General features: G+C 45.0%; 1 protein-coding gene, 2 long non-coding RNA genes and 1 pseudogene across 3 annotated transcripts; 2 read left to right on the top strand and 2 right to left on the bottom strand.

Moving 5' to 3' along the window:
* The first annotated feature begins 16,777 nt into the window (after nucleotides 1-16,777).
* Nucleotides 16,778-102,333, top strand: CACNG3 (calcium voltage-gated channel auxiliary subunit gamma 3). The gene is made up of 4 exons (XM_038540026.1): nucleotides 16,778-18,042; nucleotides 90,624-90,707; nucleotides 95,439-95,579; nucleotides 101,252-102,333. Exons 1-4 carry the CDS (start codon nucleotides 17,832-17,834, stop codon nucleotides 101,761-101,763), a joined length of 948 nt encoding a protein of 315 aa, XP_038395954.1. The 5' UTR covers nucleotides 16,778-17,831; the 3' UTR covers nucleotides 101,764-102,333.
* Nucleotides 45,183-54,123, top strand: LOC119872178. Its single transcript, XR_005360795.1, has 3 exons — nucleotides 45,183-45,253; nucleotides 50,724-52,288; nucleotides 52,436-54,123. It is a non-coding gene; the product is annotated as an uncharacterized LOC119872178 (long non-coding RNA).
* Nucleotides 102,334-102,921: 588 nt separating the features above from the next.
* Nucleotides 102,922-137,380, bottom strand: LOC111096274. The gene is made up of 4 exons (XR_005360794.1): nucleotides 137,103-137,380; nucleotides 108,616-108,753; nucleotides 107,226-107,314; nucleotides 102,922-104,683 (listed from the first exon to the last, which is right to left on the bottom strand). It is a non-coding gene; the product is annotated as an uncharacterized LOC111096274 (long non-coding RNA).
* On the bottom strand, nucleotides 134,055-134,670 carry LOC100686870 (annotated as a pseudogene).
* Nucleotides 137,381-138,039: the final 659 nt, after the last annotated feature.

Genomic DNA, 138,039 nt, shown 5'->3' with positions numbered 1-138,039 from the left:
TACATTTTATTGGCATTGGGAGAGCAGAAAAAGGAAAAGCCAAAGGAATTGGGATGAAAACCACACCTGGATGACTATCAGAGCCAAGAAAATATTTGATGTAAACGAGCTGGCTGGACACAGATAACAGGGAGTATAGGGGATAAGTGGAGAGCAACTGCCCAATTCAAAAACATTCAAACTTTAAAATTTAAAATCTCCGTGGAGGACAAACAAAATGAGGTTGAGGGCTTCTAGTTCACAAACCTTGAAAAGCAACTGAAACATTAATGCTTGAGATGAGACCACAGCTGTGAGCCAGGAGGTGTGGTCGCCTAGTTCTAGATGTTTCCATGAATTACCACTCAGAGAAAGGAAGCTCCCCGATGCCTCCACCTCAACAGCCTGCCCCTCCCAAAGCAAGAGAATCAAGGGGCCTTTGAGTCCAGGCTTTCCTTAATTTCAAAACCGAACATGACCACTCTTTATTTTTAACCTTCCCTTCCCCTAGTCTATGCCTTCAAGCAGCTTTTCTGGGGAGAGAGTGTTTGCGCCCACACTGGCAAATCTGAGTCCCTGGCCACGCGCCGGCTGCGACGGGGCTGTTGCCATGCCCACCCACCCCAGCACCTGGAACCTAGCCTTCAGAGGGGCTCACTTGAGAGCCGCATGAACAGTAAGGAGCATGGAACTCAAGTCCCCAAGGGACCCGGCTGAGGGCAAGGTGACCCTTGCACTTGCCCCCTCTTTTGGAAGGAGGGTGCCTCTGCCTAGTGGGAGCATCTGTGATAGTAAAGATAGTGAATCTCCTGTGTGCCGACGCTCCTCGTGCTTATACTTTTATCACATCCGCTTTTCAGAGAGTCTAACAAACTTGCCTGGAGTCTCAAGGCTAATGGTGGCAGAGCCAGAATTTGAACCTTGGTAGGTGTCAATCTAGCGCTCCAATGTAATAGCCATAATCCCTACCAGGAGACAGAGCTGACGCAAATGTTTGGAGCCACTTGACAACTGTATTTATGTCTCCCAATTATTAAAGAATCATCTGATCCATGCATCAGCTTCCTCTCAATATGACTAGTTTGGTGGCCTGAAACATGTCCACAAATTCTTTGATAAGTCATCCATCAGAAGGTAGAGACTAGCTCCCCTCCCTTAATTTGAACCGTTTCTAACAAATAGAACGTGGCGGAAGTAATGCCTTGTGATTCCCAAGGCTAGGCTAGACAAAGCTACCCAGCTTCCACCTGGCTCCACGTCCTGGGATGTTCCACTCTTGGGACCCAGCTGCCATGCTGTGAGGAAGCCCAGGCCATGCATGAGTGCTCCCTCTGAGAGTCTTGCTGAGGTCCCAGTCCGCAGCCAGCATTGCCACATGATTGGGGAAGCCTCTGGGATGCATGGAGCCCTGGCCACCAACTCACGGCAACCAGGGAGGAACACTGAATAGGCACCACATAGCTGGTCCCAAGTCAATTCTCAGAGCCATGAGAGAAAATAATAAATTACCGATGTTAGGAACAGTTAGTGTGCATTAGTTCCTATAAAAAATCATCAATCTTTGGGTCCTGGCAAAAAAAATAAAAATTAAAAACATAGAAATGAGCTGTTTGACTTGTATGATTTGACTCCAAACTGAATAGATTCTAATCCTACAAAATCTTGTCTGGGCAACTCTCCACTTGCTTCTTTGACAGTGCTTTTAAATTTAAGTAATTGGGATGAAGATGATGAAGATGATGTTGATAATTTGTGCTTCTTGAGGACTCTGTATGTATTACATAGAAAACTAAGGGCTTTACCTACATTATTTCTTTTTTTCTCTCTCTTCACCTTCCTTTCTCTACACCTTCTTCCTTACCTTTCTTTCTCTACACCTTCATGGTATTGTCAGCTTTTCAGATTTGGAACTATGCTCAAGGAGTTCAATTGTCCGAGGCGCACAGTTAGGATGCAGCAAGACCAGGTTGTCATGGATTCCCAGGTCCAGCATGTATGTATTGAGCTACGATGTGCCACAAGCTGTGCAGAGAGCACAGATGAGGTTCGTGCATGCAGACTCCAGGGCAACAGGCAGGTGATAAGGAAACAGACAAGCAAGCAAGTCGATAAACAACAGCATTGCCAACTGTGACCCTTGCTAGGAAGAGTGATGAGACTGGTAGTAAAGAGCTGCCTCCAAGGAGCAGCTTGGGATGCTTTCAAGGAAGAGGTCTTTGAGCAATGTGACATGGCCTCTACATCATGTGACCCTGGAAAAAAAGCATCCTGAGCAGCAGAAATACCCAGAGGGGAGCCAGGGTTGGGTAAGGACTTGGCACATTTCAAGAAATGAAATAAAGAAGCCAATTTTGAGGTGAACAAGAAAAAACAGATGAGGACAAAGAGGGAGGAGAGGCCAGACCTCACATGACCTTCTTGGCCAAGGTTAAGAATGTAGGTCTGTTCTAAGAAACATGGGAAATTTGGAAGCTTTCATTTTTTGATTGTGTAGTGACATGATCTGGTTAGTTTTTTAAAAGTGGCATTTCTGACTGTTCCATGGACCAAACCAATGGGGCAACAGGTAGGCTGAGAAACCCTACTTGGTGTCAATTGAAGAGCCTCCAGTTGTACTAAATAATCCTGAACTGAACTGAACATCAGATCCCTGGGATCCAGGACTTGAATCGCTCCGCCTGACCAGGGCACTCTATCCTGAGTGATAGTTCTCTCTACTGACTCAACAGGAGATCGATGAGACAGTATGTGGAAGAGCCCAAAAGACAAGGTTCTGAATTCAGGACAAGAGAGTGGGCCAGGGGCATGGCAGGGAGAAGGTAGCCATAATAGTTTCCAATAATTAAAAAAAGGAGAAGAGGAGGAGGAATATTAAATATAATAAGCATCCGAACCAAGGAGTCAGAAAAGGAAGTGAGGAGTACCATGTGCAATTCTATGCTAGCAAACTGGAAAATCTGGATGAAAAGTTACCAGCATTCTTTCCAAGTATAATATAGTCTAAATAAAGTAGCGTAGTGGTTAAGAGCGCAGGCTCCCCCATCAGATGGATGTGTGTTCAAATCCAGCCTCCACTGCTTACTACCTGCATGACCTCGGGCAACACTCAATATCTTCCCTTTTAAAATGAGGATAAGCAGAATGAGAAGCATGCAGAATGTATATGAAGAAAGGTCATCCAGGGAATTTAAAACAAGATCAGATGAATGGAATCAAAGGATTATTTCATAATGTCGGTTCTTCCTAAATACATGTATGGGTTTGATGCAATCCTAATAAATATCCCCATACAATTAATTTTGTATTTGCTGTCTTTGTTTTCCTTTGGTGGGAAGGGGGAGAATTTGACAGAGTAACTCTAAAATTCAACCAGGTAAATAAATAGCCAAAAGAGCCAAGAACTACTTGAAAGTGGAGAATAATTAGGGGACACAGTGAATACAGATACTAAAATGGACTATAAAGTTTCAAAGATGAAAAAAGCATAGTACATGTAAGTCCTAAAACACAGATCAATGAAATAGAGCAGATAGTGCTGAGACAATCTTTCATGTACCCAACTTTATTAGATAATAAATCAGCTACAAAAAGGCAAGATGAAAAAATATTCAATGACAGTGGGACAATTGATTAATACTTGGGGGGAGGAATAAATAAAGTAAAATTAAATTTTCATCTTGCACTATACATCAATGTAAATTTCAGATTGATTAAGGAGTATGAAGCAATTTAAAACTTAATTGAAACTAATAATCTAGACAAACTTCTGGGGACGAAGGCAACTTGATCACAGGCATCTATCTGGTCCTCCTATCTCCTGGATTCTCATTAAAAAAAAAATATATATATATATAGACACGTATATGTAGACACATTATATATAGTTATATATGGATTTACTTATTTTTTAAAGATTTATTTATTTATTTTAGAGGAGGAAAGGAGGGCCCGAAGGAGAGAAGGAGAGAGAGCCCCAAGCAGACTCCACATTGAGTGCAGAGCCCACATGGGGCTTGATCTCAAGACTCTGAGACCACAACCCAAGCCAAAACCAAGAATCAGATGCTTAACCAGCTGAGCTGATTATGGGTTTATTTCTTTATTTTTAAGATTTTTATTTATTTATTCATGAGAGACACAGAGAAAGAGGCAGAGACATAGGCAGAGGGAGAAGCAGATTCCCTGTGGGGAGCCCAATGTGAGACTCCATCTCAGGACCCCAGGATCGCGACCTGAGCCAAAGGTAAATGCTCAACCACTGAGCCACCCAGGTGCCCTTGATTCACTTATTTTTTAAAGAGAGGTAAATCTGTGCTGGCAATTATGGAAGGCTGTCATCCATATATTTGAAACTTTAAAATATTCACACCCAATATGATATGGATGAGACTAAATTCAAGTGTATCTTTGGTGGGTATCGGGGGTCAATAAGAAAGGAAGAAATCTTTCATTAATCTGATCAAGAAGAAGAGAGACAAGATACCATTAAGAGTAAGAGAAATCATGGGGTGCCTGGGTGGCTCAGTTGGTTGGGTGTCTGCCTTCAGCTCAGGTCATGATCCCAGAGTCTTGGGATTGAGCCCCACATTGGGCTTCATGCTCAGTGGGGAGTCTGCTTCTCTCTCTACCCCTTACCCAGCTCATGCTCTCTCACTCACACCCTCTCTCAAATAAACAAGTAAAATCTTTTTTAAAGAATTAGAGAAATTAGAATTACCATCTAGGAAAATCAATGAAAATAGCAAGATAATATTATGCATAACTTCATAGGGACTAGGAAATTGGAAAATTTTGGATGAGATAGCTTATATTATAGGACAGTATAATATATATAGTATAGATGGCCAAAAAAACTGATTCCAAGAGAAGAATCAAAAGAGCAAATACAAAACGGTGGGAAAAATTGAAAAATTAGCCAGAGAACAGCAGTGGGCCCGGTTGGTTTCATGGACAAGATCATACAATTGGGCAAATCGATGGGTGCTGGTGGACTCCATCCTTCCGTGTCTCTGCTTTGTTCTAACCCAGGGGTCTCACTGGAGCCAGGCAAGTGACTTAGAAGTGGTGCAGGTGGAGGACCACAGGGAAGGCTGGGATCTAGGGGAAGCTGAAGCAGGTACCCCTCATTGGAGTGGGCAGATGCCCTTCTCTTCCAACTAATTGCCGGCGGGAACGTGGGCTCCACATTCAATTCACTGCAATGCAAATTGTAAAACCAGGTGGGCACAGCCAAACATTAGCAGACCAGCGAGCTACCAATTTACAGGTTCTCCTGGAGACAACTCCAAAATACAGACGGCTTGAGGAGAGGCGACCTCCATACCATTGGAACCATTTTGAAAACTGTTTCTTGGAAGAAATGATGCCTTGAGTTTGTCCTTCGAGGTGGGACATTTCACTGAATAAATTTGCACCAGGAATGAGGTAAGCCAATTGCATAAGACAAAATAAGATTTCATGTTTTACCTCAATCTGAGCACCTCTCGGGTTATGGAAAAAGGAAGTCTGGATTATTTTGAAAACATAATCATTCATTCATTTATTCAACAAATATTTTCCACTACCTACTATGAGCTGTGTGCTACTATAAGCATGGGAATAGAGCGGTGCATAAAGTAGAAAAAGTCTGCATCCATGAAACTTTATGTTCTAAAGATTGTAAAAATAAACAACAGACAGAACCCAGTGCCTTCTGGTCAGTTTCAACGGTAAGAACCTGAATTTTGGGGATCCCTGGGTGGCTCAACAGTTTAGCACCACCTTCAGCCCAGGGCCTGATCCTGGAGACACAGGATCGAGTCCCGCATTGGGCTCCCTGCATGGAGCCTGCTTCTCCCTCTGCCTGTGTCTCTGCCTCTCTCTCTCTCTCTCTCTCTTGAATAAATAAATAAATCTTAAAAAAAAAACAAAAAACCTGAATTTTGGAATTAGGACTCACTCGTAGGCATTCAAAAGCCCAACCCAGAAACAATATGATATCTGAGACTTCCTTCAAAATAATCCAGGGAGGAGCGAATAGTAGTGGAACATAGAGATGAAACACGATGGGCCATATGTCAGTAATGGCTGCAACCAGTGGGGGGTAGTACAGGGGCACTCATTCATTATATTTTCCTCCCCACTTTTATGCATGTTTGAAAATTTTTCATAATGAAAGTGTTTTTAAGTTCAAGTCCATCAACATCAAAACTTCGACCTCCCATTCAATCCAAACAAAGCCTTTTGCTCTCTCCAGATCCAGCCTGGCCATGAGTGCTGGGCCTCCCTTGCAGTGGGAGGAGGAGGTTGGGCCGTCCTTCTCTGCTCTTCCTCTTTCTCTGGTTGCTGGCTCCTCTGGGACTGAGGACTGGGAAGGGGTGAAGGGCAGAGGGCAAGAAGCAAAAGCCAAAAGCCATCTTACTTGGACGGTGTCATGAGTGGTAGCTGGTGATGCTCTGCTGCTGGCACCCGAATGCTGATCTCTTGTGTGAATGGTCCCACGAAGAGAGTTTGAGCTCAGGGACTTTTCTCAGTATCCGTACAGTGCTCAGTGCATCTTTGCAACACCACACCCTGGTTGTCCAGGCTGCCTTTCGGGTGTCCTCTCTCTTCACCCTGTAATGGAGAGGCTCCAGCCAGCATCTTGCCTTCGTAGTTCTCCAGGCAGGAAGAACCAACACCATTCAACACATGCCAATTTCTCTCAAGTGCTCCCTACTGGTGCTCTGCTCCAGCCCACACTTAGTTCCAGGTGCCAGTGTAGAGCATCTGCAGCTCAGCAAGTACTGGCCAGGAAGTGCGGTGTCAGTGTCCCCTCTTGCATATCCATAGTCCCTCCAATGAGTTGATTGAAACTCTTCTCATCTGGATTGATATGTGAGAGCCATCCCTTCCCCCACCATGGAGATGGGACAAAAAGAGCCAAAATAGCTTTCTCTTCCAGGTCCCACTATTTCCCCCACCTCATTGAATCTCACTCTTCAGTCCATATAGTCTAGATGGGAGTTATCAGAGGCAGAACTGCAGGACCTCTCTGGCCATTTCTTCATGATCCTGGGGGAATTACCTGGCAGCTCTTTAGCTTCCCATTCCCAGATACAGGAATTATTTCATGCTTCTTGTTTTCAGCCTTTAAGACTTTGGTCAACATTGCAAGCCATAGGAAAAGTCCTAAACCACATCCTGTTCCAGATTCTAAGATGTCCAAAGGGATATTAAGCCTCTTAGTTATCTATTGACGTGTTTATCTCACCTCTCAATAAAGATGCTTTTTGAATCTTTAACTGCCTCTTGGATCATTTTGCTTTCCTAGTGCAGAATTTTCGTGGAAAGTGATTAACCATGTAATAGTTACCGTTTGTTATTCTGAAGGCAGTAGATTAAAACTAATCTCATTAAGAGGGCTGGCTTCTTTGGCATCATTGTTTTATTTATAGCTACAGCTGACATTTATTGAGCACTTCATATATGCCAGGCACTGTATGTGTTAAGCCTGTATGTGTATTATCATACACAATCCTCATTATATAATAAGGAGCTCATATGGACCAAAGATATAAGTGCTATTATCTTATTTACAAGGAAAGTGTGGCACAGTATTCAGTAATTCTTTCAAGGTCACAAAGCAAGTGATGCAATTAGAACTTGAGTCCAAGTTTCAACTGACTCCAAACCCATACTCTCCACTAATTCTTTCTGCCAGACGCCAATCAAGTATTCGGTGCTTCTGTCCCCAAAACCTGTTTAGGATGATAGAACAAAGGCTCTTTCTCCCAGTTTTCCTAGCAAAGTTTGTTCAGGACACCATTTGGAGGCCTCTATCCTGAGTCTGATAACCTTAGTCAGATCTTGAGGGAAAAGACAGTGCTCTTCCTCCACATACCTCAACCTAGAAGGTGGGAAGGAGAGCAAACGTCCTGGAGAAGCTTGGGGACAAAGGACTCGGCTATTTTCTTGTTATCTTGCTGGTCTATGCTGTAATTTCTATTCCATGGAGCAGGGCCAAGGTTCTGATGCCACACACACACACACACACACACACACACACCCTGATCACATCATTCCCTGCTAAAACATCTCAATTCCTCACTGTGGCCCAACTCAGATCACTGGATCTGAGGTCTGCATCTTCATCTCAGCCCTGTCTTCCTATAGCCTGGGCCACTCTTAGACTCACTCTAAGAGGAAAAAGTCATAGTCCTTAGCAACCCTAGTCTGAGATGCCAATACTTCTAGCCTGAATTAAAGCAATAGCCTCCTAATTTGTCTCCAGACCTTCACTCTTGCCCTTATAGAGTCTACTCCCTCCATGGCCAGAGTGAAATTTCCAAAGAATAGATCAGATCATCTTATTCCCCTGCCTGAAATCATGCAGTGGCTTTATGCTGTGAAGAATACCTGTTTACCCTGGCCCCTGGACTACATAATCTGATCCCACCCCACCTCCTTGACCTCACTTGCTATGATTTTTCCTCTTGTTCATGAGATTCCCACCACGCTATCCTTTCTGTCCTTCAATGAACCACATTCATGCTCACTTTAGAGCTCACTTTAGGGTACCTGATAATCCCTCTGTTGGGGGTACTTTCCCTAATCCTTTTAGGGCTGACTCCTCTAGCCCTGACTTTACTCAACTTAGTCACTTCATCAAAATGCACTTCCTGACCATTCTGACAGTCGTCCTTCCTCCACCACCAACAATGGTCAGATCCTATCAGATTACCCAATTTTATATCCTTCACAGATTTTACCACTACCTGCAATCTTTGTTGTTTAGTTACATGATCGGTGGCTGTCTCTCTCACCTAGAATGGAAGTCTCTGAGGGGCAGAGAGTCTGTGTTGTTCACTGCTGTATCCTCAGGAGCTATAGCAGGACCTAGCAAACCAGTAGATCTTAGGAGATAGTCTGTTGAATGATCTAACATGGCTAAAAGACCCTGTGTGATCTGGTATCTTCTTATCTATAGTGCACCTTGGACATCTATCCCATCATCCCATATATCCCATCATCTATTTATCCTTCTTCTGATAACAGCACCTTGATTTCCTCTGAAGAATCAGCCCTTTATCCCACTCTCAGGCTACATGAATTAAGGTGAGGCTGATCTTCCTTCTTGTGTGTCCAGGGACAGAAAGATAGTCCAGACCCCAAAATCAGTGAATCTCATTTCCTGGCTACCACAATGCAGTGGTTATGAACAAAACAGGACAATGAGAAACCTCCCCCAAGACCCTTACTGTGACTACTGATGGAGAAGTGCCCTCTTTCTTCTAGGATTGCTCAACTGGAAAGAAGCAGGCCATGGTACCTGAGAAGAGAGTGAGTCTAAGAGTGGCCCAGGCTAGAGGAAGACAGGGCTGAGATGAAGATGCAGACCTTAGATCCAGTGATCCATGAGCATATCTACTTTGCAATCACGTGCACTGATTGATTGCTTTTGTTTGTTTTATATGCTTGGTGTTGGGCTTCTGTCAACTGTGACTAGAAGCTTCATGACCAATAGACTACTTCTCTAATTTCACTTCTTGTCATCTGTATAAATTGGGATTTATGTTCATCTGCTAAACTTGAAAAGGGATGAAATAAATTGAATCTATTTTTGTCATGTAATAAAAATTTTGGAGATAAGCAGTCCTGGCCTGGAATAAGAGTTCCATTTAAAAGCAGAGACGGAGGTACACGTAGCAGTCAAGGTTCATAGAAATTATCAAATCCAATTGAGTAGGGATGACAAAATTTTCTCTTTCCTGAGAATAGGAGAAGTTTCCTAGTAAGCAAGGAGGAACTCCCTTATATCCTGCTTTCCACCACCCTTCTTTCTGGGAGATTCTCTTTGGTCCATCTTTCTCCCTGGACTCATGTGAAGTGGAATAAGGGAGGACAAGCTCTCAGTTGAGCTCAAGAATCTTTTAGGGATTTTCTTGTTTCAAAGTTTAGTATTCAGAGGTTGCTACATATCAAGCTTGAGAATTACTTGGCAATACAGTTCCTCCGAAAAACTAATAGGCTTCAAATATTTTCTGGAAGAGTATTCATGGCCAAACTATACATAATATTCTGTACATAATATTCTGTACATAATTCAAGCATGAAGAGTCAGCCGCACTGACTCCACATTATACACTTCTTTCATTCCCTCAAATTCATCAGGTACCATCTTTTGAACATGCTAGCCCAACTGCCTGGAACATAATTTCCCCTGCTCTTCACTTGGCTACTCATCCTTAAGGATTCAGTTTAAATGGAACTTCCTCTGTGAAGCCTTCTTCAATGACCCTCAATGACATTAATTGTCCCTGACCTACACTTCCCCTCACAGAGCACTTGTCAATCCTTGTTTTCTCAGGTAGAGTTTCCTAGAAGCAGAGCCTGAGGCAGGATTCAGATATAGGTAACTTATAGAAGGAGTGATCTTTAGGGAAAACCCAAAATGGAGTATGGGGAGCAGCATTAGGAAGGCAGTGATTCTCCACTTGTGATTCCTTAGCACCATTAGCTTCACTCAGGAACTTACTAGAAATGAAAAATTTAAAGAACCATGCTTGAAGCTCAGGGGGTGGAACACAGGGATCTTTTGTTCAGCCGGTCTTTTAAGCAATTCTGACGTACACTAAAAGTTCGAGAACCACAGGGAAAGGGGACAAAGTCACACAAGGGTGTGGGCCCAGGCAAATTCTAGCCCTGGTGTAGCCCATGGAGGACTCTGGAGTATCAGGTGCACCACGTTGTCCCTCTGGCAAGAGGACAGCCTTTTGCAACCTTGTTTCAGCCACTCATTGACTTTAGGCTGCCTCTGAGTGAGGGTCTAGTAGTTCCTTGGGTACAGCTGCTCCTATCACCTGAGAGCAATTCTCCCAAGAACGGGCAGCTGAGAGCAGGCATCGGGGCTAAAGAGCTCAAGATTTGGGTATAAACACACTGACTCAGTAAAGGGGATCTGGACTTCTGGGGGTACCAGCAGCAACTACTACAACTGTGTCTGTCCTCTCTAGTAGACTGGGAGTCCCAGATGATCGAGAACATGTCTGTCTTGCTTATTACTGACTTTGCAACGCCTGTTGCAGTGTGTGAAACATAATGATTCTCTTTATGCAATTAATTGATTAATCAAATGATAATTGAGTGTCTACTATATTCTGGGCACTGTTCCAGGGTCTTCTAATATAAACGTGAACAAGACAAAGCACCCGTCTTCCTGGAATTCTTTTGCTCTAGTTGGGGAGATGACGATAAACACAGAAACTTATATACAGTATGTGTCTACATATGCAGAGGATAATGTCAGATATTAATAAATGCTACGGAGAAAAACAAAACAGAGTGAGAGGACAGAGAGAGGCACAGGGTGTTATTTTGGATAGAGCAGTTAAAAAAGGATTCTGTGAGAAGGTGACATTTGAGCTATGAATGAAGGAAGGGATTGAACCAAGAGACTCTCTGGTGGCAGCAATTTTTATATAAATGCAAAATTATTTCAAAATAAATGTGTTTTTTGTTTGTTTGTTATTTTTGTTTGTTTTTTTTACAAAAAGGATATCCCAGAGAAGAACATTCCAGGCACAGGGAATAGACACATGGGTCACAGGAAACACTGTACCGATAAAGCAAGAGGTGGCTGAGAGAGATGGACAGGTGGCCAGCTGCATACTGTTTTGTTTATTTTTTAAATTGACTTCAAACATTTATCAAAGTATACATGCACAAGATTTTTAAAAACCAAATAGGATGGAGGGCCCTGACTGGTTCCAACAGGCCCATCTCACTCCTATTCATCTCCCCAAGAGTTAATCACAGTTACGCATTTCTGTCTTAGCTCACCTTGCTTCATCCCAAACACAGTTATGGGATACTTTTAGTTCCTCTGTTGGTTAGCTTTGTCACCTTCAATAACATGCTCCAGCCTCTAGTTCTCCTTTCATCAACTCCAGGCAGTATATTTGGGCTGTTGTCCTTATCATATCAGGGTGTCACATCCGTGCCATTGCACCCCCTTCCCCCGTTCCACCATCCTCTGTCCCAACACCTTCGTATGCAGTGGGAACAGCGCTTGCAAGCACTTGGTGTCAGAGAAAGAGAACAGGGGGATTCAGTCACTGAAAGGTTGGCAAGGCTGGAGTTTAAATACTAATGGGAAGATGAGTTTCATAGCTACATTTCATTTTCAGTGTTTTTTCTATAAGTTGAGTCTGAAGGTAGAAAACTAATAAATAGACCATGTGAAAACATTAAGGAGAAACTACAACATGGCAGAGGCTAAGCTGCTCAGTCTGTGTCTGCTTAGTTTTCACCCTCTCATTCACTGACACCCATGTGGTGCCTGTACTTCAGGCAAGTTGAGAAAAGTTTTTATCTTTTCACCTTCATCCCTTGGAATAAAGGCATAGACAAAAGGTGAAGCTGGTTTGGTATCACTGACGCTTAGCCCCGTTCCACTTCTATCAGAGGGCTCCAGTATCTTCAGAGCCCTGCTATCCCGCCATGTCGTCTTCTCACTCATGATCCTGTTTAACTGCTCAGCATCATCATAGAGTGGCTCCAAATATGAATCACATGGACTTTTCGTAGTAGTCTTTTAAGATGTTACAAAAATTCCTCCTACTTGGAGAACTTTCTTTTCCTCCCTTCCTTGGTTCACAGTGGCTGGTCCTGATAGCCATGTTTGTACCGCATGGCCCTGTCTCCATGATGACAGCTGGCTGGACCAAGAAATGGCACATGACACGAGCTAGACCAATCATTTGCTTTCCTGGAGATTTGAAATTGGGACCAAAACTTTCCATTTAAGTAGAGATGATGTAAAAACTCAAAGGGCAGGTTTTATCCTGAAGATTGAAGAATAGAGAAGGCAAAACAATTTTTCTCTTTAAAAAACAAAAAATGGGAACCCTGGGTGGCTGAGTGGTTTGGTGCCTGCCTTTGGCCCAGGGCGTGATCCTGGAGTCCCAGGATCAAGTCCCACATCGGGCTCCCTGCATGGGGCCTGCTTCTCCCTCTGCCTGTGTCTCTGCCTCTCTGTGTCTCTCGTGAATAAATAAATAAAATCTTTTAAAAAATAATAAAATAAAAAACAAAAAAAGGTTCACTTATTGATTCCAGACAACGAGAGAGCAGGTGAATGTGAGCAAGCAGGGGAAGGGGCAGAAGGAGAGAGTCTCAGGCAGACTCTCTGCTGAGCACAGAGTCTGACCAGGGGCTTGATCTCACAACTCTGAGATCATAACCTGAGCCAAAATCAAAAGTGGGATGCTCAACCAACTGAGTTACCCAGGTGCTCTGGTAAAACAATTTTTCTCAACAAAAAAATGAGAAAAGAGGCAGAGATGAAAAAATGAGGTGACTGCCACAGCTCCTGGTGGCTTTTATTTTAACTTCTTGCTGAGGCCTGATTGCATCTTTGCCCTAAGATTCATTGAAACATTACCATATCCTTATAAAAAATCCCCCAATTTCCCAAACTAGCTGCAGTTTCCACTGTTTACAGCCAAATGTAATAACGAGAGACCCCCTACGACACAAGGGACTCCTTGGGGGAGAGGAATCATATCTTCATGTTCTCCAAAGTACTAAGCCTTGCACATAGTGGCCACTCAAGAAGCATTTATTGAATTGAAACGGCTGTCATTAGTCCTTCCTGAATGACACAATCACTTTCAGGGTGCATTGACCCTTCCTGTGCTGAGGGTGACTCCAATACATAAAAGGATACACAAAGGGAAAAAAAAAAAAAAAGCAGGTGTTTCATGCTGGCTACTTCACTAAGAGTCCAATAAAAAAAAAAAAAAAAGAAGCCTTAATAAGAGAATCGAATATCAGTTTTAAGCATTTCAATGCCTCCCAATCTCCCACCACAAAAGTAGGATCAGAAAGTAGGTTTGTCAGCAAAAAGAGAGCCTGGCCCCATCACTGCAAGAAGATCACTGCTTTGAATCTCTTGGGTCCCGGATCGATCTGGTGAAAGAGCCCTCTAGTGGTAGAAATGAGCAATTAAATCTAGGCTTAGCCGATTCCACACACCCCGGTACAGCCGCCTACACATTCAATTGAATGAAAGGATGAGGTCACCCCCTAGTAAGTTGGGAGTCATCATGGGGAACCAACCGATGGCCTCCCTACCTCCGCACTCCCACTCCAGACAGGTGTTCTGACTTGCTCCAAATGCAGGTTCAGGACTTCCCACGTTCTGTGATCAGCTTTGGCCGTGAGCAGAAGTTGCAAAAGGGTAATCCTGCCTCATTAAGCCAAAGGCTCAGTACAACGTTCCATCTTATAACAGATGTCCCTTTCTCGCCTTCAGAAAAACTGTCTACATCCTGACCTACAATGATCACCTCCATCTGCGTGAGCTCCTGACCCTCCTCCCCCTACTCCACACTATCCTACTTGGTTACCCAATTCCTTATGCTGGACCTCCTGGGTACAGCACCTTGTTTCTCCGGGTTTATATTACAGAGCTGTGGAGGTGGAGGTGAAGCTGCTCTCATTTTACCACAGGTCTGGTGAATGGAGTGACTGGAGCTCTACTACTCTCCCTAAGCCCAAAGCCCAAAGCCCATTGACCTTCCATCTACATGGTCCTGCTTTGAGAAAAGACCTTTCTCTTCCATGGCTGTTTTGGTCATTTTAAGATTATTTTACATTATTTAAGTTTCTAAGAGGAGGGAAGGAAAATTTCACTAATTTAATAACACCTCCCAGGAAAGACCAACTTTATCTCCAAGTTACAGACATTTTTTCTTAAAAAAAAAAAAAAAAAAAGTCAAAGCAGAACATTTTACAATTTTTTAAGATTTTTATTTATTTATTCATGAAACACACACACACAGAGAGAGAGAGAGAGAGAGGCAGAGACACAGGCAGAGAGAGAAGCAGGCTCCATACAGGGAGCCCAACGTGGGACTCGATCCTGGGATTCCAGGATCATGCCCTGGGCTGAAGGCAGGCGCTAAACCGCTGAGCCACCCAGGAATCCCCCAAAGCAGAACATTTTAATAAGAAATAAATTTTCTCTTTTAAGAAAAAAAATTAAGGGGATCCCTGGGAGGCGCAGCGGTTTGGCGTCTGCCTTTGGCCCAGGGCGCGATTCTGGAGACCCGGGATCGAATCCCACATCAGGCTCCCGGTGCATGGAGCCTGCTTCTCCCTCTGCCTGTGTCTCTGCCTCTCTCTCTCTCTCTCTCTCTCTGACTATCATAAATAAATAAATAAATAAATAAATAATTTAAAAAAAAAGAAAAAAAAAGAAAAAAAATTAAGTAACTTATAGAAGGCCTTGAATACCTTCCCCTCATTGTCTCCTGTTCTTTGGGGATAAGGTTAGCCATGGTTCTGGGCCCGAGTTTATCTGTTCCACTTTGGTTATGTGGCAGATTTTTCATATTTCTACTTCCTGCCCATAAAACAGTACTTGTGAACCATGACGTATGCATATGCAATTAAATGAATGTAGGAGCACAAACATACACTATACCTGGACACGAACATGCATGCCCACCCATGCACACAGCCATGCATTTGCAGTAAACATATCCACATGGTCCACAACACTGCCTACAGGTACAAACATATATTTGCATACATCCTTTTCTTCTGCAACTAATTCGCAGCCATTCAGAACTCATAACTATATTGAACACAGCGCAGGTTAACATGTAAACAGTCACACCATGACTGTATATTCAAACCTATGTATGCACAGGTATGTTTATTTAACACCAAGAATCAAGTGACCTGAACACATACACACACGCAAAGTAACAAAGTCACCAAGAAGTTGTGATCTACATCTGAGAACTCTTCAATACATTGCTGCTACTCAGTCTTCTCTATAGAAGCTCACAGAGCCAGAGATGGCACCAGGGGACTATATGTGTCTGTGATTACCTTCCATTATATTTTTGTCCAGTTCAATAACACTCAAACATGACAGTTGGCAGTGGAAACATTTCAGAAACAACCCAAGCAGCCTCAATTCCAAACACCGGGCCTCTGGGTATCCCTTCTATTATGCCGTAGGATAATAATAATAATAATAATAATAATAATAATAAAGCCATTCTGTGGACTATCCCTATTCAACTCAGTATATATGCCATGTATATGCCAGAACACATAGTAATAGACAGATGGTCAAGTGCTGATCCTTTGCAACATCGACTATTTCCAAAGGGAGACTCTCATTAGCTTTCAAGTGTGCAATGGCATTTGCACTTTGGACTAACAAGAAAAGCAGACCTAACTTCACGTGCTCCACGGTCTCACTTAGAAAAAGATGTTGACGAATGAACATTCCAGGGACCTTTGGAAAGAACCTGACATTTTCGCGGACTCTCCCACCTTGAATCCATCAACCTGCAGTCTACACAAATATAAGGATGCTGCAATATATGAAGTGGATTCAGATACCAGCATCTCACAACCTGTCGCCCCGAATCTGTGATATGCGTACAGCAGAGTCTACATACACACAGCTCCTTCTGTCTTTTAGGAATACATGATCATATGTATATGAACAGTTCCGGGTCTGATCTGAGCACGTTGTCTCCGGTGTAAACCAGAGCTCCAGAAAAAGGAGGGTAGACATATTGGCTTGTTTTCTGGGGAACCAAATTGAGACAGACTATACACAGATGTGCCTGTGACAACACTTTTTACCCGCCCAAGTGAGACACAGATCCGTCGCCCGGAGTCGCCGGTCCCTTTAAGAAGACTCGGTGTTCCCCAGTGGGCTCCAGCGGAGCCCGCAGCAAAAGGCAAACTTGCCTGGCTCGGGGGTTGGGGGGCGGTGGGGGGGGGGGGGAGCCGCGCTGGGTGGGAGCTGAGAGCGCGCCAGAGTGCGCTGCGGGCTTCTTTCCCCTTCCCCTTTCCTTAACCCTTCCGGGAGCGGAGGAGCAGGGTGATGCTGCAGCGCCGACGAGCCGAGCCGGGGCGCTGACTGCCCTGGGCTCCGGAAACTTTGCGCTGAGCGTGGGATTGACTAGGCAGAGCCGAGCCGGCTAGCTGGCCTGGAAAGGGACGGGGGGAGGGCGGCTGGAGGGAGGTGCGACCCTTCAGCACCCCAGGTCTCAAGCCCAGGGGCTAGAGAGGCGGGGGTGCAGCAGCAGCAGCAGCAGCAGCAGCAGCAGCAGCAGCAGCAGCAGGAGCGGAGCTGTCCCTTCAGCACCACGGACCCAACGCCTGGGCGTTAGGGAGGCGGAGGCGGGGCAACAGGCGGGAGCTGTCCCTTCAGCACCGCGGACCTCTGCCCTCCGATGAAACCGCCCGGCCCCCTCCCCAGGACTCTGTCTTTTCTCCAGTTTGAGCGGGGGTGTCAGGAGCAGGCGGAGAGCTTTCCTGGGAGGCTGGGGAAGCAATGAACACTCTTCTCAGCGACTCGCCTCCCAGCAGTGCTATTTTTTGCCATCCGCCCTCACCCCCAGCACACGCGCTCGCACACACACGCACGCACGCACACACACACACACATAGACCTCTCTGGATTTCTTTGCCTTGAGTCTCCCGAGGCTGTGAGGAGCCAGGCGCATCTCAAATCCGAACTGGCAGCTCCAGGCTCTGGAGCCATGCCCTGCACGGACCCTCATCTTTACCAAGCTCCTGAGGAATGAAAGGAACCCAGGGATCCTCAGAAGGCAGCAGTGATGTGGACCAACCCCCTGGAGCCTGCACCCTTCCAAGGGCCATAGGCGACCCAGGGAACCGGAGAGAGCTCCAGACAGGAAATCCCAGCTTTCCTAAAGTCTCTGTGGATGCTGACAAAAGGAGACCCGAATTTTTGGAAGAGCCTGCCCTAGGTTACCCAGCTGCAGAGTGATTTTCCCCTCTGGCATTGAACCTACCCCTCCAACCCCCAGCCATCCAGAGTACCATGAAGAATTATGAGGATGTGTGACAGAGGTATCCAGATGTTGATCACCACTGTGGGAGCCTTCGCAGCTTTTAGTTTAATGACCATTGCAGTGGGCACGGACTACTGGTTATATTCCAGAGGTGTGTGCAGGACTAAATCTACAAGTGATAATGAAACCAGCAGGAAGAATGAAGAAGTAATGACCCATTCGGGGCTGTGGAGGACCTGCTGCCTAGAAGGTATTTACAAATTCTTCTCAATGGCCCCAAATAATGCAGTTTCTGATATTCTAATATTCCAGTAGGTGTTTGGGGAAATGGAGGCAGTGATGGGGAAAGATGAATAGTTTGAATTTTTGCTGAGAATGTGCAGATGCCCAGATTGTTCCCAGCAAGACTAATGCTGTGTGGGATGAAGAGGTTTGGTCTTGTTGGTTGTTTTTGGTTTAAGCTTCATGAGATGAGATTTTGTGGCACTCTAGGCAGCTTCTGCAGTTGAGCAAAGTCTTCAAATCCAAAATTCCTAAGCATATTGTGAATTGCTTTGATTTGTGGCTTGAGATGGGGTCTTTGGCTCTGCTTTAATTGCATTTTAGTGGTGGAAGGGGAGGGAAAGTGAAGGAAGAAGAGAGAGGAAGGAAGAGAGAAAGAGAGGGAGGGAGGGAGAGAGAGAGAAGAGACAGAGGGACAGAGACAGGCAGACTGTGACCTAGGCTGGCACACTTTGAGCTATTTCCTTATTTCTAACACAGTCTTAGCAGTTTCTTCTGAGTTTGGTCTAAGTAGATATTTTCATGAACTTACATTGCCAACCAGACAAACGTATGTGAACCCCTACACACACACATTTTAACAAAACTTCTTTATTAATACATGTTTCAAAACAAAACTGAAGTGTTCGTATTTGGTATCCACCTGTCTTCTTTCTTAAGTCCTCTCCAAACTCAACAAATATATTTCCATGACATTTGCATACGATTGATTCTCCAAAAATTACAGCTTCTAATTTTAAAAATTGAGAATTTGCTCTAAATTATGATGAAGAGGGCAGACCAATTTTCAGAATGTGAAGCTCTTGGTTAGACTGTCTCACTATTAAACTCGCTTTCACTACACAAGAAGTCACTCTCAGCATCACTGGGCAATGACTGAATGTCAGTGGTAGTAAATGGAAAGATAGAGAAGAAAATCAAAGCTCTTTCAAGCTTATGTGCCTGAGGGAAGGCACTGGATTAGAGGGGCAGAAGGGAGTTTTATCAGGCTTCTGAGGAATCTGTGAAGCTTGTTACTGTGATGAGCAAGGAAATCTGGGTTTCCTATATGTTCCCCTCTCCTGTTTGCCATTGGTTCTCCATGCCTGCATTCCCACTGGCTGGCATTTGTCAGGGCTTTTTGAGAACTTGCATTTATGTAAATCACTTAGGAAATCATGCTATGACATCACTTGCTAGTGTAATATTGCATCATTCCCTGGCCTTCTTCCCATGTCCTGACACTCTGAACAACTGCTCTCCCGACTGTAGCACTACTACAGTTGATTCTGTTTCCAACACAAATTTGCAACTGGTGGGAATCCCAGGTAGGAAAAGACTACTTTAAATGCAACAAGAATCACTGTACTTGAAGTCAGAAGACTTGGGTAATGCTGCAAACTATCTGTGTGACCTTGGCTAAGACATTTGCCTACTCCAACCCTTTCTTATCAATCTGGGAAATGATTACTTTGGAATAGGTGATCATGAATTAGCACTATCCAAAGCTCTTATTTTATCCAGTGTACCAATGGAAATTTTAGAACAATTATTTCCCAAACATTGATAAAAATCTAATATTTGTAATCATTGGTGATCAGATATGGTGAAGTCATTTACCTTGGGGAAATTCTATAATTCCCTTTACTCTATTGACAACAAAGAATTGAATTACCTTCTGTAAAGCTGTGATTTGGTGGATGCTTTGTTGTCTATATGGTTCTAGGGATGGCATAAAAAATCTGAGCCAGACGAGGTATATATGTAGATCGTGTTTCCGTTATTTCCAGTTCTTCTGCACCTCTTGGAACAAAACCTGGGAATGTACAATTAAAAACCAAATTTGGCTTCCCCCAATAGGGCCTAAAATGCCTAAATCCTTTCTCAGAATTTCTCAACTGATGGTTTCTCTTCTCTCCAACATCATGTCCTACACCCACAGTTTGTACAAGGAATTGGAACCCCACCCAGGCATTCTGTGGGCTTAGTGGGAGAAGTGAGAATTTGAATCAAGATGGAACTGGATGAATCTAAGATATGTTCTTGGTCAGGTGAATTCTTTTGAGAAAATATGTTGCAGTCTTCATACAATTTGACTCAGCCAGGTTTTTGTTTTTGTTTTGTTTTTTACATTTTTTGAAGTATTATATACAGTAACTTTAATGAGTCACAATGAATCTTAAGCTGTATGCACACCCATAGAACCAGCACCTAGATGGGCCTGGCTGGAATCTGAAACCAAGATTTTTCTTCATGTACTGAATATATCAAGTGTTCAAGGAATTTTCAAGGAACCTCTGATTTCCTGCATGCAATAGGCAGACCCCATCCTCTGGATTAAAGGTGTATAATCATCTCTTATTCAGTATATCCCGTCTCCTAGAGTCTCAACATCATCATTTTTCTGGTCCTTTAGAGTCAAAGGATAACTGGAGGTCTTATAGCTCAGTTGTTTTTCTGATATCAAATTAGCAAAGTCTGTTCACCCATACTTTTTAAAGAGCCATGAGAGAATGTGGCGGTTTTGTCCAAAAGAGAATGGTCAGGAGGGACATGACAGCTGTCTGAAAATATCTGAAGAGTTGTCATATGGGAAAGAGATTTGAAATGTTCTATGTGGCCTCAAGGGGGTAGAAGTAAGAGTGAGAGGAAAACAATTTTTGCCTCAGTATAAATGACCATGCAATGTAGAATAGGGAGCTTTAGGTGGTATGGGTTCTCCACCACCAAAGATATTCAGGAATAAGGAAACTACATCAATGTTCCCAAACTTGGCCAGTCATCAGAATCACATGGGGAGCTTTAAAAAAAAAAAAAGATAATTAGGCCTCACAACTAGATTCTCTGCTTCCGTAGGTCTGTGGTGGATCACTGGAATCTGAATTTTCTGAAACTCCTCCAAGCAATTCTGATGTTTAAGCTAACATATATTAAGTATTTACAATGGAGCTGGCAACAATTACATGTGTTAAGAAGGATCACATCACTCAAGCAAGAGAAGGGTTTTTTATTTCTTTAACTCCCCAGAATATCATTTATATTTAGTACATATATAATTGCTAGCACTATTCTAACAATTTTGAAAAATTAACTTTTTCCTCTTCAAAGGAGCTCATTTAAATCAGTATTATTATTATCCTCATTTTATTGGTGAAGAAACTGAGCCTTAGAGAAATTATATGACTTGCCTGAGGTCACATACCTAAACCCAGCAGGCACTACCTCACCTAAGCCATGTTGCTTCTGGGAGCATTTGCTAAGAACATGAATTCGTGCTCCGGTGGATAGGTTGCTACTGGTACAAACATTAGCTTGTGAGAATGCCCAGACACATGGGTTTTTCCATACAGAAGCTTCAGGTCCCCGAACACTCAGCATGCCTGTGCAATGTCTGCAGGGGTGCAGGCGACATCAGACAGGAACAAATTCAGAGACAGCAAAGGACAGATTTTGAATGAAGAAACAATCGACCTATGTAGAGACACCCACACTCAGAAAGCAGAACGAATGCCTGACTCATTATCTGGAAAGCACACGAGGCATTCACAAAGTAGGGTCCCAACTTGCTGTGTGTTTTCAATGGCAGCATGTGGATTTGAATGAGAACATGCTCAATGTATGGTTCCCTCATTAAGAAGACCCCTTGAAGTCCTAGACATGAGCAAAGTGACGTATTTACATCATGGAAAGACCACTGGCCTGGTAACAAGGAACCCTGAGTACTCATCACACTTCTGTCACTACGAGTTATGTGAATTGTGCATATATCTTCCTCCTTTGGGCCTTAGTTTATCCAATTCTGAAATGAAAGCTTCAGATAAGATTAGGAGTAAACAAATCCAAATGTCCATGTGGACAAGGCAGGTAATGTAGCAGTTGAAACAAGCATTTCACTGTCCTCTTAACTCAATTCTGGGGGTAGGGGGTTGGAGAAGTCACTGCACTTAAAAAGATACCTGGTAGCTGAAACACGGTCTCAGAGTGGAGAACAATAGAGAATAGTGGGGCCTGAGGCAAACCAGAGAGCACAAGCCCCTATCCAAGGGACAAATGCTATGTGACTTGAGTTGATTTTTACTCTTGGGAAACGTGTACCAAATTTATCCCGATATTCCAAATATTAAAAAGCCAGGTATAAAATCTCTTGATTTTTAAAATGTGGGCAACTAAATTAACTTTTTAAAAACACACTGTCTGGGACATTTGGGTGGCTCAGTGGTTGAGCGTCTGCCTTCTGCCCGGGTCATGATCCTGGGGTCCTGGGATTGAGTCTGGCATCGGGCTCCCTCCAGGGAGCCTGCTTTTCCCTCTGCCTGTGTCTCTGCCTCTCTCTGTGTGTCTCTTGTGAATAAATAAATAAAATCTTTTAAAAAACTAATGTCTTTTAAAAATATATAAATAAAATAAAATTTAAAAGTAAATAAAGACACACTGCCTGCCAAGCCAAACCTGCCTCATTGTTGAATTTGACCCATGGGCTGCCAGTTTAAAGGTCTTTTTAATCCAAGGGTCTGATATTTCCATATTTTATTCCTGAATTGTTCTCCATTAGCCAATGATCACTTTTTCAAATCATTTTTTAAGAAAATACTAAGAAAATAAAGTCCACTTAGCTTTTAGGACAAGGAGCTTAAAATTATGGAAAAGAGTCTCAATAAACTGCTATTTCTGCTACAGATGGGCCTGAATGGCATCAAACATCTGTCTGAAAAACTGAAAAAAAAATTAGCCAGTCATTAGAAGTTCCCCCATATTTCCAAATCTCCAGATGGTTGACTCTTTTCAGCCAGATGGGGTTGCAGCTTTATTTATGTGTTCAGAAGCCTTCGGGGAAGCTGCAGAGATGTGATTAAGGACACGGATAAGAGAAGGACATAACATTTGTTGAGTATTTCCTATGTGCCAAGCCCTGTGCTGGGTGCTCTCACATGGTAACTCATATTTTTCATATTTCCCTATCTCCCTCCAATAGAAGATAAGGACAGGGATCCTTGTCCATTGGGAGCACTGCTCTACCTCCAGAGCTTAGGAACACTACCAAGTAGTCACTTCTCCACTCCTAGATCTGATGCTGCACTTTCCCTTAGACGTGCGTGCAGAATGCTCTTTCTTCCCTACTCTTGACCTCCTCCCTGTTCCTTTCCCTGCATGGTTCCTCTTTGCCTCTAAAGCCCAAGAGGCAAACAGAGGAGAGAAGTGGACTGGAATCTTAAGGCAGGATGTGGGTGAATGACTATGCCTGTGTTTGTGAGACCAGTCAGGACTGGGGAGGTGGCAGAGGTTGAGGTGTGAACATGATAACATTCAACCAGAACATGTCTGTATAGCCATATTGCTTGTTAAAATGTTGAAATACTTTCCTACTTCTTGGTAAACAGCATCTGGCCCAAGTCCCCAATCAACCCTCCCCCTCCCGCCACCACTATAGTTACCCTAGCCTATTCTGGAACCTCCCAGACATCTATGAGATTTTCCAGTAAAGAGTTAAGACCTGACCCAGCAGGGGCCATCAGGATCCTGGCCCAGCCCTATGGAAGCATCCATTCTGACTGGCTAGTCTCACAGTCCTACCTGTGATTAAATATTCTGAATCTTATTCCCAGTTCTATCATTGGTGGAAAAGACCTACTCCTCTGTTTCCTACCTCAACTCTAGCCCCCTGCCTTTTGACTCTAAGATTCTACCCATTTGAAGAAGCAGATGATTTGAAAATAATTGTTTACTTTGTCACTTGAAATTTCATCTTCTGGATTAGAAAAAAGGCAAGTGATCAACATTCCAAGGTTGGGGAAGCAGTGTGGGTTATTAACATGGTGACGTGTGTGGGTTACTAGCGTGCATCAAGGGAAAAAAATACGCAAAGAAAGGGGACTCTGTCGTTTGTTCTCTTAGAGCCATGTCTGACAATCTTACTGAGGGAGTCATCTGATTCTTTGGTGGAATGTAATTTTATTTGTTTTATTATAGATAAAGGGCCAGTGGTATAGTTAGATGCTACTTGTAGAGAGCTTGGAAAGATGCACATAAATTTGCTCATTAGAGGTGCAAATTATTTCTGCTCATTAGAAGAGATAATTTCAAATGTTGTAGATTTATTGCCACCCTCTAGGACATGAATCAGTTTTACATCTAACTTGACAATCTTACTTCAGAATTTTTTTCCTGAAAAATATATATAATATCCTCCTTTGAACTAGCTTTGTCATTCTGCTAGTTCTCTCATTGATGAGTTGAATAAAACTTGACATGAGCGCATTGTATATTTTAGGAAAATTATGTTTCTAACTATTTAAAAATTATACTCTGACATGTGGAAGCACCCCCAGTGAAAGCAATGTTTCTGAGGTTAAAGAGAAGCCCACAAAACTCCAAAGTCGTTTTGCTTTTTCCTCCATCCACACAATCCTGCCAGAGCCCACTTTTTCATTATAGGAGCAAATGGGCTTTTAGTCATTTATGAATTGGTCTCTGACCACAGAGAATATGAGACAACAGCAGGGGTCTTGAGGTCAGGTAGACCTGGGTTCTTAGCTGGATCTTGCCGTTTACTGGCTGCAAACCCTCGGAAGTTGTTTCACCGCTGAGCATGAGTTTCCTTACCTGTTAAATGAAGAAACACAGCAGCAAGCACTTACAACTTTTTCTACTTTTGTACTTATTGCAACTCCTTTATTCCTTCATACCTCTAAATAATGCATTGACCAGTAGTTCTTAACTCATCCTTTTTAGACAATATCCATTTTCAAAGACAAATGGCAAGCTAGCTTTCTTATACCACCTTCCTTTTTCCCCAAAACTTGAGGTTCCTCAGTGAATTACCTGTGCCCCAAGAAGACTCATTCACAAAGATTGAGGGTGCCTGCAGAAAAGAGAGACTGGCATCACATTCCTGGGATGGACGCTGCTTGTGTGCCTACTTCAGTAAAGAGGCTAAGACAGAGGGAATGGCAATGGGGCAGCCTTTGTGGAATGGGGAAGTTTGTAGGCTGTGTGGATCTGGTGGTGAATAGCTGAACTTGAGCCATTTGGTCATTATCCCATCCAAGAGAGCAGCCCATTAGGCAACAAGACCCTGGTCAGAGCTACATGATGTTCGTGAAGATGTTGCCCTGTCTTGAGAGTTGGCCCCTGTTCCATTCCCCAAACCATGAACCTTGGCCCAAAGCTGAGTCCATCCAAAGGGAGGAGGGCCTTTAAAAAATGTTCACAGGGTGTTGTATGGTTCAACTGCAGGTCCAGCCGCATGGGGACATGAGTTGCCAGTGACAGAAGCCAAAGTGGGATGGAAGAAAGTGAGTCAGACTCAGATATTCCACACTGGGGAGAGAAGTTGCAGTGGGAAGGTCCCCTAGGGCTCTCCAATAATCAATGCTTGTGTCTCCACAAAAAAAGTCAACATGTCCCCTGCCACACAGAGAACCTGATGATCAGTGTTAGCTGGGAAACTAGTAACAATAAACAGTAAAGGTTTGCAACATCACACAGCTAAGCGAAGTGACATTTTGGCCTTATTTTCTTCCTGCTCCCTGCCACAACACACTGAAGGTGCTAGAACCTAAAAGGGGGATGCGCAGGGATAGTGCATTGCAATATGGAAGTTTTAACAGCCAAAAGTAAGTAGAAAGTTATGATCTCCGCCCAAAATATCATTAAGGAAATGAGAGATTGGATATAACACAGTTGAAAGCTAAAAATACAGCCGTTAAACATTCATACTCCACTAATTTGAGATTCTTCAATAAACGGTATATGTCATCATATGTGGTCTCTAAAATTCTAAAGTTGAAAACTCAGTGGTGTATATCCACTGTGATAGATAACTGTATCTCAGCGGTTAGCAAACTATAGCCTATGGGCCAAATTCAGCCTATTGACTATTTTTGTACAACCTACAGACTAAGAATATTTTGTATATTTTTAAGTAGTTGAAAAAATTAAATAATCTCCAATAATGCTTTGTGACATATAAAAATGATGAGAAATTCAAATTTCAGCATCCAAACTTCTGAATGTTGCCAATAAAAATTTTATGGAAATTTGTTTTCTCTCTTGTTACATATGTATAACATATAGTATCCTCAGTTTTGCTGCTTGGCCTGCAAAGCCTAAAATATTTACTGTCTGGCCCTTTACAGAAGAAGTTAAGTTTGCCAACTCCTGTTATATCTCACTGGAGAGGCATGGAGGAATCTATAATAACATTTTATTTCTAGAAGTACCCTTTGTTTTCCCAAGAATATTGGTTGTTGTGGTGGTGGGGGGTGGTTGTACTCTTCGTCTTTATCACAGACTCTTCGTCTGAGCAGGGATTCTGTGAATCCTCTTCTCTTTCCTGGAAAACATGCACTTAGCCCTTTGCCCAGGTAGTTCTTCTTTTCTTCCTGAGACAAGGAGAGGTTGAAAGAAAGTCAGTGAGATCCTTCTCTCATAAAGGGCTCCAGGAAAATGCACCCCCTGCCCAGGTACACAGGGAACAACATCTGTCGGGGCTGGCAAGAGGGGAAAACTTTGGGATCTGGTGTTCTGATGACAATGAACAGGACACTAGAGACAGGGTGAAGTAGACTTGATCAGACATGGTCATCGAGTAAGTAAGGGTAAAGAAATTGACATCCCCAAAAAGGAGGTAGTTGGTATTGGAAGCCTACATAGAAGTCCTCCTCTATTTGCTCCATGGATGAAGTGCCGCATGCTTATGAAACTTCAAGAAAAATATTATGGAAACGGGTGCTTTTATGGAGAGAGTCTCATCCTCCGAAAATGTTAAGAATCACTAATGTAGAACCTAGGGCAGAGATGAAAGCTGGGATGACCTTAGGATCACCCAAACATAGGTGGGAATTGAAGACGTGAAAATACACAAGAAGTGACAGAGAAAACCCAATGGGTATGAAGAGGAAAAATAGCAAAACCCTAAGTGGCATTGACACTTTGGGGGGCAGGAAGAAGAGGAGCTGGTGAAAAATAGAAAGGAAAGCATAGATGAAGAAAAGGTTATCAGGATTTGATTTGCATTTTAAGGGTCTACAGAGGCTTGCTCCAAAATGATGTTGATGAACAGCAAAGTCGGGGCTAGTAGCTCTCCAGCCCAAGAGGTCTGCATGAGAGGACTCACTTCCAGGGCAGGTCTGCTGTTCCTCCTGGAATCAGTAAGCAGGTGACATATCCTTATAGGGGGCTACTTCCAAGGAAGCTGCAGGAGAGGCTGGGCCATGAGAACCCCAGAAAGAAGTGCCAGGAAAATAATAAATAGCTGACAATTAATGAACACCTTCTGTGGGCCAAACTATGATTGCTAGGGCAGAGGGAGCGTTTATTTCCAGACTAACCCCCGAGCATGCATGCATTTGTCTGTTTGTTTATCCATCAGACACGTCCTATATACCAACCACTGTTCTAAGTGGGCACTTGGCAAATATCATTTGATCCTTGTTACATCTTTAGGAGGTAGATATTGTTATTCTCTCCATTTTACAAATGAAAGAACAGAGACCCAAAGAGCACATAGTAAGAGGCAGATCTAGGCTTCCAACCCTACCCTGTGCTGCCTTTCATGACTGTACTCCAGGCACTTGGATGAGCACTTAGTGTAACAGATGCAACTCATAATAGCCCCTTTCTACTAGTAGACTTGCTCCACCCACAGGGAGACTGAAGCTCCTAGAAATGAAGTAGCTTGTGCTAGATCGCCTGCTAGTGTGATCTCCAGAAGCTTCACCGTAAACACCACAACAGCACTACCTTAATAGAAGGACCTGGGCCTGATGAGTGGGTCTCTGTCTCTTCCAGCCTGCTCACTCCTCTGTCAAGGAGGGTTTGGTGGCAGTCACTGGCTCTGAGCCACTCAACAACTGGAATTTTTGTGAAAAATAATTATCTCAACCTTTCCCAATTTCTATTCCAAATCCAGCAAGGTCTGGGGAAAAAATGGTGAAGCTAACAAGATTTAGATATTGTAACACTGAGCTACTGAGAAACACCACCTCTGGAGATCAAATGTAAATTTTCTTTAAATGGCAACACCAATCATTTGGAAGTGAAAAGAGCAGAGTTTCTTAAGGGGTTTCTGATTAGATGCAAGTTGAGCAAACCATTGGAGATTCTTGCATTTTCTATATTGCATTTGGGTGTCTGCAAACTTAGGGATGCCATTAGGTTCGTGGCTATCTCACTTCCCAAGGAGTAAACTTGGCCACAGCATTTGTTTCACTTCTTTGAGCTTTTGGGTCTGTGTCAGGCAGTAATCAACTTCTGGCTTAGGGATCGCAGCCTGATACTCAGGCAGCACTCAGAGAGTCAAAATCATCTTTGAAGAACGCAAATGCCCACTAGCTATGCAATAGACCAAAGTACTACCAGGCCTAGTTCTTGGAGACCTTGGACTTGCAGAAGTCAGAAGTGGACAAGTGGGATGAGTTTGGAACAAGCGAAGCCTGACACTATACATCTACCACTTAACCTGCATGTTGTAAGAAATATCAAAAATCTTGTTGCCACCCAAATACTCTACCGACCATATCTTGCTGAACTGGTGCATAGTAGATGCTCAATAAATATCCATTGAATTTGTTGCTTGAGCTTCTCCTAGTGAACCCACGCTAATCACTACCAATCTCAATTCTGGGCTTAAGTGCTAATAAACCATTCTAAAAATAATATACCCTATAATCTCTGCAGTAACTATTGGTAATTCAGTAGCCTGGATTTTGAGGAAGTCTGACTTCACAGTCTCGAAAACCTCAACATTATTTGTCCATCTCTTATTTTCCATTTTTTTTCCTCAAAGACTACCCAGAGTCGTTCTGTAGTCTCATTTCAAAATTCCCTCAATACTCTGGGTACAAACTTGGGGAAAGAAAAAGTAAATATACGTTGTGTGGACATATTGTGGGCAAATCCAGCAGACACTGTTTCTATTCCTTGTGCTTCAGATTCTATATATATTTGGTTACCTGCATGTTTAGGAAATGGAATCTCCTCTACTCTGTATTCTGCAGCATATGCTATTCAGCATCATGCAAAGCTGCCTTGGAATACAATAATACCTACCTGTTAGAATGATTGCAAAAATCATGGGTAACTGTGGAAGCATCCTCTACCATCTCAACTATTATAAAATTCTACTGGCACCTGTGGAAATTGGTTTTGGCATGCAGCAGTTAATACAGATGCATTATTTACAACAAATCGTTGTGACCCTTCGCAAATTACAGGATGGCAAACCAATTAGCTGTTTATCAGCTTAAAATGCCTTAAAATATATACTTCAAGGAAGTCCTGGTTTTTCAAAATATTACTTTTCACCAAAGATAAATCTGGCTTGTGATCAAAATGCTCTCAGTGTTTAGAGAAAAATAAAAAGATCAAATCAAGAGGCAATGATGTTAATCTGAGTCAAAGGTCTGCTGCACAGCATAATAATTGCTCTGCTCTGCTTTTTCACTCTGTGGTGAGTGATGGCTTAGCTCCTGAGCACTGGGGAGATGGCAGGGTTAGGTTCCAAAAGATAATAAGGTCTGAACCAAGGAAAATTCAGTCTGGGCCACCCCCAAAGATGATTTTCCAGTTTTATCCTGGGGGCTGAGCTGCAGTGTCATCCCTTTGGTTTAGGTAATGGACAGTCCCAGCCCAGGACTATGGACTTTCCCCCAAACTGTCCAAAAGCTCGAAGATGCACTGGAGTGCAAAGGGGGATGAAATTATAAATAGTGTGATTAAGGTAGGCTTCCTTGAGAAGATGACATTTAATTCCAGATATAAAGGAGATGAGGAACCACACCAGGTGACTCTCAGGGGGAAAAAGCATTCCAGATGGGAAAAAGCAGCAAATACAAAGGCCCAGCCAGGGGTAGGACATGGCTGGGGTGTTCAAGGAGCAAGGGAGCCAGTGCAGCTGAAGAGGATGATGAGCTCAGAGGAGGGAGCACGTTGGTTGAGGGGGCTAGACCCCAGATTGTGGAAGGCCTTGAAGGATGTTGTAAGAACTTTGACTTTGACTCTGAGTGAACTGGAAGGCTTTGGATGCTTTGAGCCCAAGACTGACATGGTCTTGAGTTAGCCATATCTAGGTCTTCTCAATGAGTTACTTGCTGCTTGACGGAAGGAGTGCTTTGTCCTGTGACATCCCTTGCTTCCCACAGGCAAGAACTTCATCTCTAGTCTTTAATGTTTCTGCCTCATCTTGCCCTGGTGTTTTTTTTTGAAGACTGGGCACAGTGGAACAGCATCCCTTCACCATCATCTTCCTTCTGCCCCTGAAAACAAGCCCATGGCCTCCCATTGTTTTCAGTATTGCATTTCTTACTGTGAGGAGATGAGGGGATGACAGTGTCATGGGAGTTTCTGATGTTTATTGAATTTTACAAAGTTCTTGGACTTGTCCTTCCCGGTGGGCCACCCCTCCTAACTCAGATTCTCATCCTTCTCCAGCTCAGGTGACATCCACTCCCATGCTGGTCCCCCTTCTCAGAGATCCAATAGGAGGGGTGTGAAGTGAGTGATTTGCATCTGGGGGAACTCCAGCCTGGCTCCTCTGCTCTCTATGTCCTTACTGAGCACCTACTAAGTGCTAGACATGCTAGGTGCTGAGGATTCAGCAGAGAATAAAAATCTTTGTTAAGTTCAGAAATGTAGAGGGAAAATGCTGAGAAACTGCATCCATCTGAATGCAGCAGGATACTCCTGGAACATGAGGTAGGAGTCCTGGATTAGTCAGGGTGGGAGGAGGCTTGCCACAGAATGTTCTCTTAGGGGCTTACATGTCTCCAAAGGGTCTGGCCTACAACAAATACCCAAAACATATTTGCCAAATGCACTGAAAGGCCGTATAGGTTACACAGAGGAGAACTGACCTCTCCTAACTGCTGGAGGCTGGAATGGAAATGAATTCAGAGCTCCTGGTTTCTTATCCTTAAGCAGACAGGAAGGAAAACAAGACAATAGCCTACTTCTAGGAATCCATGGAGACAAATCGAGTGACTACACATTTCTCTTTGTTTAAATTTTTAAGCTCTCTTAAAAAAAAAACACAAAAGCCTGGATATTTGATTTTTGTCATGCTTTTTCAGTGGCATATTTTTCTTATTGTATTTTCTTAAAACTCTTTTAACATAAAAGTAATACAAAAACACATTCTAAATATAAACTTTTAAAACAAAACAGACAAGGCAATATTTCCTCTGTACTCTATCTATATACTCATCCCTTGCCCCCAGATAACTGCTACTTACAATTTGGTGAATGTCCAATAAATATCATTTCCCCATCTTTCTGTTCTATACTATCAAAGAGATTAGAAAGGGTATATTTTTCTCTTCCAGTTCAAATTCTTCACAATTTACTGAAAAGCTTTTAAAAAGTATCATTTAATTTATTAAGACATTTAATCATGCACATTATTTTTAAAATTAAATCATGTCGAAGGGCTTTTAATGACAAGCATGTGTCTCAGGGGTGCTTATGCCCTTTCACCCCAAGTTCTACTGCTCAGAGCAAGGGTTTTTTTTTTTTTTTCCTTTTTAACCATTTCTTTTTTTTTTTTTTTTATTGGTGTTCAATTTACTAACATACAGAATAACACCCAGTGCCCGTCACCCATTCACTCCCACCCCCCGCCCTCCTCCCCTTCTACCACCCCTAGTTCGTTTCCCAGAGTTAGCAGTCTTTACGTTCTGTCTCCCTTTCTGATATTTCCCACCCATTTCTTCTCCCTTCCCTTATTTTCCCTTTCACTATTATTTATATTCCCCAAATGAATGAGAACATATAATGTTTGTCCTTCTCCGACTGACTTACTTCACTCAGCATAATACCCTCCAGTTCCATCCTCGTTGAAGCAAATGGTGGGTATTTGTCATTTCTAATAGCTGAGTAATATTCCATTGTATACATAAACCACATCTTCTTTATCCATTCATCTTTCGTTGGACACGGAGGCTCCTTCCACAGTTTGGCTATAGTGGCCATTGCTGCTAGAAACATCGGGGTGCAGGTGTCCCGGCGTTTCATTGCATTTGTATCTTTGGGGTAAATCCCCAACAGTGCAATTGCTGGGTCGTAGGGCTTTTTAACCATTTCTGATTCAATTCTTCCAGTGGTTACATCTATTTCTCTAAACAACATATTTATCCTCTGTTTCTTGATTTATAATCTATTGACTTCCTGCCATAATAGGTGAGGATTTAGTTAAATCATTCACCCTCGGTATTGATTACCTTTCCAATTTCTAAAAATAACATAAATCTTTATTAGTTTTCCCATCTACCTTGAGTAGGATGTCTCAACTTCCCACTTTCTAGAATGATGCTGTCCACATTCCCCTTTCCACTTGCCCATGCCCATTAGTTGTATTTTTGCTTTTTCTTTGTCAAGAATTCATTCTGTTTCCATTTGATTCTGTAACTGTGCTAATGCCTCCCATGTTGGGGCTATGGGTGGATTCTGAAGTTTGAAAGCCAATGAAATTATTATGATCAGGTAGAGAATGTTCAGTGCAAAGCTAAGTTGTTTTCTAGGGCTTCATTTTTCTCTTTGTGGTTTCTTTTTTTTTTTTTTTTCTCTCTTTGTGGTTTCAATGTCACAGTCTCCTAGCCATTCAAAAAAACAAACAAAAGGTCCAAATGGAGTAATTTTGTCTAACACTTATCCAGTTGTTCAAAATCATGCCGTATATTTATTTGTGTCACTCTTGGACTTTTTGGTAGAGTTTTCATTTTTCCTGGGGTTTCTGAGTGACTCAAGGGTTTTTTTAACAGGTCATTTGAGGGCAAAATAAATATAAGTCCTGTTGTGGAGGAAAGAATCTTCTGGGGAATCCCTGGGTGGCTCAGCAGTTTAGAGCCTGCCTTCGGCCCAGGGCGTGATCCTGGAGACCTGGGATCGAGTCCCACATCGGGCTCCCAGCATGGAGCCTGCTTCTCCCTCTGCCTGTGTCTCTGCCTCTCTCTCTCTCTCTCTCTCTCTCTCTCTGTGTCTCTCATGAATAAATAAATAAAATCTTCAAAAAAAAAAAAAAGGAAAGAATCTTCTGGAAAAATTGTACCTCCCCCCCCCCGCTCACCCCCCCCCCCCTTTTTTCTGTTTTCTCAGTACAGTATAGTAGTTAAGAGCTCACCTCTACGGTCAGATTGCTTAGGCTCAAATCCCAGGTCAACAATGCATTACAATGCACAACAGTGTAACAATGCTACTTCACCTCCCTGTGTCTCAGCTTTCATCTGTAAAATGGGAGTATTATTTTCCTACTCATAAGGTTGCTATGAGTATTTGATGAGTTAATATTTGTACAGCACACAGAACAGTGTCTGGCATATACAAGTACTAACTTGGTGTTGGTTGTTACCATCTTCTTGTGACAAGCAGATTGGACTGAATCTGCCCATCTACATCATTCTGCCCACAGCAAGGAACCCTTCAGGACATGGTTACCACCATTCTGCTTAGTCCCCCAAAATTTTCACATCTTTGCTCTCTGGGGGCAAAGCCAGTGATACAGCTGTTGGAGACCCTACTAGAGAATCACATTCACAGTCTCTAGTCACATGTCTTAAGCTTGATTCTTTTCATACTGGTTGCTGAAGTGGTCCAAACCTTAGGGAACCTGTATTCTAGAATATCCCCCAGATAAGCCACATTAAGGAAAGATTAGCCCTTAATAAATAACAAGAGCAATTGCATACCGAGGGCTTACGTGCATTATCTCACTTAGTTGTCTCAAGAACTCCATGGGGTATTATACCCATTTTGCTGATGAGCATATGGAACTCAGGACAGTAACTTTCAAATTATCCCACTAGTGAGTGGTAGAGGTGGGATTCAACCCTGAGTGTTTCAAGTCTGAGAACTGAGGTCCTTAACGCTGATGTGATAGCAGTGTTCTCAGAGCATGTTCTGTTCACCCTGGGGGGACAAGGAAGTCCTCCCAAGACCATTTCACGGGGGTCTACAAGGTCAGAACTATTTCAGAGTAGTAATAAGATACGATTTGCCTTTTTCATGGTGTTGACATCTGCACTGATGATGCCAAAGCAGCAGTGGGTGACACTGCTGGAGTCTGAGCTCCAACAAAAACAGTGGCACCAATATACACTAGTTGTCACTGAATTCATTACTGCCACTCACTCACAGTGAAAGAAAATGCTACTTTCTTTTTGAAAGGTCCTCGGTGAAACAGTAAAAAAGTATTAATCTTTTTAAATTTTATGACATCTCGTACTTTACACATAACAAAATGGGAAGTACACAGAAAGCTCTTTGGTGGCAAGCCAAAGCATACCGTTGGTCTCTAGCACAGCCACTTGTGCAACTGAGTTGCATGCTGAACTAGCTGCATTTTTTCCATGAAACACCGTATTTACTTGAAAGAATGACTGACAGGCAAATTATGGTTATTCAGGCTTGGATATTTGGCAGATATTTTCCCGAAAATGAGCTAAGTGAGCCTGTCACTTCAAGGAAAGCCACTGATGGCATCTATTGCCAAGGATAAAATTCAAGATTTCAAATGAAAATTGCAATTTTGCTTGTGTCTGCCCCCTTGAGTGAATGTGATTTTTTTACATTGTGTCATGAAATGTGCCAAAATGGAAGACCTGTATAACTCAGTGAACCAATTTCCCAAATGGCCAGTGTACGATGTTAAAAATTACCCCCGTGTAAAAGATTCCATCAAGATATAGCTTTAAAACAAGGATTTTAGTGTGCAAAAGAGCATGAAAAGTTAATTAATATGGTTTCAGATTCCTCATTGCAACCAGCCTTTAAAAAACCATTGCTTGTTGAGTTTTGGTGTAGTATCAGAGAAGAATGTCCACAATTCTCTTCAAAGGCTTTCAGAGACTCTTGTCTTTGTCAACCACATATTTGTGTGAGGCTGGGTTTTCTTCCTATGCTTCAACCAAAACATTTGGCAGCAGATCAAGTCCAGAAGCAGATATGAGAATCTGTCTTCTATTAAGCCAGACATTAAAAAGATTTGCAAAAATGTAAAATTAGATACCACTCTTCTACTTTTCTTTTTGGTTTTGGAAAAATATCGTTATTTTTCATATACATATGTTATTTACGTTAACAGGCAGTTGGGTTTAACATTATTTGCAAATGAATTTTAAAAATAAATATTTTTAAGTTTTCTGAGCTTTATTTTCTGGAACTGGAAATATTGGCAAATATAACCCACGTTAACAACAGCTCAATAATTTGCACAAATATAAAGGAGTCCTGGGACGAAAACCCTCAAGAATCCCTGCTACCAGCTATATTTTAAATTCTGTTGACAAACTTCATTCAAATGGTTGAGGAGACAAACTGAAGGAGCCATTTTTGTTACTTTGGTCAGAAGATTTCCTTCTAGTTCTTGCTTATCTTCCCTGCTGGGAGATGAAAGAGTCCCTTGCCATGTTCCAGTCTCTCTGCTCTGAGTTCTCTTTAGCTGCAACTAAGCTCCACCATTGTTCTGCCATCACTGGCATGCAAAAGGCAACGTGAGGTTCCAGCAAGTGCTGAAAGCAGTGCCTTTGATTAAAATGCAACCCTGCTGGTATAAAGACTGACAGGGCCCGGAGGATTCATCGCGCCTTGTGTCTTTGTTCATGAACACCAACAAAGCTCAACCATGACTCCACAAAGAGCTGCAGGCTCAGGATCTGCGGAGAGATGCTTCACTTATGAGACAAAGCAAAGTGCAGGAAAATGGTCAAGGTCAATTCCTCAGGTTTTTAGTGGATGGGGGCTTGAATTTATAAACTTTCTACCCTCTGCCTATAACTAAAGAACCCTGTGCATGAAGATGGAGAGCTTAGGGAAGGGAGGTGACTGCCAGGCTGCCATTGAACAGGCATTTCTTCAGACCAGAAGCAGAGAGAAATGAGAAGTAGAAGGAAGGCTTGAGGATGTTGCCAGGAATGTCTGTTCTTGTTGGTCTGTTGGTTTGCCACCCCCTCTTTGGGTCGTATTCTGATCTGCTTTCTGGGCTACCATGGAACTCTATCACTCCATCCTCCGTCCATGTGGCTTGAGTGGAACTGACTCCAGCCTGGCTCTTAGGATGCCAGGAATGACCCAGGAATGACCTTGAAGAATATCATGAGGTATCATGAGTTCTTATACTAAGGCAGTGGTTCTAAACACAGAATGGTCTTGTTCACCAGACATTTGACCATGTCTGGTGACACTTTTGGTTGCCATGACTTAGGTGAGGGTGTGGGGTACTATTGGCATGTAGTGGGTGAGGCCAGGGATGATTGATAAACATTCTGCAATGCACAGAACAGCCCCTCACAACAAGGAGCTAGCTATCCAGCCTCTAATGTCAACAATGTCAGTTGGGGTTGAGAGACCTGATTGGAAGATAATGGGAAGCTATGGAAGGCTTTTAAGCAGAGGAGTGATATGTTCTGAACCGATATTCATAAAGTATAGTCAGGTGCCACGTGGAAACAGATTCTAGAGATTAAAAGTGAAGCAGAGAGAGGGGTTCAGTCAGTTAAGCATCCAACTCTTGATCTCAGCTCAGGTCTCAATGTCAGGGTCATGAGTTCAAGCCCCATGTTGAGCTCCATGCTGGGCCTACTTACATAAATAAATAAAATAATAAATAAATAAATAAATAAATAAATAAATAAATAAATAAAATAAAAATAAAAGTGAAGCAGAGAGATAAGCCACAGGGTTATTGCAAAAACCTCCAGTAATAGAAGACTCAAGAAGTTTGATATGGAAATTATATTTTATTTTCTAGGTTTTTTCTAGGTTATTAATTTTATTTATTTGAGAGACAGTGAGAGAGAAAGAACATAGCAGGGGAAGCAGCAGAGGGAGAGGAAGAAGCAGGTTCCTTGCTGAGTAGGGAGCCTGATGCGACCTGGATCCTAGGACCTCGGGATCATGAGCTGAAGGCAGATGCTTATTAACCAACTGAGTCACCCAGGCACCTCTGTAAATTATATTTTGTATATATTTTGCATGATTATATATTCCAAAAATTACATATTTGGAAATTGTCAGTGGCAAAGGTAGAGCCTTGGGTATGAATAAGAGCCTCCAAAAAGTCTGCAAAAAATAAGAGAGCCAAAGGCAAAGTCCTTCAAACATCCATGTATAGCAAGTTAGGTGACAATATCTAACATTGTTTGAGAGTTTATGTGCCAGCTACTATGCTATCATTTACACGATCACTTTTGTTCCTTTGGACCATGCTTATCATCTCCAGTTTGCACATAAGAAAACTTAGGAACAGAGAGGTTAAATAACTAGCCCAAAGTCACACATCTAGTTATTATCTGAGACAGAAATTGAACTCACAACAACACAACTCCATGCCTTTTTCCTTTAACCACCAAACTGCTGCCACCCTGGGCTGAGAAGCACCTTCCAAAAGAAAAAATTACAACTCTCACAAGAGCTGAAGGATGAAAGGGAGTTAGAGAGATGGACAAATGAGCTAGTATTCCAAGAAGAGGGAAAGAGCGTGCATGGAGGCCTCAAGGCTAGAGAGAACACAGCTTCATAGAGAAAATCAAGCATTCAGTAATGGCTAGAAAAGGGTATAAATTCACAGGTGGGGTGAATGCCAAGAATAACAGGGGCCATGTCATGCAGATCTGTGGAAGGTATATTAAGTTTATCCTGAGAGCAACAGGAATCCTTTGGAACATTTAGAATGGAAGTTTAAAAATCTGACATATAAGGTTTTCATTTTTGAGGCTCATTCTGGCTGCTGAGTGGACAGTTGATGGGGGAGAGGGAGAAGAATACTTGAAGGCCGGTTAAGAGTCCTTCATCCAATAATCCAGGAGCAATGCTGGATTTCCCTATTGGGGAAGTGACAGTAGTGACAGAGACATTGGCTGTCACTTTGGGAGAGGCTTAAAAACTGGAATCAACAGACTTCCCTCTTTGTTGTACGTAAGGGGCAAGGGGAAATGAGGTCAAGGGACTCCCGTATTTCTGGCATTAGCCTTTGAATGGACGGTGGCACCTTCTACTGATGGAGAATTTGTAGGGGGAGCTGGTAATTAGATTTCAAACATGTTGAACTTGCAGCTTCCCATATAACATTCAAGTAGGGGTGTTAAGAGGGTGACTGGATACACTAATCTTGAACTCATAAGGGATGTTTTATCTAATTACTTCCCCATAGTCATCGCTGTATTTTTTGATCAGGAAACAGTAGAACATGTACATTCCAACCTCTGCTATTCTATTACAGACAGCAGTATAAGGTTATTAGATGAGGCTCTGTGTGACAGAGTAACTGATATTAAAAGTCTGAAGGCAACACCAGGAGGTCATCGCCAGTCTAACTGGGCACAGATAGAGTTTACTGGGTCATGGAAAGCAAGCTGTGTATACCTATTGTTTCATCCCCTTTCCTTCCATTTCTGACTTATCATCTGATTTGGGGTGAACATTAAAGAATCTATTCATAAATGGTGACCTTTTGAAATTTGAAATGATGGTTTCAGCTAATTTCCATCCCAGCCCTGGGGCCGCTGCTTGAAGGTCATGAGCGTGAAGCTACTGACTTGTATCTAGTCCGTGCTCTCCACGAGTATTTGGAAAAGGGCAATGTTGTCTTCATTCTTAAAATGCCCATCATTTGGATGAAGGATCATCATTCATCATTCTGTGATCACACGCTGAGGGTGAAAAACGTACTGAGTGCCGAGTTTGTGTTAACAGCAAGACCCAATCTATTCTGGTGAATTTGGGAGCATGTTGTCTGAGGTCATAATAGTACAGTAATACTGCTGTATCATGTAGAATTAATTCCATTGTAAGTGACAGAAAACCCAATTCTGATTGACTTAAGAGAGACAGACAGAGACAGAGAGATCTCTACTGGCTCACATAACTGGATAGTAAAGGTATGGCTTCACACAGGGATCAAACTCACAGGTACACTATTTCTCTTACCATTCTTTCTCTGCTTCTTCTCTGTTGACTTCATGTCATAGTAATGGATGAATGTTGGTTTGTAAACAGGCCCCCACACCTGGAGGGCAAAGAGAGGCCTGAGAAACAGTCAGACCACTCCAGATTGGAAGGTGGTGGTTTTGACAAGCAAGGGAGCTACATACAGGGCTTGTCTTGAACAGCCGCAAGACAAGTAGTTCTCTGCATCCTCCACCAGAATCTTAAAAGTTTACAGAGAGGCCTTAACTGGGGTTTAGTCACGTTGTCAGTCCAGATGGTCTCAATACCACCTTACTCTCTGAATGCTACCTCCTTGCAAAGGGCTCCCACTCTGGGGACAGTAGTAGAGCATACATTCCAAGGATGAAAGTGGGGGCATGAGGAGCTTCCAATTGCCTGGGTCCAGCTCATAGGTCAACCTGCAACCACGTCCTCTCAATGACCTCCTCCAAAATTGAAAGACTCAAGGATACAATATGGATAATTGCAACCCTCGGGGCTATCTTCTATGCTCGAATCGGACATTAGGGCATGAGTTTCTTTTGTAGCAAGTAAAAGTCTCATTGCATTTCATTGGCTCTGATTAGGTCACATGTCCATTATTGACCTAATCACTACAGACCAGGGGTCTCAAAGGCTGATTGGCTCAGGGCTGTGTCTTGTATTTTAACATTGGAGTAGGAGAGGCATAGACTCCAGAGAGAATTCTGATGATAAACAACGAGTATGCATTGTTCTAAGTAGTATGCTCCTTGTAACAACCCTTTGAGGCACTTACCATTGTTATCACCCTTCTCATGGTGGGGAAAGCCAAAACACAGTGAGCTTAAGTAACTTGCCCAAGGACCCACAACCGGTAAATGATAAGACCAAGATACAGAGAGAGGAAATAACCTTTCCAAGATGCGCAAGTAGATGATGGAGCCCCAATACAAATTAAGGCAACCTCTCACTACAGCCTGGGCTTTTGACGTTAAATTAGGATCCAGTTACCAGATGTTTGCTATCACTCAACTCTTTAGGTTTACAGAGGGCTCTGATATATGACTTCATTTTTCCTCACAACTTTAAGAATGATGCAAGACTTGGGAGCACTACCTTCATTTTCTGATGAAGAAATTGAAGTGCGGGTTGAATGGTTTGCTTGAAGTCAAACGTCAGTGCAACAAGAACTAACACCCCATGCCAGTCGTTTCTGACCCTGCAATAATGTAGGATTAGGGTTTAATAAATGCTGAGGAAGCCACAAAGGGCTGGAAACTTGTATTGGGCTCATAGCAAGCTGATCCTGAAGACTTTACCCCTCTGCTGCCATGTTACTTTCCTTGTTGTGTTTGTTGTAAGCAGATAGGAGAATCCCAAGAATTTGGACACAAGGTTGCCCTAGATATTTAGACAGCTAATTAAACTATTTATGCATTATGAGATAGTTCAACCACATGAAGTTGAATTATGACCTTTATCTTTTATTAAATCCACACTCACACGTAATAGATCTGTATCTGTTTCTGGATTTCTATTCTTTTCTTTTAATCTTTGTTTCTATTTCTGAGGCTCTATTATACTGTTGTTTGAATTAATATAGCTTATAAGACTCTTCATACCAGAAGGGCATGTTCTTTTTTACCATGCTTCTTTATCAACCTCTTCTCAGTTCTAATGTTTTGATTTTCCCTGTGAATTTTCTGATTATTCTATCAAGTTGCCAGAAATATTGGAATATTAATAAAAAATTTAATTAATAGAGTTATTCGGGCACAATTGACCTCTTTTGAACCTGAGTCTTCCCCTATTTAAAAACACAATATATCTGCTATTTATTATTTACTTCTATGTCTTTTAGAGAAGTTCCATTTTCCTCGTTCAAGCTCATGCATTGATTGAGTTCATTGTTTGTAGGTAGGTTTTATATTTTTGGTTACTAATGTTAATGGGTGGTGTTTCCCAAGATATTTTCCGAGTGGTTAATATTACAGGTATCCGAGGGACCTATTGATCTGTAATGATCTATTTCTTAGTGGTGTCGGCTACATTATAATTAACTTAATTTGGTTTTCCAGGTAAACAGTGATCTCCTCTGCAAATAATAGATAGTACTTTTTCTCCCCCTGCTCTTTCTCTTTTGAGGTTTAGAGAAGAATAGTGTTATATAGTGGTGGTGCTCGAAGACCACCTGGCCTTGCTCCTAACCATAATTGTAATGTCTTGCAAACATGTTTCTCAAAATGTGGTTGCAGATTTGTATATAAATCCCAGAACTTGTGTAAACCTAGTGATCTGCATTTTAACAAAATCCTGGGAGTGATTCCTGTTCCCCCGAAAGTGAGTAACTACTCCAGGGTTTCACCAAGAAGCCCAGCATTTGCTATTGGTTTAAAATGTTTTTGTTATCATACTATGGAGCTTTCCATCAACGTATAACTAAGAAAGAATTTTAACTGGGTATGGAGGTTTCCATGTTTGGATATCCATCGACAGACATTGCAAGCTTTTTGTCCTTTGGCTGGCTAATTGGTGACGTTAATGCATTTCATATTAGCAAACTATCATTCATTCTTGTACAAAATCTTTTTTGAGACATAGTTTATCTTTGACAGTGCTGAAATAAGATATGCTAATAGATAATTTAGATAATAGATAATAGGGTTTTTCTCTATATTTGCCGATGAAACTTGCCTTCTTGTATGCTCTTTGTGTCAAGTTTGGGTATCAGAGTGGTAATAGCTTGATAAAATGATTTTCTATGCCGTGAACTAGATTCCACAGCATGGTGTTTTTCGTATAAAACCTTCTGGGCCTGGGGCCTTTTCGAAGGTAGTTCTTTGACAACTTCTCTCATGTCTTACATGTCTATAGCAGGTCTTTTTCTGGAGTCTTTTTTGTTATCTAGAACATCATTTCACTTCATAGAAAAATAAAAATGTTTTAGTTCAGAGTTGAAAGTTGTTATTGCTTATAGTTTCTTTCAAATCTATCTCCTCCTCCTCCCATTTTCTCATTTTTGTCTCCAGCTACATTATAGTTGATGCTGCTTCTTCCAGGGCTGTGCCATTAAGTTGTCTTTCAATCTTCAGTGTTTAGGCTTTGAGTCTTCAACTCTTGCTGGTATTTTAGGTATTTTTTAAAGAAGTTGCTTGAGGGTAGCTAGCCAAATGTCATTTTGAGCAACACGTTTTTACTCTTGGGACTTTTTAATCCAGATTTAAATTAGCATCTTGTTCAGGTTGGCATCTCTTAAGGTGAAGAGGTCCTTTTAGGGACCCCCAACTGTCACCCAGAAAAGTCACTAGACCTCCCAGCTAAGTGTCATCTGCCACGGTGATTGACTAGCTTGCCACTTCAATTTTCACAGTCTTTGATACGATTACTGAAAAGGAAAAGCTGAAGAACACAGCTCTGTGGTAAAGAATTAACTAAGCATGATCACCATCAGAAGGTTTGTCTGAGTGGAAACTCACTTTGAGTTCAGTGAGTTCCTTGGGAAGTCAGACCCCATAACACAGGCAGAGTCAATGTTCACTCATGTTCTTCACACTCATTGAGGACTTCCTCTGGGTCAGGATAGCCCCGAGCTGGTCTGAGACAAAGAAAGCTGAAATGGTATGACCGCTTTCCTCAGGGACTTCGAGTATCAAGAAAATCCTTTTTTATATGATCCCCTACAGCATATGGTTATCTCACGCTGTTATTATTTTCTTATATCTGCAAATACAGATTAAATTCTTTCTTCAAAAATTATAAGAGCGGGGTGCCTGACCGATTCAGTCAGTAGAGCATGCAGCTCTTGATCCACATTGGAGTGTAGAGATTATTTAAATAAATAAACCTTTAAAAACTTGTGTTTAGGGGCACCTGTGTGGCTCAGTTGGTTAAGCATCTGATTTCAGCTTGGATCATGATCTTGGGGTCCTGGGGTTGAGCCCTACATCAGGCTCCCTGCTCAGTGGGGAGTCTGATTACCCCTTCCCTTTCCTCTGCCCCTCCCTCCCCCGCTTGTGTTTTCTCTATTTCAAGTGAATAAATAAAATCTTAAAAAAAAAAAAGCCCATGTGTTTACTTTAAGCAGTGAAACTATCTAAAAATAGAAAAAGAAGTAGTAATATGCCCTGCTTAATTCCCACCCTGCCCCCTCTCTATTCCACTCCAGAGTAACCAACGTTAATAGCTTAGATGTGTTTCTTCTACATCTTTACCCTCAAAATGCATACATACATGCACAGGGTTGTGGGAGGGATATTGTTTGATTTTAAAAATTGAATCACACTGGAGATACTAGTCTGCCACTTGCTTTTTTTTTTCCCTCAGTATATCATGGAAATCTTTCCACTGATCTAACTCCATCTTTTTAATGGTTGCATAATATTCTACAAAATGGCATCACTTCAGTGTATCCAACTATTTCTCTCTTGATGAGCATCCACCTTGTTTCTGGTTTTGTTTTGTTTTCAGGCATTCTTACACATGTGTTCTTACATTCTAGTGCTTTTGGTTTTATAGGCTACCTACCAAAAGCAAGACTGCTAAATTATAGAGGAATGAGGTTATGATCTTAATAGATATGGACAGGTATTATCCTGAAAGACTATAGCAAGGGTATGTTTATCAGGCAAATGTCTTAATTTTTAAAATAAAATACCCGCACACACACAAAAAATTCAAAGAGTTTACTTTGAAAGGTAAGGATCCCCTAAGGATGCCTGGGTGGTTCAGTTGGTTAAGTCTCTGACTCTTGATTTTGGCTCAGGTCACGGTCTCAGAGTGGTGAGATGGAGACCTGTGCCCTGCTCTGCACTCAGCATAAAGTCTGTTGAGATTCTCTCTCCCTCTCTTTCTGCCCCTCCGCCTGCTCATGTTCACCCTAAGTAAATAAATGAATAAAAATCTTTAAAAATAAAAGAGCAAAAAGAAAGGAGACTCACTAGAATGGGTTGGAAACACAAATATGAGCCTGGGTTTCAATTGTCCTTAGCACCCTCTGTTGTCACCTCCTTGCCAGCCCCCAGGGGGTACTGCTCTGAAAACAATAGAAACAGCAAAACCATGTACTGAGTGATTCCCATGTCCTAAGCTAGTGCCTTAAGGGCATGTTTTTCATTTTACCCTCATTGCCATGTAAGAGATAGATCCTATTAATTATCATCCTCACTTTATAGAAATGAAAATTGAGTCTTAGGAAGTTTAAGTCACTTACTCACGGCCACACATCCAGTAGGTAGCAGAGCTGAGATATGATTCCCATTCTCCATGGCTGCAAACCTGGGCTCTTAATCACTGTGTGGGATTTCTTCCAAGGATTCCATTGCGGCACTGTTTCATCAGAGCCCCAAAGTGATACAAACATCAATGTTCACCTTGAACCATGGCAGGGACCAAGCCCTGCCTCTTACTGTGAAGGAAGAATGCTCCACTATCAGGAGTTTGAACTGATCTTTACCTCCAGATAAGGCCTTCCTTATTCAGAGGAAACTGAGTGAGCTCCCCGGACACTAGGTTTGCTTGCCTCTACTCACAACACAGAAGCCAGCTGTCTTTTCTCTCCCTCTCTCTTTCTTTTTCTGAAGCAATTAAGAAAAATAGAAACCGTTGGTTTCACATCTCCCCATTCTCTCCTGACAGCCAACAGATAGATAGTCATGGTTAAAAATGTAGACTCTGGACTCAGAATGACCTGATTAGAAACCACTTTGTCATCCTTGGGCATATGCCCTGAGACTCTCTAACTTTCTGGTCTTCCTGGAAGCATAACCATCCTACTCAGGGTCTTGCCTTTCCTATTAGAGGATCACCTCCTTGAGTACAGGTCAATGTCCATGCCTCTTGTCTCACAGGCCCTGAGAGAACCTGTATCAAACTGCAAATATTGATTCTCAATAATTAACTTCACTGATGTTTTAAAGTAAAGTTGAGGGTAATATGGAGAAGAAAACTGAATTCACATTTACTGAGAGTCTGTGTGCTGGGCACTGTGCTGGAAGTTAATAAACATTAACTCAACTCTGCGAAGTAGACATAGTCATTCTCATTGTACAGAGGAGAAAAGTGAAACTTGATGGATCAGTCAAACTTGCTAAGTTTGCAGAGCTAGAAATGATGGTGGTGGTGGTGGTGGTGGTGATTGTGATGATGGTGATGATTGTGGTGATGACGATGATGGTGATGATGCTAACAATGATGATGGGAATGAGGATGGTGATGTGGTGATAGCTATTGTTTATTGAACTTTTGCTGTGAGTAATCATGATGCTAAGACCCTTGTTCTCTCATTTAATCCCCACAAAATCCAACAGGTAAATCCTATTATTATCCCCTTCTACAGATAAGAGAACCAAGATCCTAAAAGATTAAGTGACTTGTTAAAGGCATTCAATTAGTCAAGTATTGGGGCTGGAATGTAAATACAGGCCATTTTAATTCCTTAAAAGCATTTCTTCACCTTACTTGAGTAGTGAAGGCCTTCATGGCAATTATTCCTATTTAAACATTCAGCTTTTTGGACTACTCTCAAATGGAGTGTCGGGCAGCTATGCCAAAGGCCAGGCCTCTGGAAAGAAGAAACCAGATTCCATTTCTGCCTGTCCTTCATCCCTTCATCTTTTGGGCTCTGTGGGCAACACTTTCATGGCAAGATTCTGCATCCTGTCTCGTGGTCATACGTACCGTCTGTGCTTGGCACAGCCGGCTGTCTCCATGGAACATCTGTGGCTCACTACTACTGTGAGTGATTCTATTTTCCACACATCTCCAGCTCGTTAGAAAGCAAGCCTCCTATTTGTTGGTGGATGTTTGCAATCTGAATCTGAAACACTGCAAAATGATGATTGAGCTGATTCACACTGGGGAAGAGTCTGTGACACATAAACACACGCGCGCACGCGTGCACAGACACACGAGACACCTAATTAGTGAGAGTTGAGCTGGCACCTGATCCAATAGGGTCTAGTAACTTTGTCCACTGAGGGGCCATCTGGCTCCTGGTGACAGTTGCTGAGCTGGGAGCTTTTCATGCAGTGATGGTGGTCCTCCCTGACCAGGGCTGTGCTCCAAATGTCCTCTGGGCCACCCAACCAGCTGAGGTGTCAGTATTTTAAAGAAACACACTCACTGCTCACCAAAGGTAGCAAGAAAGCTGAAATAAACATCCACCCCAGCAGACCCAGGGGTCTACAGAGAGGAAAGAGCTTCCCCCTCTCCTCTATGAATATGCCTTAGAACTTCCTCAACGTTCCTCTCAGATTTTCCACTTCTGGTCCTTGGCCAAATGCAATCTTTAAAAATACACACTTGGCAAGAATCTGCAAAAAAATCCCTTCAGATTGTTATGTGATGGTGGGGAAAAGACACATTTTTTTTTAAACTCTAAAAAAAGCACCTTAGCATTTGTAGGCTTTTATAATTCTGAAACAGCTGAAATGCTAAAACTTTCAAGTTGGCAGGATTGAAACTGAAATCTGCAAAGCCGGTTCAATTTGACAAGAGTGGGAGCCTTGCATTTCAGAGGGTTTTGATGAGCCTGTGGGCCTGAGCCATCAACACAATAGGTGGCCACCCACTCACAGGGAGCCCTTCATGCCTGGGTCCCTGTCTCCCTTCTAGCTACCTGCAGAGCTCACTGTCAGAGACACTCCTGGCTTTGTCCAAGAAGGCTGCCCCATTGCCCTGGTTGCTGCTGGTAGCTTAGCAGAGTGGGTAAGGATTCATTCCGTGGAGCCAGACCACCTGGTTTTGCAGTCCTGATTCCACTGCCTATAAACTGTAGGACATATTCAAGTTACTTAATTCTTCTATACTTCAGCTTCCTTGTCTGTAAGATGGGACTAATGACTACCTAATGGGACTGCTGTAGGGGCTAGGTGAGTTAAGTATTGAAAATGCCTTAGAACAGTGTCAAGTATATGGGAAGCATTCACTAATGTTGGCTATTATTTATTAGCAGAGAAAGCTCCATCACAGAGAAAGATTTGGGGCAATGATGAAGAATGACCAGAAGTCTAGTCCTGGGGAGGTCAGAGAGGCTTAGAATCTAGCAAGTCAGGAGTGAGGTTAGGACAAAAATCACCATAGATGGAATGTAGACCTACTATGTGTCAGAAGCTTTACTGAGATTCAAGAGTAATATTTAATGTATTTGTTGAATGGTAACCATCTTGTTCCAGAAAGGATTTAAGGGGGTTTTGAGGTACACAAAAATAAGAAAAGATAGGTCCAATGTTTAAAATTGGACTAAGAAACAAAAAAAAGGGAACAGGACAGAGCCAAGAATGAGAGTAGAATGCACCTCACGACGAACTACATTCTTGCTCAGGGTGGTTTATAAAGCTGCCTGTGAACCAAGCTTCCTCTCAGCCCCTTGACTAGGGGAAGCCTGGTGAATTGCAAGCCCACAGTGCTCAGAATATGGGAAACCCAGTAGCTTAGCCGACCTGCAATCAAGCTGACCTGGCTCATAGGCTCTGTGGTTTGTCCCCGGGCAAATTGCTTCATCTCTTGGAGTTTGTGTTTCTTCAGTAAAATGGGGATAGTAATTGTAGCCATGATGTTATTTTGAGAGTAAAATGAAATATCATAGATCAAGTGCTTTCATAGCACTGGCCACTTACTTAATAAATAGTTGCTACAATAAATAACTTTTAGAACATAGACACATACCACTCTCCTTGGTACCAAGATCAGATAAGAATGTCTTCCTTCCTAAGAGGATGATGTTTCATATAACAAAACATGGGCTAATGGCAAAACCTCAATGTGGGCTGAAGGCAAAACCCCCAAAGCCACAGTGCTTAGTGCTTAGGAGCATGACAGAAGCATGAGTTCAAGTCCTGGCTCTGCCATTAACTAGCTGTGTGACCCTGGGTGCATGGCTTCACTTTCCTGGTAGATGGGTCCTTTGTCTGTAAGTGGGCAAAATAATAATAACTCCCTTACAGGGTCGTGATGGAAATTAAATGAGATAATAATTGATAAAGCACTTAGCAAAATTTTGGTAGGCGTTTACCACCCAATGACTCTGGTGTTTTTGTTGTTGATGTTAACACTGTGTGTCATCCAGCATTAGTCCGGCTTGATCCAGAGGGATATTCAGAACACTTGGGAGGTGGGTGGTCTGCATATCCTGAAACCTTTGCCAAATACTCTCCTCTCAACCGCACTTCTGTACTTCCCGTAACCACCTTGTGACAATGCACTTGAAGACCTCGCTCTCCAGCAAATGTTCAAGAGCAGCTATTTTATCTTATCAACTGAGTACAGACCATGAGGCTTAAATAATCAAGTGAGGGGTAAAAGCAGTATCCTGTAGGAGAAGAGGATAAAGGGCCTTATGAGAACCTGGGCCTGAATGAAAGGCCATTTCAGTATTCTTCTTTAAAAAATGGTGTTGGTGAAAGCCAGGTGTTGAGTTATTTATGGCTTAATGGTCAGAAGCATGCCATTGGGGGAGGGACAGACATTTCTGGGTTCGAGACCTGCTTCCACCATTTACTGTCTGTGTGGCCTAGGACAAGTTGCTTAATCTCTCTGTGCCTCAGTTTCATCATCTATTCAACAAAAGGGAATGGGCAATAATAGCGCCAGCCTCGTATGATTGCGATAAGGATTCAGTGGATGGGCACATGTAACACGCACTGAACAGGGGCACCCAGTAAAGCCAATCTAAGTGTTAGCTGTTAATATCACGGTTATTGACGAGGTAAGGGGGCGACAGACAGACGAGACAGGCTCCTGGGCACAGGTGGAGCGGTTAACCGGGTACGCGGAGGTGGAAGGCATTCAGGATGAGCAAGGTGGCAGCTAAGTTTAGTGCTGGAAGGGAGGAATTTGAATATGTATGAACTGTCCTCCCGCTGTGCCAAGCAGCTCAATTTTTCAATCACTCCTCATTGGGAGTCATGAATGGGGAAACAGAGTCAGCAGGAGCCCCCCTGCAGAGTACAGCCTGTGCCTGCTTCCTCTGTGTTCTGGCCACCAGCTTCCCCAAACCCCTTTAGGGGACCTCAGAGAGACCTCCCTTCCCTTTGTTAATGAAACTACCTGTTTAGGGGCAATGGATCAGTAGGGAGCTGGGCACTGATTCCTTTCAGACATAGACCAAGGCCTAGTTTGGGGTCAGAGCTTGTACACAACCAGAAGTGGAAAAGAAATCCAGGCTGATTTCCTGTCATCATCCTCCAAACTGGTATTCCTCTATGTCCTGCCCTCCCCTCTTCATCTCTCCCCCATCCCCATTCCCCAGGCTCTCTTCTCTGTCCCTCTTCTCTGGTTCCCTCTGTATCTCTCTCCCACAAATCTATATTCAGTTTCTGTCTTCCAAAAAGAAAAAGTGAGTAGGAGGACAAATTGTTTAAAAGCAATGCAGCTATTTTAACAAAATGCTTTTTCCTTTGAGTCAGTCCTAAGAAATTTGGGTACAGTCTAAGCCAGAATGAACCAAATAATAACCCTAAAAAAATGAAATGGATTAGGGAAAAGAGCCTAAACTCCCGAGACAGGATGGGCAATGGGGAGGGACAGAGAAGACGTGACTCCCATGTGTTGGAGAGGAAACCAAACCAGGGTGTTTGAATAGAAAACCGGAAAGCTGGCAGGGAGAAAGTGAAACATTAGTTCCATGGTTTGGATATCAAGTTTATTCCATGCTGAACATCTGGTTCTCGAAAACATTGAATGATGGTGTAGACCTGGTTTTTCTGAGGTTGGCCACTCTGAACATGGGTTCTCATCCAAGCCAAGAAGTACTTGTCCCTTGGGCTTATTTATTTATATATTTTTTAAAGATTTTTTTTTTATTTGAGAGAGAGAGAGTGTGTGCACATGAGCGGGAGCAGGGATGGAGGGAGAGGGAGACAGGGAATCTCAAGCAGACTCCTCGCTGAGCCCAGAGCCTGACTTGGGGCTTGATCTCAGGACCCTGAGATCATGACCTGAGCTGAAACCAAGAGTCAGACGCTTAACCACCTGAGCCACCAGGTGCCCCTGCCCCTTGAATTTAAAGATTCTGGAGCTGTTGAGAAGATATGTGAAGTCTTCACTGTTAGTAGAGCCAGAATCTTAGCTCTCAGCTGAGCTCTGGCCCATCTTACTCTGTGTCCTGGCATAAATCGTGCGCTTTGGGGGGCACTTCCTTCCTTCTTGACAGAATGAGAAGATTAAATGATCTTAGGGTCCCCAGCTCTCTCATTCAGCCACAGGTTCTCTTGTCACTCTACTGAGCCGGATAGGAGCATAGACTTTGTAGCCTCTCTGCCAGCATCTGAATCCCCCTCTATACCTGGTAGCCGTGAATCCTTGAACAAGAGACTGTGAAACTCTCAGGGGTCATCGGTTTTCTCATCTGCAAAATGGGTGACAGTAGGGTGATTTACTCCACTTTCCTATCCCACCCCACTGAAACAAGTATATCAGAATGCAACTGAGAACAGAGACTGCCCTAATTTGTAAAGATAAGAATACTTCCTTGGGCACCTGGGTGGCTCAGTGGTTGAGCATCTGCCTTTGGCTCAGGTTGTGATCTGGGGGTCTTGGGATCGAATCCTGCCCAAGTCAGGCTCCTCATGGGGAGCCTGATTCTCCCTCTGCCTATATCTCTGCCTCTCTCTCTGTGTGTCTCTCATGAATAAATAAATAAAATCTTTTTAAAAAAAGAGTACCTCCTTTGCCCATTTCAGAACTTACACAATTATCGATAATAAGATTCTCGTGATACCCTCCATAACCAGTTGGGAAATAGTCTCCAACTCCCATCTGGTTCCATTTAAATTTCAGCCTGAGAAAGCTGATGACCAGAGAGGCAAATCTACCTGCCCAGCATCAGCCAGCAGATGTTCTGAGTGCCGGTGGAAAGCACGAAGGGAATCTAAAGAGGAGACGTTCTTCTTCGCCCCCTGACCTTACATCTGATTCCGGGATCCCTACTAGAAACAGGATACATGGAAAAGCAGAGCAAAACAAAACAAAAACCTTGAGTCAAGAGCGTTCCAATCCTCTTGCCTCTTATCCCAACCATCTGATCCCTGGCTCCCTCCTCAGCTGCAGCAATGTGTTTCCATAGAAAACCGCGCTTGCCTTATCTCCCTTCGGAGAAAATTTGCTGTTTCTGAAAAGATACATGCTTCCCACAAACAGTGCTGTGCACCTGTCATAGGTCCAGGAGCAGGAAGGCAAATCTAGGTAGTGAAATTGCCTCCTTTTGCTTATCTGCAAACTCTTAGCTTAGATAGGGCATCGGAAGAAGACACCAGAACATCTTGCCTCTAGGCAGCTGGGCCAGCAATCCCCTTGGCTTAGCAATGAGAAATCCCCTGAATTAGCCGGGGTGAAGGGACACAACACCACCCCTGCTGGCAGCAGAGCCGCCTGTACCAAAGCCGCGGGGTTCCCAGCCGCTGTTCATTAGTGCTGCCCACAGGCCAAGGGAGAAGTCTGTCTCCTCCGCTGGGCAGAAGGTCCAGGTTCCAGGGCACTGGAGGGGATAATTGTCTTCATAGCCAGGAGATGCTTGGCAGGGAGGTCAAGTGACTTTATTCATTCCAAAAAAGTCTAGGCAGACGATGGTGATAAAACCATATTGTCCTTAACTCCTGGCAAAACAAACAAATGAATGATGTTTTGGAAGCAGCAGGCTGTGGCAGAAAGAACGAGAGGGGTCTGAGACCTGGAATCTTGCCAACTATGAGTTGTGTGCCAGTTTATCTGGCAACATTAGAAAAAATGATTCTTGCCTTGCATATTTCATCGGGCTTTTATGACAATTAAGTGGGATACTAGGTATAAAAGGACTTTGAAAAATGTTTCATTCATTCATTCATTCATTCATTCATTCATTCATTGAAATAGAGATGAGTGTGCACTGGATGCCAAGCACTGAGGATGGAGCTGTGCTAGATGGCAACTGCCCTCACATGCAAGCGGTGGAGGACAGGTGTGCCATCGCCCCCTGGGCTGAGGAATGGTTTCTCAGGGGTGCCCCCCAGGGGCCAGGTCCTAGCAGTTCACCTGCCAGTTCAGCGGGATGTCCAGTTTCTTTCCTTAGGTCCCTTCTAAGTCTTCAGGTTGCTGCCTGGGGTCCAAATGGCCAGACCATCTTTCTCCAAGCCACTGCCTGAACTGGAGCCCCAGGAGATTGCTCCTTGGAGGCTACGATGTGTCACAACTGCCACCGTGGATTCTCACTTCAGCAAGGATCCCCATTGCCGAGCCACCCAGCCTGCCTCCCGGGACAGGAAAATCCCAAATAATTTCTCAACTTGCTACTCTTGGCACTGATGGCAGCTAGATTTCAGTCTCCAGAGACAGTGGGATTTCTACCCAAGCTGCTGGGATCCTTTGAGGTGTGAATTTTTTTAAAAGCTGACATTTATTGAGTGACTTAGCAGTTTCTGGGCTGGGTATTATTCTGAGCATGTTTCATACAATAGTTCATTTAATCCTTAAAACAACTCTAAGAGGTAACTGTTATGATTAAACCCATTTTATAGGTAAGGAAGTTGAGGCTTGGAGAGGTTAAGTAACCTCCCAGGTCACCCTATAAGTGACAGCTTCAGGATTTAACCAGAGTCATCACCTCCAAACACCAAGCTCTACTGGAGGAGCTGAGGAGGAGAATTTTGCAAGAGGTACAGCACCCCAAAATAAGACCTACAGATCTTTAGATTCAAGTTCAAGCCTGCCCTCTGGATGGCAAGGTCAGGAGTGTTTCCATCCTCCACCAATCTGTGACTGTCTTTCCTCTGGGGGGGGGGGGGAAGAGTATGGGAGCGTGTGTGTGTGTGTGTGTGTGTGTGTGTGTGTGTGTGTGTGTGTCTTTCCTTTTCAATGGCCTCACTTCTGGTCTTGTCTCCCTCTACCCTCGGGGTGGCTTCCATCTCGGATCTGGCTTACCTTCCCACACCAGCAGCTGGGCCAGCTTGCCCCGATAGGGTTCTACAACTTTACATCTTTGTCTCCTCCTATAAATCTGTCCCCTGAATTTGCAGCTTTCCCCGAACCACAGATCAACCTCAACTGTTTCTCTTGCAGAAAACAAAATTAAACCTCTTCCTCACCAGACTCCCAGCTGTGCACAAAAAATTAATCAATTACTTTTGAGATAAGAGCTGCAAAGGAGAAGCTCAAGGGGGTGGTGGCAACACTCCTGCTATCTCTGAAGACACTTCTGAACTATTCTCTGGAAAGGGAGGTTGAGCTTGCAGGGGATGTGTGCTCATCCCAGTGGGTGTTTCAAGAACTACAGGCTCCCCTGGAATGTGTCTCTCTCTCTCCCTCCCTCCCTCTCTCTCTCTCTCTCTCTCTCTCTCACACACACACACACACACACACACACACAGATACACACACACACATTCTCTTAAGTGATGATATTAAAGTATTAACCCTCCTCATTCCTTGGTGTGCATGACAACTACTACTGTGTCTGAAGAATGAAATTAGCTTTCTATTATAAAACCAGGATTATTAGAATCCATGGAAGGGAGGAGGGAGGGGCTACCTGGGGTGTATGTGAGTTACAAAAGTCCCAAGGAGGTGAATGCTCTGGACCAGAAAGGACTTGATTGTTCATACAGAGTCTGCTGGTCATTTGGGTCTGCAAACGGTCCTTACCTGCAATGGCCCCTCACACAGGAACTGGAGCTGGGCGGTGCAGGTGGCAGGGCAGGCCTCTGTCCTCACTGCACAGGGAGTGCATGAGCCAGGGAGTGCTCCAAAGCACCAATACCACCCCCTCCTCCAGACCCCCTTAACCCTGAGTCCTAGGCAACAGCTTGTTTTGAAGCGGCTCAGAGAATTGTAATGGGCAGCCGGAAGGAGGACGGCTGTGCTACAGAAAGCAAGGCCTCCAAAAACCAAAATAGAAATCCACTCAACTTAGAACTGTAAACGAGAGAGGACACGGAGCAAGCGGAGCAGAAGATGCACGCGTCCATCCATTCACTCACTGGCTCACTCAGCAAGAGTGTTTATTGAGAACCTACTGCACGCCAGGCAGCTTGGAGAATCCCCCAGACTCAGCAACCTGAACAGATGGAAAGCTCTAGGAGAATCGTCCAAGAAAAGAGCCTAGACATGACAGGGTGAGACGATGGGCAGATCCTTGCAAGGTTCTAGAACCTCTCCACCCACGTGAGCTATTTTGTTCTGTTTCCCAGACGTGTTCTGTAATAAAACCCATGCACTGAAAAGGATCTCCTTGTGTTTTTTCTACTGGCCCTGAGAAAGGGAAAAACCGAATTTTACCGCAAAGCTGCTTGTCACAGTGGTCAAGTGGGGGTTCATGGCCTGGACCTGGAAGGCTATGTTTTCTTTTCTCAAAAACAACAACACACACATATATATGTGCATGTATTTAATACATATATCAACATATACATATTATATTTGTATATAAATATACACATATATGTATTTTATGTATTTTTTGCTATAAGAATCATGTATTATTCACTATTAAAAAACTTAGGAAATAAAAGAATTAATTTGAAAGTAACAACTAATAATTAAACTCATATTCTCCTACCGCAGATACAACCCCCATCAGGTAAATATATTTGTTTTCTACTCTGCATACCTATCCTTTATTTTTAACCAGAATGAGATTATAACATAGATTTTTTGGAATGTATTTTTATTTGCTAAAGCATCCTGTTCATCTTTTCTATATCAACAAATGTTTTACTTCATCATTTAGTGACCAGACAGTATTCCATTTTATGAGCTACCATAATTTAGTCAGCTTGTTGTCTGTTATTGTGTATTTAGTTTGCTTCCAGTTAAAAACCATACATACACACATATATCTTTGTAAATAAATTCTTGCGCATGTTCAGAATTTTTTCATTATGATAGAACTGCTGGAACTGAGAGCACTGAGTCAAAAGATGAGCATATGTTTAAATAAACTTCCGACTTAGCATAGTTTTCAATTTATAGAAAAGCTGCCAAGATAGTACAGAGAGTTCCTGTATATGTACATTCAGTTTCCCCTGGTGTTAAGCTCTTACATTAGGATACATTTGTGGGGCACCTGGGTGGCTCAGTCAGCTGGCTTTTGATTTCAGCTCAGGCCATGATCTGAGGGTCATGGGATGGAGCCTGTGTCAGGCTCCCTGCTCAGCAGGGAATCTGCTTGAGATTCGCTGCCCCTCCCTATCCCTCTCAAATAAATAAGATCTTTTTTATTTTAAAAAAAGAGGGGATCCCTGGGTGGCTTGGCGGTTTGGCGCCTGCCTTTGGCCCAGGGCATGATCCTGGAGTCCCAGGATCGAGTCCCGCATCGGGCTCCTGGTATGGAGCCTGCTTCTCCCTCTGCCTGTATCTCTGCCTCTCTCTCTCTCTCTCTCTCTCTCTCTGTCTTTGTCTATAATAATAAATAAATAAATAAATAAATAAATAAATAAATCTATCTTTAAAAATAAAAAAGATACATTTATTCCAACTAATGAACCAATATATTGACACCTTGTTAACTAAAACCACATTTTATTCTGATTTTCTTAGTTTTTACCTAATGTCGTTTTCTTCTTCCAGGATCCCATCCAGGACACCCAGTTACATTTAGTCATCACATCACCTTCGGCTCCTTTAGGCCGTGGCAGTTTCTCAAACTTTCCTTGTTTTTGATGGCCTTGGTGGTTTTGAGAAGTATGGACCAGGTATTCAGTAGAGTATCCCTCAGTCTGCTTCCATGTATGTTTTTCTCATGATCACATCACAGGGTGTGGGATTTTGAGAGTGAGACCACAAAAAGTCCATTCTCATCACGTTGTATCCAGCGTGTGTGCCATCTACACAACTTGTCACTGATGACAAGTCGACCTTCATCGCCTGGCCAAGGTCACTATTTATTTCATACTTTGGATTATAATCCATTACTCCACTATTTATCTTGTTGCTCAGATGGTCCCAGCTTTGGCCACTGGGAGCTCTTTCGGTTGGCTCTTATGTCCTCTTGATAGACCCCCATTGGTTGATATCTTGAACATTTTCTTGTTTCCTGGCCTATTAGAAGCTCCAGGTTCATCTTATGTGTTCCCTGCACCAGCCCTGAAAGAAGTCATTTCTCCAAGAAGCCTTGGTTCCCTGATTGGAAACCAAGATCCGGGTACTGGTTATGCTCACTATACCAGCATGCTGTAGCTTCCAGGTCTTGCCAGTATACAGAGCTTGGAAGTGTATGTGTGTATACAAACCCGTGTGTATAGATACATCTAGAAGTATTCCTATATTTCCCTGTCTATACTGATATTAAGCTACATGACTTTATTGTTATGTCTCCAGTACCATATGGTTCATCCCAGCCTTCTCTCTCCTTGAAGATAACCATATCTTAGAGTCTTTTGATTTGTATGGCCATGTTGCCTTTCATGAACTTTTTTTGGGGGGGGAAGGACAGGAGGGCGAGAAGTATGCCCTGAACCTATTTGCTGCCCATCAGGCTTTAATGAAGTCGGTTGCACACACACAGAGGGTGGAATGATGCCTCTTAGGATAACATTGCTCATGCTATTTGAGGGACTTACAGTCCTTTTTGCTCAAAGAGATCAAAATCTGAAAGTACTTGTGTGCACGACTCATCCACTTTGAGAACCAGAGACCACTGGCATCAAAGAACTCTGGGTGGAAAGCTGTGGTTATTTCTACATTTATTTCTCACTTTGTAGGCTCCTTTTTTGAGCTATGACTAAGATCTTTGATCTGAGTGGCTTCCAAACTGCTTTTAAGTCCAGATGAAGAGTTAGTCTTTTGTTCCCAACCTGTGGACCTGGGACTTCATGGGGCAAGCGATGGACTCTGGAATCTGGAGACAATGGCCACAAAATCAGGTGCCTACAGAGCCAGATGGGTTATCACGAGGGAAGCAGTTAGGGGGAAGATGGCAAACCAGAAATCACATGACCCGATATAGGAATGTGTGTCCCTTGTTGCCAGGTCCTCTGATTTTTTTGGAAGAAAGCCAAAATTCTAGATTTTTGTGTGAACCCCTGAAGTTTTTAAATGTTGGCTATGATTTCCAAAATGCAGTAAGGGCCAACTAAAATATGTCCTCTGGGAGGATATGACTTTCAGAACCCCAATCTGGGACCTTGGTTTTGTACTCCCTGGTTGCTAGAAAAAAAAAAAAAAAAAAGCATCATAACTCAATTACCTGGGGATCCCTGACCATCCTTTTATAGTAAAAAAAGGGGTCCCACACACTACAAAGTTTGGATAACATCGAGTTATTTGTCTTGCAAAAACATCCACTTTTCTTTCTTTCCTGGATCAGTGAGTTTCCAGACAAATTGGGATCTTTTCTCTGGAGGTTGAGGGATTAAGCCTGGAATGTTACCAAACCATTGGAGGCAGAACAAGCCAAGCCAGTCACTTCTTTAGCAGTGTTGGGAGGAGTGTGGTGCTCCCCGGCCCTGCCCAGCACAACATGGTCACAGAGAGTGTGTGTGCATGGGAAGACCTCCACCCGCTCTGTGCAGGTGTAGCCTTCATCCCCCACAGTCTTCATGGCATCCTTTGCTTCCCTGGCTCATGACTCTTTCCAGAACTGTGGGGATTGGTTTGAAGGCATTGCCCAAGGCAGGGAGTAGGACTGGGGGGATTATTATTCATCCAGCAGGATCAGCTGTCCAAACAAAAATCATACTTCCTTCACTCACCCTGGTGTCTCTTTCACCCAAGAGAGCACTATCAGTTGTCAACAAAAGAGTTGAGACATCAATGATCATTTTCTTATGGTTTAAAACAACTGTACACTTTGCTGGTTCTCTGCACTTCCCTAGACCTCCACCTCCTTTCTGCTCTGCTGGGGGCATAGATCTGGGTCTGAAAGTCATTACTTACATGAGTTATTCCTCATGGAATAGTTCTGAGTATCTATCTAGTGAGATGACATAGATGAAAGCCTTGGACACTGTAAATTTGTAATCTCTCTCACACTTTCCCAATGCCCACAGCCCCTGGGACCTTGGGCAACTGGAAAAGCAAGAGAAGTCACTCAGCCTTCCCCCTCAATTCCTTTATCCCTTATCTTCCAGCGCCCACTCTTTTCTCCCTCCAATCCATTTTCCGCATTGTCGCCTGAGTAATCTTTTGAAAACATCCAGAAGGTCATGCTATCCTCCTGCTTACTATTCTCCAATGGCTTCCCTGTACTCTTTAAAAATAAGCCTCCTTATCACAGCCCAAAACCTTGCTACTCAAAGTGTGGTCCTTGGACCAGGAGCGTCAGCATCACCTGGGAGCTCGTTAGCAATGCAGCTCCCGAACCCAAACTACTGAATCAGAATCTGCATTTTAACAAGATCCTCTGGTGAGTGGGATGCACATAAAAGTTTAAGAAACTCATGTGTGGGCTTCCAGGCTCCACACCAGGGGCTGTCTCCCATGGTTGCACATTTAATCACCTGGGAGCTTTTTAAACACACTCGTGCCTGGGCTGCATCCCACTTTGGGTGGGGGTGGCTCCAGGCACTGGTTAGTGTTTTTAAGATTTATTTACCTATGTTTTTGGAGAGAGAGAGAGCAAGCAGGGGAAGGGCCAGAGGGAGGGCGAAAGGGAAAGAAGCAGACTCCCCACTGAACATAGAGCCTGACATGGGGCTCGGTCCCAGGACCCTGAGATCATGACCTGAGCCAAAATCTAGATTCAGATGCTTAACCCACTGAGCCACCCAGGCGCCCCCAGACACTGTTGTTTTTGAAGGCTGCCCAGGAGGCTGTGAAGTACTGCTCTGTCCCTTCTGTCCCCGCTCCAAGCTCCAGCTACCTTCCCATTGTTTCTCCCTTATCTCCTCCAGCCACAACCAACCCTTTTCTCACAGTCTAGCAAGTTCTGGGGTCCCTCAGCCTTGCATTCCTGCTGCCTAGAAAGCTCTTCTTGAGGAGGTCGCCTTATCATTTAGGAAATCTACTTGAACGCGAACTTCTCAGGGAAACTTCTCTGACTCCTCACACACACACACCCCTGCCAGCTCCGTACCCCGTTGCCCCATTTGCTCTTCTCCACGGCATTCATTGCTATCCGCAGTCCACTCGTTTCTGCATTAATTTGCCTACGGCATGGCTGCTTTCCTTCATGAGAATTTCAGTTTGGGGAAGACAGAGACCTGGTGGGCTTCAGTTACCATCAGGGCTGGATTCAGAACAAATGAAGCATGTGCTTTGGGCCAGAACACGTGGGGGAGTGGAGAGAGAGAAAAGCTTTTTAAAAATGAGATTTGATATTTCAAAAACTGACCAGAGTAGTCATCACGGAAAAAATTAGAATGTGTTGTACTTTCATATACATATGTTAAGGAGAGTCGTTTTTCTAATTGCACATGGAAAAGGGTACCATCATCCTTTTAGGACTAGAGCTTTTAAATTGTCAAACTTTAAAAAAAAAAAACCCAAAGTGAAATATGAACACAGAGAAATGCATCCCACGCATACAACTTAATGCAGTTTCATAAACTGAACACACCTGTCACCGGCACCTGGCTTAAGAAAGGGCATCTGCTCAGCCTCTCTCCCGCACCGTCTGGTCACCACCAGCTCTGACTTCTAAAAGTGGACACTTTGTTTTTGGAAAGTTTTCAGCCAATGTCATCACCTCCAAGGCCTGGTGACTAAGCAGTGCCCGGCAAATACAAAGATGACTGACCAGTGTCTGTTAAGTCAACTAGGGCCTAATTGATTACTTTCCTCCTATCATCTCAGGTACACCCTTTCTGGGGAATCCAGAGTGTGGCTCTCGGAGTCTGAACTAATTTGAATTTTTTAAAAGAGTTTACTTACTTACTTGAGAGACAGCACAAGTATGAATGGCGGGGTGGGGCAGGGAAGAGGGAAAAGGAGAAGCCAACTTCCTGCCGAGCAGGGAGCACAACATGACACGGGGCTCCGTCCCAGGACCCTGAGATCATGACCTGGGCCCAAGGCAGACGCTTGATCGACTGAGTGACCCAGGCGCCCTTGAACCAATTTGAACCAAAAAAAGTAGGAGGCTCAGAGCCAACCTGTCTCCTTTTGGACGCCAGGCAACAGTGGCACATTTTTGAGGTCCAGTTAGTAAGGAGTCTTTTGACGGAACCAACCAGGCAAATTTCCTTTGGTGCCTGCCCTGGTGCCGTTCAGCTGTGTCTTTGCTGTTGTGGGGATTATCACTCCAGTGGGCTTTTCTCAGAGTCACTATGCTCACTGCCCTTTGATTTCTTTGCATTTGACTGGGGCTTATTTAGCCCCATGGAAGCTCGGGGTTCCTATTCTTCCTTCTAGGCTTTCGCTTTCTCCCTTCTGGCTGATGCAGCTGCCATGCTGAGCAAGGCAAAAAGTCCGAATGGCAGTTTCAGAAGCAGAAAGGTACTAAACCCTGGTTTCCGATGTTGTGGGAGTGTGGGGCAAAGGGAGGCAGGTGCTGACCCCAAAGGGCTGGTGACCACCTGTTCGTCCGCGACTCTTTCCCACCACTGGACTATTAACTCTGCACATGTACCTCCTCCACCCCCACACCTTTCTTTATATGGCCAGTTTCTTCAAAATTCAGCCGTCCCTGGCTGTGAGATGCTTTCCCGGACACCACCCTCCACTCCATGCCCCCACCACACACAAATCCCCAGTTCACTTAAGGGTGGTGCTCTGTGCTATCTCAGGCATAATAACGCCCTCTCCCAACTCTGCCAAGCCCTGTGCTACACTCCACCTGCAGCCCCCCATCAGCCCTCACCCCAGCCCTAGGAAGCCCTCCTGGCCTCATCTCTCCTTTACAGAAGGGGAAAATGAGCCTCCCAGAGGTTGACTTACCCAAGGTCTCTCGGCTAGAAAGCGGCAGAGTCAGGCTGGGCACCCCAGTCTGTTTGACCTTTGTGGCAGATGCTAGGGTGCACCTGCACGAGCTCCCCCTCAGCTCTCCTCCTCCCACTGCTGGGATTGCACCTGCTGACCCAGCCCGTTTGCAACTGAGCCACTGTCCCAGAATTACCCTATGCCTAAGGGAGCTGCCCTGGTCCAAGGTCACACACCCTTCCCAGAGGCATCCCGCATCCAGCGGCTGGTCAAGGTGGGGATACAGGGGCCTGCTTCCTGGTCTTCATTCGGGACACTCTAAAATGCCTTCTCCTTCCAGAATCCCCATGGAACTGCTGAGTCCACATAACAACCCCATGGCCATTCCGCTCTCCCTCTCACTCCGCCACCGCTCAGGGATTGTTCCCAAGAGCCCACCCCAATAAACCCCTGGCATACAAGTCTTCCGGAATCTGTGTATTCAGAACACAAACTGCGACAACTCCCAAGTCACACACTAGGCTCTGCTGGAAGCTGTGCCCACGCCCTCTCCGTCACGGTACCCAGGGAACAGAGAAGGCACAGAGCAACCCAAGTCCTGTGTTTCTCCATTCCGCGCACCTCTTGGAAGCACGAGAGGCCCCCTTAACACATACAACAAGATGCTTGTAGGACACAGGCAGCCAGGGAAGAAATTCTGCCTGGGGTGTGACAGGCAGGGGGCTCTTGTCCCCCGGCGGTGGGGGGGGGAGTTCATGGCATCCTTCACTTTTTTTTTTTTTAAGATTTTATTTATTTATTCAAGATAGACACAGAGAGAGAGAGAGAGGCAGAGACAGAGGCAGAGGAAGAAGCAGGCCCCATGTAGGGAGCCCGATGTGGGACTCGATCCCAGGATTTCAGGATCATGTCCTGGGATGAAGGCAGGCGCTTAAACTGCTGAGCCACCCAGGCTGTCCATCCTTCACTTTTCTGACTCAGGACTCTACTTCTTGGGGCTGGTGCCATCTCCTGAAAGTGGGAGTGGGTTGCAGAGGCGTGTTGTCTCCCACAGCGCTGGACCTACAATAGAAGGGTCTCTCTGTGTTGGGGCCTCATCTGCCCCGAGAGGGCAATGAGCTTGCCAAGCATCTACCTCCTCTCTGCCCTGAACTCTTGACTTGCTGGCGGACTCTTCTTTGCATCTGCAACTCCTGCCAATGGGACAGAGCCTTTGTCTTTGTGGACACTCAGGAAATGCTGCTTGAATGAACAGATGAGCCAGGGACCCAGGAGGAAGGCCAGCAAAGGTGTTGGGGGTTAGATGCCGGGTCACCCCGGACCACCCCCCATTTTATCCTGGTAGCAGCTCAAGCCCCTAAGGGCAAGTGCAGATATTTCTTGTTGCTCGGCGGCTGGGTGTGGCTGTCTCGGAAGACCTGCTCTTCTAGTGCCTGTAGCTGCCAGGGCTGGGGCCCAACACTCGTTTCCCCCTCATGTGCTGTCTCCTCTGTACCACCTGTGCAAGATCGAGTCTGTAGCCTGGTATTTTTCCGTTCCGTCCATCCTCTCTACAAGCTGTCCTTGTAGGCTGGGCTGTGTCTGTACTCTTACATCTTCTTGTCCAGCCCTGAGCCCATTGTAAGCACATAATTGGTTAATATTATCAGTGGTAAAGCTCATCGTTTTTAAGCATTGACTATGTGCCACCGGCCGACCCACCTCTGCCGAGTGAGCTCACTTTACCTTCATAACAGCTCTATGAATCCTTATTCTCATTTTGTAGCTGTGGAAACTAAGGCACAGAGATGTCAAGCAGCCTGCCTGAGGGCACACGGCTAAGGAAGCAGTGGAGTCAGGCTCGGAGTGCAAACGTTTAACTGCTGCTCTGCATCTCTCCACCGTACACAAAGTTAAGGCAGAGGTCAAAGGACTAACGAAGGAGCGTGTAGGGTAGAAAAAGAGGGCACCAAGCAAGTATTTAGTGCCTAATGGGCTAGCTACTTTCCCGTGCTAATTCATGTCTTTTTCTCCCGACACCAGCAGCATCAGGTAGGGGGGAGGCTCAGAGAGGTTAGGTAATTTGCCCAAGATCATCACAGCAAGCATCAGAGCTGGGATTCAAGCCTGGGCTTCCTGATACCTGTCAGAGCAATTTCACTCTTTACTGGAAATTCTGGGCCATGAAACATTTTCAGCAGAAGAAAACGACCAGATCAGCTTCTAGCTCAGGCTCTGACCTCCTGGTGAGCCAGCATATCACTCCTTTGTCTTGGTTTTGTGCACACTCCCTAACACAATGCCTGTTGAGTGAGCAGATGAATTACAGTTCACGTACTTTCACGCAGGGGTGCCTGGTGCCTGGTGGGACTCATAGAAACAGTGCAAGAACATGCTGTGTGAGTAATGATTTCTCCACGAAGCAGGGAGAGTGATCTTCAAGAGTAAATCAGATCATGTCCCACCATGAATGGCAAGGAGGGCATCTCTGAAGAGGTGACATTTGAGCTGAGTGGAAAGATGAAGTCAGCCATGTGAGAATATAGAGATGTGTTCCAGGCAGACAGGATGGCATGTGCTAAGGCCCTGGGGCAGTGAAGAGCTCAGTGCGTTTGCAGCTGGTGTGACTGAAGCACAGCGACCAAGGGGCTACACAGTAGGAGATGAGCTCTGGAAGTTAGAAGGCATCAGATGACAGAGGGACCATTGGGCCTGGTAGGAACTATAGATGTGGTTCTAAGTATGATGGGAAGTCACGTGAAGTGGGTTTTCTCTGTAAAACATCACGATGGGCAGGAAAAGAGGAAAAGTTGAAGCAGGGAGACCTTGTAGGTTCCTGGGGCCATCCAAGTAAGGGATGCTGGTGGCTTGGGCCCACGTGAGGAAGTAGTGTTCCCAACAGTGACCTGCCTTGGAGATTGATGGAATCTGCTGACAAACTGGATGTTTGAGGGCAAGGGTATGATACAGGTCATCCACATTTCTGAGATCAAGAAGACCCAACTGTGAAAGTAGTTGTGACCTACACAGTATTGACTATGTGCTTGGCTCTATTGCAATCACTTACCCCCGATGTCACGTTTACTCCTCAGAACTACCCGATGGGATGGGTAAGGATGTTATCCCCATTTTACAGACGGGGGAAACTGAGGTGCAGAGAGGTTACATGACTTTCCCAAGGTCACACAGCTAGTAGGAGGTGCTGCAGGGATTTGAAACTGGGTAGCCTGGCTCCAGGGGCCCCTACACTGGAATTTCACCTTGGATTCTCCTCCTCAAGGAGGAAGCTTCCCAAAGCAGGGGACTTTCTGGACTCCTCACATCCTGCTCTGAGATGTTCAGTCAATGCACACAGATCAGGCCATTGGAGCTACTCTCCTGAGGGTGATATTCCTATAGGGGATGAATACTGAGGACTCCACAGCCTCTGCTTCCTGGGCAGCTCTCCAGCATGCACACAGGGGACCCAGATCCTTAGGGCATTCTCATGCTGTTTCCCTTGCATACGTCAGCCACAGAACACTTGAGTTGCCTCTTTCAGCCACAGTATGGGGCAAACATTAAGAGCAAAAGCTCTACAGATAGACCCAAGGCACATTACTGGCAAAATGGCAACAATGTTAGTATCCCATAGGGTTATCATAAGTTAATGTCTGTACAGTGCTATTTAAAAATGCTCAGTACATTTTTTTTAAATGCCCAGTACATTTTAACAGCTTTTTAAGTATGTGATTAAAAAAAAAAAAAAATGGTTGGGGGTGGGAGGGGCACAGGGAAGAGAGAAAGGCTTCTCCAGGACAGGCCTGTCGTCCACAGACCAGGATGTTTCCAGCATGATCAGTCATCATGTCTGTCTGTCCCGGGACTTGACCTATTTGGAAGTTGATTTGGAAAAATGTTAGAGTCGGCCTTCACCAAACTGCTCTAAATATATGAAATCAGAGTCAACAAGAAGGAACAGGGAGCTAAACATTGGTGGCTTGGGCAGTGGGGAAGCCCAGTTTAGACTATAAACCATGGCCTCCTGTTCCGGGGCTGCAGGTGGAAACAGATCAGAGTGTGAACCCAGCACACTGGGCCAGTGTCTACACTTGGATGGTCCACGATCCTCCAATCGACCTGTCCATAATTGAGCTCAGCATCTCCCCCCTCCCCATCAAAACAATCTACAACCCTCCCCGACTTTGCTGAGTCGCATAGCAAGGAGGAGTATAGCGTCCCAGTCTAGAGTTGGGCCCCCTGGTTCGATGCCCAGCTCTGCCACTTATTAGCTGTGCTTCCTTGCATGAGTCACATGCCCTCTCTGTGTGTCAGTTTTCTCATCTATAAAAAACTCGGATGAAAACAACAATATGTATCTACGGCACTCTTGGAAGGATTACATGGAAGTGTGTTTCTAGCACCCAGTAGGCACTGAATAAATAGCAATCACAGTGTATATAACGATTTGCCTTTTTTAAAAAAAATAGTAGTAGCTAAAATTTTCACAATTCTAAGAATTTTGCATATATAAACTCATTGATTTCTTGCAAAGACCCCCTGAGATAAATCTGTATCTCCAATTTATGGATGAGGAAAATGAGGCTCAGAGAGGTAGAGCAACCTGACCAAGGTCACACAGCCTGGGTGGCAGGGTCAGAGTTTGAACCCCAGCACTCTGGCTCTGGAGTCAAGGCTCTTGATCCCTATGTTAGGAGAGGTTCCTTTTCTTAGCACTTTTATGTGTTTAAACCTCTATTTTTGTACTCTTTCAGGTTCGGTGAAAAGATGAAACTGGCCAAAAAGATAGATCTAGTATGTGTTCAATGCCCCCAAATGGAGCTCCTCTCTGGTTGCCTTGTGTGGGCTATAGGACTGGCAGTGTAATTTATGGGGTCTAGAGCTAAATGAAAATGGGGAGTTCCTTGGTCAAAAAAAACGTGAAGAATTTCAGGGCAGTGAGAGCAGAGCATTAAACCAAGCCCTGGCCTGTTCTAAGCCCCCGCACTGGGTATGGACCCCCTCTGCCCCCAGGGCAGCCCAGCAGCCGGCTCACCCAGGGCCTGCTAGGTGAGCGGCCTTGTCCTTCTGCCCCCCACTCCCCGCCCCTCCCCGCAGCTCTCCACCCCCATCCTGTGCTTGCACCACACTGATTTGAAAAATGCAGGAAGCCCTGCCCTTGTGGACGAATCTGGAGACCAGGCTCTTGCTCGGTCTGAGCCCAGTTCTTTCCCCCAGGATTTATTAGCCATCAGAATGTTCTGCATGTGTGGGTGCCACAGCCCTCACGTATAGATATATATGTCCCTGTGTTCCCAACGACTCCCCAGCAGCCATGTGGCAGCTTCATTCTGAAACCCAGCAAATTCTCCAAGGACTCTCACAGCTGCCCGTGCCTCCCCCTCATCCCCCTCCTCTCCCTCCTTCTCCCCCTCCTCTCTCTCTCCCTCCCTCTCCCCCTCTCATTCCTCGCTCCCCTCTTCCTGCCACCCACCCCTGTCCATTTTCATGGCATTCGGAAGCTGCCTCCCACAATCAGGGAATCCAGGTAGTGACAGCAGGTAGGAGCCGGGGGCTCTGGGGCATTATGGTGTCTGAGAAGCCACAGGCCCCATGCATGCCAGGCTGTGAGCCCCTGCACCCCCCCCCCGCCCCCCACACACACACCAGGAAGCTGCACTGATCTTTACTCTCTGGCGGAGGTGGGGGGGACCTCAGGGAAGCCCTGGAACAAGGGAGTGGCCCACCTGAAGCTCTGGCGGGAAGCCTGCAGCTCCAGGCTGATGCCCGCACTTCCCCTAACTCAGCATCCCCAGCCTCATCCCGAGGCCCCGCAGAATTACTTTTTGGAACACTAGTAATTCAACAAGTCTGCACTGAGCGCTTCCCCCGGGCCAGGCCACATTGACATATGGTTGGTTCGCCTTGTTTCTTTGGCCAAGATGTATCCATCTCCGTGCCCTCGCCCAGACATTCTGGGAGAAAGATCCTCTCCAAATCCCAGGAAGGGGGACGTTTGGACTTCTCAGGTGTATTTCTTCAGCTGTCAGAACACATCTGTCACTTTATTTCCTCCTACTCTGATCACCGCCCTCAACATCCCCAGCATTAAATGCTAATTGAGAACATTTATTGACCATGTACTATGTGCCAGGGTGCTCAGTGCTTCGTGGGCCTTCTCTCATCTGACCCTACAGGCACACCTGGGACACTCGTCCTCTTCTGAGGAAACGGCGTTTAGAGAGCGTAAGTGGTTCAAGTGACACAGGGAGCCAGGCGAGAGCGATAACTTGAGGCCTTCCCCACGTGGATCTTGGGAACCCTTTGGACCTTGACGCCGCAGGGTGTTAAGAGCAGGCACAGCCATCCTTTCCAGTCCCTGGCAGGAACCCCCGCCTGGGGATGCCGCTCCTGGAACACGACCGCCCCCACGCCGTCCACATCAGTGCCTTGGCTGGGGACCAGGCCCAGACTTTCCTCAAGCCCAGCCCAATGCCCAGCCCTCTAGAAGCTCCTGTGAACCCTGAGTGCTCACTGCCCTCTCCAAATGGATTCCCCTCTGTGCGTCCGTGCTCTCTCTCCCCAGTGAGACAAAGCTCCCGCGGGAAGGTCCTGGCCCGCTTCCTGACGTCCCCCACAGAGCCAGCATGGTGCGGGCAGCCTTGTTGCTCACTGGGGCGACAACTGATGGAGCCGTCTGTGGCTCCATTCTGCTCTGGGCACCTTTCCAGATGGCCTCCCAGCAGCCCAGCTGAGACACCCCAAGATTCCACTCTGCCCCCAGATGGCCCCCAAATCCCCAACTTGACCTAGGCTGTGCCTTGTCAGGCTGTGCCTTGGGTCCTGGGAGCGAGTAACAGTTCTGCCCAGCGTGTCCGGCCTCCCCCAAGGTCCTATTATGGTGGCCCACGGGGAAGGGAAACAAACAGACCCAGGTTCAAATTCCAGCTCAGCTACCTGGCTGGGTCTTCCTTCGATCACTTCCTTCACTTCCTTGAGCTGTAGCACCCTCACCAGTGAGACATGGGTCAAAACGCACAGGAACAAACGTAGCAGGGGAAACGCCTCACACAGTCCTGGGACACAGACACCACAGGTAGGGCCAGCTTCCCAGACTGGAACGAGCCCTTCCCCTGTGAATGAAGGGCTCCCCCAAGGGACCTACTGATGCCCAGTGATCATCATCACCATCATTATTGTCCACAGAGCTTCTGTCCCAGGCCCCTGCTAAGTGCCCTGTTTATATGATCTCGTTTATTTGGCCACGCCAACTTTCCAGTTGAGAAAACTAATGCTTAGAGAAACTGAGAAATTTGAACGAGGTGAGGTTGGCACAGGCAAGAAGGGGGTGGGCAGGTTTGGACTTGGGGTTGGCTATTCCTGAGCTTGAGCTCTTGACTACCAAGGTATCCCGCCCCGCTGGTTCTCTCTGAGGCCACTGGATGACACCATCATATTATAGAGGAATCAGATGATGGGAGGTGAGGCAGGGAGAACAGAGGGGATGGGTGCCCTCCTCTGCCTGCCTCAGGGACCACAGCACAACGTGGAGGGGTCCCTGCTCGCAGGGGTGGGTGAGACCCCAGAGCAACAGCCCTGGAGGGAACACGAATCTCCTCTTTCTGCTCAGGCCAAGGAGTGGCTCTGGCAAAGGGAGGCCTGGAGAGACCACAGCCTGGTTTTGGCAGATGGAGTGTTCCAAGGTCTGGAAGCCCAAAGAGACAGCACAGCCCCACCACCCTGGGCTGGGGATCCTGTGTCGTAGACGGCCCCCGTGGCTGTAAAGAGCTGAGGGGCTCCTCTCCAGGAGCACTATCCAAGCAGTGGGGACGGGCGGCCCAAATAGTAAGATCCTGGACCAGCAGCAGCAGCATCTCCCGGGAGCTTTGGGCCTTGCTCCAGACCTGCTGGCTCAGAATCTCTATCCGAGCTTGTACTTTGACAAGTGCTCCAGACGATTCTGTACCCCCTGAAGTTTGAGAAGCACTGCCCTTGAGGATTCAGCCTCTGGGCCTTTGCACATGTGAGCCACCCCACCACAATGCCCTCCCTCTCGTTGTTAGCGAGCCTGGCTTATGTTCAGCATCCTGCCTCAGCTCAGACACCCCTGCAAGAGGCTTCGCACCCATCCCACTGTGACTGGAGGTCAAGGCCTCTTATCTATTGCTGAGACTTTGTCCTGAGGGAGGCATCTGCACTGCCCACCCGTGATGGAAGGTGGTTACCTAGCCCCTTCCTTCTACCAAGGGGCTCCCCAACAGCCCACCAGCAGGAGGCTCCCAGGCTCCCATGCTTCATTCAGGTGGCACCTACCTTGCCTGACGCCCAGTATCTGGCCAAGGCACTAAATAACATCCCGCCACATGGTGAGAAAGCTATTTGCTTTTCAATTCACAGCATCTAGCTGGAATTTAATAACATCACTTTGTTTCCATTGTATTTATTTTTGCAATGGACTTCTATTTATGGCCAGCGGTACTCGCTTTCCATTTACAGTCGGGTTATAAAGTTTCCTTTGAAAATAAATCTCAATTTAAAAAAAAAAGTGAGTTGATTTAAAGAGCAATTGAGACAAGACAAATACCCAAACACAGGATAAAAATACACAGAGAAAGGGCTAAGAATGGAAGAATATGAGGTTTGCTGTAGCTGTACCTCTAGTCTCTTCCTCAGATGCATTTCAGGAATGAGAACGGTAGGATTTCAGGAAGGTGCTAGGGGACGTCTCCCGAAGGAGGCTAAACCCCTCTGGAAGGTCAGATAGACACATGCATCACTCAGCAGCAAACCTTGGAAATAGTTGCAACAAGTGAGACCATGAAAGACCACAAATGCTTTCCCACATCAGCTCAGGTCACGTTCTGCTATCTGATGAGTCCACCATGTGACAACCTCACGGTTTTGCTCAGGGCTGCTTGGGATTCAGAATTCTGAATCAGGGATGGTAGCCCTCGGAAAGGATCCTCAAACAAATCCTAGCTGGGAGAGAATGAGTATTTCCCCGCGCTAGCTGCTTCATTCTGACGATTATACCCATTTTCCAGATGAAGAAACTGAGGCCTCAAGGGGTTAAGTCACACAGCTAGCACAATGGTGGAACCCGAATGGGAAGCCAGATGAGTGGGGGGGGGGGAAGCCAAATGGCCCAGAACCCACACAGAGCCACCCCCGTGCCCTACTGATAACTCCCATTCTCCTACTCAGCATCATTCCTCGGGTGAGAAAGAGGAGACACAACCTCCAGGTGCCCCAGAGAAATGCAGCCCGGCCAGCACCTGAGAACAGCTCTGTGATCTTATCAACGCTTCTGTGGAACTCTGGGGCACCCCTGGGTCCCCGCCAGAAACTGCCAGGAGGAGCTGTAAGCTTAGTGGCCATGGTTTCTTTCACCTCTAACCTGTCTCTCTCTCCCCTTTAGTTGCCATGTTTATCAAACACAAACCCCACACCAGACAGTGAGTGATCGGTTAGACATTTCTTTACACGTTACCTCTGCTTTTAGAAAGTTTTTATATTTTAAAAATATAGGAAAATGGAGCCAGAAAAGCAAAACTCGCTCATAGTTCACTTTTAAAAATAGAGGCAAAAGTTGTCCTCCCAATTCTGCCAAAAATTCGATCCCTTCTTCACCCCATAGAGATAACCATTGCTGAAAGTAATCTTCTCAATCTTGTCCTATGCCTACTGAGACCCATCTACATCCAGGTCTGTATTCATGACAATTCTCTATCTAAACCAATGTCCACCTATTTAGCTGTCAATCCCCAAAATAACCTATGTACAGCTGCTCAGGTGGTGTACTGCTCAACTCCTGGTGCCACCATTTACATGAACTGCCTTATAATCAATTTGCACATATTTTTTGCCTGCACAAATGAAATGAGATCTTGCATACTGAAGTGCAACTTTTAAAAAATACACCCCTTTATGGATATCTTTCCTGGTCACCCATATAGTCAGAGTAATGGGTCCCTAATAGTCCACAGCATGATGTACCTCAGTGAATCCAACCCTTCCCACCATAAGTTTGTTTATGATTGGGGCACTGGGTGGCACAGTTGGTTAAGCATCCGACTCTTGGTTTCAGCTCAGGACATGATCTCAGGGTCATGAAATTGAGCCCCACATCGAGCTCTGCACTCAGGGTGGAGTCTGCTTGAGATTCTCTCTCTCTTCCTCTGCCCCTCCCAATCTTGCTCTCTCTCTCTCTCCCTCTCTCTAAAATAAATAGGTAAATCTATAAATTTTTTTTTTGTATAAGCTGTTCCCAAGCTTTCTAGCCCCTACTCTGTCCCTTCAACACTTAGAGCAACCCTCCGAAGATGGCATCATTATACCCATTGTAAGCTAAGGAGCTAAAGCTCAGAGAAGTAGAACTTGCCTGAGGATGAACAGCTAGTACGTGGTAGAGCCAGAAGGCAATCCCAGGTTGCTGTGACTCTATGTTTACATAAAGCACATGATACCGAACATGGATCACAGCAACTCTCATTAAATCAAGATCATCATAAATATCAACTCCTCCAGAGAGAGATCTTATCTTGGCCTGGAAGTGCAAAGGAAAGAGAACTAACCTTTATTAAACACCCAGGACGTGTCAGGTACCCTCGTAGATGCTTTATATACAGTATTTTTTTTATTTTATTAATTTATTCATGAGACACACACACACACACACACACACACACAGGCAGAGACACAGGAGGAGGGAGAAGCAGGCTCCATGCAGGGAGCCTGATGTGGGACTCAATCCTGGGTCTCCAGGACCACACCTGGTACTGAAGTTGGTGCTAAGCCACTGAGCCACCCAGGCTGCCCCATATACAATATTTTATAGAATTCTGAGACAACAACAAGGCCTTTTAGAAGGATATTAGTGGGGGTGCCTGGGTGGTTCAGTGGTTGAGCGTCTGCCTTTGGTTCAGGTCATGATCCCAGGGTCCTGGGATCGAGGTCCACATCAGGATCCCTGCAGGGAGCCTGCTTCTCCCTCTGCCTATGTCTCTGCCTCAGTCTGTGTCTCTCATGAATAAATAAATAACAGCTTTAAAGAAGAAGAAGAAGAACTATTTCATTTAAAAAAAAGATACTAGTGTCCTCATTTATAGAAAACTCAAGTTCAAGCAAAGTAAACCACTCCACAGGAAGTGGTGGAGCTGGGATTCGAACCCACTTCTTTGCTTCTACTTCTAATGGATACAGACTGCAGCCCACAAACCCAAGTGTGCGTGAATGCAATTTCAATCTTCTGGCAGTGACCTTAGAGCCTTAATTTCCTTCCTACACCTGCCTCTTGCCCCATCTCCTTTCCTGGTACCGCTAACCAGACCAGTCCCACGGGTGGGAAACTCGGACAACCTTGATGCCTCTTGTCTCCCTCCACATCCACCTCCCTGCAAATCTTGCCAGCTCTGCCTTCAAAATACAGAATCAGCCAATCAGCTTCTCCTGCCTCCTGAGCTGCCTGTTGCCCCCAGGCCACCACCTGCCATCAGCCATCCATGGTTGTCACCAAGGACTGGGTGGCCCCAACTGCCCCCGGTTTCATACCCCCTCTCCCCCTCCCCTCTGGACCATTCTCCACCCAGCAGGTGGCCTGAGGGTCATTTAAAAAGGGTACATTGGGTTGTATCACTCTCCTGCTCAACCTTCCTCCCCGAGCCCCCACCCCATAAAATCTCAGTGCCTTTCCATGCTCCACTAGTTCTTGTCTCCTCCTCCTCCTCCTCCTCCTCCTCCTCCTCCTCCTCCTCCTCTTCCTCCTCCTTCCTGCTCCCTTCCTGCTCCCTTCCTCCTCTCCGTCTCTCATGGCCCCAACTCATTCCCACCAACAGGCACCAGTGTTTCCTCTTCCTCTTCCCCCTGCCTTAATGCACTTGGCCCTGATTTGGAAAGGAGCTGGCTCCTTTCCCATTCAGCCCTCGGGCCACACGTCCCCCTGAGAGACACGCTCCCAGATTGGCACCCCGAGCCCCTCATCCTGCTTTAAATCCTTCATAGCTCTGACCACTGTCTGAAATCATTGGTTTAGTTGTCCTCCTGTTCCCTGCAGGAGGGTCCCAGGCTGCTCTCTGGGTCATGCTACAGCAGTCACAGAGCCCAGAGTGGTGCCTGCCATTAGTAGTTAGGGCAGCTAGTAGCTATTTACTGAGTGACCTGAGTGAATGGATTTCTGTTACAAGCCCTGCTCCATTGGAGGAGGGGACAGGAGCTTCATCACAGTCAATGTCTTTCTCTGAAGGGCACCTAAGCTCTGAGGGGCAGGAGGTGTGGGTGCATCTGGTCTGGGTCATCCTGTAGCCATCATCATCTGCTGAGATAGTCGCCATCCCTGGAGCAAAGCAAAGGATGATAACAGTAAGGGTTGGAGAGCATCCACCAATATATCAGACTAAGTCACCCACCACATCCCTTGCCCTGCTTCATTCCTCCACACGCTGGAGATGAAGCACAGTACAGCTCTGCTCCTGGGGGATGATGCTCAGCGCAGCTCCTGTGCCAGGACCAGCAACCCACAGTCTGCAAGTCACCAGGTCTCATCACTTCATTTGATTCCCAGAGCAAGCCTGAGAGGTAGGAAGGGTAGGGTGGGAGATCTGCATTTCACAGACAGACACCAAGACCAGAAGGGTCATCTGAGTTGTTAGGTTTGCGGTGCAGGTCTGGGACAAAGCCAATAGGACTTTTTGCTCCAGATCTGTTTTGCTCTGGAGTCCACTGGCTTTTTCAATGGGTAGCCTTTCAGACAGTTGCCGAAAACTGAAACCACAGAGCAGTGATGAGAGATCAAATCCTGATGAATTTATCTGAGACCCTGGATCCAGCCGTGCCTGAATCAGCTCCACCTCCTGGATGTATCAGTAACAGCTGAAATTTGGTAGCTGCTGACTGCCAACCTGGTCCTTTCGGCTGGAGGCACATTCATTCATTTATGCAAGAAATTTTTAAGAAAGAAGTAAGAAAAACTTAGAGTAAAAGGAAGAGGAGCTTTGGATTCCTAAGGATGATACCCTTACTTAATGAAAGAAAAGGGTCCATGCTGGGCATAGGCTGAGAACTCTCATGCCCCAAGAAGACCCCATGGAGGTATTAGGGCCTGGGAGAGCCTGGTTACTGAGCCCCTGCTTAGCTAGTCATGAGAGAGCACACTCAGGGAGTCAGCAGGACCTGCATTTAAGTTGTGGGCACTGCTAATTTGGCAAGACACTTAACCTCTCTGAACCTCAATTTATACATTTGTAATAAGGTCATAACAAGAGCTGACGTCTCTCAAGTGTGTGGTATGAGGAGGAAACAGGATAACACGTATCAAACAGTACAGTGAGTGGAGGAGAGAAAAAGAGGCCATGGCAGGATAGCAGTACATGCAGGACTCAGCAGTCAGATTCTGGGTTTGAATCCTGAGTCGGCCATAGATCAGATGGGCCATCTTGGGCAAGTTACTTATTTCTCTATGATTCAGTTTCCTCATCAATAAAATGAGTATATAATAATAGTAGTAGTAATAATAATAATAATAATACCTATCTAATAGGGTTAGATCTAGGGGTTCGTGGGTGGCTCAGTCAGTTAAGCATCTGACTCATCCTCTCAGCTCAGGTCTTGATCTCATGGTAGTGAGTTCAAGCTCTATGGTTGGGCTCCACGCTGGGCATGGAGTCTACTTAAAAATAAATTAATTAATTAACATATTAAATCTAAAGTTCTTAGAACTGGGCTTGGCACATAACAGAATCTCTCATGTCATTTTTTTATTTTATTATTACTCTTTAATTCATGATTATTATCTCATTATTTCATTCTCATTATTATCATTAGTTACGTAGTCAGCATTTGATATATCATAGAAATTATGGTCCCAAAGAGGTGACCACAAATTTGTGAAAACTCTTCAGTTGCAAACGATATAAACCCATCTCAAATAATCATAAGCAGCCAGGGCTGCTGGCTTAAGTAACTGAAACATCTAAGGACTAACTGACTTCAGGCATAGCGGGATCCAGGGGTCCAAATGATGTCATCAGAATTCAGACCTTCAACACCTCTCAGCTCTACATTCTTGCCTTGGATTCACCATTGAGCCTGCCCTCTCCGAGAGGAAGACCTTGGAAGCTCCAGCCTACTCTGTAGCAACCCAACGGGAAAGAACGTTTTTCTTTCACAATAGCCCCAGCCAAGCCTCCAGGACTATCTTCCCCTGCACCAACTAGGTCACGTGACCATCCCTGCCTGACTCAACACTCTGGTTAGGGAGGTGGAATTTGTTGATTGGCTAAATCTAGGTCATGTGCCCTCCCTTCAGCCAACCACAGCAGCCAGGAAAATATGGGACTCATTGGTAATGCCCACCCCTGAGAGGACCCCAGGGTTGCAGCCACCCGCTCGGGCTGCGTTGGAAGAGAAGTGGTTCCCTGTGGTGGAATCAGGGTGCCCTTAGCAGAGGACAGGAGAATGGATACGCCTCAAGCAGCAAGGACAGACATACCCTCCAGAGTACTGGTACTGACTAGTGACCTCAGCCTCTCTGACCATCAGACAGGGACATGCCAGGATCTCTCCCCACGGCCTCCTGGTCCAGAACCCGCCTAGCTCATGACCACTGATGGTAGGCTCCAGGCCTGAGGCTGGCAGGCCATACCCAGGGGACAGGAAGGAGGCATGGTGAATATGCTATGAGCCTGAGCATGCTCCTCAGGAGGAACCATACATGTCTCTTAAAAAAAAAAAAAAAAAAGCCGCAGTCCTGGGAGAGGGAAGAGGGTGAGGGGTAAGCCGAGGGCCCAGGCTCTCAAAGGCTCTGGAATAAAAGGAGGGTCTCAGCCAGTGAAGAGATGCCAGCACGAGAAGCTTTGAAAAGAATCTAGATTTGGAGGAAATACTCGATACTCATCCTTTCATTTACTTATTTGTTTATTTAATGACCTTCTGTGTGCCAAGCACTGTAAAGACAGCAGGACACAAGATGAAGATGCGTTCTTGGAATTTATAGTAGTGTAGGACAAACAGACATGTAACTAAACCTATAGCTATTTATTTATAATATGCTCTCCCCCTAACAAAAGCATAGAGTGCAGTGGAAGCAGGTAATTAGGTGGCATCAGCCTGAAGACATGCTTATGATAAGATCTTACAGACAAGGGACACCCGGGTGTCTCAGCGGTTAAGCATCTGAGTTCAGCCCAGGGAGTGATCCTGGAGACCCGGGGTCGGGTCCCACATCGGGCTTCCTGCCTGGCGCCTGCTTCTCACTCTGCCTCTCTCTCCCTCTGTGTCTCTCGTGAATAAATAAATAAAATCTTTTTTAAAAATCTTACAGACAAATAGGAATAAATCAAATAAAGAATGGATAGAAGAATGATCTATGGGGCAGACAGAGAAGAGGTGCAAAGGCCCTGAGGCAGGTGAGATAAACAAAACCTATGCAAATGGAGTGTGGGTAGAAGCAGCTGCAGGTGGGCGAGGGCCAGATCACACAGAACCACACAGGCCAGGTTAACGACTTTTGTCATTATCCCACAGGAAGCCCCCTTGTCTGAGATTCCCTCGGATGCAATGCACAGCAGACAGACATTCGAGAAATACTTACGAATGACCTATTTCGAATGAGATGTCATGGGAGATGTTTGAGATACAGTGGTGCCTCTATTCTAGTGAAGGAGTCAGAAAATAAGGCAATAAATATAAATAATTAGCACACTCACAAACAATCCTAAGCTCTATGAAGGAAGTGACTGGAAGTATTCAAGGCAGACAGAAGAGAACTAAATGCTAAGAATGAGCCAGGCCAGCTCTGCCAAGGGCCGGGAGAGAGTGGTCAAGAGACAGGGCAGCAAATGCAAAAGCCTCACAGACGTAAAATGCATGTTAGAAGAACAGTACAGAGACGAGCAGAGCAGGAGCCGTGCTTCTCAAACCCCTGCACATTGGAATCATCTGGTGGAGCCTCTCAAAAACACCGGGCCACATCCAGAAACTCAGATGCAGCTCTGTGGTAGGGTCCAGCCTACCGCTCCTTCTGGGGTCAGCCAGGACCGAGAGCTGGGCCTGGCTACTCAAAGTGTGGTCCACGGCCCAGCAGCATCAGCAGCACCCAGGAGCTGGTTAGAAATCCCAGAAGGGGACAGCCTGGTGGCTCAGCGGTTTAGCGCCGCCTTCAGCCCAGGACCTGATCCTGGAGACCCGGGATCAAGTCCCACATCAGGCTCCCTGCATGGGGCGTGCTTCTCCCTCTGCCTGTGTCTCTGCCTCTCTCTCTCTCTCTCTCTCCTCTTTGTATATTCTCATGAATAACATCTTAAAAAAAAAAAAAAAGAATGTTAAAAAAGAAATCCCAGAAGGGGCAGAAGCTCGGGTCCTCCACTGGACCCCCAGGTTCAGAACCTGCCTTTTCACAGGACGCCCAGGCTAGTCCTGCACATACTGAAGTTTGAGAAAGGCTGATCTAGAGGACAGCAAGAGGGAGAGCTGAGAGGAGGAGTACAAGGTGCAACGGCAGAGAGGAGAGAAGGGCCAATGGGTTCTGTTCTAAGTGTGTGGTTTCATTCCAAGTGCAACACGGGCACGCACACGCCCTCACCAGCCCACACATATGTAGTCACACCCGCACCGAGACCCCTTTCCATTCTCTGCTTTCCTGGAATGCATTTGCATTCACCTAGGCTAATCCCAGATGCCCCCCCTCCGCTTGCACCCCTACCCCATCACACACTCTGCTGCACGTGCTCATCCCACCCAGAGACACCCTGCCACACCTCCATCATACAGCTCAAAAAGACTCTGGTGGGTGAGAGTGGGCCGGGGAATGGGCAATCTAGAAAGGGACACCCGCCTTCTTTCTCCTGCCCCAGGCCCTGAGCCGGGCAAGGGGCCGGGAGGGAAGCTCAGACGCAGGGCAGAAACCACGATGTCCACAGAGGTTGCAAGGTTACCTTGCAGAACTAAATCCCAGTGTGGTGTTTGCTCAAAATGCCCGAACTATTCCTGGATGTCAGGTGCAGTTAATGGTTGCCATGGCAACCACCCATGCTTAATGAATAGAAGAGAGTAAAAGATGCTGGATAAATGTCAGGGCCTGGGATGGATTTGCTTGGGAGCAAATCTGTTAGCGCTGGGCAGAGCTGACCAGTGAAGGTTGAAATGAGCAGTTCAGAGTAGCGGGAAACAGATCCAGGAGGCTCTCTCTCTCTCCCTTTTCTCCATTTAGCAGAGTCAGAATGGCGCAAAATGTCAAAAAGCCTGACTTTCTATATTCACAGTTTAGCATAGGCTCCAATGTTGTAGGTTTGATCTTGCAACATGTTTACAGAGTTTGTAAGGGCAGAAATCTGAGCCCATCTCTCTCAAGAGTTAAAAGATACCACTTTATTTTTTTTAATATTTTATTTTTTATTTATTCATGAGAGACACAGAGAGGAAGAGAGAGAGCAGGAGAGACACAGGCAGAGGGAGAAGCAGGCTCCATGCAGGGAGCCTGACGCAGGGACTCGATCCTGGGTCTCCAGGATCACACCCTGGGCTGACGGTGGCACTAAACCGCTGAGCCACCTGGGCTGCCCAAAAGATGCCACTAAAAAAAAAAAAAAAAAAAAAACTCTACTGGATTACTGTTTTTTAGTGAAGTGCCAAATCAGTGCTAAGAAAATAAACTTTTGGAAAGACAATGCCAAGAAGATGAGAAGACAAGCGATAGGCTAGGAGAAAATGTTTGCAAACGACACATCTGTTGGGCAGCCCAGGTAGCTCAATGGTTTAGCGCCTGCCTTTGGCTCAGGGCGTGATCCTGGAGACCCAGGATCGAGTCCCATGTCGGACTCCCTGCGTGGAGCCTGCTTCTCCCTCTGCCTGTGTCTCTGCCTCTCTCTCTCTGTGTCTCTCATGAATAAATAAATAAAATCTTAAAAAAAAAAAGACACATCTGTTAAAAGATTGTGTGGGTTTTTTTAAGATTTTTTTTTTTTATTTATTTGAGAGAGACAGAGACCATAGCAGGGGCAAAGGGAGAGGGAAGAGCCCCCCGCCCCCGGCCCCGACGACATGAGGCCTCATCCAGGGACCCCTAGATCATGACCTGAGCTGAAGGCGGACACTTAACCGGTCGAGCCACCCAGGCGCCCCTGATAAAGGATTGTTAGCCAAAATATACAAAGTCTTTAAACTCAGCAATAAGAAAATAACCTGATTAAAAAATAAAACAAAGACCAAATCAAAAACATCATCAATGAATCAAATAAGTCATAAGTCAAATAAGTGTATGAGATGGTGCCCCACGTCATATGTCATCAGGCAGTGCAAATTAAAGCAAGATACCTCCACACATTTATTAGAGTGATCAAAATCCAGAACACTGACAGCACCAAATGCTGGCAAGGATGTGGAGCAACAGAAGCTCATTCATTGGGCGCCTGGGTGGCCTAGTCAATTAAATATCTGCCTTCGGCTCAAGTCATGATCCAGAGTCCTGGGATTGAGCCCCAAATTGGGCTCTCTGCTCAGTGGGGCATCTGCTTCTCCCTCGACCCATACACCTGCTCAAGCGTATTCTCTCTCTCTCTCTCTCTCTCAAATAAATAAATAAAATCTTAAAGAAACAAAGAAAGAAAGGAAAGGAAAGGAAAGAAAGGAAAGGAAAGGAAAGGAAAGGAAAGGAAAGGAAAGGAAAGGAAAGGAAAGGAAAGGAAAGGAAAGGAAAGGAAAGGAAAGGAACTTATTCATTGCTAGTGGGAAAGCAAAATGGAACAGCCACTTTGGAAAACAGTCTGGCTAAGTCCTTCCAAGTTAAATTTACTGCTACCATGTGATCCAGCACTTACACACCCTGGTACTTACCCAAGTACTCTTTGGTGTTTATGTCCCTATAACAACCTGGACATGTATATTTATAGCCGCTTTAATTTATAACGGCCCAGACATGGGAACAACCAAGATGTCCTTCAGTAGGTAAAGGGAACGATAAACTGGGGTCCATCCGATAGTGGAATATTATTCAGCACTAGAAAGAAATGAGCTATCAAGCTATGAGGAGACATGGAGGAACCTTAAATGCATATTGCTAAGACAACGAAGCTCATCGGAAAAGACTGCATACTGGATGATTCCAACTCTCTGACATTCTGCAAAAAGGCAGGACTATGGAGATGGTAAAAAGAACAGTGGTTGCCAGGGGTTGGGAGGATGCAGGGATGAGTAGATGGAGCATAGAGGATTTTTAGGGCAGTGAAACCACTCTGTGTAATGGTGGTACGTGCCATTGTACGTCTGTCCAATCCATAGGATGTACACACAAGAGTGAACCCTCACGTACCCTTATAGACTTCATGTGGTGATGATGTGCCGAGTTAGGTTCATTGATCGTGACAGATGCCCCACTCTATTGGGGGTCATTGACAGCAGGGAGGCTGTGCAGGTGTGGGGGCAGAGGGCCATGGGAAATCTCTGTACCTCTGCTCAGTTCTGCTATGAACCTAAAACAACTCTTTAAAAACAGTCTAAAGAAGATAAAAAAAAAACAACCTTCTGAACCCCACACCTCATTTACATGTTACACACAGGAGTTAGCGAGCAAAGGAGGGGTCCGCTCATGAGGGATAGGTTGGAAGTCTCACACTGAATGTCCCTTGAGTGTCAATGTGTCTCTGTGACCGTAAGCTCACAGCGGGGATCAGGGACTCAGAGCTGTGCGGTGCTCACTTGCTAGAAGACCGCCAACAAATCTCATACATTTCCAGCCTCAGATCTTGTACGAGGGAATCTCTGTCCATAAGCCCCTCACACCTCCAAGCCCATCTTGCTTGTCCTCCAGCCAAGATTTCAAATAGAAGCCACGTTCTTTGTGTGTGTGACGATGACTGTGTGGCACCTGGCTACAGACGGTGGCTCTCAGACTCTGATGTGCATTAGAATCTGAGAGGTGCTTGCTAAGAAGCATTGATTCTCAGACTCTAACTATGCATCCTGTAAGGGGCACAGGAATGCACCCCTCCATCTTTTTCTCTTTTTTTAAGATTTTATTTATTTATTCATGAGACACACAGAGAGAGGCAGAGACATAGGCAGAGGGAGAAGCGATACAGGACTCAATCCCAGAACTCTGGGATCACAACCTGAGCCTAAGGCAAGTGCCTAACCACTGAGCCCTTAGACATTCCCTCCACCACCACCCTTTTTTTAAACAAGGGCCCAGTTGATTCTTACACAGATGGATCCAACTTCTCCAGGCACCTCTGGAGGAGAGATGTCACCGCCTCAAAGCAATAGAGATGAAGGGGCCACAGGCCTCTCCCCCAAAGCCCCTGCCACAACTACGGCCTCCTCTGTGCTATGGAAACAGGAAGAGTTCTTGACTCCTGTGAGGGCCGACCAAGGCAGGATTAGGAAGGTTTGCAGAAGCTCACAAGTGATTATGGTGACCACCATCCTCCTAGATAATCCACCATTAAAATAAAAACACTAAGCTATTCAATTAGGTAGATAAACACACTTCTGATTTTTTTTCCCATGTTATTTCAGTGCGCTTTGGTAAAAGTCAAATATCAAGTAATTTCCAGTTCGCATTCTCTTTCTGTACCCGTGTTTTGCTGGTACCCCAAAGGCATGCCTCATGGGCCAATCCTGCTCCAGTGCCTATGCAGTTCTAGGTGCTATGTTGGGTGCCAGGCTGTGAAGGAAAGCCAGAGGACAGGATGGTAGACCAGAACCACCTCAGCCAGGATGGATGGGGCTCTGGGCTCCGGGACTGGCTAGGACCTGAGCTTTGGGCTAGGCTGGTATTCCAGTTGGACCTGCAGTTAGCCAAATAATTAAGAACCAGGGAAAGCATTTTACCCCAAGCCCCCCCAGTGGGCTGATCAAGCAAAGTGCCCAACACCAGCCTCTTCAGAAATAAAGCAAGCCTATCAACTGGGTGCAGAGAAGGACAGGTGGCTCCCATAGTCCCTTTCTCCTGGCTAAATTTTCTGTACTTGGTTCCAAGACAGGACACTCTCTCCATCAGGCATCTCTCTGTGTGGATGTGGGAGGACTCTGGCTGGCTTGCCTTTCCACCCCCAGTCACCAGCTACTTCTTCAAAGGGTTCACTGTGGCTTTCAGGGACTCCTCTGAGCATGCACTCCATTCCCACCCCTCTGTAAGCCGCTGGTGTCCAAAGAGATCTTTTAAAACTATAAATCTGACTGTGTTTCTCAGCTACTTAAAGCATCATCTGGCTCCTTCACAGACCTGCTCTCCCCCTACTCACCTGTCTTGGTTCCAGAAACGCATTGAGCATCATCCTTCCCTAGGGCCTTTGCATATGTGATGCTCTCTTCCTGGAGAGCTCTTTTCTCTTATCTCCCCATGGTTGGCTTCATCTTGTCACTCAGGCCACCTTCTCGGAGGAACTTTTCCTGTCCACCCAATATGATGATTGTCCCTCACTGAGTCACTCCCTCCAAGGTTTATTATTTCCATGATACTGAACACTTTGAAATTACCTTTTTCTTTTTACAGAAACTTTTGTTGCATTTATTCTTTGTTCATGGTAGGTCTCCCTGTTAGCATATAACAGCCTTGGGGCACCTGGATGGCTTAGTCAGGTAAATGTCTAACTCTTGATTTTGGCTCTGGCCACGATCTCAGGGTCGTGGGATTGAGCCCCATGTCAGGCTTCATGCTCTGCACAGAGTCTGCTGGAGATTCTTTTTCCCTCTCCCTCTGCCCCTGCCTTGCTCGCACTTTCTCTCTCTAAAACAAATAAACAAATAAAAAAAAATATATTTCACAGCCTGGAGATCCAGACCTATCTAGTTCACTGATAAACCCCAAGTGCCCACGACAGAGCTTAATGCAAAACAGGCACCTCAGTAGACATCTGGATCAGGATGTGCACTAACGGCAGCTCAGTAACATCAGAAGAGGATGTTTCTTCCTACTGAACTCACTGACTCCTTGGTTCTCTTACTAGAAGCCGTGAGCTGTAATTGTTATACCCCACGTGCTCCATCGTGCTCAGACTGATCAGGTTAGTGCAGGGTCCCCACTATCCAGAAATTCATTACCCAAATCCCTACACATGGTAGGTTGCATAGACAAGGAAATTCTATGTACATTAATGGCCTCACCACTTATAAAACCAGGCTCAACGAAAATACCCTTCCAACCCCATTCCACACACGCCCCCACCCCATGTCCTACCCTGTAATTCACAGTCTTTGTCTGGCAGCCTCTCTCTGATCGCCAGTTCTTGTCAACATGGGACAATCCAGTGCAAATAGAGGCAAAACGATTGCAAAGTGAGATTGCGTATCTAGCAAAATACACAGAGCTTCGTGGTAATGGACGTGAGGAGTGACGTGCTATGCCAGCCGTGGGTCCCCTGGAGCTGGGAAGAGGGACACCCATTAGCAATGCAAGAAGGAAAAACCAACAAAGAAGGATGATGTGCTAGGCACATCCAAGTGATTTGAATATCAAAGGATTAAGAGGAGCTCTTGAGAGAATGATGTCGTACTCAAATATTTTTTGCAAAAAGGACCTACTTGACGGGCACTGGGTGTTATTCTGTATGTTAGTAAATTGAACACCAATAAAAAAAAAAAAAAAAAAAAAAAAAAAAAAGGACCTACTTTCTGATCCTGTTGTGAAAGTCAAACTTTACAATCCGGCTGGGAAAGTGAAGGATTTCATGTGGGACTCTCATGTGATTTTTATCAGGAAAAATTATGTCCTCTTCCCAGTGAAAATCAACACAGTTTACTCTCTTGCTTATCCCAGTGCATAGTTGGAAGAGATAAAGAAACATGACAAAAGAAACAAAAGAAACATGTTCTTATAAGTGATGGTTTCGTTTTCAAGATGAAAGTGGAAGCACATCTTCAAACATCATTATTTACTATGAAATTAAGGTCCCTACTTTGAAGGGGACTCACCTGACGGGCGGTAGTTCTCAACCTCAGCTGAGCAGTTAGATTCATCTGGGAAGCTTTGAAAACTTTGATACCCAGACGGATTAAGTAGGAATCTTGGGGTAGAACAGAGAGCAGCAGTGTTTTCTAGCCTCCACCCCAGTAATTCCAATATTCAGCCTGTGTTGAAAACCACTGTGTTAAACTCTGTAATAAACACCGGCTGTTATACCAAGAACCCAAACATTCTTACAGTCAGGCAGTTACTTTTGCTGTCTGAAGTATTCCCGGTGCATAGACAAACCTGATGTTTGTTCTTTCCTGATTCCTCAAGGCAAAGTCCTCACAATGGGGACCTAACAAAAGACTTCTGTCTCTGGACCCAGTGCTCTGGTCTCTAGTTAGCCTTGGTTTTGAGCTCTGAGCTGGACTTTGGGAGTTTGCAATATGGTTGCCCCAGCTGGGCTGGTGGATGTGATGGGTGCCAAGGTCCGGGCACTGGTTTTGGCAGGGTTTCTGGGCTGGACCGGGTTCTGGGCACTGCCGTTGGGCTGGATGCACTGGCTAGGGGTGTCCCACCCTCACGCTGAGCACATGGTAACTGTCCAGAGACTATTCAGAAGTGATGTCCCTTTATTAGCTTGAGGGGTGCCACAGCCACCAAATTCTGCCCCAGGACCATCAGTGTGGGTTATTTACAGTCCAAAAGAGGCAGATGTGGAGGGTCTCATCTAGAAAGTTCTGCCGATGTTGGAGGAAGGACATTCAGGGGACAGCAGCCCCTCCGAAGGGTCTCCCTTCAGGACTACAATCTTGAGAAGGTCGGGGAAGTAAAGTAATGCTTCCCCACCCCAGTCTGTCTGCTCTGGATCCAGTATTTCCAGACTTAAGCCCAAAAACACTGAAGCAGAGCTGTCTTTAGATGACCCAGAAAAGCTCTATCTGGCCCTTGCCCAAACTTGGCATAGCAGGTGGTTTAGGCTTGTTCTCTCTACAGTGTGACCCGGTAAATCCGCCACAATAGGGCCCTCATTCACCCCGCTGGCCTCCCTTCTGTTCCTCAAACTAACCAAGCTCATTCCCACCTCAGTGCACTTGCAGCTACCTCCGCCTGGAGAGCCCTTTCCCTGACTCTTCGCATAACTGGCTCCTTCAGTTCATCCAGGTGGGAGCCCAAATTTTCCCCACCAGTACCACCACCATCACTACCACCACACCACCCTGCCCCAAATGGCTCACCATCTGCCCCTACCCCATGCATGATCACCATCACATCATCCTGTTCTGTTTCCTTCAAAGCCCACAAGGATCTTTTTCATCTCTTTACGAATCTATGAACTCTCCCCAATGAGAATGTAAGTTCTGAGGCCCAGAATCTTCTGCTTTGGCCATTAGTAAATTCCTAGTGAAGGAGAGGGGTGGGAAGGACTAAGGTGGAACCAACCGGTCTTCACACCTGCCCTACCTCAGTTCCCACTGCCTTACCATCTCTCCGCTGGAACCACTGGATCCACCTCCTGGACCAACCACCACTGATGCTCTCAACATCCTGGGTTACTCTGTGTTCTCAAATGCCTTTTCCTCTCCCACTCAACAACACTCATGCTATTGCACACTGCCTGAAGCAACGCGCCTCCCTTACTTGACGATCTTTTAACTACCCTTCAGATCTCAGCGTAGACATGATTCACTCAACATTCAGTTAACAGAAATCACTCTACCAAGTAACAGGTGAGTGAATTTTCAGGGATGAGGGAAATGCTTTCACTTTCAATCTTATGCCTTTCTAAATATATTGTTTGAATTTTCCATCTATGAACACCTCTATTTTAATTTAACAGGGATTATCGGAACATGGGATAATGGACTGCTTCTTCTTTTCCCTGTGATACTTCTCTGCATTGAAAACTATTCTAATCAATGTTATTCTTAAATGTCAGTACCACAATGACTTAATTATCACCGCTTCCTTGTGTCATTTAGTATCTTGGAAGAAGCCACCTGACTGAGTTCTTTCATTCATTCTAATGTTTTCTCCAGCAAATTGCCTTGAGCTTTCCAAATAGAGTGTTCTCTCACTTGGAAAAAAATGATAATTTTGTTCTATTTTTTCTATTGCTTGTAACTCTTTATTCTGTTTAATTTCTTCTTGCACTAGAACTTGTAGAACCATAGTAAATAACAGAGGTGATGGTGAGTATTCTATCTCACTCTTGATTTTAATTGGAATATTTCTAGAGTCTGACCTTTTATTTTATTTAGAGACTTATTTATTTATTTAAGCGAGAGAGACAGAGAGAGCACGAGCGAGATGAGCAGAGAGAGAGAGAGGGGGAGAAAGTCTCAGACAGACTCCCTGCTGAGTGTGGAGCCCAATACAGGGCTTGATCTTGCGACCCAAGCAGGACACCTAACCAACTGAGCCACCCAGGAGCCCCTCTAGGGTCTGACCTTTTAGAAGGATTTTTGGTTGAGAGGAAGTCCCCTCCCCCTTATGAAAGACATGTTCTTCCATTGTCTGAGCCAGAGATGAACCATTGGCATAATCTTTTCTGTGCAGAAAACCAGTCTACAATTTATTCACTTCAACATGTCAGGAACTCTGCCCTGGCTCTATCTGCCATTCCAGACCTCTTCCTAGGGTCCCGGGATCTCATGGTCCTGGGGTCTGTGTGTTCTCTCCTAGCTCTAACATCTGCCCTACCCTGTCTTCCCATCACCTTTCTCCTGTTACCACCAGTTCTGTACCCAGACCAACCACCACTGTTCCTCCTCCTGGTTGACCACATTGCTGGGTTCTGCTTCTTTCTGCCCCAGGGCCTTGGCTTAAACTGTGTTGGGGTCTAGCACTTGTCCCTGTGTCCTGACTTCATCTTTGCAGGGTATATGTTTTCAACATCTCTCTTGGTTCTAGCCTCTGCAGTTTGTGGGCAAGACCAACCCCATCCTATTTTTCTTAGATTTACTGAGATGGGGAAATACTCCTGAGAAAATGTAAGTGAGAAGAACAGCATGATCTCAATTTTATAAAACCATTTGTGTGTGAAAGCATGGAGGGGGGAAGAAAGTCTGGAAGGAAATATACAGAAATGCTAAATAGTGGTTATTTCTGGGAGCTGGCAATATGCTCCTTGTATGAATGGCCAAGTTCACTTTTTGATGAGTATATGACTTGTGATGCCAGCAGCTTCGTCTTCAGCGTGGAGTCTTCCTCGGGGAAATTCTTGATTCCCTTTCATTTTATATTGCTTTTTTAAATCTCATCATGGCACCAATGTGTCTCTTCTGGTCCTAAAATACCTACCAAAACCAATGGTAGTAATAGCTATAATTTATTGAGTTCTTACTATGTGCCAAGAGCTGTACTAAGTGGTTTACGTCATTGTCTGATTAAAAGAGTACGTGCTGAGAATACCGACCGACAGTCTATCTACTCTTAGAGCCTCAGCTAATTCTCGTGACAACTCCACAATGTTGTTATTATTACTATCATCATTCCATAGAAGAAACTGAGGTTTGCAGAGGTTATTTGCCATAGGTACCTCACGCGCCATAGGGCCAGGTGGGGAATTTGGCCAGCTGGAAACTTTGTGCCTGGTCTACAGGGGGCTGCAGGTGCCCAGCTGCAGGGGACTGTTTATACATGGAAATGTGGGACAGAGTTCTCCCTCTTTTTAAGAGAAGCTGCAAATGAGGCTTTCATGTGACAGATCCTGAATTTTAAATTGCAGCAGCATATTGATTTTTTAAAAAAAATACAACAAGATAGGCATTAAAACACTGCAGGTAAAAAAATAAAACAAAACAAGCAAAAACACCAAACAAAACATCCCATGACCCAGATTTGCCCTAGACATTATGTCCTTTAGAAGAACCAGCCTGGATTATGTCCTCTGGCTCCCGGAAGGCCCAGCCTCCCCTTTTTTGTGCTACCTCCCAGGACAGGGCTCTTTAGACCACAGATCAGCAAAATTTTCCTCAAGCAGAAAGCAAATACTTTTGCCTTTGTAGTTTCTGCCATAGAGAGTCAGCTGTGCCATATTGGGTGGAAGCCGTAAACAAATGGGTACGGTTGTGTTTCAATACAATCTTGTTTACAAACACTGAAATTTGAATTTCATATAGTTTTTTGCATGTCATGAAACGATATTCTTCTTTTACTTTTTTTTCCCCAGCCATCTAAATATGCAAAAACCATTCTTAGCTCAGGGGCCTAAGAACAGGTGGCAGGCTGCTTTAGACCCTAAATACTGGTGAGACTTTCTCCAGGAGCTTCTGATGTTTGTGGGCTCTAAGCTCTAGCTTCCAGCTGACCTACACCACATTGGGTAAGGCCCTTTTCACAAGCAAATGCAGGCATGTGTGAGGCTCCTTATTCCCAGGTGGTTCTGACTGGTCTATCTTGGCAGTGTTCACATATCATCTTCAGCTGAACCTTTTCTTCCTATGAAGAAAGCCTCTGTGGGGCACCTGGTGGCTCAGTCAGTTAAGCATCTGCCTTCAGGTCAGGTCACTATCTCAGGCTCCTGGGATCAAGCCCTGCATCCATTCTCCCTGCTCAGTGGGGAGTCTGCTTCTCCCTCTCCCTCTGCCCCTCCCCCACTCATTCTTGTGCACTCTCTCTCTCTCTCTCTCAAATAAATAAAAAAAATTTAAAAAGAAAGCCTTTCTGTTGTATGTCAAAAGACTAACAATAGTTGGTCCCATAACCAACCACTGCCTTTGCCCTGCTGGGTGGCCGGCCCCCAGTGTAGATCATGAAAAAACCATTAGTTGATGGGAACTGGTCCACTGGTCCAGTTCATTGTCACAATCAATAGCTGCAGACAGACCACAAAATTATCATAAAGCCACCTGGCAAAGGACATTTCGGGAAAAGAGTACAATTCACAATAGTGGTTAAGAACTTTGGCTTTAGAGTAGGGCTGAGTTCCATTTGAGCCTGCCACTGATTGCTGTGTCCCTTCACTACACCTGTTTTCTCACCTGTTAAAAGGGATCAAGATACCACATAGGTATCTCATAAGACTGGTTTTTTTTTAAGATTTTATTTATTTATTCATAGAGACTCAGAGAGAGAGAGAGAGAGGCAAAGACAGAAGTAGGCACCATGCAGAGAGCCTGACGTGGGACTCGATCCAGGGTCTCCAGGATCATGCCCTGGGCTGCAGGTGGCACTAAACCACTGTCATAAGGCTGTTTTGAGAGCTATAGAGGATAAAACACATAAAGGTCTAGGATGGCACCTGGAAGGTGGTATGGGCTCAGCGTGTGTAACTTAATCTGATCTATTATCTAGCTAGCTGGAAGGGAATGGGCTTTATAAACTAAGAGGAGTATGTAAATGGAACTCTAAAATCTAAACAAGAGGGGTGCCTGGGTGGCTCTGTTGGTTAAGTGTCTGCCTTCAGCTCAAGTCATGATCCCAAGGTCCTGGGATCAAGCCCATCATCGGGTTCTCTGCTCAGTGGGGAGCCTGCTTCTCCCTCTACCTCTGCATGCCACTTCCTCTGCTTGTGCTCTCTCTCTCTCTCTCTCTCTGTGTGTGTGTCAAATAAAATCTTTAAAAAAAATAAGATCTAAACAAGAAAAAAATGAAGTCCTTTTTTTCATATCAGGGAAGAAATTATGAGTGTTTCTTCCAAAAATATCCTTGAGTCCGCAAATCTTTTCTCCAGAACCCCTCTTCCTGGTTCTGAATCCATTTTTTGCCTGGTAGGCAAAGAATCAGAACTGAGGGGATGCTTCACATGTTGCACCGCATTTATTGGGAAATGCCTCTGGCTTGGAGCCTACTTATAGCAGGGGTTAAACGCGTGGTACTCATTATTATAAGATAATTATTGACAGAATAGTAATGGCTGCCATCCATAGTGCAACAGTGGAAACCACAGGCTTTGAAGCTTGGATTCAGATATCGATTCTTCTCCTCTCCAGCTGCGATACCTCAATCTCATCTGTGATCTGGGTTACCTCATCATCAAATGTCAGTATTAATAGGCCCTACCTCCCAGTGCGGTGGACAGGAGTAAATGAGAGAAGGGATGTAAGTTTTCGGCCCTGTGCTTAGCCCACTGGAAGCATTTAATAAATGCTGGCTGCTATTACGGCACACCTAGAGTTTTGCAAAACTATCTCATCTTCATATATAGCCTTATTTAATCCTTACAGTAGCTGAGCTGGAAAAAAAAAAAAAAAAAGGCTAGATCTGCATGATCAGCAGTCCAGGACACCACCCTGCCCCTCCCCTCCACACCATGTTCTCGGACCAGGACAAGAACAATGATGTATAATTTCATGCTGTGTTATGGTGAGGAGTTCTGAAATTGTTGTCATTTATAAGAACTGGCAGAGCCATTAGATGCCCCAGAGATCAGTTAATTGGCTAGTTAACAAACACCCACAAGGATTATCAAACACCCAGAATGATTTAAGTCAAACTGATATTAAAGAAAGAAGAGGAAGCAAATGCTGGCAGTTTCCCTAAGATGCACCTGTGCATTCTGTGAGGGAAGGGGTGAGGGGACAGTCCTGTGTCAGATATGAGCAGTATCAGGGACAGTGGGCTACTCCTGAATCTATGCCCGGGGTCGACACCTGGGAGTCAGCAGATCTTGACTAGAACGCTGGCTCTACTACGTAGTATGTGAGCTCAAGCAAAATTCTTATGCCTGGTTTCCTCATCTGTAAACGGGAAAACTAGTAGATACGAGTTCCATTTCCTTCTCCTTTTTTCCCTCACCAATTGGTGGTGGTGTGGGGGAGGATAGATAAGAGAAGACAGTCCTCATGATGAATGATTGTGTTCGTAGCTATCTGCCCTTCTCCGTAGATTCCCAACATGATGCAAAATCTAGGAAGCAGATTTTCTAGGAAATAAAGTCTTCTGCTTCTCTCTTCCTTTCTCCTGTACTGGTCTCTCATTTGCGCCCTAGGACACATGCTGATGAGCCAATGTATGCACAGCCCGCAACAACCAGGGAAGGATCTTCACTGGGGGGTGAGGACCCAGGCTCACCCCAAGGGCTCTGGCTCTTCCCCCCCCCCCCCCGGCTCAAGCCCAATTTGTTTCCACAGGGGCTTTCCGAGGAGTGTGCAAGAAAATCGATCACTTCCCTGAAGACGCTGACTATGAACAAGACACAGCAGAGTACCTCCTGCGTGAGTCCCCACTTCTGGGTCTCCTCTGGATGGGGTGGGGGCGGCCCTGCAGTCACCCAGCTGCCTCTGAGGCTCCTTGGTACCCACCCCTGGAAATGGATACCTCCAAAGGAGCTCCCGGGGACCTTCGCCACTAGGCAGAGACATTCAAGTGATTTTGATATCTAAGTCTTTTTAATGTCAATGAACTAGAAATAGAAGGGGGAAAGTGGGTAAGTCAAAACTGAAAGATTCTTTTTAGTCTGCTTAGGAGAAAAATCTAAGGAGTTTTCAACTAGAATACAAGTTTTCACCTTCCAGAGAGAGCTGAGTTGAGGTGCTAATGGGTGAGGTGCTAATGGGTGAGGTGCTAATGGGCACGGTCCTAAGGGGCAAACCTCGGTAGAATAAACGCAAACCCAAATTCACCTCTCTGCAGTTTCAATCCCATTGTGGCAGGGCCAGAGTCTTCCTGGGGTTGTCCCAAGGTTGGTAACCTGGATGCGACATGGGACTGTCACAAATACACACGGGACGCAGCAGAATGTGGTGGCTTAGTGCAAGGGCTCTGGGTTCTGGTTGACCTGGGCTTTTAGCCCCGTCTGACTCTTTCCTGGCTGCGTTAGACCTGGGTCAAACTGCTTAACCTTTCCGTCTCCCAACTGTCTTCATCTAGTCAGAAATGGAGATGATAACATCATCCACGTGATGGGCTCTTGGAAATTAAATAAGCTCACGCACATTACACTCAGCCCAGGGCCCCGCGTGGAGTCAATGAAGCAATTAGCTTCATTCTTTTTTGTTGCACGGGCCAAGCAATAGCAAAGTCCAGCTGCAGGTATGGCCTTGACGTTGATCCGGGCACAGAGGGACCATGGGACTTAGTGTCATCTACGCGTAACTTCTTCAACAAGAATGTGTGTCAGGTTCACTCAAAAGAGAATTTCAAAGGACTGACTGATTTACTCTGAGGGAATGTCATATGCAAGGTTTGCCTCTTTGGGTTTTTGTCTTTAACCACTCTAATAAATAAAAACTTCAAGAAAGCGTCCTGTTCAGATTAGGTTTGTAACTCATAGCCCAAGAATAGTGGTTTTAAAATTACAACCATTTGCAGCCCTGCTCAGCCCTGTTAGTCTGCAGGTGGGCTGTAGGTCTATACGTGGGCCTTGAACCCTATAACCACATAAGTGGTAGTAGGGTCAAGTAAGAAAGTCATTTTTGAGGAAATTTTTAAAACATAAATATACCATTTCTCTTTTTCTAGTCCTTATGAGACTACTGGGATTTACCCAAATGCCTCCCAGGATTTGTACCAGCTGCTCAGAAAAACGTGGTATGGGGAACACAGGTCACATTTAGAGATGCTGGCTTTCTACTTGGACCTCCTCCGAAGAATGGCTTTACAGTCATCTCCAGTGGGGTTTTACCAAGTGCCCATCATTTGTCTTCGTTTTCTTCCCTGCTTTACTGAAACACTGTGTCGTTTGCCCTGTTGGAGGCGAAACAGAGCTTTAACTTCTATTTCACAACTCTCAGCATTGATTTTCAGTTCTTCACTGATTTTCAGTTCTTCCCAGAGGTGGATTGCTTTTCTGACAATATATTTTGCTCCCCTCTGGGAAAGTGCGGTCCTCGCTGCCATCCCATGGTCCACGCATGCTTCACCATTAGCCACAGGACCAGCCAGGGGCATGTTCCCACAGGGCTCTCTGGCCCCTCCAATGTGTGAGCTACCAGCTTCTGTGGTGACCATGTTGTAGTGGGACTGGGACTCAGCACATTGATTTTTCTGCTGTTTCCTCATTCTCAAGTGCTGTCAGGGCAGGCTACAGCTTTGTCATACAGCATAAGGTTTACTGGCCCATCCTATTGACGAGACACTCTCCATGGTATAGCACTGGACTTAGCCAGGTCCTGCTCCAATGCCTGCTCCAGGTAGAATTATAATGAAACAAGCTGCACCCCTAACTCCTAAGACTTCAACTTAACCCCAGATGGTTTGCAGAGAAGAAACAGTAGACGAAGGAAGGCAAGGAAGGGAAGGGAAGGGCGGAGGGGGTAAGACAGTAAAACCTTTTTATTCTGAAGCTACCATGTGTCCACTGAGCTAAAATAAACATAGAGTAGATCACACTGGCTTGGCAAAAATGGCAGCAGCAAATGTCCTGAGGCAGGCACCTGCAACCATGTATCTCATTTGTGGGGTAAAGAGTGAGCTCTGGCCACCAGTCAGTTGCCACAGGGTTACTGCAGCCACCTTCACACATCTTATAGCCACACATTTCAAATTTGTGCTTTTATAACCAACCCGGTTCAATAGCTTCAGATGTTCAGATTGTTTCCTTTGGGCATAATCATATTTTAATCATACTTTGGAATTAAAAAGACTTTTTGGCTACTTTTAAATCAATTATACTCATTACATTGAATATTGGAGCGATTCCTGCGAATACACAATGTAAAGGAACGCTTTAAAGATTTGTTCACATTTGAGTTCATTTGAAACCACTGGAGGCAGATCAACCCCTGATATTTGTGGGGTCCTGGGGTCCTGGGCTGAGGGTCCAAATGGAAACCCATAGGTCATATGTGTAAATGTTGAGAAGTTATAAATAAGCTATGTCTGCAGTTGGGCTCATGTGCCCACCTAGGACCCCAGGACTCCCCTCCCCAGGGATACCCCTCAACCTAGGGACTAAAGGTAGCAGAGGTCCAGCCTTTCCCAAAACTTCACCATGGAAGCAGAAGGATGGGGAGGACCCTTTTATCAGGCCCTGGGTCTACCCGGATGCCAACACTGGGTGATTTGGGATGGCTATCTTTAAGCAAGCAAAAGGACGCTTTCATTTTCTTCTCATTAAGAGAATATCACCCCTGCGTGCCATCAGACCCTCACCCCACTCCTCCATCTCCCCTCCCAGGCAACCCTGTTAGCTAAAGCAGTTAACAGTCATAACATTATAAAAAGAGGTTGGCAGTTGGCACATAAGCACCTCCGTGCAATAGGGAATAGAAACAAGGAGTTGGGTCACCATGAATACAGGACTTGAAAGCCTTGAACTTTTGGCTTTGAAACGTCTAACGCCAAAAATGAACTTGCAACCCTTTCTGCCACCCACTATACCTGCACGTGCCCAGTGGCATTTTGGGTGCCACCATGGGCTCAGCGGCAGAGCACAGACATGGATGTGGTTCTCAGCTCTTGTCGCCCACCATCCACTGCCAATTCAGGTGGCTTTACCTTAGAAATGTATCCACAACTTCTCACCATCTCCAGCCTACCACCCCGGACCCAGGCAGGCCCAGCTCAAGTCTGGTTCACACAGCCCTTGCAGCCACAAGAGCTCACCCTTCCAAGAGCCCTCACAGAGTTCAATGTTCTCCTGTCCCCGTTTTGAAATTTTTAATAATTTTGGAACAAGAGGCCTTACATTTTTGTTTTGCACTGGGTCCTACAAATTATGCAGCTGTTCCTGCCTGTCAACTCAACTGGCTTGTGAGCCCCATGAGGCCAGGGACTCTTCTGTATACCAATGAACACAGAATTTAATTCAACTGGTATATTCTGGTCTGGACATACCAGAAAATACCCTTATATACTGGTTGGGCGAATACGGGGATCCGCACCATAGGACCCCTCCCCCAGAACCTTAGGACCTCTCCATGATGCTGCAACTGAAGAGTTAACTCAGGAGCCTCCAGGAGTTGCTTCAGCCCCTCAACCAGCCTCTACTTTGAACAGCAGCACCTGTGCCCTTGTGGTTGTTACACATTTCCACTGGTACCCCAGGACCCAGCACAATGCCTGCCTTCATTCACTGTTGAATGAATAAATAAATTCATTTGTTCACTCAGTGACTGAGTGGATATTGAGTATTGCCAGACCCAGTACTATGCAAATGTAGGTGCATATTGGGAAACGTTCTGCATTTTGGTGAACAGCGTGTGATCTGATGGGAGTCTCTGGATGCAGAACTGGCACCGTAATTGGCAGGGTCCAGTGCAAATGAAAATCCCAGGCTCCTCAGTCAAAACACAGGCAAAAAAGCTTTTTCTTCTATTCTTTCTTTCTTGATCTGTTATGATACCTTTTATCTGCTATTCAATGTCACACTCCCCCTGGAGGGCACAGAGACACTCAAGGGGTAAACGCATAGCTTTGCAGGTGCCTGGAGCTTGCTCCTAACCCTGATTCTTCCTTTGTTCATGCTCAGCCCCTACCAGGAATGAAGGCTGGCAGTGATCATTGGTTGGGGCAGGAGAATGGGTAGCTAAGGTCCCATCGCAAGGAGAAGGGAGAGTGGGCAGGTGGAGAGATGACGGGTGGTAGGGTCAAAGCTCCAAGCCCCCAGTGCATGCTCCATTGACTCATCAGACTTTACTTATAAAACATAATGCAGGGGGCACCAGGTGTGGTTGACTGTGTGACTTTCGATCTCAGCTCAGGTCTAGATCTCAGGGTCATGAGTTCAAACCCTGCATAGGGCTCCACGCTGAGTGTGAAGCCTACTTAAACACACACGCACACACACTTTGAAGATAAAATGATTAAGAATTTCAGGATGGTGACTGTAGAGCATTAGCCTCCAGCACAGGGCCCTGAGCTACCATACTGGTCTCACACCCACGTCAGATACAGGCTCTCTCCTGCTCATGTGCTGTTTTCCCCTTGGGCATCCCATGCCTGGAGTGGGTGGAGCCTGGGGCTGGCCAGAACACAGATGGAACCTTCTCCCCTTCTCTCCACAGGGGCTGTGAGGGCCTCCAGTGTCTTCCCCATCCTCAGCGTCACGCTGCTCTTCTTTGGGGGGCTCTGCGTGGCAGCCAGCGAGTTCCACCGAAGTAGACACAACGTCATCCTCAGCGCGGGCATCTTTTTCGTCTCTGCAGGTGAGCATCTGGACTGAGATCCTCACAGACACCAAACCCAAGCCCAGGCCATGAGGACAATGCTATGCTATTTAGGATTCTGTGCAGGGAAAGAGCTAGAAAACACTCAACCCATGTTTGAGTCAAAGACTTCCATTAGACCCAAAGATGCTGACATGCTAGGGTGGCATGATGGAAAGGCAAGAGGAGATAGAGTGGCAGAGTCAGCTCAGAGACACAGAGAGGCTGGTTAGTAAGAGTGTGAATGCAGTTGACCCTGGAACAACACGGGTTTGAACCGTGAGGGTCCACTTATACATGGATTTTTTTCAACAAATACACATGGTCATGTAAATGTATTTTCCCTTCCTTCTGATTTTCTTAGCACATTTTCTTTGCTCTAGCTTACTTTATTGTGAGAATATAGTATAGAAGACATACGACATACAAAGCATGTGTTAATTGACTGTTTGTGTCTGGTAAGGCTCCCAGTCAACAGTAGGCAATTAGTAGTTAAGTTTTTGGAAAACCAAAAGTTAAACACAGATTTTTGACTGGGCGTGAGGGTCAATACCCATAACTCCCCTGTCGTTCAAGGGTCAACTGTCTATGCTTGCATATAAGGGGCAGGGGGCATGTGCAGCCTATGAGAGACTGTTCAGTATATTTTAACGGGGGTCAGCTTTCTGTTCTTTTGAGCACATTTCCATATGTCTCTGGCCCTTTGAGACATGGCACAGCTTTCCAAGGGCTCAAATCCTCATATTGTTCGAGACGTCTCTGGGAACAGGGTAAAAAGCCAGCAGCCCCAGATGCTCTCCAGGAAGACCCCATAATCAATAGCTGGCCTGACCAGAAGGTGGCAAGAGGGATGAGAGACAGTCTTAGTTCACAAAGGGGTCCCAGGCTCTACCTTTTCTCTCCTCCCTCCATCTCCGACCCTCCTCCTCCTCCTGCCTCATGTTCCTCTCTTCCCCTAGATTTCCATCCCTCCTTCCATCTCTTTACCATCCCTTTCCACCCTCACCCCTCAATCAGTGTCATCTGGATGAATGCTTTAGAGAAGCAAAGAACAAGGCAGGGTTGGGTGAAGAGGTTCGACTATGGTGGTGGCCTTCAAACTTGGCCCAGTGAGACTAACTTGGCCAACTATTTATTGGGATGAGAGCAGTGGGAAAGAAAATAAAATGGTGGGTAAGAGGGGCTTACCCTTTGGATGTGAATTCTGACTCACCTGTCGAACCTTGAAAACCTTTCTGACTCCCTATACTCTGGTTTCCTCAACTGTACAATGGGAACTAATAACAGTATCCACTTCATGCTGTTGTTGGAAGGAGTCTGAGCATAAGAAGCACAGTATTATTTTCTTTTTTTTTAGTTAGTTTGTTTATTTGTTTGTTTTAATCTCTATACCCAATGTGGGGCTCAAACTCACAACTCCAAGATCAAGAGTCGAGGGCTCTTCAGACTGAGCCAGCTGGGGCATCCCAATATTATTTTCTAGTATTGGAAAAGCAAAACAATATAGTTCCAAAGTCTGAGGCCCAGACCCTGCCCCTCTAAGATCTTGCCCCATTCCTTCCCCCACTGCTTCCCCTTCTGGGAAATAAAGAAGCTGGACTGAAACCAGCTCTGAGTCTCTGGGCAATTCCAGCAACAGACCAGGGAGAAAGCTGCCATCTTGCCATGGGGATGTGGTCAGCCCAAAGGTGGCCGTGGGCCCTGACCACGCTCTGTGCAGACTGATGGTAACAACTGGCCAACTCGGATTTGTGTGGCTTTGAGGCACTTTTTAGTCGCTGGTGGCCCATCCACACCCCCTGGGCTCTGACTGACCTGGAGGATAATGCATTGTGCTGACACTCGGGTTTCCCATACAGGAGATCATTATTTTGTCCCCCAAGGGGATTGTCAGGAAGGAGCATGTCACCAGCAATTTTTTTCTCACAAGGGGTGCTCTGAGAGATGGTAGGTGGATCAGACACATGAGAACTGCAAAACATGAGGGGCAGCCATGAAAGCCCTCAGGGGACACCAGAAGCTTGGGGTCTGTTCCTAGACACCCCCCATCTCCCCAAGGAACCTCAAAAAGCTTCGGTTTTTCCACCTATAAAAGTTTCAGAAGATCCCACAGTCTCTAAGGCTCTTTTAATTCTAGCTGTTCTAAGGATCTGTGGTTTGGGCCAAACAGTCAAGAACCATTATTGAGCACCTAGTACAGGGCAAGCACCGTGCATAATGGTGAAAAGCATGAGCTCTGAAGCCAGGCCGCAAGGTACAAATCTTGGCTCTACTACTCCCCAGCTGGGTAGCCTTGAGCAAGTCTCTTAACCTCTCTGTGACTTAGTTTCCTTATCTGAAAAGTAGGGGTAATTATGGCCCAGCCCCTTGAAGCTGTTAAGAGGCTAACATGAGTTGGTACATGTAGAAGGCCTAGGACAGCACCTGGCACACAGTAACTGCTCACTTCATCATAGCAGCTGGTAGATACACTGCACTATTTAATTCTCACGCCAACTCAGTTCACTTACTCATTCAGTAAATCTGCACTGCACTCTTGCTATGGTCAGGGTCTGGGCTAGGACATGGGGCCATAGCAATGAATGAGACCAGCCTAGATCTGTGCTCATGGAGCTGGCAGTCTGGCATCTGGGAGGAAGTGATTGCCCACCTACATCTCATTCTTCCTAAAATCTATTACTGAAATCTAAATCCACCATGGCCAAGAGACAGTCCTGGGTTCAAATCCCACCTCTACCATTTCCTAGCACTGTCAGTGTGGGAAGTGATGTATCTTCTCTGTGGTAAGTTTCCCCACCTAGAAAAGAGGGTTGGGGGCACTTGGCTGGCTCACCTGGAAGGGCATGCGAATCTCGATCTCAGGGTTGTGAGTTCGAGCCCTATGTTGGGTGTAGAGATCACTAAAAAATAAATAAACTTTGAAAGAGGGTTAACTTTTTTTACGGCAGGTCTGTTGCAATAATTGAGATGGTGCCCATTAAGACTTTGCACAGTGCCTGGCACGTGGTAAGCGCCCTATAAATAAATGGCAACTCACTTGGCTCCCTGCCACCTCTAACGTGGTCTGACATCTAAGTCTCTCTTTGAATTGTTCCCCCTCCTCTCACCTCATCAAGACATCCTTTAGGGGGGCAGCCCTGGTGGCTCAGCGGTTTAGCGCCCCTTTGGCCTGGGGTGTGATCCTGGAGACCCAGGATCAAGTCCCAGGATCAAGTCCCACGTCAGGCTCCCTGCATGGAGCCTGCTCCTCTCTCTGCCCGTGTCTTTGTGTCTCTCTGTTTCTTGTGAATAAATAAATAAAATCTTAAAAAAAAAAAAAAAGACTTACTTTAGGGGCTTCCCAAACTTTGCCACCAAAATTTCGCTGCTGGCAGAGGAGAAAGAAAACGTGGCCCTGGGGAGTTGAGGGGCATCGCTAGAAGCCGCCTTCAGTGAGCTGAAATGTCTTTGAAGTCTGTCTCCCATTTACACTTAAAAATTCATGTGAATTCTGCTCTCTCCTCCTTATTATATCCGTGTTCATTTTAATATAAAAGAATGTGTCTTCCCTACTAATCTTCCAGCCGAATTGACACTCCAGAAAGAGGAGCAGTGTTTTATCCTGTGGTCCTGCAGCCTGACACAGGGCTGTCTGTGTTAGCCCCCATATTTAGAAATAGCTCAGTGACTAGAACTCACTGCCCACCTGCTGGGCGCCTGCGCAGGATAAGCCAAGGGGAGACAGGCAGAAGCAGGCCCCCACCCTGCCTTCTGGAAGCAAGCCCTAGATGGAGAGTGGCCAGAGATCATATTCAAATACTAACTCCCCTTAATGCCTGTGCAACCAGCCAGTCAGAATAGCACTGGAGCAGAGTCCTGCGTCCCCAGCAATGCCTGGCTTTAACCCTTTAGTTGCTGGACTGTGGAGAGATCTTGGGGACCCCCGGGCAGAGTATGGGGCAGTAAGACTGAAGGAGGAACACAGGCAGGCCACTGGATATGGTTATTTACCAGCTGGTGCTAGGAACTGTAATGAGGGCCAGCCTCCATTTAGCATCACCTAAATTTGGAGACAAGGAGGTGCCAGCTGATATACCAACCTCCCTGAGTCATTGTTGGTATCAAGGCCTAGATGAGGCCCTTGAAGAAGAGACAAAAAGAGACGTTCCACCTTTGGAATAGTTATGTGAGAAAGATGGGGTGCCTGGGGGGCGCAGTTGGTGAAGCATCCGACTCTTGCCTTTGGTTCAGGTCATGATCTCAGGGTCATGAGATCGAGCCCCGTGTCCGGCACTGGGCTCAGCAAGACTCCTGCTCCAGATTCTCTCTCTCCCTCTCTCTCTTCACTCCTCTCCCCCCTCCACTCACTCTTTCTCAATAAATAAATAAATGAAATCTTTAAAAAAGCATAATGTGAGAAAGGTGGTTAGGGATAATCACAGCCCCTGGGCTCTCAGGTTCTATTGCTTTCTTACCACTCCCTAGAGAATCAATTCACCTCCAAGTGTCTCCTTCCATGCCTCTCCACTGGCACTTGAGGGACGCTAGATCTGGGGGCCCTGCCCACTTGGGACTGCAGCTGCATGCTCCCCAATTCCCAAACGGCGGCTAATCTAAAGCCTTATCTTATCCTCTGCAGATAAAAAGCTTTAGGAAGCTACTGTCCTTTCCCCCTCGGGTTCATTAGTTCCCCAGACAGCAGGGCAGACCCACCTATGTCCACCAGACAGCTGCATTTAGACTCGCCATAAGCACGTCCAGCTCCATTATTCACATCTTTCCCCTTCTCTAAACCTGTTCTCTCTGCTGCCTCTTACTTTAGCTCAAGATGCCACCAACCTCCTCATCAGCCGTGCGAAAACCCTAGCAGGCCATTCTCCATCTCTTCTCGCACCCTATAGTTTTGCATCTCCCAGCGCAACCCTAGCCAATGTCACCTTGTCTTCAAACCCCAGTGGCTTACCTGTTCCATCTCCCTTTGCTCCCGAGACATTTTATATGTGTCTCTGATAGAGCCCTTACTGTATTTTGCTCTAATTACATTTATGTGTCAGTCTCTCCTACTAACGGCGAGCAACTCAAGGGCAAGGACCTGTATCTCCTTTCATTTTACCATCCTCGTGATTAATTGCCAAAGAGTAGGGTGTTTGGTTTTTTTTTTTAAGATTTTATTTATTTATTTGAGAGAGAGAGAGAGAGAGAAAGACTGAGAGCATGAGTAGGGGGAAGGAGAAGAGGGAGAAGTGGACTCCGTGCTGAGCAGGGACCAGAGCACGAGACTCCATCCCAGGACCCTGGGATCGTGACCCAAACTGAAGGCAGACACTCAACCGACTGAGCCACCCAGGTGCCCCCAACGATTAGGTTTTGATGGAATGAATGGCTTGTAAGAGAAAACACATGCATCCTGAGCTCCCCCACACCTGCTGTAGGAATAGGGTATATTCTGTAGCTGAACCAGGCCACCTGGGAGTGAGCAGAAGAATTCCTCATTTCCCAAGGAACAGACCACTCAAGAAATGGGTGAGACCATGCAAGAAATGGCCGAGAAAACCCAAATGGGTTGGGTTTCCTGGTGATAAATCCATTCTCCTGTCTTCCTGTTCCTGATCTTCTACAAATCTTTCAAGGCTCAAAGAGACAGTTCCCTCGGAGGTGTATAAAAGATGTCTTTTTCTCTTCCCTTCTCCTAGGGTTAAGCAACATCATCGGCATCATAGTTTATATATCAGCCAATGCTGGAGACCCTGGGCAGCGTGACTCCAAAAAAAGCTACTCCTATGGCTGGTCCTTTTATTTCGGGGCCTTCTCTTTCATCATCGCAGAAATTGTGGGAGTCGTTGCCGTGCACATCTATATAGAAAAACATCAGCAGTTACGTGCCAAATCCCACTCGGAGCTCCTGAAGAAATCTACCTTTGCTCGCCTTCCACCCTACAGGTATAGATTCCGGAGGCGGTCAAGTTCCCGCTCCACGGAGCCCAGATCCCGAGACCTGTCCCCCATCAGCAAAGGCTTCCACACCATCCCTTCCACTGACATCTCCATGTTCACCCTCTCCCGGGACCCCTCAAAGATCACCATGGGGACCCTCCTCAATTCCGACCGGGACCACGCTTTTCTACAGTTCCACAATTCCACGCCCAAAGAGTTCAAAGAGTCGCTGCATAATAATCCAGCCAACAGGCGCACCACGCCCGTCTGAACTTGACCTCTGCCCTCTGGCCTCCACCCCAGCACAGCGTCGGGGGGCAGCGTACAGAGGCGGTTTTGAGGTTGCATGGCATGGTCTTCGTGATGGTATTACTTTTTACAAAGAATGAAACCAAATGGACTCAGCCCTCTCCCACACTCGGCCCCTGGCCCTCGGGTCCTAACCCCCCCACCCCTCCATACCTCTCCGCCCCTGGTTCCTCCCCGACTTTTCAAGCCAACCCCACGATGTCATTTCTCTCTCTGTGTATCTGTGCCAGATGTTCTCCTCTCTTCCTTCTTTACTGGAAGGACCTGCACATTCTTCCCTCCTTGGAAGAGGACTTTACTCAAAGTCACGGGTGGTGGCTGGGGGGGATCCCCGATTCCCCAGGCGCGTGCAATTGTCCCCATTGCCCACTCACATAAATCCTCGGGACACCAACCGCCCAGGTGGCCCTGAGGGAGGCATTCACCTTTACGTGTTAGAAAAACATGACCAGAAATCAAAGATGTCAGAGCCCCGAAGCAGCTAATGTAATAAGCACTCATGTTATTAAAGGTTTTGCCTTGTTGTAACCAACCAAGCTGGGGGTGTTTTGTTTCTTCCGGCTTCTTCCTGCACAGACTCGCTGCCTGCTACAGAACTAGCTCACCTGTGTGTTGGAAGCTGAGTTTTGCTCATCACACTCTAACCACCAGGAGGCTTTCCCCGACACCCCATCACCCCTTGAAACCAGCAAAGTGCCCCCACCAATGTCAGAGTCGGTGTGTCCCTCACCTGAATCTCTGGGGTCTAGCTGGGGGCAAGCATGTGTTAAAAAATTTGGCTCTGGGGGCACCTGGGTGGTTCAGTTGGTTAAGCGTCTGCCTTCAGTCAGGGCATGATCCCAGAGTCCTGGGATCGAGCCCCACATCGGGCTCCCCGCTCAGTAGGGAGTCTGCTTCTCCCTCTGCCTCTGCCCCTGCTCATGTGTGCTCGCTCTCTCTCTCTCTCTCTCTCACTCTGTCTTTCAAATAAATAAAATCTTAAAAACAAAAATCTGGCTCTGGCACCCAGTAGCTCTAGGACCTGGGGCAAGTCCATCTAATCTTCAAGCCTCGATCCCCTCATCTGTAAAATGGAACCAATGTAAAATGGAACTCCAATGTAAAATGGAGTTGTGAGGCTCAAATAAACTGCCACATGTAAAATGAGCAGCATGTTGTAAATAATCAATATATATAGTTTTATTTTTGGGAGGTGTTCTAAGCAGAGTGAGCATGATCTTAGCTTGGGCTGCTATAACAAAACACCATAGACAGGGTGGCTGAAACCAGAGACATTTATTTCTCACCATTCTGGAGCCTAGGAAGTCCAAGAGCAGGGAGGGTGCCAGCCCATTTGGTTCTCCGTGAGGGTGCGGATGTCCTGATGAGTAGGGGCTGGTGGCGCAAGCCAGGGAAGACTTCACCCGAGGCAGAACAAGAGGCAAGAGTTTATTGAATACACTGCAAGGGAGCAGCGGGCAGGACAGCAGAGGAGAGCCTGCCTGCCGTGAGGCCGTGGCGAGGAGCCACACTTACGAGGCAGAGGGAAGGGGTATGGGGCAGGTGGGATCCCCCGTCTTTGGTAATCTTAGGTTGGCTGTAAGTAGCCCATCGGTCGGTTAGGGCCTATGGCTTCATGAGCCTGTTTGCATTTAGCCTGGTGGTCATGGTGGGTCCTTTTGCCTGGCTCAACTTTCCACAGTTCAAGGCCCTTGCAGGGAGGGCTTTCTCCTGGCTTGCAGGCGGCCACCTTCTCACTGTCTTCCTACGACCAGAGGAGGGCAGTGCTCCCGCTCTCTATCTGTCTCTGTCTCCCTGTCTCTGTTTCTGTCTCTCTCACTATCTGTCCTTCCTTTGGGAAGCCACCAATCCCAGCGCAGAGGCCCCACCCTCTTGGCTTCATCTACTCCCAGTGACCTCCCAAACACCCCATCTGTAAAACTATCACAACAAGGGGTAAGGATTCAGCATATGACTTTGGGTTGGGGTGGGCTTGGGAGGCACAGCCCAGTCCACAGCAAGCATTACTGCGGGAAGACAGAAGCCAAATGGGAACTGTTGAGGGGGTAGAAATAGTGGGCTTCAAAGGTGCAGGGGAAGTGGGGTGGGGAGTGGAAGGACATTTGAATATTTTGACTATTCCATACCAAAAAGCACGGCTTGTTTGTTTGGCCCGTGCCTCCCGATTCACACTTCCAGAGAGCACCCCCACCTAGGGCTCCAGTTACCGCAGAGGGCACGGTAGGATGCTGAGAGCTCACACTTACCTAGCATTGCCAGGTGCCAGGCTGTGTTCTAGAACTGTACACATCCTCTCGGGATAATCCCCTAGTTTCCAAGGAAAAGACTGAGGCAAGAGGGGTTACATGACTCGCCCAGACTTCATCCCCACCAGAGACTGGGAGCCCCCAGGGAGTGAGACACTTGCTCACCCCACGCAGTCACTTTGCCTGTAGAGCGCAGACGCACACCCATTCATTTCATTTAATACTTAAGAGTCATTGCGTGCAAATCACACTCACGTACATCAAGTTACCTCCTCGAATCCTTAAAACAAGCCTGTATGTGGTAGGAATTCCTCTCCCCATTTTGGCAAGCGATGACACAAGCTCAAAAGAGAACATGTCTTAGGTGCTAATGAGGAGGACTGGCACTGACATACCCAGCCTCGGCTCCCTGATTTGAGTGACTCCCTCATCTTCCAGCATTTTCCAGACCTGTCACCACAGCACCACGACCCCTGCGAAGTTTGTCATAGGCACGTGCCACATCGGCAATTATCTGTCTGACGTTTTTCTTTCAATTGACTGTTGCTTCTTACTTCAATAAGCGTATTTGATAGTGAACTTGATGTCACCACTTTAAAAGGAAAACTGGAATCGCTTGCCACAAGCGAGTGGCACCTGGGAAAATAAATACAATAAAAACAAAACAATCATGCCGTCTTTTCGCCGCTGCTGCCTGATTTTTGTAAAGAGGATGCAACCAACGTGTCAGGGAGACGTTAAAGACACGAACCAGAGGAGACGCTTCCCCCGGCTTCATCCGAAGGATCCAAGGAGCACGGGAAGTGAGTAGCTTTCCCTACTAACGTCTCATCCCTCGCTTTGGGAATCGGGGCTCCAGGCACCCTTGGAGAGGGAAAGAGCTGAGACATGAGCAAGCAGGTGATGAATCCTGCGGGGTGGAACAAAGTGTAACTCCCACCCCCACCCTGCCACCCTGGTTCGTGCAAATCTGAACCAAGACTTTGTCAAAAAACAGGGCATCTCAGGAAGCAGATGGGGATGGAGAGAAAAATCCCAGGGGCTTCATTAGTAGATGCCTGCTCTGGACAAAGTATCAAAGACCAGAGAGCAGGAGGAGTGAAGTAGGCACTGATCCCCTCAGGAGGGACCCCCTGCCTGCCCCTCCCGCGGCCCGCACCATCTAGGTCTGCTCCCTGCAAGCCTTGGCACATGCGGCCTCTGCGGCCTCAGAGGGTTTTTGCTTGAAGCCTGCTCAGCTGGACCTAGCTGGCTGGCATCAAATAAATATTAATATTACCACTCGCAGTTTGCAGCCAGGATCCGGCCAACCCTTGTCATTCAAATCCCTGTGAAGAGTATTCATGGTCACTGGGCCCCTACTCTGCATGCCGTGAACTTCACTTATTTTGTTTTATTTAATCCTCACTTTTGAGGTAGGTACTATTGTTCGACCCACTGGCTAGATGTTGAAACTTGCCAAGACACAGCAAAGCAGGTATGCAACCCCATGTCTGCCTGGCTCCGAAGCATACGAAAAAGGGATGCCTGGGTGGCTCAGCGGTTGAGCGTCTGCCTTCGGCTCAGGGCATGATCCTGGAGTCCAGGATCCAGTCCCGCATCGGGATCCCTGCATGGAGCCTGCCTCTCCCTCTGCCTGTGTCTCTGCCTCTCTCTGTGTGTGTCTCTCATGAAGAAATAAATAAAATCTTTAAAAAAAAAAAAAAAAACACTCGAAAAAGCCACTCCCTAAGTTATGCTGGTCACACTTCTCAAATCTCTTGCTCCGTTACTAAGATCCTCATGTTCTGTCCCAGGTGCAGCTCCGTTTGCCAGGAAATATAAACAGGGGGCTCTAATTTTGATGGAGGCTCAAGGAGGAGGTCTGCCTAAAGGAAGAGTTAGAGTTAGCCAAGCAAAAAGAGGGACGTGTACAAGGGAAAAGAGCAGCAGGTGCAAAGGCCCTGGGACTGGGGAGACACTCCACCCCCACCCCAACCCCTATCCCACAAAAACCAGCAAAGCTGGAGCTCAGAGTGAAAGAGAAAGTAGCATCAGATGAGTCTTAAGGGAAAGCTAGAACCAAAGGATGTAGCATCACAGGCATGTTAGGGATGTTGAATTTGGACCCTAAGCACAATACATACAATCTGATGTGTATTTTTAGACGTTTAATAAGTTAGGCATCCAGTGAAGTACTAGTTTCTTGACTCTTATCTTTAGAAATACTTCTCCAAGAGGGGCACCTGGGTGACGCAATCCGTTGAGTGTCTAGCTCTTGATTTTGGCTCAGGTCATGATCTCAGGGTCCTGGGATGGAGGCCCAAGTCAGTCTTTGAGCTCAGTGGGGAGCCTGCTTGAGATCCTCCCTCTCCCTCTGCCCCCCCACTTGTGCTTGCTCTCTCTCTAAACTAAATAAATCTTTTTTAAAAAAACAAAAGGGGAAAAAAGAATGCTTCTCTAAGAGCTTGTATCATTGCTGCATTGTCCAGTCTTACAGACTTGACCATGAATTGGACATGAACTTGCCCCGGAGCACACCTGGCTAAATCACAGATTATACCCTATCTGCAACTAGCCAATCTATTTATAGGGTGGCCAGTGGTTAGGATTTGTGACTTGACTTTAAAAGGTAAACTGAGCCAACTGGATAATCTCTGCTGGGAATTGTAAGAGACACAGAAAGCAGATGCTAGTTGGCTAGAGGGAGCAGAACAGAAAAGGTATAAGGAAGACTTGGGGACTGGAGCAGCAACAATGGGCCAAACTTGAGGAAAAAAAAAAAAAAAAAACCTGCAAAGGCTTCCCACTGTATGTAAATAAAATCCAAATTTTTGCCATGGTCTCCAAGGTCTTGCAATATCAAGACCTTATTAATCTGCCCAACTTTATTCCATCATTTTTCACCTTGCTGCCTACCCTCCAGTCAAGTGTCCTCTCTTTTCAGTTCCCTGATCCAGCCAATTATATTTCTGCCTCAGGGCCTTTGCAACTGCTGTTCTCATTGCTTGAAATCTCTTCTCTTTATACGGCTGGCCCTTACTCATCTTTCAGATGTAAGCTGGTAAGTCACCTCTTTAGTGAGGGCTTCCATCACTAATTCCTGACCGAAGATCTACATTTTTTTTTGGTAGAGTCCATACTTATTCCCTTGATATTTCAAAAGTCTAAAAACTTTTGTGTGTATTTGTTTACTTACTAGTTCCATGAGAGGAGCATAGCTGACTCTTGTTCTCCACTGTTGTCCTCTGTGCCAAGCGTGGAGCTATTCATCTAGTGGATGTTCCACTATGTGAAGGAAGCAAGTAGAGAATGTGAATGCATTAAGAACTGCTTAAAGGAAAGCCATCATATCATGAGGAAAGAGTGGCTTCCTTGATTTCTGGGAGCATCTTGCCCCCTTTTTTGGGGGAGAGTTTTTCTATACCCCTTCAGCAACTTCCTTGAGCAAGCCCGAGTGTGTCTCTGTTCCTAGATACCAAATGAGCACTGACTAGACCCTGTGCCTCTGGAAGCTTCCAGAACTGAGGAATGCCCAGCCATATGGGGACAGCTGAGAGTCCTTCTTAGGGACAGCAGGACAGCTGGAGCAGAATGGCATTTAGTCAGGATGTTTATACAAGGGAAATCAGCACCTCCGAGCCAGTTCAGTTAGGAAAGAGCCAAGACAGAAAAAGAACCAGGGACCAGAAACCAGGTGATGGTGTCTGAGGGCTCACAAATCATCAGTCCAGAATCCAAGCCACCATAAAGGCCAAGTCACCAGAGCTGAAAGCAAGGAACTCCTGGGTGGTAGATTAAATTTGTCGAATGCTAATTGCCTCTTTGTAAATAAAAGCAAAACTAGACAAACAAAAGCCAGTTTTGAGATGTATGTTCTGGACTTTATGGGTCCTTCTCTGATGTTTTAAATAAGAATCACTGAGGGCGGGGGATCCCTGGGTGGCTCAGCAGTTTAGCGCCTGCCTTCGGCCCAGGGCGTGATCCTGGAGACATGGGATCGAGTCCCACATCGGACTCCCTGCATGGAGCCTGCTTCTCCCTCTGCCTGTGTCTCTGCTTCTGTCTTTGTGTGTGTGTGTCTCTCATGAGTAAATAAATAAAATCTTAAAAAAAAAAAAAAAAAGAATCACTGAAGGGTGCCTGGCTGGCTAGTTGGTGGAACATGCAACTCTTGATCTTGGGGTCATGAGGTTAAGTTCCACGTTGGGTGTAGAGCTTACTTAAATGATAATCATCATCATCATCATCATCATCATCTTTGGGCTGCAAGTAACACCCAATTCTAACTCAAATAGCTTGTATTCTTAAAAAAATTATTTATTTATTCATGAGAGACACAGAGAGAGAGAGAGGCAGAGACATAGGTAGAGAGAGAAGCAGACTCCCTGTGGGGTACCTGATGCAGGACTCGATCCCAGGACCCAGGATCACAACCTGAGCCAAAGGCACACGCTCAACCACTGAGCCACCCAGGTGTCCCTTAAATAGCTTGTATTCTTTAGATAGTCAAGGTTATCTATCATAGAAAACAACCCAGATGATTGTTATCAGAGGATTAACCCAACAAATCTTAATTTCTTGCTCACACAAATTCCAATGTTGGTATGCTTGCTGAGCAGCTCTCCTGGATGGCTCTGCTCCAGGCCATAACTCAGGAAACCAAATTGCTTCTGTCTTGTAGTTATGCCATCTTGTGGTTCCAGGGTCGTCCTAATGTTATCCACCTGGGTAGAGGGAGTGAGGGGGACTTTGGGTGTGGGGTGAGGAGGTGAAGGATAGTGCACCTAAACTCAATTGCCCTAACCAAGAAGTAACCCACGTCATGTCACATTCCATTAATGAGAACAAGTCACATGGCTTAATCTGGACTTCAGGGAAGGGGATGCTGAAAATGTCACCCATGGTTGGAGAGTGTCTTCTGTCAGGATGCAAGAATGTCTGGTCCCCTTCGAGGTCCTTCTAGCCAGACTAAGGAGTTAAGTGGACATGAGACAGATTAATAGGAGAAAATCAAATTTAGTAGAATACGTACAGGGAGTCCACACAGACATAGAAAATCCAAAGACAGTCGGGCAAAATAAGGTACACATATTATTCTGAAGTGAGGAAAAGGAGGTAGAGGTCTGGGACTTTAAAGGGGGTGAAAATGTGATTCACAGGGGCATGAAAAAGAGCATGGGTGTGGTAAACAACTGTTTCTGGATCACTCAGAAACAGTGGGACATAAAGGACTTTGACTGAACAGATCATGCTGGGTCCCTCCCTGTCCACCATACCTACTTTCCATCATAATGTGCCCATGCATGATGTTAACTCTCTTCCTGGAGCAGTTTCTCCATCTAAATTCTTTCTAGGCAATTGTGGGGAGGTAAAGAGCTTTTCTTGAATCTTCTGGATTCTGATTATTTTTAATTCAAAATAGTCTCCATTCCAAAGTGGCCTACCTACCGTGGCCTCTACACTTCCAGGTAAGAACTCTATATAATATAAGATATGCCTGAATCTTTAGCAGGTGACTAGTCATCTCTACCATACAACTTAGGAAACTTGTATCCTTTGTAAAAAGAAATTCCCAGGGATGCCTGGGCAGCTTGGTGGTTGAGTGTCTGCCTTCGGCTCAGTCGTGATCCCAAGATTCTGGGATCGAGTCCCACACTGGGCTCCCTGAAGAGAGCCTGCTCTCCCTCTGCCTATGTCTCTGCCTCTCTGTGTGTGTCTCTCATGAATAAGTAAATAAAATCTTAAAAAATATATCCCAGATAAAGTGATCCCAAGATTAGCTAATTCAGCAGCTCAAAGATTAATTCAAGGACCCAAAATCTTTTCAACTTTCTGTTCCCATCCTTAGTCCAGTATATAATGTATCCAAATACAACATCCAGCAGGAGAACTGCCTCTTTTCTGTGTGTCATTAGGAGTGAAGAAATCTTCCTTAGAAGCATTCCCTTAGACTTTCCCAGCTCTCCAGCCAGGATGGGGTCACACAAATGGGGTCACCTATCTGTGTATGCCTAAATCCATCGCCAATAAGGGGGATGGAATCACCAGGAGGGACCAGGACCAGGGTTCTCAGTTCGAATTGCACATTAGCATCACCTGGAGGAATTTTTTAAAAATACAAATATCTAGACCCCACTGCAGAGATCCTTATTGGATTGGTGTGAAGTGAGCCTGACCAGAAGTCCCCAACTGATAGTTTAAGGACTAAAGTCCATTCGTATTCTTGTGTAGCTTGATCTGTAGGATGTCTCTAAAAATTGAGAATTTAACAACAATAAAGCAAATGGGGCAAATGGTAGAAACTGGTGACTCTGGTTATAGGATATAAGAACTCTTTATACCATTCTTGGAATTTTTTTCTATATAAGCCTGACATTATTTCAAAATTAAAAGTTACCATAAAAAGAGGAAAAGTAGGAACTTGCACATAAAAGCCAGTATCTTTGGTTTCTTTTGAAAATCGGAAAATCTGGGGAAACTGGGCTTGTTTTCCTGCAGAAAATAAAAAGCAGGCCTGGGTAGTCTGGCCCACCCCTCAGATCAAGTACATCCTATGGCAAGGGCCTGAGCATCGGTATTGTTGTCTAGAGCTTAGGTGAATCTGCCAATCAGGCTTGGGAATCACTTCCTGAAGTCTTTTTCATTTGCATCTGTCTTCTTCTATCCTGTTCCATCCTTTTCCAACCTCTAAGTATAGCTTGGCTTATTTTTTGCCAAACGCGGCACCTTACACTTGCCCACACTGAAGCTCATCCTTGGCAATTCCTCTGCCCACTCGCACAGCCTGGTGAGATCTTCCTGCAGCTTATCACCAGTGGCTTGGCATTTCACTACCTGGCACAGCTAAGTGTCACCAGGGAATGTGGGGCTCACACCCCTCACTCCTCCAGAGCAGTTAGGCAAATGTCAAATAAGACCAGCCCCAGCACTGACACCCCACTGTTTTCAATTAATTAATTAACTAACTCATGACAAACCAACCAAGTCTCTGGTTGCAAGCAAAAGAAGCCAACTGTGGTTAACTTAAGCAACAGAGGAATTTCAAGGAGGAAAATCAGGGCTTTGCTCCAGCTGTGCTGTTGACATTTGGGGCTGGATAGCTCTTTGGGGGGTGGGGAGGGGAGATGACTGTCTTGCGCAAAGGCTGTTTAGCAGCATCCCTGGCTTCTACCCACCAGATGCCAGTTGCACAAATCCCCCTCCCCCTCCCCCCAAGTGATGACAGCCAAAAATGTCTCCAGACGTTGCCAAATGTCTGGGGTGGGGGAAGGGGAAGTTAAAGTCTCCCTTTCCAAAGGGAAAGCCAAAGATTCAAATTTTAGGAAAAAATGTGGCGATCTGAATCATCCTAGGGTTCTAGACGGTAAGGACTAATAGATGGTCGGGTTTGAATCCTAGCTGTGTGACTTTGGATGAGTTACTTCACTACCCTATACCTTAATGTCCTCTTCTGCAAAACCAGATCATCAGGATAGGTTGGGTTAGACGGTGGAAACAAGAAACCCCAAGATATCAATAGCTTCAAACACACACTACGTGTCTATTGTGGTCAGCCAGGGCTCTGCTGACCCGCTCCAGGAGACCCAAGCTGGTAGCAGCTCCACCATTTAGACATTGCTGGTCAATGGGATACGATGAAAAGAAAGAGAGGTGATATGCTAGCTTAAACGTGCTGCCTGGAAGTGATACACTTCATTCCAGCTCATAATCCATTGAACAAAACAAGTCACATGGTTCTACTGAAAGTGAAGGGGGACAGCAAAGTGAGAACCTACCACATCCCTAGAGGAAGAAGCGGAAACATGGATCGCTAAGCAGCATTAATGGTGGACACAAGTAATGATAATAACGACTTTATAAATGTGTTGGGAAGGGAAAATACTTAATACGTACAAACGTCTTAAAACAGGGCCTGGTATCTATTAACTGCTCAATACACACTAGCTTCTGTTATTTATTAATTCAGCAAGAGTTTATTGGGTGCTGTAATGGTGAGTTTTATGTGAATAAAGCAATTATTCCATCAAACTTTAATGCAGGTGTTGCTGTGAAGAAATTTCGTAATGTGATTAATGTCTATAATCATCTGACTTTAAGCGATTTATTCTCCAGAATCTGGGTGGGCCTGGTACAATCAGTTGAAGGGCCTTAAGAGCAGAAGTGAGGCTTTTATTTTTTAAAACTTTATTTATTTATTTGACGGGGTCAGGGTTGGGGGGCTGTGTGGAGAGGACGGACTGAAGGTGAGAGAGAGAATCTCAAGCAGGGTCCATACTGAGTTTGGAGCCCAATGTGGGGCTCCATCCAGGGCTGTGAGATCATGACCTGAGCCAAAGTCAAGAGCTTGCCACTTAACCAACTGAGCCACCCAGGCACCCCAGAACTGAGGCTTTTCCAAAAAGAAATTCTACCTGTGGACGGCAGCATAAACCCCTGCCCAAGAGCTTCTAACCTGCACCTCATAATGGCCTGCCCTCCTGATTTCGGAGTCGTCCAGCCAGCCCCACACTCACATTGCAATGAATCTCTTCATAGCTTTAACTCTTAACATCCTGTTCCCTCCCTGCCTCTTCCCCTCTCCCTACTGCTTTGTTAAAAAGCATAAATTCGCCACTTCTGGCGTTGACTCATCTCTGGTTTCTGACCTTTCTGTTCTGACTTCCAGCCTCCTTGACAGAAGTTTCCTGGCTTGACTCACAGGTCCTCATCCTCCCATTTCTTTCTGTCTCCTGCTGCTGCTCATCTCTTTAGAAGTCTAGCAGTTTCTTCCTCTGTGTTGAGCATCCTGAGGGCTAACATGGCTTGGAGGAGCAGAAATTTTGAGCTCCTTGAACTTGACCTCCTTTATCTTTGCCCCCCAAATCGCCTCCCTCCACCCAACCTCACTTTACAGTCATTAAAACAGACCCAGTTCAAGTCCCTGCCCTGTGACCTTGGCCAAATTGCGCCTGATACTTTAGTTTACTCAGCTGCTAGAAGGGATCAGGATAAACCAACTCAAAATATGCCCCACCCCCTTAGCATACAGAAGGATTATTTTGAGCTGAAGGCAATCAAGAAACAGCAGATTTAAGGGAGAAAAAAAAAAAAAAAAAACTCTACCCTCCCCCTTTCTGCCTAAAAGCAGGGCATAAATTTCCCTTTGTGAAGCTGTCCCCCAACTCCCTATTCCCACACCGGGAAAAGGAAATGATTCTTAACACTGGAGGTGGCACCAACCTGAATCAGTATAAATAAATCTTACTGAAATAACACTAACATTCCATTAGTTTCCCCCATGTATTTAATTTCTCACAATCTACGGCCCTTTGAAGCCCAAACCTCCTTCCTTTTTGTTGTGTCACTTCTCCATAACTTTATCACCCTTTGTGAGAATGGTATATAAGCTCTCAGGCCTAACCACTTTGAGTTTTCATTCCTTTTCTGTGAGCTCTTGGTGTGCATGAAACAAATTAAATTATAAGCATCTTCGTCTGTTAACTTATCATCATCAGTTTAATTTACATGACCCAGGTACAGAAAATAAGAAGATAGAAGAAAGCTTTTCCTTCCCTATCCTCCAAAATGGAGATAACAGTAGAATCCACCTCACTGGGCGAGGTGAGGACTAAAGGCGATGCTCATGTGGCACTTAACACATGACCAGCTCATAGCCAGTGCTTGAGAAATGCAAATATATTATGTTGTTACCAATGCTAGTCCTATCTACCCTCAGCCCTAGTATCCTTGCCCCTTAAGGTCTCAGGACGATTTAAAGAAGGCAAAACAGCTCAGTTGCGGAAACTTAGCAGATTTTATTAACCACAAGGAAGCAAGCAATCCCCACTTCAAGTCTCAGGAAGGGGAATTTCTAAAACTCAAAACCAACTGTTTTCTTCCAAACCCCCTCTCCCACCAGGTAATGAGACCCTTCCATTCATCAGGGAGCCAAGGGAGCCAGCTTCTCTCTCCCTACCCCAACCCAGAGTCTCTGGCCCCCCACAGCCAATGTGCTAATATCACCGCCCCAGCAGAGGGGGATCCACAAGAAGACTTGTGCTTTGAAGCGACTCATTTTACCTACACTTTACACATCAAGAGGGAAGAGGACAATCATTATTGGCAAGAAAGATAGGAGTAGCAGCAGAGGTCGAATATTCTGAAGCAATCAGTTGGGACAACATAAGGAACAAAAGGAATGACATTATGCAAATGGCAGCCATTCCACCCTTGAGAAGATAATGTCCTCTCTGAACACAAAGAAAGACGGTTAAAGCAGCCCAGTTCATTCCAATTCTGTTTGAATAGTAAGCTTCCTACTGATTAATATTAGGCCCGGGTAGCATCAGTTCTCTGAAACATTAACACTTTCATATTCCTCAATAATTATGTTAGCTTCGACTGTATTAGATTTTAAATATTTCACAACATTGGGCCGGAGTCAGTACAGTAATAAATCTCACATTTCTCCAAAATAACTCAGAACTGGGTTGAGCCTTATACGGCTCCCCTATTAGGCAGGTTTTTCCCTGTGTAGCCTTTGAGGTCTACCAAAGCAGAGGACGGGGCTTGGGGGTGGGGGGTGGGGGCGGTGCGTGTTGGTCTTCGATTAGTAAGTCAATCCTCAGGGAAGCAAATAGTGAGTGGTCTGATTCTGACTAGTTTAGGAGAAAGCAAGCTATAGCTACATTGGAAGAATATGTCCCCTTTGTCCTTGCACCCCTCATCCATGGGGCCAGGACCCTACCTTCTTTCTATGTCGAGAAACCAGAAGAAAGAGATCAGAGCTCATTCCTCCCCACCAGCCAGAGAGCAGAGGCCAGCAGCCACCAGAGTCGGCAGCTCAGGTAGCTGAGGCTTGATTATTTGCTGGACAGGAAGAGGAGATTTTGAGAAAAGGACATCTGGGGACATAGGCAGGCATCAAGAGTGGGAGGAAGTAAGGACAGGATTGAGGGAGTTAAAGAGAAAGCCGGAGGGCCCAAGGTGGAGTCACTTGCAACCAAGACCTAATTGCAGATTCATCCTCTCTCCAGAATTTTAAGCCAATCGATCTGGGATTTTTCTGATCAGCACCAATGAGATTATCTGTAACAAGGGCTCTCCATCCTTCATAGTAAAAAGAGCTAATCCACCTAATGAGCCACCCTTCCCCCTAAGGGAAGGTGACCTTGCCCAAAACCCTTCTTTTCTGTTGCTAACAGCTTCCATCCTTCCCTTCTTCCTATAAAAATTTTCCATCTTGTAGGACTCCTTGGAGCTCCACTCTACTTGCTGGGTGGAACACTGCCTGAGTCATGAATTACTTAATAAAGCCAATTAAATCTTCAAATCTACTCAGTTGAATTTAGTTTTTTAACACTTGAGAAATAATAAATATAGCATTATTATGCTAAGGACACAGCAACCCCTTTCTTGACTTGGATTTTAATACAATGCTGCCCCATATTTACTGAAAGTGCCTCTTTTACCTTCCAGATACATTATTTTCAACCTGGGCTAAACATTAGAACCACCTTAGGAGTTTCAAAAAAGAGAGACATGCCTATGCCCTGTCTGTAAACACTAAGCATACACTTGCCCAATGTCCTGGTAATTCTACTTGCAATGATATGCCCAAGAAAAACAAACACCCAAAAAATGCGTTCTACCCAAAGACACATACAAAGTGACCCAGGAGCTTTTATTATGATAGTCAAAAATGGAACACAATCAAATTTCTGTCACAAATGATGTGGGAAACAAAGGCAGAAGAAAAAATATTACATTTCCTTACTACCTACAGCCCATTGACAAGTCCTTGAGACAGGTAGAGTGACATTCCTCTAGGGACTCAACCGCTTCGATGTTGACACTTTGCTAAGGACAAAAGCAGCAATCCTAGCCCGACCCTCAGGATCCTGTAAGTCTGCTTTATTTATTATATTTTTAAGATTTTATTTATTTATTCATGAGAGACCAGAGAGAGAGAGAGAGAGAGAGGCAGAGACACAGGTAGAGGGAGAAGCAGTCTCCATGCAGGGAACTCAACATGGGACTCGATCCCGGGTCTCCAGGATCACGTCCTGTGCTGAAGGCAGGTGCTAAAGCGCTGGGCCACCTGGGCTGCCCTGTAAGTCTGCTTTAACATGTAAAAGTTCCTTTAGAAATTTCCTTTAGGAGACAGAACATGAGAGACTCCTAACTCTGGGAAGCAAACAAGGGGTGGTAGAAAGGGAGGTGGGCGGGGGGTGGGGGTGACTGGGTGATGGGCACTGAGGGGGGCACATGATGGGATAAGCAGTGGGTGTTATATGTTGGCAAATTGAACTCCAATTAAAAAATTAATAAATAAATAAATAAATAAATAAATAAATAAATAAATAAATAAAATTTCCTTTATCTCCAAACCCCCCAACGTGTTGACAATCATCCCCCAAGCACATGGCCCACCCATACACGGTGGGTCTCATGACTCAGGTTTTATTAGACAGTAATAAACAACCTTCTCTCAACAATAGCTAGCCCCTCAAGGTCCTGGAAACCTTATTTCCAAAATTCCTCAGAGACTTACTATCCCTAGCTCTTTCCCAATTTTAAGTACATAATGGGCCACTCCTTATGACCCCCAGGCAGCTCTTTCTGCCCACAGGTCCTGTCTCCGGTGCTTTGATAAAACCACCATTTTGCACCAAAGATGTCTCAAGAATTCTTTCTTGGCCATGGGCTAAGAACCCTAACGTTCTTTTCCTACATCAATAAATAGAATGGATTGATGTATTGGGGCATGTTCAATTAATTGAATGAATTACTGCTGCCCCTGCCAGGTAGATGAATCTCACAGACATTAAAGAGAAAGAAGCTAGATCTAAAAGAATGTGTGGGGATCCCCTGGTGGCTCAGCGGTTTGGCCCAGGGCGTGGTCCTGGAGTCCCAGGATCAAGTCCCAGGATCAAGTCCCAGGATCAAGTCCCAGGATCGAGTCCCACATCAGGGTCCCTGCATGGAGCCTGCTTCTCCCTCTGCCTGTGTCTCTGCCTCTCTCTCTCTCTCTCTGTCTCTCATAAATAAATACATCTTTAAAAATAAATAAAAATAATTAATTAATTAATTAATTAATTAATAAAAGAATGTTTGTACTGCATGGCGCCATTTATATAAGTTCAAAGTGCAGGCAAACCTAATCTAGGTGAGAGAAATCAGAATAGTGGCTCCCTGGGGTGGCGCGGGGCACAGTTACTCCCTGGGAAAGGCATACGAGAGCTTGAGGGGTCTGTGGGGGGTTGGTGCTAGGAAGTTCTATAGCTTTATCACGATGGTGGTACATGGATATATATTTCTGTAAAAATTCATTAAGCTGTACACTGAAGATTTGTGTATCTGTGTAATATAACTCCACACAAGTGTTTATAATATTAGCAAAATTATATAAAATACAAAATGTCAATCTATGTCAGGACTCTTCCCTGAGAGTCTGATTCACTTGGCTTTGGGTGGGGCCCAGAGAAGGGGATAATTTAAGAGTCTGGGGATTTTTTTTTCCCTTTTCCCCCCAACTTTATTGAGCTATCATCTACATTAACCCTGTGTAAATTCAAGGCATACAACCTAATGATTTATTTATTTTTTTTTTATTTATTTATTTTTTTTTTTATTTATTCATGATAGACACAGAGAGAGAGAGGCAGAGACACAGGCAGAGAGAGAAGCAGGCTCCATGCACCGGGAGCCCGACGTGGGATTCGATCCCGGGTCTCCAGGATCGCGCCCTGGGTCAAAGGCAGGCGCCAAACCACTGCGCCACCCAGGGATCCCAACCTAATGATTTAATATACGGCATACGTTGTGAAATTATCTCCACAACCGGGTTAATTAACACATCCATACCTCGCATAGTCACCATTTCTGTGTGTTTGTGTGATGAGAACTTTTAAGATCTGCTCCCTTAGCAACCTTTGAATATACAAAACAGTCTTGTTAACTGTGGTCACTGTGCTGTGAATAGCAGGGAAATCTAGTTTGAGAATTCTAACCCCGATGAATGGATTTGTGCTCAGATAACTGCTCTCGGACCCTGCAGACTCCCCCTCACAATCCTGGGAAGAAGCAGGGAGAGTCTGGGCATGTGCAGGAAAATCTGGTCAACTGGATGGAAGGAGGCCATTTGGCCTTGAGGCTTAAGAAATTTCTGGCTCCCCTGTATTCCAGATCTTATCGCAGCTGATCTGTGAGCCAAAAGCAGTGAGCAAAGAAGGAAAAAGAGCAGTAAGGGCAGAAGGGACCTACCCCAAGGAAGGCAGCCTCTGTTCCATTTAACCTTTCTCTGCATAAGAAAGCAGAAAGCCCCTGAGAGAAGAACCAGCCTACCAAGCGCCAGGGCCTGCTCCACCAGTAGTTCCCAACCTTGGCTGCCCGTTCACATCATCTAGGGAGATTTTCTTAAAAATCCCCAATGCCCAGGCTGCACCACAAAGCAATCTTATCAAAATCTCAGGCATCAGCATTTTGTAAAGCTCCCCAGATGATTCCATTGTGTGACCAGAGTCGAGAACCACAACCCCCGCCCCCCATGAACTCCATACTAAAGCACAGTGACCTTGGCCACCATCTGAGAATCCGACCCAGTTCCGTTAGCTTGGAAAGAGATGGACACAGGAATGATATCCAGCTGAAGCAGGAGAGCTTATCTTGTCTTATTGAGTCGAAGAATGAATCTCGCGGACAAAAAGGAGTAAAGCGATAGAGTTTTATTAAGCAAGGATACAGAAAAAGCTCTCAGGAGTAAGAGGGGTCCAGACAGGGTTGCCAACGCAGACCTCCACCAACAATCCTTTATTTAGAACTGACCGGGGATTGTGGCCTTACCATTCTTGTGATGTCTTGGTTTGAGTAAGGACTGGTGATAATATCCTTAGTGGCTTATTTCTTCTGTGGGGTCTGGTTATTCTTTGTTGGTCACAAGATGACTGCCATAGGAAGATCCCACCTCTGATGCCCGGGCAGGTGGTCTGGTGTGTTCCTTTATCTCTGATTTCCTTACACCTCAGCATTTCTGGGATTTCTGTGAGCCTGATCATGTGGCCCTCTACTATCCCCACCTGCCCCTTACTCAGTGAGACCCTTCAGATGTATGTCGGTGGGTCATATACTTGGGGGATGATGGCCAATGTATATCTTGGGGGGTGGGGGAAGGTACTGTTAAAGGAAGTTTCCAAAGGAATTTTTATATGTAAAAATAGACTTACAGGGTCTTGGGGGGGACAGGCGAAGATTGCCTTTTGTCCTTAGCAAAGTGTCAACATCCAGGCAGTTGAGTCCCAAGAGGAAGGTCATTCTGCTTGCCTCTAGGACTTGTCAATGGGCTGCAAGTCATAAGGAAATTTAATAATTTTTCTTCTGCCTTTGTTTCTCAAATCAGTGAAGAGACCTCCTCCCCATGCCAACTCTGGAAAAGGTGCTAATTTAGGTGTTGTGCAGTTGGAACACACACCGTCTTAAGGGCCCTACATCTTGCGGCTGGAGGGCACAACCCCATGAGCCACATCTAGTGGGCACGGACATTTTTCCACTGTGTTGGATTATTCTATCATCAGCCTATTTAGACTGTGAGGGCCATGCTTCCCAGAATCACCTTCGCTGTGTGGTTCCAAGTTAGAGCTGCCACAGTGAGGCTGTTGGGGTGTGGGAGGCAGCAGTGAAGCAGTAGTGTCGAAGGTTCCAGGCGGTGAGACAGATACAAGAGTGCTGCTGGGTCCCAGCTCATCCCTCTGCTCTCTCCATGCCACATCTAGTCCTTCTTGAACTCCAGCCTTGCTGACCCACAGGGACCTGATCCATCATCGGATGCTTCAGTGTAAATTCACAGAGGCAGCAGCTCCAATGCGCCTACAGCCTTCCATGTGTTTCTATACCAGCCCCTCTATGGTCTCACAACTACAGCCGGACAGGACCGACTTCCAGGCTTCTCTACAAGCTCTGACTCGTTCACCTGTGTCCATGCTTCAAACGAGCACCTTTTCTTGGATTTCCCTACACCTTCTTTTGGACTTTTATTTCCCCCCAGATCATCCGATAGTTGGGTAAGGTCAAATTCTTATCATTTCTGATAATCCAGCTCTCATTGCAGGGCTGGTTTTCTGATTCCACCCTGCCAGACACTCCATAGAAAGGCAGAAGGGAGCCTCCCAAGGATGTCGGAAATGTTCTAAATCTTGATCTGAGTGGTGGTTACATGGGGTCTATATATATACTTAAAAGCTCATCAAATCTTAAGATGCGTACACTTTCCCATTCACATGCTGCATCTTGAGAATTTCTTAAAACAGTGACTCAAAAAAAAAAAAAAGTGACTCAAGAGGCTTTATCAGCCAAGTAAATAAATTAAAGCGCAACAATACAGAGATTGAATGCAAGCCCTCTGGGGCACCTGCATGAACCACAGACCCCAGCCCTGTGCTTGCTCACGTTCTTCCAGACCCCAGCCACACCTCTCTCTGCTCCTCCTGCTGCTGAATATGTAACAGCCCTTCCAAGGTCCCCTCCGCCTGCTGGCTTTGACAATAACAGATCATGATTACAAACGGCTTTCGACTGGAGAAAGATCTTTGGTCTTCATTAAGGTTTATTTGTGACTGTTCCAATGGTGGTTTCTGAGAGAAGAGAAAGAATGCCGATGGCAATTAGGCTCTCCTAATTGCAGTGCTCACTGATTGCCTGTATTAAAAACATTTGAGGAAGTGTAGCAATTAGAGCTTCGGGAAATATTTAAAAACAAAGTGAAAAGAGGCCTCTAAGTGCAAGGACACAGAGGCAGCCAGGAGCCCCTTGCCCAGCTGGCGTGGACCCTGAGTAACCCTGGACGTCTGGGCAGCTCACCCCCTGGGATGATGGCCATGATGGGTCCAAGGAGAAAGAGATATGTTTCCACCCAGGCACCCTCCAGAGCTGGCCATGAATCAGCCCATATAGAAATGAGGCAATTTTACAAACAGGATAATAATGTCGGGCATATATATATGTATGGAATGTATATGTATGGAATATATACAACCAACCAACCAACAACATTATTCCTATCTTAAAGGTGAGGAAACTGAAGTTTTCGTCTGCAGAAAAGGTACAAAACTTTCCAAGGTCACACGCACAGCAGGTAGCAGACCCCAACTCAAACCCAGGTCTGCTTGATCTCAAGGCACATGCCCATAACCAGTACATTATTCTATGTCATCCTCAGTCCCCAAACCCTGGATTCCTCTAGCCACCAGCACCCAGCAAGAAAGACAAACTTGCTTGTGAGTTCACATCACCACATCCCACCAACTCTTTACCATGTCTCCCTCAAGAACCTACTCCCAGACACCAGACTAGGTCAGAGGCCCCCTTGGTCTCTGTCAGCCCTCCCCAGCCTCTCCCCACAAAGCTCCTTGAGCTCTAAGCGTTTCTCCACTACTCTTGCCAGCCAGGATCAAGGACCCAAGGTCTTTCATTTGTCCTTGGAGATCTACCTTGCAGAAGTTACTCATGCTCATCACTATTTATGAAACATGTTTACTACCATCGCCCAAACTTTCTTTTTCCTTTGGCCTCTTGGTCCCCCACTACCCTTACACTAGAATGTAAGCAACAGGAGGGAAGAGATTTGGGTCTATTTTATTTCCTGGTATAATAACCCCAGCACACAGTAGGTGTTCAATACAGTTGCCAAATGAACGAGAGCTTTCTCTTATCCAACCAGAAATATGTCCTCTACATTCTCCCAGGCATGTCTTGGTACATGATGCTTTCTTAATTCCCAGAAATGCATCCTCTATGTTCCTTTTTATCAATCAGTTGCTCTAGATTCATGGCTTCATGCCTTCTAGCCTAGCCCAGATAGATCCGTATGGCCACTGCTAGAGCACAAGAAGCATTTGTACTTCTAAAGCCTGATCTGTAAGATGATGGTCTCTATGTCACTGTTCTAGTGCCACCCCAGGTAAAGGTGTTCTCAAATTCACCTGTGCAGTGCACTGAAGAAAAGCAGTTTTACCACATATTGTACCATGTCCATCAGGAAACAAGATTAAAACTTTATTTCCATCTCCTAATTGGCACTGGCACCCCAAGAGAAATAGTGGCCCATTAAGTAAGGAATGCTAATTGCTTACTCACCTCCTGCTGACAGTGATGACAGGCTTGGTTAAGGGTTTTTATTAAGGCCCATTAAAGGGAAGACAATGTGGCAAGCTTCTAGGTTGCTTGGCAGGGAGAGACAGCATATAGATGCTGAGGGGTGCGGTGGGGTGTAAGGTGGAGGAAGATGCAGGTGAATGAGGAAAGAGGCTTGGGGGCTGGAGGGCTGTTGTAAGATTAGATTGGCTATGAGTAACACAGATCATGTGACTTAAATAGTTTTGAATTTGAAATGTATTGTTAATTTAAAACAAATTTAATCCTTACTGATTAATATACCACATTCTAAGCTCTTTCTGTGCATTGTTGCATTTATTTATCCTCATGGCAATCCCACCAGGCAGGAATTATTACCAGCCCCATTTTAGGAATAAGGAAAGTGAGACCTAGAGAGATAAAGTAATGTTCAGAGTCCCTTCACTAGTCTATTTCTATAGCATATCTCCCGAACATTATATTAGGAGAATCAGGACTGAGAGCCTAATGGGCTTTATGGTGTCTGGACGTTTCTCTACCACCCATGTTGATTCAATCTGAGAATAACTTGGTGAATACCTACGATGAACTAATTCCATGCTCTGTACTCAACACCTAAGTAGAGAAGGGAACTCATGTGACAAACTAAGTATAAGCACCCATATCTGGTTTACCCTCAAAGTCCATGAAAGAAATCTATAACAGCATGGGAAAACCAGAAAGTGTCATCAGATGGTCAGAAATGTCAAGTAAAAGTTGAAAGCAGGGAAGCAGACAGCACCATGATAAAGTGGGATGAAACCACCACCAAAACCTGCAAAAGAATCTCCAGAGAAGGTATGAATGTGGGGAGAGGGTTCCAAGCTGCATCTGGATAGAAGATGGAAGGGTGGGCCCAGGAGTACTTGTCATGGTGATTAACTGGGGAGATAAAATGAGTATATAAGCCCTGGTAGTAACAATGAGATGCTTACCAGATGAGAGTACTCATAAGTAAGATGAACTGAAAAAGTTCCACACTCAAATACACTATGGTGGAACCATCAAGAATAAAGAGAAAATCCTAAAACTTCCAGAAAGACAAGAAGTTCACTTAAAATCACTGTCCCTTGTCTGTCTCCTGCCTGTTTTTATTTTTAATGGAAGAGACTTTAGATTATAAATATATATGAATAGAAGATACAGAAGCTAAGGATATGAGAGGGCATCATTCATACAGCATGATGTCTGCTAAAGTGGATTAGATTGAGAAAATCTTCTCTTCCTCTATAGCAGGGGGGAAAATTCTAAGCATGGGTGGAGATGCAGCTTAGTTTCAGTGGGGATGGGCAGAGAATTGAGAGACATCATGCCCTGTTAACCTCTGCCTCTCTATTTTGAATAATTACTGAGTGTCAAGCACTGTCCTTTTTTTTTTCTATTTTTTTTAAGTTTTATTTATTTATGATAGTCACAGAGAGAGAGAGAGAGAGAGAGAGAGGCAGAGACATAGGCAGAGGGAGAAGCAGGCTCCATGCACCAGGAGCCTGACAGTGGGATTCGATCCCAGGGTCTCCAGGATCGCGCCCTGGGCCAAAGGCAGGCGCCAAACCGCTGCGCCACCCAGGGATCCCAAGCACTGTCCTTAATACATTATTTCTCATTTGGATCTCAAAACAACCCTACACACAGAGATTAGGATAAAATACAGTGAATTTGTCAAAGGAATAGTATCTAAAACATATAAAGAACTCCTACGAATTAACAATAAAAAACAAACAACTCAATTTTTTAATGAGTAAAAGCTATGGACAAAATTCACAAGAGACGATACACCAGTGACCCATAAGCACATAGAATTGTGTTCATCATTATTAGCCATCACGGTAATGCCAATTAAGATCTCAATAAAATGTCATTTCAAACCTATTAGAATGACTGAAATAAAAAAGACTGATAACTCCAGAGATCAACAAGGATATGGAGTAACTAGCACTCTCATACATTGCTGTGAGAAGGCAGAGCAGAATAAAGAAAACAAACAACAAAGAATGTAGAGTAGTGTGACCATTTTGAACTATTTGGAAGTTTCTTATAACATTAAATATATATCAACTATGTGGCCTAGAGATTCCAAGCCTAGGTATTTACACATGATATATAAAAAATGTGACTACCAAAAGATTTGCAAACAAATGTTTATAGCAACCTTATTCATAATAATTACAAACTAGGAAACTGTTCAAAATGTCCATAAAGTGAAGGATATAGATCCATCAATGGATAACAAATTGTTGTATGTCCACACAATGGAACACTGCACAACAATGCAAAGAAATAAACCACTTATGCCCATAACAACATGGACACACCTTAAAATAGTGTATTGAATAGAAGAAGGTAGTTACAAATGAGAACATACTGTATAATTATTTTTTTAATTTTATTTACTTATTCATGAGAGATACAGATTGAGAAACAGACACATAGGCAGAGGGAGAAGCAGGCTCCCCACAGGGAGCCTGTTGTGGGACTCAATCCCAGGACCCTAGGATCATGCCCTGACCTAAAGGTATCTACTCAACCACTGAGCCACCCAGGCATCCCTGTATAATTGTACTTCTTTGAATATAAGAACAGACTAAAACAATCTTTGGTGATAGAAGAAATAAACTGAGTAGAAAATGATACAAGTGAACTTTCTGGGATGACAGAAATGCTTCATACCATGTTTTGAGATGATTGTTACTCAAATGTATGCAGTAGTCATAACTCACCAAATTGAACACTAAACACCTCTAAATTTTTTCTATATAATTTATACTTTAAAAACACATTTTTTAAAAAGCCCTAAGAGTTGGGTGAAATATCAAAGTTCAAAGAAGTCAAGATTCCAACTTAAAATCACACAGTACATGAGTGGAGTGGAAATTGTAACCAGATATGACTGATTCCAAAGCTCATGATATGCCCCAAAACAACTATGTTAAACCATTTTAAAACTTTTCTGCTAGGGCAATTAGACAAGAAAAAGAAACAAAAGAAAGCTGGACTGGAAAGCAAGAAGTGGAACTGTCTCTATTTGTAGATAACATGATCTCATATATAGAATAGAAAAGTCCTAGAAATATGCAAAACACTATTAGAACTAATGAACAAATAAAGCAACATTGCAGAATGTAAGAGTAATATATAAAAACAATTATAAAGGGGATTCCTGTGTGGCTCAGCAGTTTCGCGCCTGCCTTTGGCCCAGGGCGTGATCCTGGAGCCCGGAATCGAGTCCCGCGTCGGGCTCCTGGCATGGAGCCTGCTTCTCCCTCTGCCTGTATCTCTGCCTCTTTCTCTCTCTGTCTCTCTCTCTCTGTCTATCATAAATAAATAAAAATAAATCTTAAAAAAAACAATTATAAAAAACCTGTTATATTTCTATACAGTAGCAATGAACAATCCAAAAATGAAATTATGAAAACCATTACACTTATAAGAGCATCAAAAAGAGGGGTACATGGGTAGCTCAATGGCTAAGCATCTGCCTTTAGCTCAGATTGTGATCCTGGGGTCCTGGAATCAAGTGCCGCAGGAAGTCTGCTTCTCCCTCTGCCTATGTCTCTGCCTCTCTCTCTTTCATGAATAAATAAATAAAATCTAAAAAAGAGAGAGAGCATCAAAAAGAATTAAATAGTCGGAATAAGTTCAATGAGAGAAGTGCAAGATTTGTACACTGATTACTGAAGAACATTGTTGAAAGAATTAAGGAAGACCTAGAGAAACAAAAAGATAGCCCATATTCATGAATCAGAAGACTTAATATTGTTAAGATGACAATAATCCCCAAACTGATTTACAGATTCAGCACAATCCCTATCAAAATCCAAGATTTTGCGAAAATTGACAGGCTAACCCTAAAAATCATACAGAGAATCAAGGAACTCAGAATAGCCAGAACAATCTCGAAAAAGAACAAAGTTAGAAGACTCATACCTCCTGATTTCCAAACACACTTCAAAGTTACACTATGAAGGCAATGTGGTACGAGCAAGGAGGTAAACATATAGATCAATGAAATAGAATTCAAAAGGGCTAATGATAAGCCCTTACATTTACAGTCAATTGATTTTTGACAAGGACATCAGGACAACTCAATTAAGAAAGAATAGTCTTTCTTGTTTTATTTTTAAGTCATCTCTACACCCAGTGGGGGCCCAAACTGACAATCCCAAGATCCAGAATCATATACTCCACCAACTGAGCCAGCCAGGCACTACAGAAAGAATAGTCTTTCAACAAATGGTGCTGCAACAACTGGATAGCCACATGCAAAAGAATGAAGTCAGAGAGAGGCAGAGATACAGGCAGAGGGAGAAGCAGGCTCCATGCCAGGAGCCCGATGCAGGACTCGATCCCGGACTCCAGGATCACGCCCTGGGCCAAAGGCAGGCGTGAAACTGCTGAGCCACCCAGGGATCCCCTTTATAATTGTTTTTATATATTACTCTTACATTCTGCAATGTTGCTTTATTTGTTCATTAGTTCTAATAGTGTTTTGCATGTTTCTAGGAATTTTCTATATATGAGATCATGTTATCTACAAATAGAGACAGTTCCACTTCTTGTACTGACACATGCTATGACATGGATCAGTGGAGAAACATCATTCTAGTGAAAGAAGCTGGTCACAAAGACCACATACTGTGTGATTCCATTTATATGAAACATCCAGGATAGACAAATCCCATCGAACTAATAGATAGAAAAATTAGATTAGTGGTTGCCAGGGACTGGAGGGGCGGGGGGTGGAGGGGGTGGGGAATGAGGAGTACTTGCTAATGGGTATGGGCCTTCTTTTTGGAGTGATATAAATGTTCTAAAACTGGAGAGTGGTAATGATTGTCCAACTTCATGAATATAATAAAAAATCATTGAATGATACAATCTGAAGGGTTGAATTTTTATGGCATGTGAATTATATCTCAATAAAGCTGTTATTTAAAAAAATTCATCTTCTGGAGAGGAGGGGAGGATGGGGATGGGATAGTGATTATTGAAGGCTTGAAGTGAGTAATGAGGTTTGAAATCAGTGGCAGGCATATAATAGGATTGCCGAGCAGTGGTAAGGCCCTGTCTGAGACGTAATACCACAAAATTGTAATGGCACCCATCTGCATGGTTGGGAGCATCTCACACCTGTACATTCTAATCTATAACCCACAAGCTCAGCAGTACCAGGCATTAGAGGAAGACCCCCAAAGTGGGCACCAAGTCTGGCAGCATCCAGTAGGAAGAGCTGGGCATAGCCCCCTGCTCCTTCCTGCCCACATCCCAAACACCCCTGTTTTCACACCCAGCAAGAAGAAAAGCTGAGGATTTGGCTAACTATTTCTCAAGTGGAATTTCTAGAACAAAATATCTCCCAAACCTGCTGCCTAAGCATCAGGCAAGGGATGGAATAAAAAGAAAAAAGAAAAGGAAGGCATTTTCCTAGTAATTAAATCTGAATTATTCACAACCTGTTAGACACTTTTTTTCCTCTGATGTAGAATAATACATTTTCATTTCTCCCCTAAGCCCTAAATGCCTTTGCAGTCAAGTTGAATTGGGGGCTGAGGACTTTCACTTTACAGAAGGAGCCAGGGGCATAGACCATGTTCTCACCTCTGTCACCAACAGACCCTCCCTCTGTCCAGCCCCCACCCTCCTACAGCCGCTCAAAGGGGCCAGTTTTACCTACTGCCCTTAATCCTCCCCCCTTTGATTAATTCCTCCAAGGCTTGTATATTATGAGGGTTCTTTAAATTGTTGCAAGTGACCTAGTTTCAGCTAACTGAGGCAAAGTGGGGAATTTATTGACCAAAGTAACTAAACCTTGTGAAGATTAGGGATGCAGCTGCCTTCAAGGAGAATAAAAGTGGGGCCTCACCTACCCCCTGCTCCTATTGAGCACATGACTGCCTACCCATCCCCACCCTCACTGCCACCCCCCCCCCATATCCCCAACACACACACAACCAATTGGGTGGTACTTTCTTTTTTCCAGACCTGTTTTCTCCATGAATCTGAAAACATGGCAATTTGTAGTGGCCAAGCCCATGCCTCGTCATCTTCGCCCAACATCTTGTAGTTTTAATTCAGAAAATTGCAAGGAAGGCTCGGATTTTCTCAGATCTGATGCCCTGAAGCCAAAGGGCAGGCCGTGTTGCGACTGGCAATCCCCATTAAAACCATATTGTTGGAATGGGAGCAGGAGTAGTTGGTCTCAGAAAGGAAGCAATGGTCTCAGTCAGAAAAGAGTCCAGGGCAAGCAAAGCTAAAGATGGGCAAATCCATGGCAGCCAGATTCCCACAGCCTAGTGCAAGGAGCTTGGGGGGGGGGGGGTAGAGGCAGAACTCGAGTCACTTACAAGCCACGTGATCTTGGGCTCAGTTTCCTTGTCTGTAGAATGGACAGAATAATATTTTCCTTATATGGATGAGTATACGAGGGAGCACAGAACTCTGTTTCTTGGTGACGAGAGCTGCCAATTATGGAAGGGGACATTGAAATCTACCCCTGTTTGGAAACGGCTAGAAGGAGATGCATCAGGCTGGAGGTGAGGAGACTGGGTAGAAGGAGAGGGGGGAATGGAGTATTCCAGGGAAGTTAGGACCGAGTCTAGCAGTGGGAAGAGGTGGTCAGTGGCATCTGGAGTAATTGGCCTCTTAGTTAAGGACAAGAAAACAGAGACTGATCCAATGAAAGAAGGGAGAGGAATGTTCTAGGTAAAGATACTAGCACACAGAGAAATGCCAAAGTGAGGAAAACATAGTGCATTGAAGTTGCTAGAAGTAGTTCAGTGTGGCTAGAGCATGGACTACCTCTGAGTCTCAGAGGTGAACAGGGACTCAGAAAGTAACTTTTCCAAGTCATGGTGGCAGCTCTGAGCTTTGTCCAAAAGCAGCAGAGAAATGCAGACAGTGGAGCAGGGAAGAAGTATGATCCAATTTATGATTTATGCAAGTGAGATGCTACTGTATATCGATTGGAAGACCTAAAATTTAAAACATAGGGGTGCCTGGGTGCCTTAGCAGGTTAAATGTCAGACTCTTGATTTCGGCTCAGGTCATGATCCTGGGGTGGTGAATCGGGTTCCATGTGGGGCTACGCTCAGAGTGTGGAGCCTGCTTGGGATTCTCTCTCCTTTTCCCTCTGCCCTCCTTGCTCACGCTTTTTTTCTCTCTCTCATTAAAAAAAAAAAAAAAAAAAAAGATTTAAAATATAGACAATAGTGAGTGTTGGCAAGGTTGTGGAGCAACCGGATGTCAACTGGAATTTTCCGGTACAGTCGCAAACTTTTGGTTTGCGGTGTCTTCTCTGACACAGTGAGATTCTTGAAGTGAGCAAGATTTCTGGCTCATCTTTGTAATCCTCTGCCCCAAGGTGTGCAACACCTAGCTCAGTGGTTCTCAACCTTGCCTACGTCACCTGAAGAGCTTTTTTAAATCCCTGGGCCCAAGGTGCCTGGGTGGCTCAGCCGGTTAAGTCTCTGTCTTCAGCTCAGGTCATGATCCCAGGGTCCTGGGATTGAGTCCCTCAGTGGGCTCCCTGCTCAGTGGGGATCCTGCTTCTCCTGCTCCCCCTGCCTGCCACTCCCCCTGCTTGTGCTCTCCCTCTGTCAAACAAATAAATAAAATCCTTTGGGGAAAAATAAATAAATAAAAATAAATAACTCCCCAGCTGTACCCAGACCAAGTCTCTCTCTACAGGTGGCTCCAGGCAGCAATACTTTTTCTGAAACCCCCTACGTTGCTCTGACGTGCAGCCAAGGCTGAGAATCCCCGATCTACCTCGTTACTTATCACAGTGGTTCTCAACCCTGGCTGCACAATGTCATCACTCAGGAGCTTTTAAAATATACAAACGCCTGGGCTTCACCCCCAGAGATTCAATATTAATTGGCCTGGAGTAGGATCCTTGTATCTGTATTTTTTAAAAACCCTCCAGGTGCTTTTTTTTTCTTGAAGTTTATTTCTTTAAGTAATCTCTGCGTGCAATGTGGGGCTCAAACTCACAACCCTGAGTTCAAGAGTCCCATGCTCTAGCCACTGAGCCAGTCTGGTGCCCCTAAAAGCCCTCCAGGTGCTTTTAATGTGCAGTCAGGGTTGAGAATCATCAGCTATGTAAAGCATTTTAACAAATGTTCACCAGTGACTTCAATCAGTATTTCCATTCCTGCCTCCCTTCTGGCCCCTACCCCTATCAACCCAGTGACCTCCTGCGAACATCCTCCTACTTGAACTCAGTACAGCCAAGACTAAACTTGATCTCCCAGCATGCCTTGCAGGCCAATGAGGGATCCACACCTTTCACTGGGACAGAGGTTCTGGGAGCTGGGCCCAGGTTAGGGAACTACTATTCCCCTGTGGCCGAGAGCAGAGAACAAAGGGTAACAAAAGGGAGTTTTGAGGATGGTGTGAGGCTCAAGGAGCTGAAGAATGAAGTCCAGTTGAGGGCACAGAGTTTAATCGCAGGCAAAAAAAAAAAAACAAAAAACAGGAAAATAGTTACAAGTGAAGGAATTTCAGCCTCGTAACCTCATAGGCCCCTCCTAGGGACTCAATAAAAGCTTGGTGAAAGAAAGAAACAAATGAACTGGAGGAAGATTCTGGAAGTGTCAGTGTGCCAAGCCTGGCAGACTTTACATGAAAAAGTTAATGGCATTTGCTCACAGCGGGAGTTCTCCATTTTACCCTGCAGAAGACTTCTCTGGAGAATCTCCAGCCACGTTGGCCTCCTCCTCTTCCTGTGTCACTCCAAGCCAAGTGCTTCCTCAGAGCTGTTGTATCTTCTGTTCCCTCTGCCTGGTGCACTTTTCCCCCCAGATATTCGTGAGATTTCTCTTCAGGTCTTTACTCAAACTTCACCTTCATACTTCCTACCCTCTTTCCTGGCTTGATTTTTCTCCCTAACACTTCTGACTATCGAGTATGCTATATATTTTACTTAACTATCGTGTCTAATCTCGTGTTTCCCTGTTAGCTATAACATCCATGCAAACAAGGATTTTTGCCTGTTTTGTTCCCTGGCATATCCAGAGCCTAGAACAGTGCCTGGCAGACAGTAGACCCCTAGGAGGTGAATGAATAAGTAGAGCAGTTTAAAATTGCAGACTCTGTCCCCAGAGATTATAACCCAGCAGGCCCAGGTAGGGTCCAGGAACATACATGTGTACCAGGTGGTTCTACAGGAGGTGGCTGGAGGCCGCACACAAAGAAACATTTCTAAAAAAAAAAAAAAAAAAAAAAAAAAAAAAAAAAAAAAAAAAAAAAAAAAGAAACATTTCTTAGAGAAAGAACAAAAACAGGGCAGCCATGGTGGTTTAGCGCTGCCTTCAGCCCGAGGTGTGATCCTGGAGACCCGGGATCGAGTCCCACATCAGGCTCCCCGCATGGAGCCTGCTTCTCCCTCTGCCTGTGTCTCTGCCTCTCTCTCTCTCTCTCTCTCTCTCTCTGTGTCTGTCATGAATAAATAAATAAAAATCTTTAAAGCAAAACAAAAACCCATGGTTTTGTCTGGACACAGCTCCCTTGACAGAACAGGGACAGCAGGAGGCTGAGACTTAAGGGCTCAGGATCCTGGCCATCTTTACCCGTTTCTTTCCTGTGCTGAGACACGTCTCACATCTGGTGATTTGGCAGAGGGAAGCGAGTGTGTGCAGGAGGCAGGGATGTGGGTGGCCAGCTCCTTGAAGGATGCCTCACTGTGAGAGCCAAACTGCACTTCTGGGCAAAGCCCCAGGTGGAAGAAGCACAGTTCCTGCCGCAGGACAGGGCCTTCACGAGGTAGGAATCTGAGCTTGGCAGAGACTAAGCTGGTACCACACAGCAGCACCCTTTTTGCCAAAATCCTGTTTGGACAGCCAGGTTCAGCAATGCTGCTAAATGCTTAACAACCAGCTTAGGTCAGGGGTCAGGGGAAAAGGGAGTGAGGGAATGCATGCATTACAAACCTAAGTCTATTATAAATTTTACTGGTCTAAAGAATGTGCATCACATGCTTTGCAAATAATAATAATAAGACATCTTCATTGAAAATGACCCATAGCCAATGGTTTCTTTTTAAAATTCGGTTGTGAAAAAAAATAAAATAAAATAAAATAAAATTCAGTTGCGGTAAAAACATTCAACATGAGATCTGCCCTCTTAACGGATTGTTAAGCGTACCACATGACATCTTTGTCTAGAGGCACAATGCTGTACGGCAGACCTCTAGAACATTTTTCATATTGCATAAGTGAAATTTTATACCTGTTGATTAAGAATTCCCCATTTCCCCTTTTCTCCAGCTGCCGGCAACCACAATTCTATTCTTTGCTTCTTTGAAGTTTGACTGTTGTAGATGTCTCATATAAGTGGAATCACGCAGTCCTGGACCAGTTTATTTCACTTCGCATAATATCTTCCAGGTTCCCATAACAGGGTGTAACAGGATTTATATATTGCATTGTTGCATATAGTAGGATATCCTTCTTTTTAAGGCTGAATAATACTCCGTTGAATGTATATACCATCTTTTTTTTTTTTTTTTTTTTTTTGTCCAGTCATCCAGTGATGGGCATTCAGGCTTTTTCCACATCTGGGTTATTGTGAACAGTGCTGCAGTGAACATGGAAGTGCTAATATCTCTTCAAGCTCCTGATTTCACTTCTTTGGGATAAATACCAGAAATTGGACCGCTGAATCATATGGTGGTTCTATTTTTAATTTTTTGAGATACGTCCATACTGTTTTCCATAGCAGCTGAACCATTTTACATTCCCAACAACACTGTACAGAAGTTACAATTTTTCCACCTCCTCACCAATGTCTTTCAATTTTTTTTGTAATAGGTGTAAGCTGATAACTCATTGTGGTTTTGATTTGCATTCCCTAATTATTAATGATGTTGAACAATTTTTCATATGCCTACTGGCCATTTCTTATGTCTTGGGAAAAATGTCTGTTCAAGGTCTTAGCCCATTTTAAAATCAGGTTATTAGTGATTTTGTTCTGGAGCTTTAGGAGTTCCTTATATATTTGGAATATTAACCCCTTATCAAATATAAGGTTTGCAAGTATTTTCTCCCATTTTGTAAGTTGCCTTTCCCTCCATTGATTGTTTTCTTTACTGTGCATTTCATTCTTTTGGAATACTTCTCTTGTATCTGTGGCCAACCTGTGGTTACAATTCAATCATGATGTCACAATATTTTGTGTTATTCACAGTGTAACTGCTACAAATATAACAATACACTTTTTTAAAATAAAGATTTTATTTATTTATTCATGAGAGACACAGAGAGGCAGAGACATAGGCAGAGGGAGAAGCAGGCTCCCTGCAGGGACTCTGATGTGGGACTCGGTCCGGGAGACCAGGATCATGCCCTGAGCCGAAGCAGACGCTCAACCACTGAGCCACCCAGGCGCCCCCATAACAATACACTTTTATGTTTAATCTGCATTATTAAAATTTTCTCTATAACCTTCTAAAGTCTAGACATTTAATAAACAAAACAATAAAACAACCTCTAATTTGAAGAGTTGGCTGATTTCCATAGCATGACTACTCCACTGCAGCTGATTTCAAGTGATCAATACAATGTCACTGAATTCACAGTTGGCAGTTGCAAGAGATGCTCCATAGTACCCCATCTTATATTTCCACAATATTTATGTGAATATATGCCAAATAATATATACTGTGTGTGTTGTATATAAAATATACACATAGAAATGTTATTTATATACTTCGAGAGCATGATAATAGCAAAATGTAAAGTTATCTGGAAGCAGTAAGTTGTTTTTTTCTTTTAAAGATTTTACTTATTGATTCATGAGAGACACAGACAGAGAGAGGCAGAGATACAGGCAGAGGGAGAAGCAGGCTCCATGCGGGGAGCTTGATGTGGGACTCGATCCCAGGACTCCAGGATCACGTCCAGGGCTGAAGGCAGGCACTAAACTGCTGAGCCACCCAGAGATCCCTGGAAGCAGTAAATTTTGAGTATTTATTACCTTTTTCTGTGATCACATTTATTGGAAGGATTGGAAAAAAATTAAAATGCCCTTTAGCTTCAGAATTTTTGAGTTATCTGCAAATTAACTCATTTCAGAAGAATCCTTGGTCATTTCTTAATATTGAAATTTACACAGGGTTCTCTTTTGAATGTCTTCTACATTTAAAGAGGCAATCATACTACATCTCCTATATTCCATACACGATAAATTCTTTGTTTCAGCCAACTCTTAATGGATTGGCAACTAGTATAATACCATCTCCCGGGACCAAAAGCATTGGATTATTCCATTTTGTTGATTTATATATCTCTTCATGTTTCCTCATCAATTTCTATAGTAGTCACAGCTTCTTCCCCATCTCCCAATACCATATTTAAATGCTGATCATAAGCATGTAATCTGCCTCGAAGCTCTCTGTCATTTCTCATTTTCACATAAATTTGCTCATCCAGGCTGAGCCTGATGAGATCCAGGGACTCTTCCACAGTGTTGGTAGTTTGTTGCTGGTCCATGTCGTCCACCATGTTTCAAACCTATTTATTTTCTTTTAAAATATAATTCAGGGGTTCCTGGGTGGCTCAATCGGTTGAGCATCCAACTCCTGATTTCAGCTCAGGTCATGATCTCACGGTTGGGAGGTCAAGCCCCACGTCTGCTCTGCAATTAGGGCAGAGTCTGCTTGTGGTATTCTCTCTCCTTCTCCCTCTGTTCCTCCCTCCAACTGCTCCTGTGCTCTCTCTCTCTAAAATAAATATATAAAATCTTTAAAAAAATAAATAAATGAAATATAATTCAGTTAGGGGTGACTGGGTGGCTCAGTCAGTTACGTATCTGGCTTTTGATTTCAGCTCAGGTCATGATCACATGGGTCATGGGACCAAATCAGACATGGGGCTCCATGCTGAGCCTGGGGCCTCCTTCAGATTCTTTCTCCTTCCCCTTCTACCCCTCCCTGCTCATACTCTCTCTCTCTCTAAAATAAATGAATAAAATCTTTGAAAATACATATATATAATTCAGTTAATCATAAGTTTATATAATTTAATTGTATATAAATTTATTCTATTTATATTTAAATTTTTAATTTTAATTTAATATAATTTAGTTTTTAATAAAGGCTGTAACAGCCAGCCTTGCAAAAATCCTGAAGATTTAACCATTTCCTCTTGTGAGCTGGTACAAGCAGGCAGCGGCACACCCCATGACAGATCCAGCACTGAAAAGGAATTCAGTCATACATTGGTAGGCGCCCAGATCTCACTCACTTACAGGACCAAGGTAGATTCACTTTAAAGCAGGCTGGGAGGGGCGCTTGGCTGGCTCAATCGCTACAACGTTTGACTCCCCACTTCAGGGCTATAAGTCTGACCCTCACGTTGGGTGCAGAGATTATTTTGAAATAAAATCTCTTAGGGACTCCTGGGTGGCTCAGAGGTTGGACATCTGCCTTCAGCTCAGGAAGTGATCCCAGAATCCGGAATCGAGTCCCACACCGGGCTTCTTACAGGGAGCCTGCTTCTCACTTTGCCTGTGTCTCTACCTCTCTCTCATGAATAAATAAATAAAATCTTTAAAAAAAAAAAAAGATTTGAAATAAAATCTTTTAAAGAAAAATAAAAGGGCAGGGGGATCTGGGTGGCTCAGTCAGTTAGGTGTTTGCCCTCAGCTCAGGTCTTGATCCAGGGTCCTGCTTCTCCCCCCTCCCTCTGCTGCTACCCTTGCTTGTGCGTGCTCTCTCTCTCTCTGTCTAATTAATTAATTAATTAATTAATTAATTAAAATATTTAAAAAAAAACAATGGGAGCCAGCATGCAGATTTGGGGTTGGTAAATGCTCTGGTATTCAATAACCATATTTTTCTCATTGTATTTCTCACCCAGGGCTGGCCATTCCCAAGCCTAGAGAATGGCCATGGGGTTAGGGGCCCCAAGACTGGGTTCAAACATCTATGCACAGTAAAGGAAGAAGTGGCAGGGGCAACTCAGTTAGTTAAGCCTCTGCCTTCAGCTCAGGTCATGATCCCAGATTTCTGGGATAGAGTCCTACATTGGGCTTTCTGCTCAGTGGGGAGTCTGTTTCTCCCTCTCCCTCTGTCCCTCCTTCCTACTGTGTACTCTCTTAAATAAATAAAAAAAATCTTTAAAGAAAAAGAAAGAAGAAAAGGAAGAAAGGGGATCTCACTCTATAAGGTATGTGTTGTTTTCTTAAGGTAAAGTAGAAGGACAACTCAATAAAATTATTGCATACCCAAGAGATTTTTAGGAACTTAAAAAGCCATTTGTTCTATAATCCAGGTTTTCTTAAGAGCATCTATGAAGAGGGATTCCAGGCTGGCTCAGCAGTTGAATGCTGCCTTTGGCTCAGGTTGTGATCCTAGGATCTGGGATGATCGAATCCCACATCAAGTTCCCTGTGGGGAGTCTGCTTCTCCCTCTGTCTATATCTCTGCCTCTCTCCTTGTCTCTCATGAATAAATAAATACAACTTTTTAAAAAAGAGCATCTATGAAGAAATAAAATGGCTTCAGACTTTGGTATTTTGGAGATAAATGGTCAGAATTTGAAAGGAGAATATCAGAAATTTGAGGATGAACAGAGTCAGCTTGACAAACAGGTTTTATATTTATAGTCAAGACAGAAATGATAGGAATGCAGGAAGAAAAAGGAAGAAGACACCTGCATCTACAAACAGTGTTAGCCCTACCCTGATAAAAGAGAAAGGAACCATCCTACACAACCAAGTTCACTTGAAAAAGTGTAGGAAGCAGTCCAGAGGAAGCAGCATTGGGTTCTGCTTCAGGAATAATGGTGGTGGACAAGAAAGAATACTTTTGGTACTCCCAAAATAGAGAAAGCTTTCTGAAGATTTTGAAAGTCAAAGAATTCCCAAGGAGCCTTAGGTGAAGGTCTGTGTGGCAAAGAGCTAAGACCTTTACCAACAGCCAGCCCCAACTTACCAGCCATGTGAGTGAGGGAGTTATCTTGGAAGTGGATTCTCCAGCCCCCACTCAAACCTTCAGATGACTATACTTTGGTCTGACCTCATGAGAAGATTCCATGCCAGAATCACACAGCTCATCTACTCCTAAGCTCCTGACTCACAAACACTTGTTGAGATAGTGAATGTTTAATTACCATCAATTTATGACAATGCTTATTGTTATTAAAAAAAAAAAAAAAAGCTAAGGAAAAGCAGAGATGGAAGGCACACTGTTCTTTAGAGGCTCCTGAGGACACAAAAGCTCTAGGCTGGAGAAGTGTGGGGAGGGTGGGGAGAGTGTCTCCAGTTCAGACAATTGTGACAACAGGGAGGGGTCCTTAGGGTGGAATGCAGAGGCCCAGTGAATTCCAGAGCAGTAAACAGTTGTTCAGGTCTACCGGGGAACTTGTGATGCAAGTTTAAGATGGGGGTTTGGAGAAGAGCAGAGCCAGCAAATTTTAAGGAAAAATTAAATTTCGTAAATGCAAAGCATGCTGGTCATGAGACAGGGTATAGAGTCCATTTCAAATACCCCTCAACAAGGTTGGTCACATGGTTGGGAGATTATTTTCCCCTATGACAGTGTCCTCAATATCCTTTTATAGTGTATTTGTCCCTGGTGAGTTTTATCTTTCTTTTTTCTGACTTCCCATCTGCCCCAATTTGGTCCTTCCAGTCAACCTAGTAGCCTTTAAACTGTAGCAAATAGCCTTGTGATTGATTAACCTTTCTTTGTACATCTACAGATTGTGCATTCTTTCCTTGAAAGGACAAAGCACTTCCACACGGCAGGAAACAAAAACTAGACCCACTTGCACAACCCCTAGGCACTTAGAAACCAGACCAGCCCCCTTGCACAACATCTGAGCACCGAGATAACATCTACAGCTGACACCAGTCTGCACGTAATCAAG

Source organism: Canis lupus, chromosome 6 (assembly GCF_011100685.1).
Source record: "Canis lupus familiaris isolate Mischka breed German Shepherd chromosome 6, alternate assembly UU_Cfam_GSD_1.0, whole genome shotgun sequence".
NCBI classification, from domain to species: domain Eukaryota; kingdom Metazoa; phylum Chordata; class Mammalia; order Carnivora; family Canidae; genus Canis; species Canis lupus.
The sequence above is the reverse complement of the archived record's forward strand: the minus strand, read 5'-3'. Positions and strand labels throughout refer to the sequence as shown.

Coding starts and splice junctions, on each gene's coding strand:
- CACNG3 (XM_038540026.1), top strand. CDS start 17,832: ATGAGGATGTGTGACAGAGGTATCCAGATGTTGATCACCACTGTGGGA. Junction 18,043..90,623: donor GAGGACCTGCTGCCTAGAAG/GTATTTACAAAT, acceptor TTGTTTCCACAG/GGGCTTTCCGAGGAGTGTGC. Junction 95,580..101,251: donor CATCTTTTTCGTCTCTGCAG/GTGAGCATCTGG, acceptor CCCTTCTCCTAG/GGTTAAGCAACATCATCGGC.